The following is a 144,179-nucleotide window of genomic DNA, read 5'->3' as shown; positions in this document are numbered from 1 at the left end:
CGGCAGGCAGAGGGATGTTGTAGTTAAAAGGATTTATCATATAGTGGCAGAAATCGCAATTTCCTCAAAGAAAAAGAAAATTTAAAAAAAACGGGAAACAGAAGCGTATCAAACTCCGCTCCAATATTTTGACGAGTCTATATAAAACATGTTTCTCTTGTTCACAGTCCGCCCCCCATAGCTGAGTGGTCAGTGTGACAGAATGTCAATCCTAAGGGCCCGCTTCGATTCCCGGAGATTTTCTCCAATCAGGGACTGGGTGTTGTGTTGTCTTAATCATCACCGTTTCAGCCCCATCGACGCGCAACTCTCCGACGTGGCGTCAGATCAAGAAACTAGCCGCCGGCGAACGGTTTACCCGACGGGTGGCCCTAGTCGCATGACATTTTTCTTATCCACAAACTTTCTTAGTTATCAATAGTAGCAACAATGTCTTGCATTTGATCATGATGAAGACGTTCTACTGAGTACAAATAACAAAAATAATTACAAAATTTTTTTTGTTTGTGTATGTTTACTGTATTTCAAATGTATTTGCTTTGGTTGCATAAAAGCGTGGGAGTCACGTGGACATCTAATCGCCTTGTAGGTGACAGCGGGCTTACCACTATGTTCCAAAATTCCGCTCATAAAAACGGCATTTTTCGGTGCTATTACCTCGGGTTCTATTGGTGATGAAAAGGTACGCAGTTTTTGATATCCCTTGGGCTAGGAACCATTTGTATACCCGTCAGAAAATCGTCTTAGTGTCACTACTCTGCAGTACAGGGTCGAAGTATGAATACTTCCTCCCGCTTGGGCAAATGAAACGAATCAGTTGGTTCTTTTTGCATCTGATGTTGTCTACAGGGAAATTGATGGATCTTATGGAAGCACCATTAGTTCATGGGCGGTTCCCTGGAATTCCAAAAAATGTTTTTTTAATATATTTTCGCTGCCACCACCGGACGAAAGCCCATCCGAGGATTCCAAGATGGCTATGCACAAAAAATGGCTGTACTTTTTACGGCATATTCCTAAGATTCCAATTTCGAACAACCTCGAAAATTTTCTGAGTATCTTTGTCCCATTCCCAGAAATAGGGGTTCAAATTTACCCTACTCGTACACGCAAAATATGCATGTGGAAATTAAATAAGTTAACTGACGACGTGTGTACCCGTGACAGACACGAGGTTTAATTAAACTCCACCCTTGAATGAATGAATGAATGAATAAGGCATTGGCATATCTGCGAGGAAATTCCAAAAAACTAGTTTTCACCATTTTTCCGCAGTCAGTAGGGGATCAAATCCCAGTCGCAGATTCCAAGACGGCTGTGAATAGCGAATGGCTGAAATTTCTACGATAAGTACCTAAGATCCCGACTCGAACTACCTTGAAAATTTCCTTGATATATTTACCCCTTTCCAAGATACATAGGTTCAAATTTACCCTACTTGTTACATAAACTGATTTATGATGAGTATACTAACAGTAACCCGTGATATAAAGTGCAATATGGCAGAGGAAGGAAAGCAGCTGATTCGACATCCGTCGAAGACGTGATCATAGCATTGCATGTAGGGTGAGCGGTGCTGGGCAAAACATGGAGTGCACGGAGAATTGCGCAATCGTTGGACATGACTCCGAGCACGGTGCATAAAATCTTGTGGAACTTCCGGCAATGCTATCCATACAAAATCACCCATGTGCAGGAGTTGCTTTCTGCTAACCTGCTTGCAAGACACGTTCGCTTTGGAATTTCTGCTCCCGTGGAAGTGGAAAATGAATGCCAATAGAAGATTCTGTGGATAGATGAAGCACTTTCCTATGTCCAAGGACACCTCAATACGCAGAATGTAGGCAACGAAAAGCAGCACGCACATCAACCGGTACCACTTCATTCTGCAAAGGCAACGGTGTGGTGTGGGTTCTACATCTACGTGACTACTCTGCAATTCACATTTAAGTGCTTGGCAGAGGGTTCATCGAACCACAATCATACTATCTCTCTACTATTCCACTCCCGAACAGCGAGCGGGAAAAACGAACACCTAAACCTTTCTGTTCGAGCTCTGATTTCTCTTATTTTATTTTGATGATCATTCCTACCTATGTAGGTTGGGCTCAACAAAATATTTTCGCATTCGGAAGAGAAAGTTGGTGACTGAAATTTCGTAAAAAGGTCTCACCGCGACGAAAAACGTCTATGCTGTAATGACTTCCATCCCAACTCACGTATCATATCTGCCACACTCTCTCCCCTATAACGTGATAATACAAAACGAGCTGCCCTTTTTTGCACCCTCTCGATGTCCTCCGTCAATCCCACCTGGTAAGGATCCCACACCGCGCAGCAATATTCTAACAGAGGACGAACGAGTGTAGTGCAAGCTGTCTCTTTAGTGGACTTGTTGCATCTTCTAAGTGTCCTGCCAATGAAACGCAACCTTTGGCTCGCCTTCCCGACAATATTATCTATGTGGTCCTTCCAACTGAAGTTGTTCGTAATTTTAACACCCAGGTACTTAGTTGAATTGACAGCCTTGAGAATTGTACTATTTATCGAGTAATCGAATTCCAACGGATTTCTTTTGGAACTCATGTGGATCATCTCACACTTTTGGTTATTTAGCGTCAACTGCCACCTGACACACCATACAGCAATCTTTTCTAAATCGCTTTGCAACTGATACTGGTCTTCGGATGACCTTACTAGACGGCAAATTACAGCATCATCTGCGAACAGTCTAAGAAAACTGCTCAGATTGTCACCCAGGTCATTTATATAGATCAGGAACAGTAGAGGTCCCAGGACGCTTCCCTGGGGAACACCTGATATCACTTCAGTTTTACTCGATGATTTGCCGTCTATTACTACGAACTGCGACCTTCCCGATAGGAAATCACGAATCCAGTGGCACAACTGAGACGATACCCCATAGCTCCGCAGCTTGATTAGAAGTCGATTGTGAGGAACGGTGTCAAAAGCTTTCCGGAAATCTAGAAATACGGAATCAACTTGAGATCCCCTGTCGATAGCGGCCATTACTTCGTGCGAATAAAGAGCTAGCTGCGTTGCACAAGAGCGATGTTTTCTGAAGCCATGCTGATTACGTATCAATAGATCGTTCCCTTCGAGGTGATTCATAATGTTTGAATACAGTATATGCTCCAAAACCCTACTGCAAACCGACGTCAATGATATAGGTCTGTAGTTAAATGGATTACTCCTACTACCCTTCTTGAACACTGGTGCGACCTGCGCAATTTTCCAATCTGTAGGCACAGACCTATCGGTGAGCGAGCGGTTGTATATGAGTGCTAAGTAGGGAGCTATAGTATCAGCGCAATCTGAAAGGAACGAATCGGTATACAATCTGCACCTGAAGACTTGCCCATATCAAGCGATTTGAGTTGCTTCGCAACCCCTAAGGTATCTACTTCTAAGAAACTCATGCTAGCAGATGTTCGTGTTTCAAATTCTGGAATATTCCATTCGTCTTCCCTGGTGAAGGAATTTCGGAAAACTGCGTTCAATAACTCCGCTTTAGCGGCACAGTCGTCGATAACAGTACCATCGGTACTGCGCAGCGAAGGTATTGACTTCGTCTTGCCGCTTGTGTACTTTACATACGACCAGAATTTCTTCGGATTTTCTACCAAATTTCGAGACAATGTTTCGTTGTGGAACCTATTAAAGGCATCTCGCATCGAAGTACGTGGCAAATTTCGCGCGTCTGTAAATTTTAGCCCATCTTCAGGATTTCGCGTTCTTCTGAACTTCGCATGCTTTTTCCGTTGCCTCTGCAACAGCGTTCGGACCTTTTTTGTGTACCACGGGGGATCCGTTCCATCTCTTACCAATTTATGAGGTATGAATATCTCAATTGCTGTTGCTACTATATCTTTGAATTTGAGCTACATCTCGTCTACATTCGCATAGTCAGTTCGGAAGGAATGGAAGCTGTCTTTTAGGTAGGCTTCTAGTGGCACTTTATCCGCTTTTTTTGCGTTTGTTTCTGATGGATTTGAAAGAAATGGTATTGAGCCTAGCTACAATGACCTTGTGATCACTAATCCCTGTATCAGTCATGATGCTCTCTATCAGCTCTGGATTGTTTGTGGCTAAGAGGTCAAGTGTGTTTTCGCAACCATTTACAATTCGCGTGGGTTCGTGGACTAACTGCTCGAAATAATTTTCGGAGAAAGCATTTAGGACAATCTCGGAAGACGTTTTCTGCCTACCACCGGTTTTGAACAAGTATTTTTGCCAACATACCGAGGGTAGGTTGAAGTCCCCACAAACTATAACCGTATGAGTGGGGTATTTATTTGTTACGAGACTCAAACTTTCTCTGAACTGTTCCGCAACTGTATCATCGGAGTCTGGGGGTCGGTAGAAGGAGCCAATTATTAACTTAATTCGGCTGTTAAGTATAACCTCCACCCATACCAATTCGCACTGAGTATCTACTTCGACTTCACTACATGATAAACCACTACTGACAGACACAAACACTCCACCACCAATTCTGCCTAATCTATCTTTCCTGAACACCGTCTGAGACTTCGTAAAAATTTCTGCAGAACTTATTTCAGGCTTTAGCCAGCTTTCTGTACCTATAACGATATCAGCTTCTGTGCTTTCTCTTAGCCCTGAAGCTCAGGGACTTTTCCAGCGCAACTACAACAATTTACAACTATATTTCCGACTGTTTCTTGATCCAAGCACGTCCTGTAATTGCCAAGCACCCTTTGACATTGCAGCCCATCCCGCACTTTCCCGAGGCATTCTAACCTAAAAAACCGCCCAGTCCACGCCACACAGCCCCCGCTACCCGTGTAGTAGCCAGCTGAGTGTAGTGAACTCCTGACCTATTCAGCGGAACCCGAAACCCCACCACCCTATGGCGCAAGTCAAGGAATCTGCAGCCAATACGGTCGCAAAACCGTCTGAGCCTCTGATTCAGACCCTCCACCCGGCTCTGCACCAAAGGTCCGCAGTCGGTTCTGTCAACGATGCTGCAGATGGTGAGCTCTGCCTTCATCTCGTAAGCAAGACCGGCAGCCTTCACCAAATCAGATAGCCGCGGGAATCCAGAGAGATTTCCTCAGATCCAAAGCGACACACGTCATTAGTGCCGACATGTGCCACCACCTGCAGCTGGCTGCACCCTGTGCTCTTCATGGCATTCGGAAGGACCCTTTCCACATCAGGAATGACTCCTCCCGGAATGCACACGGAGTGCACACTGGATATCTTCCCCTCCTTAGCCGCCGTATACCTAAGCGCCTAACATTGGAGCTCCCAACTACCAGTAAGCCCACCCTCTGCGATTGCCCGGACCTTGAAGGCTGAGAATGATCCTCTGAAACAGGGCAGGCAGCTGTATCTGGCTCAGCCAGAGACAGTGCCTGAAACTGGTTTGTCAGACGCACCGGAGAGGCTTTCTGATCAGCCTCCGGGGACGCCTTTCGCTGCCTGCCACGCCTTGGAACGACCTCCCAATCAACCACAGGCGAGGGCTCAGCCCCACTGCGGGCAGCAACCGGGGCAACCACAGCGGCAGACCGATCTGGGGACAGACGGGACGATGTTGACAACCCCGTGATACCCAAGTCCGGCTCCCCACAGTGGTGCCCATTGGCAACAGCCTCAAGCTGCGCGACCGAAGTCAGCGCCGATTGCAGCTGTGAGTGAAGGGATGCCAAGTCAGCCCTCATCCGAACACAGCAATCGCAGTCCCTGTCCATTCTGATCGATGTTGAACAACAGTTACCGAAACACGAGTCCGTGCCTAGATAACGCAAGCGAAACACGCAAAGAATGTATCAACTAACCTGTACAAATGCCTAACGACTGCGCTACAATCTGCTGAATTTACGATTACAGTAACTAAAACTCAAAATTGCACCTCCTATACGAAACTCACACGCAATTTAAATAAGAATCTACGAAGTAAACACCAAAGCGCGATGCTACAACTGTCAAATTCACGGCATTGTTTATCGTAGGACGATATTTTTTCGAGGAGGTGAAATGCTATGACAGCCTTTCGAACACTACTGCCATTCCAACCATTGAACAGCGTGAATTTGTGGGTAGGATCATTTTTATACAAGGTGTCCGTCCTCGGGACATTGCGCAGCCAGTGGAGCGGCTGCCGCAGAGGCATTTCGCAAATGCTAGAATTATCAGCCGTTATTTTCCTACAAACTGGCGGTCCAGATCACCTGATCTTAATCCATGAGGCTTCTGGCTGTGGGGTCATCTGAAGGTGTTGTGATCAGTATTCGAATAACGAACGTCGCTGAATTGAAGGCACACATTGCGCAACCCATTTGGAACGTGGCCCTCGAGACAATCCGACCTGTTGTGGAACATGCTGTATCTAGGTTTCAGCTTGTGGCAGAAACCGGTGGACAGTATACTGAACATGTATTGCGCCAGTCTCACCAAAATTACAAACCGATCATATTTTGCTTTATATGCTATTTATGGCCCAAGGACAATGAAAAATCGATTTTTTCCCCATAGGACGTGGTACGACCTTGCCTGGTGGACGGGCATACCTAACAGCAGCAGAACTGTTCACTGCAGAACTTGTGCAGTCATGCGTATTGAACAGTATGGATGCAGTTCAAACCATTGCCGTCTAATTACGTTTCGTCTGTGATTTGTAGCCGAACCGCTTGCCTTAAGTTTCTTACAACGCCATCTTTTGCTAAACTTTTCGTTACTTTTTTTGTTGCCTAACATTGCACCTAGAGTCAATAATATCGTGTCCAAATCTGACTTAATTCTGAGTGGTTGTCTTTCTACAGAGTTTTGAAACTGAAACTTTACTTATGGGTTCCCCGCACATATTCTTTCGTATATTGGCGTACGTTCAAACAAATCCTAGTTTATCAAGAATTGTGCTCATGTATGTAAATCATTGTATACAATACTTTTATTTTTGTTTGATGGTTCCAACTTTAGGGCCTCCTACTGTCCTGTTATCCACTTTTCGAAGTAGTGAGGTAATTTTTTTCTTAAGTTTGTCACAACGTTCTCTCTAAGTGATTTAATCCTACGGATTTTTTTTTAAATATACACTCCTGGAAATTGAAATAAGAACACCGTGAATTCATTGTCCCAGGAAGGGAAACTTTATTGACACATTCCTGGGGTCAGATACATCACATGATCACACTGACAGAACCACAGGCACATAGACACAGGCAACAGAGCATGCACAATGTCGGCACTAGTACAGTGTATATCCACCTTTCGCAGCAATGCAGGCTGCTATTCTCCCATGGAGACAATCGTAGAGATGCTGGATGTAGTCCTGTGGAACGGCTTGCCATGCCATTTCCACCTGGCGCTTCAGTTGGACCAGCGTTCGTGCTGGACGTGCAGACCGCGTGAGACGACGCTCCATCCAGTCCCAAACATGCTCAATGGGGGACAGACCCGGAGATCTTGCTGGCCAGGGTAGTTGACTTACACCTTCTAGAGCACGTTGGGTGGCACGGGATACATGCGGACGTGCATTGTCCTGTTGGAACAGCAAGTTCCCTTGCCGGTCTAGGAATGGTAGAACGATGGGTTCGATGACGGTTTGGATGTACCGTGCACTATTCAGTGTCCCCTCGACGATCACCAGAGGTGTACGGCCAGTGTAGGAGATCGCTCCCCACACCATGATGCCGGGTGTTGGCCCTGTGTGCCTCGGTCGTATGCAGTCCTGATTGTGGCGCTCACCTGCACGGCGCCAAACACGCATACGACCATCATTGGCACCAAGGAAGAAGCGACTCTCATCGTTGAAGACGACACGTCTCCATTCGTCCCTCCATTCACGCCTGTCGCGACACCACTGGAGGCGGGCTGCACGATGTTGGGACGTGAGCGGAAGACGGCCTAACGGTGTGCGGGACCGTAGCCCAGCTTCATGGAGACGGTTGCGAATGGTCGTCGCCGATACCCCAGGAGCAACAGTGTCCCTAATTTGCTGGGAAGTGGCGGTGCGGTCCCCTACGGCACTGCGTAGGATCCTACGGTCTTGGCGTGCATCCGTGCGTCGCTGCGGTCCGGTCCCAGGTCGACGGGCACGTGCACCTTCCGCCGACAACATCGATGTACTGTGGAGACCTCACGCCCCACGTGTTGAGCAATTCGGCGGTACGTCCACCCGGCCTCCCGCATGCCCACTATACGCCCTCGCTCGAAGTCCGTCAACTGCACATACGGTTCACGTCCACGCTGTCGCGGCATGCTACCATTGTTAAAGACTGCGATGGAGCTGCGTATGCCACGGCAAACTGGCTGACACTGACGGCGGCGGTGCACAAATGCTGCGCAGCTAGCGCCATTCGACGGCCAACACCGCGGTTCCTGGTGTGTCCGCTGTGCCGTGCGTGTAATCATTGCTTGTACAGCCATCTCGCAGTGTCCGGAGCAAGTATGGTGGGTCTGACACACCGGTGTCAATGTGTTCTTTTTTCCATTTCCAAGAGTGTACATATGCAGCCCACCACCTTACATGATAAGTAGGTCTCAAAATTACAATATCATTATTGTTAGCAGCTAATTACAGTAATTACAAGTGAGCTGCAGTAGTCTTACAATTTGAAATTTCTATTCTATTAGTACTCTACTTGGTTCTAATGGCTACTTATGACTGAACCTCTACTGCCTGCAGCGTCACAGGTGAGTCAGTGATAGTATAAACCTACTGCACGGACTTGACCACCGAGCTAACCCCCATGAGCGGACCCTGACACAAGGCGGGCCAAGTATGACTTGAATCCCTATTTCTAAGTCCTACGAACTAAGATCCTATCCTACGTCACATCCGGTGCATGTTTCTATTCGGTTTGTTGTACCCTGTCCCGCTAGTCCTGCTCGTGGCGGATTCCTACTGTATTGTGAGTTGACTATCCACACACAGGCGGTACTGGATCAGGGTACTGGGACACATTTAGTTATTCGCTGCTATTCGCAATTTTCCCTCAGATACTCTGTTAATACTTTCCTTGATACCTCGTTGGCTAGGTTGTTCAGGGTTCGAAATGTCTCCTCACGTCTCAGTAGGAAGCATGTGTCATGTTGAGCAGCTGAAGTCGTAACACGGCAGTTACATCATTGAAAAGGGAGCACTCGTAAACGGCATGGTCGGGAGTACCCTCTGGTGCGGCACTGTCACATGCAGGCGTAGCCCTCCTCCCAAGCCGACATAGATATGTCGGATAGGGCCCATGACCAGTGAGAAAGTGTAACAGTCGCCGAATTGGCTCAAAGTACTTCATTCCTAACCTTTATTTCACGCCTGGCAGAAGCTGAAATGTTCTACGGCCAGTATCATCAGTCCTGCCACAGTTCCTCACCTCTTCTCCTAGTCGCACCCTTGTCCCCAAAGTCCTCTGTTTTCTCAATATTTCCTTTCTTGGCCCAGAACCATGCTGCCTGCTCTCTAATCTTGATGTCCAGAGGGCAGAGCCCCGTTATCACTAACGGGGCCCCACCTGGAGATGTCCTGTAGGCCCACACTGACCTTAATATCATATTCCTATGCACTCTTCTCACTGACATGGCGGACACTACTCTCGTGAGCTTGTGCGCCCAGACTACTGACGTTAATATTTTGTTGTGATATAGTTTTATCAAATGAGGGGGAAGATGAAATCTTTTCTGACCAATGGAGATGAGGTTATTAAGTACTTGTAGGGCTCTCTGGGCTACAGTTTCGATGTGCTTTCCAAAGTTCCACCTTTCATCAATGAAGCAAGTAGCATGCCTCGCATCGCCGAAGAACTGACGAGCACTCAATTCTCACTGTGGGGTTCCTTGTGAGTTGATCTTATAACAGAAAATATGTGGACATATTCGATGAAAGCCATTTTTGTATTCTTGCACCAAAGTTGTAGTTTCATTGCCCGTTCTGTTTTTGGTTCTGTAGCTTCGCAGCAGCTACGGCCGCCAACCAACAGGGGGAGCTCATCTGCGTAGGCTATTACCTCCGGCTCCTCTTCGCTCTGCTTACGATAGGATGAAGTCTGGCGTGAGGTCGAATGAGTTGAGTGCGGGTGCAAACTCGCAGTTGCTCGGTCGCTTGACGGTGACCTTGGTGCGGGCCACGCCGTCGCCAGCGCGCCGTTAGGCAGGGACTCTCGCACCACGGCGTATCGCTTCTGATCGGGCGAGCCCGCGACAGGCCTCACACGGGGAAGTGATGCGTCATCCACAGTCTGTCCTTCCCGAGTAGCTCCTTCCGCCTTCCCGTGGTGCCAGACGTCAACCTCGCCATTTGCTCACTCTGTGTGCGACCCCTCTGCGCTGGACAGCTGCTGCTGCTCTCCCTCTCTGCGAAGAGCACAGAAGACCAGGTGCTCTGCACGCCGGCGACCTCGTTTGTCGCAGTGGGATCTCGGTGCGAGTCGGCAAGGACGTTTCGTTGCGCCCGTGGGTAGCCGGGGCTTATTCTGTCAAGCCCAGGACATCGCCTGAGCCACGTTAACTGGGTCCAGACCATTGAACGACTGGGTGACCGGTCCACCACCTGAGTAGGAGTGGGTCCTTGGCCGCAAGGTGGAAACTCGGGCTAGTAGGCGGCGAAGGGCGAGAAGTGCATCCGTTTCTCCGGAATGTAGGATACACTTGCCGAGGAACACTGGATGAAATCATCGGCTACGGAGCCGCCGAGGGGGACCAGTGGGTTGGCGACGGCGTGCTCAACGTGGAAGCTCGGGAGTGCCCTTGGCCTAGGGGTGAGGCCGGTGAGCATGCTGCGTCTGCCCCCCCCCCCCCCCCCGCCCCGCATCTCCCCTCTCCCATGCCAGAGGAGCCAGTCTAGGGTAAGAGATAGGCTCCCACCTTTTATCACTCGTTAATTAATCTACATCTACATCCATACTCCGCAAGCCACCTGACGCTGTGTGGCGGAGGGTACCCTGAGTACCTCTATCGGTTCTCCCTTCTATTCCAGTCTCATATTGTACGTGGAAAGAAGGGTTGTCGGTATGCTTCTGTGTGGGCTCTAATCTCTCTGATTTTATCCTCATGGTCTCTTCGCGAGATACACGTAGGAGGGAGCAATATACTGCTTGACTCTTCGGTGAAGGTATGTTCTCGAAACTTTAACAAAAGCCCGTACCGAGCTACTGAGCGTCTCTCCTGCAGAGTCTTCCACTGGAGTTCATCTATCATCTCCGTAACGCTTTCGCGATTACTAAATGATCCTGTAACGAAGCGCGCTGCTCTCCCTTGGATCTTCTCTATCTCTTCTATCATCCCTATCTGGTGCGGATCCCACACTGCTGAGCAGTATTCAAGCAGTGGGCTAACAAGCGTACTGTAACCTACTTCCTTTGTTGTCGGATTGCATCATGATTGAAATAGAAACGAGTGATGCGAGTGCGACTTCACGGGCATCTATGATGTCTGGTCCCTCTCCACAGGACGAGTTGGGACAGGCGACAGATGAAAATATTACGCAGAGGCATGCTAGCTAGGATTACACTGCTCTTGGAGAAGAATATCAGAAATGGGAAAATCAGTCAGGCGGCATTGTTAACTATTAAAAGCGAGTTGGCTGCATGGGCAATTGCCAATGCCAAACTCGAAGGTTCCGTTGCACAGGTAGACAAAGAAAACGAGAGACTGAGAAAACAACCGACAAAGACCTGGGCGTGACTGGTCGCGCAAGCCCCATCCAAGCCGCAGACCACTAAAGATACAATAGCAAAAGTAACCAATCGGCCAGGCATGGCGGTCTTTCTTAGGCCCCTGTCTGGTCAAGACATCAAAAAAGTCTAAGAACTTTTTACAACTATTGTCAACCCTGTTAAAGATAAAATAAAGATTAATAAAGTGAAACCTGGCAAACATGTTGTAACTGTTAGACGTAGCCAGTGAGGAAGACAAACAAAAACTTATAAATAATCAAAAGCTAAGCAAGGCAGTCAGATGTGAGCCACTTAAGGAAAGAAATCCCTTAGTTATACTGCACGATGTACCTACTGTAATGAAAGATGAAGAACTGTACGAGACAATAAAAAGACACATTTTGAAGAGATGGAAGATGGCCTAGGGAGCGTGATGTCTTCCATCACGTTGCTGAGGTCACCGGAGCAATGTGGAAGAATGTCATGACAATGGGCAAAATTTTAATAGGATTCCATCCAGTCAATATTAGGGATTATCTCGTAGTACCTCGTTGCCACATCTGTGGTGACCTTGACCACATTCTCAAGCACTGCACCAGGGGGTTGGCGTGTTCCACATGCTGTGAGGAAGGTCATACCCGTAAGGATTGTAAGGCAGCAGGGGTACTTATCACATGTAGGAAATGATCATGCGAAGCCACTGGTCGGAATTGACCTGTTACAGGATACTTGAGCAAAAGTTTATTTCGAGAATAGATTATGGTTGAAAACGGTAATAGGAACAAGATGCCAAAGCGAAACTCTCTAAGCAAAAGGAGTAGAGACGCTATCTACATCTACATTTATACTCTGCAAGCCACCCAACGGTGTGTGGCGGAGGGCACTTTACGTGCCACTGTCATTAACTCCCTTTCCTGTTCCAGTCGCGTATGGTTCGACGTCTGCCGGAAAGCATCCGTGGGCCCTCGAATCTCTCTAAAATATATTCGTGATCTCCTCTGGAGGTATAAGTAGAGGGAAGCAATGTATTCGATACCTCATCCAGAAACGTATCCTCTCGAAATCTGGACAGCAAGCTACACCGCGATGCAGAGCGCCTCTCTTGCAGAGTCTGCCACTTGAGTTTGATAAACGTCTCCGTAACGCTATCACGCTTACCAGATAACCCTGTGACGAAACGCGCCGCTCTTCTTTGGATCTTGTCTATCTCCTCTGTCAACCCGACCTGGTAAGGATCCCACACTGATGAGCAATACTCAAGTATAGGTCGAACGAGTGTTTTGTAAGCCACCTCCTTTGTTGATGGACTACATTTTCTAAGGACTCTTCCAATGAATCTCAACCTGGCACCCGCCTTACCAACAATTAATTTTATATGATCATTCAACTTCAAATCGTTCCGTACGCATACTCCCAGATATTTTACTGAAGTAGCTGCTACCAGTGTTTTTCCCGCTAGCATATAATCATACAATAAAGGATCCTTCTTTTTATGTATTCGCAATACATTACATTTGTCTGTGTTAAGGGTCAGTTGCCACTCCCTGCACCAAGTGCCTATCAGCTGCAGATCTTCCTGCATTTCGCTGCAATTTTCTAATGCTGCAACTTCCCTGTATACTACAGCATCACCCGCGAAAGGCCGCATAAAACTTCCGACACTATCTACAAGGTCATTTGTATATATTGTGAAAAGCAATGGTCCCATAACACTTCCCTGTGACAAGCCAGAGGTTACGTTTACGTCTGTAGACGTCTCTCCATTGAGAACAACATATTGTGTTCTGTTTGCTAATAACTCTCCAATCCAACCACACAACTGGTCTGATATTCCGTAGGCTCTTACTTTGTTTATCAGGCGCAGTGCGGAACTGTATCGAACGCTTTCCGAAAGTCAAGGAAAATGGCATCTACCTGAGAGCCTGTATTTAATATTTTCTGGCTCTCTTGAACAAAAAGAGCGAGTTGGGTCTCACACGATGGCTGTTTCCGGACTCCGTGTTGATTCCTACAGAGTAGATTCTGGGTTTCCAGAAATGACATGATACGCGAGCAAACAACATTTTCTAAAATTCTATAACAGATCGACATCAGAGATATAGGTCTATAGTTTTGCGCATCTGCTCGACGACCCTTTTTGAAGACTGCGACTACCTTTGCTCTTTTCCAATCATTTGGAACCTTCCGTTCTCTCTTGCGGCACACGGCTGTTAGAAGAGGGGCAAGTTCTTTCACGTACTCTGTGTAGAATAGAATTGGTATCCCATCAGGTCTAGTGGACTTTCCTCTGTTGAGTGATTTCAGTTGCTTTTCTACTGATGGGACACTTATTTCGATGTCAGCCTTTTTTTTCATTCGTGCGAGGATTTAGAGAAGAAACTGCAGTGCGGTCTTCCTCTGTGAAACAGCTTTGGAAAAAGGTGTTTAGTATTTCAGCTTTACGCGTGTCATCCTCTGTTTCAATGCCATCATCATCCCAGAGTGTCTGGATATGCTGTTTCGAGCCACTTACTGATTTAACGTAAGACCAGAACTTCCTAGGATTTTCTGTCAAGTCGGTACATAGAATTTTACTTTCGAATTCACTGAACGCTTCACGCATAGCCCCCCTTACGCTAACTTTGACATCGTTTAGCTTCTGTTTGTCTGAGAGGTTTTGGCTGCGTTTAAACTTGGAGTGAAGCTCTCTTTGCTTTCGCAATAGTTTCCTAACTTTGTTGTTGAACCACGGTGGGTTTTTTTCCCGTCCCTCGCAGCTTTGCTCGGCACGTACCTGTCTAAAACGCATGTTACGATTTCCCTGAACTTTTTCCATAAACACTCAACATTGTCAGTGTCAGAACAGAAATTTTCGTTTTGATCTGTTAGTTAGTCTGAAATCTGCCTTCTATTAGTCTTGCTAAAAAGATAAACCTTCCTCCCTTTTCTTAATATTCCTATTTACTTCCATATTCAAGAATGCTGCAACGGCCCTATGATCACTGATTCCCTGTTCTGCGCTTACAGAGTCGAAAATTTCGGGTCTGTTTGTTATCAGTAGGTGCAAGATGTTATCTCCACGAGTCGGTTCTCTGTTTAACTGCTCGAGGTAATTTTCGGATAGTGCACTCAGTATAATGTCACTCGATGCTCTGTCGCTACCACCCGTCCTAAATATCTGAGTGTCCCAGTCTATATCTGGTAAATTGAAATCTCCACCTAAAACTATAACATGCTGAGAAAATTTATGTGCAATGTATTCCAGATTTTCTCTCAGTTGTTCTGCCACTAATGCAGCTGAGTCGGGAGGTCGGTAAAAGGAGCTTCTTATTAACCTAGCTCGGTTGTTGAGTGTAACCCCACCCATAATAATTCACAGGAACCATCCACTTCTACTTCACTACAGGATAAACTACTACTAACAGCGACAAACTCGCCACCACCGGTTGCATGCAATCTATCTTTTCTAAACACCGTCTGTGCCTTTGTAAAAATTTCGGCAGAATTTACCTCTGGCTTCAGCCAGCTTTCTGTACCTATAACGATTTCAGATTCGGTGCTTTCTATCAGCGCTTGAAGTTCCGGTACTTTACCAACGCAGCTTCGACAGTTTACAATTACAATACTGATTGCTGCTTGGTCCCCGCATGTCCTGACTTTGCTCCGCACCGTTTGAGGCAGTTGCCCTTTCTGCACTTGCCCGAGGCCATCTAACCTAAAAAACCGCCCAGTCCACGCCACACAACCTCTGCTACCCGTGTAGCCGCCTTGTTTGTATAGTGGACTCCTGACCTATGGCAAGTAAATTTAGAGAATTTTTGAGATCGCTCTCGAGCACCCATGAAATCGAAATGATTGACATCAGGATACAAACTGAGCTTCCTCCAATGATTACAGCTCCTTCCTCCCAAAGTCGGGGAATTAGACCGACAAAAGAGGAGTGGCAAGGGCATCTTGTGGTAGGGGCCCCACCAGTGGCAGAGCGCAGAGCTGCAGAACATCCAGTCCAAGAAAATACAGTAACAAGCATAAGTGTGCCTCCATCTACACAGGACACCACCCTGTTGAGAATGCTGCCTGCTGACCCTGTTAGGGTGTATCCAAATATAGAACACGCTATGCAATTGGCAAGGTTGGAGCAGCCGGCTACCCTCACCACTACTTTGTGACATGTCGTCCGGCTGGGGTATAAATATGGTAAAAAGGGCACCTTCTCAGTGATGGAGGCTGTATACAGGATACAGCTAAAGACGATGAATCTCCCCACCGACTTCGGAGCCATGCGGGATCTCCTTAAGAAAGGTTTTGAAAGACGAGGCGACAAATTCCATCTCGATGACATTTATACACCATCAGTCATGGCAAATGGTCACGTCACCTTCGACTGGAGAAAGAACGGCCAGATGATTGAACACACACATATTTCCCATAATACCTAAAATTGCCATTGGCCAACTAAACACTCACAACAGCAGACTGATGAAGCAGGAGCTACCTAAAGTGGTTCAAATGGTTCAAGTGGCTCTGAGCACTATGGGACTTAACTTCTGAGGTAATCAGTCCCCTAGAACTTGTAACTACTGAAACCTAACTAACCTAAGGACGTCACACACATCCATCCCCGAGGCCGGATTCGAACCTGCGAACGGAGCGCTCGCGCGTTTCCAGACTGTAGCGCCTAGAACCGCCCGGCCACTCTGGCCACCCCTAAAGTGGTGGAGGAGAAGAGATTAGATGTGCTCTGCCTGCATGAGCTGCCTGCAAGCTGGGAGAATAGCCTTCACAGTCGCAATATGGCAAATTGTCAGCAGAGGGGATGTCCCGAAAGCGACAATAATTATCACGAACAAATCATTGTGGGTAACGACTCTCTCGCAGTACACTAACAGTCACTGAAATGTCGTAGAATTGCAAATTCCAGCAGGAGTAATAACTCTCGTAGACACATACTTTCAGTATGAAGACAATATCGAGCTACACTTAGACCATCTCAAAAGAGCAATCACGGCATTGTGGGGAAGAAGAGCAATTGTAACTGCAGCTATAAATACGAAGTCCCCCCATGGTACAGTGGCGCAAGAGACACAAACGGAGGAAAAGCAGAAGAATCGATCATGGCCTTGCAACTGGGGGCCAACAAGCCTGGTAACCCTCCCACCTACATAGCGGGAGGGAGACAAGGCACAAATATCGACGTAACGTTAACTTCACAAAATGTCGTCAACATCATAAAAAATTGAAAGGTCGAAGATAGCATCATCACAAGTGATCATAGTCTCATCACCTTCACTTTAGGCGACAGAGAGTGCCACTGGACCATGGAGTGGGAGGTTCAGTTTAACTACAACAAAGCAGATTGGGAGCGCTTAGCGAGAGAATGCGACATTCCTCCATTACCAGAAGTTGACCTACACCATGACATAATCCTATGGTTTGTCTGCAGGGTGGCTTACCAGTATTTACGTGGATATTCCATTTGCTTTACAATTTTTTATTGTGTGTGTAGCTTGTTTCACGTTGCGGAGATCATTGTATGTTGGATACTAGGCTGCGGTTAGTCGCTAGTTTCCTAGATCATTGGTTTCTCCTTTCTATTTTATATTTAAGAAATTTTAATTTTTATGAATATGGTATTGATGTTTATTGTTTACTTCTTTTTTTATATTAATTTATTTTATTTTAGGGTTCACCAAGCAAATGTATCATTTCACGTTGATATTTGACAGTTATTTGACTCCATATATTTTCTTCGAAAATTAATATTTCAGTTTGCTTTACAGGTACGCCTACAGATCTACCAATTACTTGTGACATCTTGAGTATTCCTGCTAATGTATATCGTACTCACCTTCATAGTAGAAGTATTTCTGAATTGTTATTACTCTAAGTCTTTTATTTACTCCTGTGGTGATTTTCCTAAAAATATTTCTACTTATTGTACTGCTTCTCTATCCTAAGAGTCGTCAGGCGAATTTTCTCTGCTGTTTTTGCAGATATTTTGAATTTCTTTTTTGTAATGTGTAGCTCGAGTCGGCTCAAACAAGTACACTCATAAAGTCTTTCATGCAACGCCCAATGTCCAAGGCAGACGCCCGTTTGTTTCCTATTCCATAAAACAAATGATTTATAGTCATAATATTGCTCACCAAATCGATAGATCGTTTCCAAGTTAGTCTAGTTCCGTGTTATTTTTATGTGTATGCATTAATAGGGAGAGTAAAACACAAATATCAGGCAGTACTCCAGCAGGGAGCGAGCAGCACTTTTGTATGGCAGTAGGAGTTGGCTCGGACAAGGGCGATGCTGTTGTTGCTGGAGTACTAGGTACTCTTCGTATTATAATGTCCCTCTCAATGCATGTCGATAAAAGAAAAGGAATTACTTTATTTTTGCTGATAAGTACTAGTTTTGAATGCACAGTTAATTTTTTTTTTTAGAAGCAATTGAAATTACGACTTATTTGGCACACTTAAAATTTCTATTATTAATTATTCAATCTGGTACTGTTTAAAACGTTTATTCCTCGATTCATTTATGAAATAATAATCGAAACTAATAGAAATTCATTTGTCAATAAAAATTGTAAACCTTATGGAATATTGTTATTTCCGCTGACTGAGACGGTAGTAAGCACGCCTCTGACGTGATCGGGCGTATTTTTGTATTTTGTGCGAAAAATGTAATTTCGGCTCTGTTAAAATGAAAAATCAGAAGACTGTATGATATACTAAAATGTGACAAAATATATTAACGTAACAAAAAAAATTCTGCAACAACAATCTTCGAATTTATTTAGATCAATTCAACCACGAGAACCTAAAATGCGAGAATTTCAACTTCGAGAATCAGACTCCTAGACCAGAAGAACTGCAGCCAACTCTTCGTGGAAAAATAAGTTTATTGTAATCTTCGCTTCTCTCAAATCTTCATAAACGACTGATGTGGACGGTAGCTGCAACTTGGAAGGATGGGGTAGATTACAAGGTCATCCCACAAATGGAAATGAAGAACAGTGCCATCGGTACGTTCGAAGAGCTGGAGCAGCGAATTTTTTATTCTTGTCAAGCTTTACGAGATTTACCAGGGAAATTTGAAAGAATTCGTAACTCAGTGCAGGAATTAATACAGTGGGTATCCCAGCCAGTCACATTGATTGACTTCTCCGTAGATTCTTGATAGAATACATTGACAGAAAAAAATCGCAACCCCAAATAAACTAATTAAAGTAGACTAATGAAATGTCGAGAATACATTTGTCTAGGTAACATATTTAAGCAGTTAACATTGCAAGACCTAAGGTCAACAATGTAATCTCGAGATAAGCCGTTGAAAATGTGAAATGCTGGTGCATTAACAACCCGTGTAGCGCCACAGCGATGAATGCAAGATGCAAAAGTTCATTCGTTGTGTTTTACAGTTATCGGATATCAGTTTGTGGGGTGAAGTTGCATGATGGGTTAGTTGATTTGTGGGAGAGGACCAAACAGCGAGGTCATAGGTCCCATCGGATTAGGAAAGGATGGGGAAGGAAGTCAGCCGTGCCCTTTTAAAAGAACCATCCCGACATTTGCGTCAAGGGATTTATGGAAATCCCAGAAAAACTAAATCAGGATGGCCAGACGCAGGATTGAACCGTCATCCTCCCGAATACGAGTACAGTGTGCTAACCACTGCGCAACCTAGAGCGGTGTCGTTGCATCCCTGTTGCTCTTGGTCAGTCACCTACAGGGACGGGTAATGCTGTGGATGACTGTTGTTGTCATCCGATGATGTCCCGTAGGTTCTAAACATTCATGGTGGTGTCTGTTTGTTCTATATCGTGTCTCCCTACCACTTTCGCGCAACTACGCTCTGAGCGTGTTTTTTAGGGAATTAACTAGTTTGAACCTGGGACCTGTTGCTGGTAAGGAGACGCCAGACCACACATGACATGTACAGTTCAGAAGAGTTCAGTGACACTAGCGATGATATAACCAAATACTAAATGATCTCAGCGTCAGCTCCACTGCACTCCCTGTAAAAGAATCTTAATACTAACTAAATTTAGAGGAAAGGGTTCAAGGCTTTCCTATTTTTAGTTAGCTGGTAAAATAACGTCGAAAAAGCAGTTAAGTTTACCACTGGAAATTTTATTCTACTCACAAAACATCGTTTATAAATTTCACTATTGATAAAAGGAAATGTTTTAATACAGGATGGTAAAAACCAACTGCGTTCAACAAAAATGTGAACGAATATTCCCTGAGTGGTTTCCAAGTTCTACAATGGATCGAAGGATTACCTATGCCATATCACATCTATAATCTAGGTTTAATTTAAGTTTCACAAAAGAGAAAACTATCAAAATGGTCTACAGTGACCCTCAATTATCTTTAATTACTTATTTATCTTGTCGTAAATTACAGTGGCTGATGTGGCTTCTCAATAACTATATAAAATAGAAAAATTATCGCGTTTCAGATTTTCACTTCAAGTGGCAAATGTGAACACCATGAGTTTTAATTAACTATCGACACTAGTATTACGCAAAAAAGGGGGTGTAACAGATGAGACTTCTGCAGTTCTGAGTGAAGCCTTATGAGCTCAAAAATGCGGCATCGCGTGCGCTCATTACCTTGTCGGTGTTTAAGCAGCGTCAGGACGGCAGCGGCCGGCGCAGCAGCCATCCAGCTCGCCGTCTCGGAACCAACTCTTCCTAACTTCTCCTTACTACAATTTACCGAAGTTAGTTTTAAAAAAACTATCTTGCTGTGTTTTCATCTGACCAATCAGGCTCTCAATGTTAACCTTAAGCTCCGCCTACAAAAATTCTGTCTATCCAGTGAGAAACGTTATACTTTTCGTGGTGGGGCAATGTTTTTAAAGTTTGCAACGTAACAGAGACGCTAAAAAGTCTCACGCTAAAACCTGCAGCTAGTGTGGTCCTTTTAGCGTTATACTGCTCTTCTGGAGGGCTCTATCTTTTAACATGGGCTGGGGAGTGATCCTAATGTAACAGACCCGCTAAAACTTGCGGGTGGTAGTGGCCTTTTTTGTGTTATCGTAAGATCTATACTGTTTTTCTGGAGGGCTCTAGCTTTTAACATGGGCTCGGGGTTGTCCTTGACGTACCTGAGACGCGAAACAGTCTCACGCTAAAACGTGCGGGTTGTGTAGTCGTACAGGTAGGCTCGCGGCGTGGGTGCCCAGCCCCTCCCTTATCGTAGGGCCTTCTAGCTTAACACGGTTCTGCTCTCGGCTTCTGTCCTCGTTTCTCCCCTCGGAACTGCGTCTGCCTCACGGTGGGAAGGTACGACATGCATTTAGGCATTCTTGTGTTAGTCTGTGGCATTCCATTTGCTCACTCGTTACTTGTATTACTTTGGTTAATTTAATGTCACGATTTATTCGGAGCTATGTGACATACTAGTAGATTTGCTTATTATGTCAGGGTTTTCATGTAAGGTGTTGGATTTGCCTGACACCTTACAAGGTGCTGGACTGGAGATAGACCTGGTGATCCGAGCAGGCCAAGGCAACATGTCAACAGTGTGTAGATCATGTTGGGTTACAACATCGGCGTGTGGACCAGCGTTGTCCTGATGGAATGCGGTTCATGAATGGCAGCACGACAGGTTGAATCATCAGGCTGACATACAAACGTGCAGTCAGGGTGTGTCATACCGAATTGCAGCCCAGATCGCAACTCCAGGTATAGGTCTATTTTGTCTAGAATGCAAACAGGTAGGTCGCAGGCCCTCAATCGGCCTCCTTCTAACCAACACACGGCCATCGTTGGCACCGAGGCAGAACCAGCTTTGATAGGAAAACACAACAGTCCTCCGCCCTGCCCTCCAATGAGCTCTCGCTTGACACCAATGAAGTCGCAAATGGTGGTGGAGTCAGTGGAACGCACGTTACAAGGCGTCTGGCTCGGAGCTGTCCTTGAAGTAAGCTATTTGTAACAGATCGATGTGTCACTATGGTGCCAGCTGCTGCCCAAATTGTTCCTGCACATGCACTACAATGCACCAGACCCATACGCCAAAGACGATGGTATGACCTCTCGGCAAGCTCCACGTGGCCGTCCGGAGCCCTATCTTCTTGTGACCGTACATTCTAGTGACCAGCGGTGTCAGCACTCAACTATTGTGACTACATTCCTGCCAGGTCATACTACAATATCGCTGAAGGAAGTTCCTGCTTCTCGGAGCCCTCTTACACGACCTGGCTTCTTTGTCACTTTAAAGGTATTCTTGAATAATACCAGTTCACCACGTCCAGTCTCAAAGCTAACTAAAGCTCATGACCGTTACAGCGTGTATTTAAAACAAATCTGATTTGCATCCTAATAGTAGGGTTACTAGCGCCATTCTTGTGCGACTGAAGGAAATTTGAATAGACGTTATCTTCCTTATGTAGAAACACGCCTAACAATTTTAGTTTATGCGACACGACTCCTTCTTGGTGTTGCGAACATTTTTTTCTGTCAGGGCATTTTATACATTATGAATGAAAAGAAACACGACACTGTTGTAAAAACAGCAGTTCATATTTGGAAAAGAGTAAAATACACAAAATCACTTATATTCTATATAGTTCAGTCAGGTATGGCAATATGCAACCGCTTGAAGAAACACCTTACAAGTGAGAAGCTAAGAAAAGGAGACTGCTTTTGCAGACCATCTACTTAGAGAAAGCCATAGTTACAAAGTGCTGTACGAAGTGTAACATAACATCCATAAAGTAACGGAAACGTACTGTATTGAAATAATGGAAAATAATAAACATATGTCCATCTCCCCAAACTTAGTACTGAATGACCATGCATATTTCCGTTGCTCGCCACTCACATGCGCCATGTTTTCATTTATTTCGGTTACTACAATTTTTCATGTCCTGTTAAGGAAAAATTACTTTCTATGATCACAACTGCTTCACTTACCTGCTTAATCTCACTAGTATATCTTACCTGTTTATAATTTAGGACCTGTTAAAGACAAGGTTTTTTTTCAACCACTCTCTTTGAACATGTCACTTACGTCTATTGTTCAAATAGTTTTCTTCTGAGAACAATTGGTGCAGTCGTGTTTGAAAGGGCTTTAGTTCGAATTTTGACATCATTAGTTGAGAACGGTACCAGATTCTGTATATTCATGCAAATCATTATGCATGAAAAGGCCTTTATCCCACGCAATATAAATATGTTTTTGCGACTTCATTACAGAGGCGTCACTTTTGAAGGGCTTTGCTCCCTTTCAAGGGTGATTATCTCTCCATCCCAACTACTGAATAACTTTAGTGGTTCAACTGTTGTATTTTCTGAACAGTGCTGTGAGACGTAAAATAGCCTAATTTGGAACGTAGTGAAAGTTTCAAGTTCCTTTCATTTCCAGAAGCGTCTGTTGTTTTTAATTTTGAAAATGCATACACTGAACCAGCGGCTATTGATGAGAACAAAATGCAGGACATACAACGTTTACTTGATTATATTCTGCACGAACATAGGCATTTCTATGATCATGCCTAATAAGTAACAGTGCTGCTGCTGATAATGATCAGTGAAACCATTTTGTATGTACTTCGATCAGAGTTACAATATTGTGGAAATGTATGACTAAAACAGGAAACAACCTAAAAACTACTAAAAACGTAACCTGACAATGCGAATTAATTACTTCCTTAAGAAAAGGATCTGATTCCAAGATTTTAGACTTATTTTTCTTTTCAAAGAGACTGCAAAACATAGCAAACTGCGGAACTGCAAGATATCAACTTCATCATGTTCCTTAAACGTTGGAAAGCCCAACCACTTACGTTCCATATACTCTCCCACAGAATTTTTCCTTAGTTACTGAAAACCTAAGATTTTGGAGTACGGTCCTTTCATAAATCACTGTATCAATTGTTGTAATTTATTGTTCAGTTCACTGGTAAATGTGTTACATATTTCCTCTCAGTTAAATAATCTTACAACGCATTTTCACGGGAACAGTTCCTCTCGTTTTATTCCTAAATCTGACATTAACGATTTCTACACTACTGGCCATTAAAATTGCTACACCACGAAGATGATGTGCTACAGACTCGAAAATTAACCGACAGGAAGAAGATTCTGTGATATGCAAATGATTAGCTTTTCAGAGCATTCACACAAGGTTCGCGCCGGTGGCGACACCTACAACGTGCTCACGTGAGGAAAGTTTCCAACCGATTTCTCATACACAAATAGCAGTTGACTGGCGTTGCCTGGTGAAACGTTGTTGTGATGCCTCGTGTAAGGAGAAGAAATGCATACCATCACGTTTCCGACTTTGATAAAGGTCGGATTATAGCCTGTCGCGATTGCGGTTTATCGTATCGCGACATCGCTGCTCGCGTTGGTCGAGATTCAATGACTGTTAGCAGAATATGAAATCGGTGGGTTTAGAGGGGTAATACGGAACGCCGTTTAGATCCAACGGCCTCGTATCACTAGCAGTCGAGATGACAGGCATCTTATCCGCATGGCTGTAACGGATCGTGCAGCCACGTCTCGATCCCTGAGTCAACAGATGGGGACGTTTGAAAGACAACAACCATCTGCACGAACAGTTCGACGACGTTTGCAGCAGCACGGACTATCAGCTCAGAGACCATGGCTGCGGTTACCCTTGACGCTGCATCACAGACAGGAGCGCCTGCGGTGGTGTACTCAACGACGAACCTTGGTGCAAGAATGGCTAAACGTCATTTCTTCGGATGAATCCAGGTTGTGCTTGCAGCATCATGATGGTCGCATCCGTGTTTGACGACTTGCGGTGAACGCACATTGGAAACGTGTATTCGTCACCACCATACTGGCGTATCACCCGGCGTGATCGTATGGGGTGCCTTGGTTACACGTGTCGGTCACCTCTTGTTCGCATTGACGGCACTTTGAACAGTGGACGTTACATTTCAGATGTGTAACGACACATGGCTCTACCCTTCACTCGATCCCTGCGGAACCCTACATTTCAGCAGGATAATGCCGACCGCATATTGCAGGTCCCGTACGGGCCTTTCTGGATACAGATAATGCCCTGGCGAGCACATTCTCCAGATCTCTCACGTCTGATAATGGTGGCCGAGCAACTGGTTCGTCACAATACGCCTGTCACTACTCTTGGTGAACTGTGGTATCGTGCTGAAGCTGCATGGACAGCTGCACCTGTACACGCCATCCAAGCTGTGTTTGACTGAATGCCCGGCGCATCAACGCCATTATTACGGCCAGAGGTTGCTTTTCTGGGTACTGATTTCTCTGGATATATGCACCCAAACTGTGTGAAAATGTTATCACATGTCAGTTCTAGTATAATACACTCCTGGAAATTGAAATAAGAACACCGTGAATTCATTGTCCCAGGAAGGGGAAACTTTATTGACACATTCCTGGGGTCAGATACATCACATGATAACACTGACAGAACCACAGGCACACAGACACAGGCAACAAAGCATACACAATGTCGGCACTAGTACAGTGTATATCCACCTTTCGCAGCAATGCAGGCTGCTATTCTCCAATGGAGACAATCGTAGAGATGCTCGATGTAGTCCTGTGGAACGGCTTGCCATGCCATTTCCACCTGGCGCCTCAGTTGGACCAGCGTTCGTGCTGGATGCGCAGACCGCGTGAGACGACGCTTCATCCAGTCCCAAACATGCTCAATGGGGGACAGATCCGGAGATCTTGCTGGCCAGGGTAGTTGACTTAACCTTCTAGAGCACGCTGGGTGGCACGGGATACATGCGGACGTGCATTGTCCTGTTGGAACAGCAAGTTCCTTTGCCGGTCTAGGAATGGTAGAACGATGGGTTCGATGACGGTTTGGATGTACCGTGCACTATTCAGTGTCCCCTCGACGATCACCAGAGGTGTACGGCCAGTGTAGGAGATCGCTCCCCACACCATGATGCCGGGTGTTGGCCCTGTGTGCCTCGGTCGTATGCAGTCCTGATTGTGGCGCTCCCCTGCACGGCGCCAAACACGCATACGACCATCATTGGCACCAAGGCAGAAGCGACTCTCATCGCTGAAGACGACACATCTCCATTCGTCCCTCCATTCATGCCTGTCGCGACACCATTGGAGGCGGGCTGCACGATGTTGGGGCGCGAGCGGAAGACTGCCTAACGGTGTGCGGGACCGTAGCCCAGCTTCATGGAGACGGTTGCGAATGGTCCTCGCCGATACCCCAGGAGCAACAGTGTCCCTAATTTGCTGGGAAGTGGCGGTGCAGTCCCCTACGGCACTGCGTAGGATCCTACGGTCTTGGCGTGCATCCGTGCGTCGCTGCGGTCCGGTCCCAGGTCGACGGGCACGTGCACCTTCCGCCGACCACTGGCGACAACATCGATGTACAGTGGAGACCTCACGCCCCACGTGTTGAGCAATTCGGCGGTACGTCCACCTGGCCTCCCGCATACCCACAATACGCCCTTGCTCAAAGTCCGTCAACTGCACATACGGTTCACGTCCAAGCTGTCGCGGCATGCTACCAGTGTTAAAGACTGCCATGGAGCTCCGTATGCCACGGCAAACTGGTTGACACTGACGGCGGCGGTGCACAAATGCTGCGCAGTTAGCGCCATTCGACAGCCATCACCGCGGTTCCTGGTGTGTCCGCTGTGCCGTATGTGTGATCATTGCTTGTACAGCCCTCTCGCAGTGTCCGGAGCAAGTATGGTGGGTCTGACACACCGGTGTCAATGTGTTCTTTTTTCCATTTCCAGGAGTGTATATTTGTGCAATGAATACCCGTTTAACATCTGCATTTCTTCTTGGTGTAGCAAATTAAATGGCCAGTACTGTATATTTGGAAACGGAAATATTCTGTAGAAGCATTCGTTTAAAATCTTTGAGCGTGCAAAAATTTCACTGAAGCCTATATTTATCTTTATACTTGGCGCTGGCTAGCAGCCGAAAACCGTTTTGTAGAATAAAATTATTCCAGTGTCGTTTGTGTTTTCATTCATAATATATTCCATCCAAGTGTACAGTGAATTGTAACATTTCAGAGGGCTGGAGCGTATTGAACCTTGTGGTCAGGTAGGCCATTGATGAAGCTTGAACCCGGTTACATAATGATTTCGTAGAAAAGTTCACATTTTAAATACATTTGTACTAATTATGGCATACTGAAGTCTGAACCACATATTTCTAACTATCTCGCAAACAGCTCGTTTGTGAGCCTACGTCTCCTGAGACATTTTCGTTCTATTAGCTAATAATATCACCCATGTCAGTCTTCGCTATTAATCATAATACACGATGCATATGTACTGTTCTACGATTCAAAAGGTTATAAAACGTGCGGTACTTCGTGCATTCGCCTAATTATCAGGGGTCACCAAAAGTTTCCGTTCGGAGATCCAGCAGACCAGAATCGGAATGTCAGTTAGGCTAAATCGCGGTGAGCATTAAGGCAAACAGCCTACCGACACGCCTGCTTGAAGATAGCCGTTTGGTAAAACACAGTGTCCTGCTGCGCGAAGAAGTCCGTAGCTCATCTTCATCTGGCAGGAGTGGTCGACCTGTCAAGGTCTTATTTAAGGGACCTAATGCTTGATAATTGCGTGGGGAGAGATCTTGAGTTGGTGTAACTTCTGCGTTACGACATTCGCTGCACAGAGATGTGCAGCATCTCTTGCCATAGTCCTTCACAACGGAGGCTTTCAACATATATGCTGCCCCATACACATTCTTCATTATCCGATGGACATCTACCGGCGATTTTCCTTCGGCAGCCAAGAAGAGAATAACAGCACATTGGTTCTGTTTGAACGCATTTGTTAATAACGTTGACATAGTTCACGCTTCCACATTTATCTCATGCAGGATGGAAAGACACGAAAACCACACTAATCCTTTGCCTAAATGTCGGTGTTTATATACCCCAATCTGAGTCGTGATACGATGCATGTACACTGCAGCAACACCATCAAACGGAAGGTTTTTGATCGCCCCTTGTACAATGGCCAAAAAAACTAAGTTTTTTAATGTTAAAAGAAGTGAGCCGTGTTGCGGCTCGAGTTGGTACCGTTGGTAAGTTGGCATCGTGTAATAGGGATAGTGGCGTCTCGTTTTCTTCTCGTGTTTACTGGCGCCACCACATTTGCTAGCATTGTCTATCTGCGAGTGGCAGCAGCAGCGGTTATCGATATCTAGTACTCTAGTACTATCTTTGGAAGGGCGTCAAGTGTTTGGTTGCGACGGATCAGCACTGTGGTCTGGCAGCGTGGGAACACGCCGGGACCGCTGGTGGCACGCAGGCAGTGCCTGATCGAGGGGCTGTAGTTGCGGGGGCCACAACCTCGTTGTCCACCGGACCCAGGACGTTGAGTTGAGTGAACATTAACACAGTAGTGAAACATCCACTATTTTGAGATCACGCCGTTCGTTCGCTCGTTGCTGCTCGCAGGGCTGCTGAGATGAAGAGCAACAAGTGGAGTGCTTGGAGTAGGCGAAATTAATTAGCTGTCCCCCACTTCTTATTATTAATCACTGAATTCCGTGTGTTTATTGATGAAGTTCAACTAGCGGTATTTTTCTGCCTAGTGGCCGCTAACGCCCCAGTTACTTGCCCTGGAGGTTAGCGTATTTTCACGGCAGTGTACCTTTCCTCGCCTTGCCACTGCTGTCCAGTAAGGCCTGTAATTCGACAGCCTCCCTGATTGTGGTTCGGAAATTTTGTTCTTTTGGACTACTTTGGTCGTAGTGGTTCCTTCTGCTTCTGGATGTTCTAAACACCGGATTCTGAAGACGCAGTGCTGTCCGTCACTTCCGCCTTGCCTGGGCTTTTCCGTCGTTGTGTTGGTTACCAAACGTTAGGTAGATTTTGCAAGAGTGTTGGTCTGCGTTTAAAATGTCACTAAAACTCTTGGCTGCCTGTCTCGTCTGTTGCGAAGTTGACCGACTTTCACAGGCCGATCCTTGGAGCACTGTCTGAGACAGTCTTTTCTCTTGGCTTTATCAGATTGTGAGATTGTTTAAAAAATATATATTTTAATTTTGAGTTATTTTTATTGGGGCCTTCAGCCGACAAATAATTTGAATTTATTGTCAATAAGGCCTTCAGCAGCGAGTGCAACGTGCTCCAGATTTTTTTTTATTTAGACATTGTGTCTTAACAGTCAAATCTGATAATTGTTCGTTATTGTCAACCTTATTTGCAGTTGGTTCCAAATAAAGTGTACGTGATTTTTAAAAAAAAGAACTCAGCAATCAACGGTAACTGAGTAAGGCCCTGTCCACACCGAATCCTGCCTTTCCTTAAGTCCCATGTTTCAAGAAGTATAACAGATCACTCTTACATAGATAATATTGTGGGTAGAGCAAACCAAAGGCTGCGATTCACTGGCAGAACACTTAGAAGGTACAACAGATAGACTAAAGAGACTGCTTACACCACGCTTGTCCGCCCTATTCTGGAGTAGGCCTATTGCTGTGCCGTGTGGCATCCGCATCAGGTGTGACTCGAGGATCACATCGAAAAAGTACAAAGAAGGGCAGCTCGTTTCGTATTATCACGAAATAGGGGAGATAGTGTCACAGACATGATACGTGAATTGGACTGGCAATCATTAAAACAAAGGCGTTTTTCGTTGCGGCGGGATCTTCTCATGAAATTTCAATTACCAATTTGCTCCTCCGATTGCGAAAACATTCTGTTGGCAACCACCAACATAGGGAGAAATGATCTTCACGATAAAATAAGAGAAATCAGGGCTCGCACAGAAAAATTTAAGTGCTCGTTTTTCCCGCTTGCCGTTCGAGAGTGGAACGGTAGAGAGACAGCTTGAAGGTGGTTCATTGAACCCTCTGCCAGGCACTTTATTGTGAATAGCAGAGTAATCACGTAGACGTAGATGTAACGAATTTTTTGTTCTGGTTGCAAATCTTTTTACATAATTTTTCCATCAGCTACAGTTAGTGAGTAATCACACTAATAACATTTCTGGTAATTACACATTTGAATAGCTGCAAACCTTTAGCTAGAATACATTGTATCTACTTAAAATGTATGTTAAGTAGATTAGCGACTACGCTTGAAGATCATATCTCTTGAGCGTCATGGAGTAGACCGCCAACACATATGGAATCTATATTCGTGGTAGCTTTTATTCCATTTCCGCGACGTCCTGATCGGAACGCTTGCCAAGTTCGTCTCTGACAGCGCAGAAGTTCTCAGTGAAGAAATCAAAATTAGGGTCTGACACGTGTATTTTGAACGACATATTACATCTCGTTAATTTGTAGTCCTCAATCAACTCACTGCCAAGTTCTCTGTAATGCTCAGACCTCTAGTTTCGTAGAAAGTTTATGACAACGTTTTTAAAAGAAAACGCGCAGCCGATCCTTGCATATTAAACAGGCTTTCAAACTGCGAATATTTCATAACTTTTCTAATTTCAGCGCCAACGAATATTCTTTCTTTCAGTTTCACTTCACTGCCCTTCGGGAACTTGGTTTTTAAGAGAGCAAATGTACTCTTGCTACAGCCCATTAATTTCATAAAACTTTTAATCGAACCTAGTTTGATATGTAATAAAGGCAGTAAGATTTTGTCAGCACTTATAAGTGGCTGATGAACAACATTTTACTTTCCTGGGTTGAATGACCTCTCTCTCCTAGTTTTTCTTAATATAGTGATTGCTTCTATCTCTGCTAACCCAAACATAAGAAGGCAACATTTTCCATAGTCAAGTTGTAATCCAAGTAGAGTAGCTATCACTTTAACATCTGCAGTATCTGCCTAGAGTAGTCATCATATCCGATACTGGATAACAAAAGATTGATTTTTTTGCCAAATGTGAGTTAATTAATGAAAGGAAACTTTATTTCCATTATGAAGTAAGGTTCCACGATAAAGATTGTTTCCGTGAAGTCAATGAACAAACGGCAATCTTCAGGTTTATGTTCAACATCCACTGACTCAGACAAAGAATTAACATCACTCCAGAGGACCATGTCCTCCTTTTCGAAAATAAATGCTCAAATTCCTTTTGAGATGACAGACACAACTTACTTCAGTGCCATGCTGCAAGAGGTGCCAGCCTTTCAGCCTTGTTGCAAGTAATTCTACTTTAAGTTATGGTAATCAGAGATCACTAAGCAAGTCATTTAGCTCCTGTCTTACATAGTGAGGTTCATTTGCAATTTATTAACATCACCAAGACCTTCAAAATCTACCGTCTCATGTTTGTCGTCTGGTGGTGTTGCTTTGGGAAGACCTGTTCCATGAGCCATTGCTCGAATTGCTGATTCTAAAGATATTTAACAGTATATTTGGACTTCGAAATAATTTCAGTTATTTTTCTCAAGCAGAAGTAACAGTCCAATACATCATCCTTAGCATCCAGTCATACCACAGGAATTTCAGTAGGTTACGATCGTGGTATCATGTGACATCCGAGGAGCCGCCAGCACCAACCATAGTGGGCCAAAAAAATTCTGAAGATGGTTTGTATATAAGCCAAAACCAGTTAATTAAGAAATATTATTGCGATCTCGGCTGTTCATTTTAACTTAAATTGCAGAAGGCACATGACAGGACCATTTTAACCAGACAATTAATGATGTTACACATTTGGTACAACAGAGTTCTGGAGTCCTTAGCTTGTGTTGTTATATTTTACTGTAAGAAAATTCATAAACTACACTCCTGGAAATGGAAAAAAGAACACATTGACACCGGTGTGTCAGACCCACCATACTTGCTCCGGACACTGCGAGAGGGCTGTACAAGCAATGATCACACGCACGGCACAGCGGACACACCAGGAACCGCGGTGTTGGCCGTCGAATGGCGCTAGCTGCACAGCATTTGTGCACCGCCGCCGTCAGTGTCAGCCAGTTTGCCGTGGCATACGAAGCGCCATCGCAGTCTTTAACACTGGTAGCATGCCGCGACAGCGTGGACGTGAACCGTATGTGCAGTTGACGGACTTTGAGCGAGGGCGTATAGTGGGCATGCGGGAGGCCGGGTGGACGTACCGCCGAATTGCTCAACACGTGGGGCGTGAGGTCTCCACAGTACATCGATGTTATCGCCAGTGGTGGGCGGAAGGTGCACGTGCCCGTCGACCTGGGACCGGACCGCAGCGACGCACGGATGCACGCCAAGACCGTAGGATCCTACGCAGTGCCGTAGGGGACCGCACCGCCACTTCACAGCAAATTAGGGACACTGTTGCTCCTGGGGTATCGGCGAGGACCATTCGCAACCGTCTCCATGAAGCTGGGCTACGGTCCCGCACACCGTTAGGCCGTCTTCCGCTCACGCCCCAACATCGTGCAGCCCGCCTCCAATGGTGTCGCGACAGGCGTAAATGGAGGGACGAATGGAGACGTGTCGTCTTCAGCGATGAGAGTCGCTTCTGCCTTGGTGCCAATGATGGTCGTATGCGTGTTTGGCGCCGTGCAGGTGAGCGCCACCATCAGGACTGCATACGACCGAGGCACACAGGGCCAACACCCGGTAACATGGTGTGGGGAGCGATCTCCTACACTGGCCGTACACCTCTGGTGATCGTCGAGGGGACACTGAATAGTGCACGGTACATCCAAACCGTCATCGAACCCATCGTTCTACCATTCCTAGACCGGCAAGGGAACTTGCTGTTCCAACAGGACAATGCACGTCCGCATGTATCCCGTGCCACCCAACGTGCTCTAGAAGGTGTAAGTCAACTACCCTGGCCAGCAAGATCTCCGGATCTGTCCCCCATTGAGCATGTTTGGGACTGGATGAAGCGTCGTCTCACGCGGTCTGCACGTCCAGCACGAACGCTGGTCCAACTGAGGCGCCAGGTGGAAATGGCATGGCAAGCCGTTCCACAGGACTACATCCAGCATCTCTACGATCGTCTCCATGGGAGAATAGCAGCCTGCATTGCTGCGAAAGGTGGATATACTCTGTACTAGTGCCGACATTGTGCATGCTCTGTTGCCTGTGTCTATGTGCCTGTGGTTCTGTCAGTGTGATCATGTGATGTATCTGACCCCAGGAATGTGTCAATAAAGTTTCCCCTTCCTGGGACAATGAATTCACGGTGTTCTTATTTCAATTTCCAGGAGTGTATTAATGGAGTTTACTATAGTAATTGAATTCACAGTACCTCCCTTTGATGTACAATGTCGTGTCACAAGCAATTGGCACCATGCAAATAATCAATGGCATTCGCTGTATACCAATTCAATGCAAGTAATGGATATGGATCACAAGTCACGGCTCTTCTAGTGCTTTCTTCTAGTCTGCGTGTCTTCTGCGGTCCGGCCAAGGCTGGCAGGAGCGGCGGTTGTATCCTCTTAGGATTGGGGCCGATCCTGTTGCAGTGCGGTCCTAGTCAGCGCACTGTTGACTGACGTCATCTCACAGCCTTCTCTGCTGTTGCGTACGTCATATTCGCACCGGCGCTTGTCGTTACGCCGCAACACTGATTATTCCATCTTCATAAAGTTCGTAGTCTCCTTTTTCCTGATCGATTTGTCTCTTATTCATTTCGTAAAATACCTCAGTATTATCTGGGGTGTCTTTCTTCCCTCATATTCACATATTATTCCTACCTACATGTGTATTCAACAGTTTCGTTGTTATTAGCGTATACATTCAACATATCTTGAACGTTATTTCAAATCAGATCTCTTCCTGGACAGCTCTTCGCTCTCCTTAAGAGTCCTGTACCTTTTGCTTGTATTTTTCAGTCCTCTCCCTATTTATTTAACCAAATCTTGCTTCGATACAACAGTAATGTCATCGGAACAGTTCAATACAATTCTTTTTTCCTCTCTTGATTTTGCATCTAAATATTCTGTTTCTGTAGGTCAAACTGCTATAATTTGTGCATAATTTACTTGTATCATTATTGTACATCTACATCTACATGACTACTCTGCAATTCACATTTAAGTGCTTGGCAGAGGGTTCATCGAACCACAATCATACTATCTCTCTACTATTCCACTCCCGAACAGCGAGCGGGAAAAACGAACACCTAAACCTTTCTGTTCGAGCTCTGATTTCTCTTATTTTATTTTGTAACTCGTATCTCCACCCAGATAGTTAAAATGTGACTAGCCTTCAATTTCTTTTTTTTTTTTTTTTTTTTTTGTAATTGCTAACTCTTTCCTTACTTTGTGATTACGTTGAAAGGCCACAACTTACGTTTAACGTAAAGAGATTCCAAGATTGTATTCTGTATTTTTTTGGTTATTCCAGCCTTCTAGTAACTGGAACCTGATTTCACTTTCTTGAATTATTACTTTATCATCAAAAAGCAGTGCACTTAGACTGGTGTACTTACCGATTTAAACCCTCGATAATTTTATGACATCTATTGTTTAAAGACACCGTTAGTACAAATTCCAAAAACAGTGAGTCGCAGATAATACCCTTTTCTCACTCAGTCATTTATTTTTATCTTATCCGCTCTTTCCTGCTATTCTTTTGTCACTATCTTTGTTTCACGGTATAAATTGTTGATTCCCATCATGAGGTGTGGTCAGTAACAACTTTTTTTTACTGTTGCCCTACACTTTGATTTAAAACTGTAAAAACTGGTGTAAAATGGTTCAAGGTAAAATAATTCAGAGCAAAGCAAAGCTCGTTGAACGTCACAGTTATTTTATTCGAAAAATAAAGTGGACACTAAACTTCTGGTTTAGTTCAATAATTTAATTAAAGAACTAAAATTTACATTTATTGAGCTTTTAGTTGACATATCTGCTCTATATTTAAAACACAAGTACTCTCAACATTGTCAATATGTTACTCCATATCAGAACTGGTCTCGAATATTGTCCAGTTAACTTCTTACAACAAAAGTTAAAGAAGATACAGAAAACATAATAGTCATATGATATGTTGAATGTGATGTTTACACGCGTCTAATTTTATGCAGGCTTCATCGTAGAAAATCGTGATATGTGATGAAAAGTGTGAAACATCATTCGGCGCACTTAGTTTTGAGAATGCGCCTCCCGTAAGAGCCCCATGGACGTCAGAATGAGTGGACGATTGCCTGTAAGTTTCTTTTCCCGTATCAATCGATTTTAAAGCAAGCCGAAGTGGAGAAAGACAGAGAGAGAACGATAGAAAGAGACAGTACCTGCTGAGCGATTTTACAGCTAAATTAGAGAACGAACGTAGGAGAAAGAGAGAAGCGAGAAGAAAGGAAGAGAGAAAACACATGAAAAGCATTGTTGTGAGTGGCAGTGCCATTTGCCAGTTGGTCGTTGTTGCAGGACTCTTGCTGCCTTTGGTGGATGTCGGAGGAGATGCGGCAGCCTGCGAGATGATGGCGCTGGTGTCGGTGGCAGCAGTGACGTCAGAAGCGGGTGGCAGTCCTCTAGTAGCCGGCCAGCTCGGCGAAAGTGGAGTCCATCTCGTCGGCCAGCGACTTGTATCTGTCCTTGTTGATGCCCAGCTCGTCTGCGAAACAAAAGGCACGTCGCACCAGTTAGCGAGGACACACTGGCAAAGCCTGCTTGCAAACTGTCGTTCGTCATTTCCCGTTATATTGCGTTGAACACTGAAAGTATATAGTTTCTTCAAATCCAACATCTAAACACTGTATGCGAATGGATGTTTCCTCGGTAAATTACACTGATAAAATATTGTCGGGGAATCAGCCGAGTGGCAGCGTCTTTTTTTAGTAACGTTAAAACGAGTTTCCCCCTCGTCATAATCGCCTTGTAGCAACATTGCAACGAATTTCCTACTATGCATCGTTGCCCGAAGATGACGAGTAGAAAACTCGTTGAAACAATTTGCCTACTGACAGAAGTAGAGCTGTGAGGACGGGCCGTGAGTCGTGCTTGGGTAGCTAACTTGGTAGAGCACTTGCTTGCGAAAGGCAAAGGTCTCGAGTTTGAGTCTCGGTCCGGCACACAGTTTTAATCTGCCAGGAAGTTTCATAACAGCGAACACTCCACTGCAGAGTGAAACTCTCATTCTGGAACTTGCCTGCTATCCGTAGAAGGCTTCAGAAGTCAAATACTGCATTGGCTACTTAAATCTCAGCTAGAATTCCAGCTAACAAATACATGCTGTGCTGGTTCAAGAACGATTTTCCATACAAGACTCATATCATTATATGGTGCTCCCCCCCCTCCCAACTCCCCCCCCTCCCAACTCCCCCCCCCCCCCTTCCCGCCTCCCACACACCTTCCTCAGACGTTAGTTTCCTTCCCCTTATTAAATATAGTGATTCTGGAAATGGGTTTGCTTATTTTCTTTTAAACTAAGAACTATAGAGGCAATCACCTGTAGCAGAAACTAGTTTCTTAATCTTATTCCAGTGCTAAATATAAAAAGAGGAAAAAATTCCAGCATAATGATGTTTCTGACGCCTTTAAGTGAAAAGAGAAAGAGCTAGAACTACCGTATTGTTCTAACGTCAGTAAAAATGTGCTACCTCTTAAATTGAGTAGAATGAATGGTAATACTTAATTTGTGTTACATTTTAGTTTAGTAATGCAACTGTTTAATATCATTTTCAAATTATTTCAATTTACATCAGAAAAAGTGGTACAAAATGCAAATATATATATATATATATATATATATATATATATATATATATATATATATATATGACCAAGTCTTATATTTACCTCTGTAGCCAAGCGTCGCTGTATTTGGTGCGGAAAGATCTGGGTTCGATTCCTGGTACCTACTGAGTTTTTTCAGAGTAAAGGAAGACTCGTAAGGAGTCCACACAGCCCTTGTGAAACAAAATGAGGAGTAGCTTGAATAAAGAAACAGCGGAATCGTCAGGATTCGTCTACCGGTAATAACGACTGAAGGGATTAGCGGCATGTTGATGACATGTGTCACGATCATAGATTGCTCCTCGTACTGCCTTGTAGGCAGCAATCGGAACCGGCCTAAGGCCTATCGCGTGAGTGGTGTTTATTTACTTTACTTGCGTTAAACATAAGATACTATTTAGCTGTGTAAACTGTATGTTACACGTGAAGAAACTCAGTAGCAAGTAGTTACATTTTAGAAAAAGTGTAATGAAAGTAGTTAGAAATTGAGAAACATGGTCATCCGGCCGCTTGGGCCCTAAACCGGTCCCGAATACAGGAAGACGACACGTCGATATCAACTTTATGGTTTAAAAACATAAAAGCAATCGTAAATATTTCCTTATATTCATTATAAAGGAAATAGTAGAGACATTCAAATACTTAAGAGAATGGATCTTACTCATAGAAAAAGATGCTGTGAGAGCACTCATAAACAAGCTGAATTTAGCATACTAACTCACTACGAACACCTACAGTAAAAAGAAACATTCGATCAACGTCAGATTAAGACGGTACTAGACGTGTTAGATCCTAAGGCTTCATTATTTATAAAGTCAGAACCACGTAGGAACAGGATTATGTAGGACCCAGAAATTGCGGAGAGAGGGGCATCAGCGCATTAAATATTGAACTTTCTTGTGAACACGAGAATTGAAGTACGCTGGATATAAGAGGTGCGCAGGGATATGACAGAAATCGGAAAACAGGAAACAGATATTAGCTACAGGATAAATTTTACATCAAAAATTGATGGTGCCATAAGTTTCTATAATTGGACTAGACCCAGTAAAAAGAAGTAATGGACAGAAGGGCAAAGAAGGTTGAAAGTATGAGAATGAAATAGTATTCTACAAGTATAAAGACTAGAAGAAAGGAAGTTCATCCAAATTAACGAGTTCTTAAGATGGGCGGAACGAATATAAGAAACAAAATGCTGTTGCATCTTAGTGACGAATTCTACCGCTAAGAAGACATTACCTTAAATCAGCTTGCCAATTGTGAAGCGTGAGGAAACGTCAGTTAGGTTGGTACACTTCGTTTTCAGAAACGCTATATCACGCATTAGGTTATTTGCAGTTGCAGACAACAGACAACAACACACTAATATAAGTTTTTTTGTCAAATATTATTAGGGGTGACAATACGTGGTATCATAAGTACGATCCAAACACCAAGCAACAGCAGAGAGAATGAAAAACTGCTTAATCACCACGATTATGTCCACTTTCCATGCACAAAACATGGCTTCAGTTCCTGGCACTTCCAGGGATATTTTTCTCTTGAGGCCAACTAACGAGCTACTTGTTTGCGTAGTAGCGGCTTCCAGGTTCTAAAAGCTGTCGACAACATCTAGGAAACCAGAATGCTGACCACAGACGCCTCCATATCACATCCAAATGACTCTATTAGCAGAGGATGACACAGAAGCCGGTCAGACTTGAGTAGTATTCAGGACCCGACCGGCACGTTCATTTTTGTCTGACACGACTGCAGACAGGAGCTGATATTAACGGAGAAAACGATGCTGGTTTGTCTTTTCGACGTGGAGAGGGCAATTCACCATGAATTTGTCCTGTAATGTGTCGTAGTTAACCAGCCAGTGATGTGTGACACATAAAAGTGCTACTAAAATGTTTGCGTGCGGCATTGTCTCCTCGAACACAGCAATGTCGCCGGCCACAAAGTGTCTGAGAAACGCATGTGACGATAACATACTTGGGCGGAATATTTTAATAAATGGCTTTGGAATTGGCTGCCGGTGACTTATATTGTTCCCTAGAGTGAAAACGATCATAGAAGTAAATCTTTCTCAGTAAAGAAAACTCGACAAAAATCATTTAAGGAACTTTCTGAAATAATTTTGTGTGGATCTAAAAACAGTTTGCGTCAATGGATGAAATGTTGAGAGAAGTGCATTAGGTAATAGTTTGACACTGTTTTCATGGTGATCCCAATTTCAGGCATTTCTTTGAAGTTGAAAGTACTTAACTGTAGATTCTATCGAGTCCCCTCTCATGTTTATAATTTTCTCATCCCCAAATCTGTTACTCGATTGTCCTATCAGCTACTAAATAAATTATCGTTAAGAATGATAAACTCATACTAGTAGGTAAATATTAGCTGTTCCCAAAAGAAGCAGCAGTTGCAATTTTAGTTATCACGTAGATTGAAAGACACATGTTGTATTACGCATATTTTCATAATGTCAAACAGTGTACACATTACTTATTCTAAGAACATTTATCTTAACCGATGGGTCTTTCATATATTTAAAATAACTTAACATTAATTTGTTTCTTAAAACTAATACTATTGAGGACAGCCGCAACACATCGAAGGAAAGATGTATGCTGTAATAATTAATCGACAAAGCAATGCAAATAGTAATCTGCGTTGTTGCGATCGAAGAGGTGTTATTTAGTTCTAACTCGACTCCTTTTGCATAGTAATTTTTTATTCAATAACGTTTGACAAACATCTAATATCTCAGGATTTGATCAAAAAGTGCTCTTCTTGTTTTGCGTATTTCCTGCATGATATGACTTTGCCTATTCATCTTTTTAAATTATTAAAAATGTTGCTCCTTATAAAATATTTTTTATCAGTGTTAAATGAAGTTTTCATGTCGCTACGTTGAAGAAATAGTTGTCTAATACGTTACTTCATGAAACAAAGTGAGAACACCTTCATATATACTTCATTTAGAGCTCGGTTAACTAGAACTTACTAAGTCACACTTTGAAGCCTGCATACCAAGGTTTCATTTTAAATTAGCTAGGAGTACATAAACTGAATAATTTTCTTTTTAACAAGTCTAAATATCCCACTTTTATAATAACTGGATGTATAACTTGATTGCTGCTCTTCTGATTTATAAACGTGTTTTCTTTTCCCTGCAAGTCAGTTCTCCTCTTTCTGGGAAGTTAATATTAAACTCGCATAGAAAAAGCTACCTTTCTGTCTGATACTGAAAATCTTTTTTCTTGTTTGGTGTCCATGATAAGTATTTGATATTACGTAGACTATTTTGAGGAAATGTTGATGGACTAATGGCCGCCAGAATTCATCAATGCTGTCCGCGTTTAGTGTTATTACGATGCCTTGAAAGGTATAGAAGGGACGTTAAGGGCGTCCGATGTTGAGTACTCACTGTAACGGATACGGTGATACGGGCTACTCATATGAGGCAGCATAATCAGTTGGCGGTGACGTGAGGACAGGTGCAATTTTTACGATGTTTTGGAGATGCACAGTGGTGTTACTTCTTACATCATGGTGTGAAGAGCCATCCGGTAAGATTTCAGGTCATGCATGGTAGTGATTGAAGGAACTCTGACTGCACAGCGGTACGTCGTGGACATCTTGCATCATTATGTGCTACCTCTCACATGACTGTATGGTGGTACCCCTTTTCAAGAGGACAATGCTTCTGTGCAAATGACAAATTCCTCTATGAACTGTGTGCGTGATGGTGAGGAACGCCTGTAGTCTGAAATATCTGGATCTCTGTCTGGAATAGAACATTCGTGAGACCAGCTCAGCTGTCAATTCCGCCTCATTGTTAGTTTCCAGCATATGAAGAACCAGTTATAAGAGCTGTTGGCCGGCCTGATTCAGGAGAGTTAAGGTGACTGCCAGTGCTGCTTTAAGGGCGCTTCACGGCGGGTAACCTTACGGACACGCCGACGCCTCTCTACAGATTACCAACAATGCGGACGCCGTATCGAACGGAGCTGTTGGCGTGACTCACTGTGCGTGTGGTGTGGCAGCGAGGAGAAAAAACGGCGAGCCTGAGGTGAGGCGAGGTGAGGGTAGGCGGCTAGGCGCCTGTGTAGCTCAGCCCAGCCCAGCGAGGCGAGAGAACTTGACGCGCTACGCCCCTCCCACTTTGCGTCTCTTCTCACATAAACGGCGCCACAGCACGCCTCGTTCTCATTACAGGAGTCACATCGACAACATGGCCGCAAGAGGCAGGTTCATCTCTCTGAGCGACACTAGCGTTATTGCATCAACAGCCAGTTTCTGTAGAGATACCTCGCCGATGGACATCCCACAGTAAAAGCTTCGTTTAATGGGGAAAGAAATGGTGGTGTATGTGCATTTTCAGTATAAAAAAGGAACGTCCTTAACCCTCGAAATACCAAGGCGCCAATTGGGGTTGGGGATGGGGGTGGGAGCCTGTACTTTGTGCCCACCTTTCAAAAATATTGTAATTTAGTCAGTCAATGTATATTTTAAATTTCTGAAAAAATATTTATTGTTTTTAACGAATTATACTGTCGTGTTCCATAAATCTCTTACATGTCTCAATTAAACATAAACCAAAAATTTAGTTCTTAGAAGTGATCTCACTTTCTGTAGTCAATGTCATATTCAATATTTTCAAGTTCAGGTCAACCACAATAAACAAAATTTTCATTTTTAAATTTTTTTGTCGGTGGTCATAAATTACCCCCAGCGTAGTAGTTCACATTTTTGAAAATGTGTAGATATTGCTAAGAATGAACTTAAGGGACATTTTCGGGTTCTGGACCCTACTTAGACTTATGAACCTCTTTAAAAATCATACTGTTAATAGAAATCAAGAACAGTTAAAGATCTTTTTATTTGTTAGGGTTGTAGCCTATTCTCGATGTTATTTAATCTCTACACTGAACAAACAGTAAAGGAGATCAAAGAAAAATTTGGATTAGTAATTAAAATCCAGGGAAAAGAAATAAAAACTTTGAGGACTGCCGATGGCGCTATAATTCCTTCTAAGACACCAAAGAACTTGGAAGAGCAGTTAAACGGAATGGACAGTGTTTTGAAAAGAGAATATAAGATGAACATCAACAAAAGCAATACAAGTATAATGGAATGTAGTCGAATTAAATCACGTGATGCTAAGAGGATCAGATTAGAAAACGAGACACTTAAAGTTGTGGATGAGTTTTGTTACTTGGGTAGCAAATTAACTGATGATGGTCGACGTAGAGAGGGTACAAAATGTAGACTGGCAATGGCAAGAAAAGCATTTCTAAAGAATAGAAACATGTTAACTCGGATGTAGATTTAAGTGTCAGGAAGTCTTTTCTGAAGGCATTTGCCTGGAGTGTAGCCATGTATGGAAGTGAAACATGGATGATAAACAGTTTAGATAAAAAGAGAATAGAAGCTTTCGAAATATGGTGCTACAGAAGAATGCTGATGATTATATGGGATAGTGACGTAACCAAGGAGGAAATACTAAATAGAATTGTGGAGACCAGAGATATGTGACACAACTTGGTCAAAAGAAAGGATCGGTTGATACTACACATTCTGAGACATCAGGGGACTGCCAATTTAGTATTTGGAGGAAGTGTGTGTCAGGAAGCGGAGAAATCGTAAACGGAGGCCAAGAGACGAATGCAGTAAGCAGATTCAGAAAGATTTAGGTTTCAGTAGTTATTCGGAGTGGAAACGCCCACACGGATAGAGTAGCATGGAGAGCTGCATCAAAGCAGTCTTTGGACTTAAGACCACAACAACAACAACAACAACACGGGTACAAATTCGCCCCCCCCCCCCTCCTGTAGGTAATGCGTGTAATGGAAAGTATATTGATACTGGTAGGGTAAAAAGAGAAAATGGGCTACCACTGTTCATGTCGCTCTTCTCGTTAAGCCCGGACGTCACAAATTTGATGGCGGTTTAAAAATATTTAATATAATTACCATTGGTTAAGCACTTTTTAATGAAAAAAAGCGCTTTCATTGACAAATCATTCAGCCAATAAAAAAGCCAATTTAATAACGAATGACATACTGTCAATAGAGATGTCACAGATGAATAAATGTTTTTCAAGTACTTATTGTAACAGCCTTACGTTAAATTAGTCACATTTCATAACTTGATTCGATGACTTTCAGTGATCATGTTCAGATCTAAAACTAAAATAAAATAAACCATTCATAAATAACTATTTAAGAAGATAACATAGACTGAAAATATTTAAAATTTAAAATTCTTAAAATTTTATCTGAATAAGTAAATAACATAGATTGACACTATTTAAAACTTAAAATTCTTAAAGCTTTAACTGATTAATGACGAGTTGTGTAAAATCAAACACCTTTTAAAAAAGATATAAGCTTTAAAATAAAAAGAAGAGGACTACAGTAAACGTGTGGCGATTTTCAGTGGAACCCAGTGCTATACTAACCCACTTCACATCATAAGCCCCATATGTAATGGATAGTGTGTATGGGGAGGAAGACGGCTTGGAAGAGTGGCCGCATGTACATTGAGCCCACTGTACACAAACAGAAAAAACACACTTCAAACGCCCTCTGGTGAATGCTTCGTGCAATCAGCATTTTAGACCAAAGTTGTAATTCAATTATAAATATTAAAAAGATGTTTGATGTTTCAAGGTTTGTTTTAAATTAATTCCAGTACTCTCTTCAGGCAACATATTTGTTACATTTTAATAAACTATAAGTGCCTCTTCTCTCCTCCTTCCATCTTTCTCTCTCCTCTACCCATCATCTATGACACGTGGTTCTGTATGATGCACGGTCGGTTTAGTAAAATGCTGCATACGACTGAATATTGTGTCAAGTGTACTATACTGCTGCTCCTTTTATTTTGCAAATTATGATTATGTTCTTTTTAGAGAACACCTTTAAAAAAATTTGATTTTTCACAACACATGATTAATTTTAAATGTTTTGGGTCTGTGTTATGGACTTATTCAGACACAATTTTAAAAATTTTAATTTTAAATATTTTCATTCTACGTTACGTACATAAATAGTTTCTGTTTTTATTTCATTTCATTTCCAGATGATCATTAAATCTTATCGAAACTTGTTATCAAATGTAACTGCAACTGAGACAGTTACAGTACATATTTTAAAAAGCTAGTTCCCTTCATAATTACCTGGTGTGAAGGTCCCGGCCAAATAAAGATTTTTAATAAATCTTCAACATGTGATTGCTTTTAGTTTGACATTGTGGTGAAATATCTATGAAAAGGTAATATCACCACAGTTCAAACAATGCGAGGAGGAGTTAACTGAAAACCTAAAAAAGAAACTTAATAAACACACGTAAAAGTAACTTCGGGTGTGCCAGGGAGGTTTTATAGGTCCATTACGTTTCACAGTATGTATAAATGATCCAGTAGACAACGTCGGAAGTCCATGATACAGTTCGTGGATGATGTACAGAAAAGTCGCGGCGCTAGAAAATTGTAGCGAAATGCATGAAGAAATGAAGAGGATCGACACTTGCTGCAGGAAGTAGCAAGTGACTGTCAACATAACAAAACGTGAGAGATTACGTATGTATAGACAGAAAGAGCCTTTACTGTATAATTAGAAAATTGCAGAACGATCATAAAATTTCTAGGAGTTTCCGTATGGAGAGATTTGAAATGAAATGACCACATAATGTTAATTGCGAGTAAGGCGGATGCCAGACCGAGAGTCATTGCAAGACCTCTCAGGAAATGTACTCCATCAACAAAGGAAGTAGCCTACAAAACGCTAGTTCGACTAATAGTTGAACATTGCTCGTAAGTATGTGATCCATACCGGAGGAGACTGACAGAGGAAATAGGGAAGATACAAAGAAAAGTGGCGCGTTTTATTAGAGATTCGTTTATTAAGCACGAAAGCGTCACAGAGATGATCAACCAACTCCTGTGGCAGACGTTTCAAGAGAGGTTTTCTGCCTCACAGCGTGGTTTATTCTTAAGTTTCCGATTTCGCCCCTTCCTAGAAGAGTCAACAAATATATTGCTTCCCAGCGTGAAATACCTTCCTCGCAGTGGACGTTCGCCTGTGTCCCCTTGTTGACAGACGCAAAGTACATTTCAACGCACCCCATATTGAAGTTTGAATTTGCAATATGCACTGAATAACACAATTCCTGTGAGGTAGAAGGATCTTGATGCTCCCCTTCGCATGACACCTGCGCCCAACAGACAGACTATTTTTTGCAAGGTTACGTCAAGGATTCCATGTATACAACAGTCAATGACAGTGTCCCTCCCTGTGGGCGAATCAACAAAAGAGAAGTGATGACTCTGCGATGCTGGCCTGTACATAGCCGGAACTCTAATATCATCTTGATGTTCTACGACCGACAAGTGGATATACATAGAAATTCTGGAACAACAGAAAGAAACTTGGAGAGCTGCTAAACGTTTTGAAATCTACAACGATGCTATAATAAACTAATAGTTTCTAAGTTATGATTTTTCTGAAATGATAGCAGGACTTTGTGGACACACTATACGTTCTGCGTACTGTCCATAAGGGACCGATAGCACCGATCGACCGCTGCGTAATCCTGTGCCAATGGCGTCGTTAAGGTGTGGTATGGATAGGCGCCGGTTCAGCGCACCACTCACTCGGGAGTTATTAATTACCCTAGCTACTTTTCAGTCAAGTATTTGCTCAGTTTGCATCACGAGGCTTAGTGCATCCTGTCTAAGCCCTGCCTCTAAGAAAAAATGCCTGGAGGTACCGGTAACTTATCCGGTTCCTCTACACAGCATTCAGCTGTGCAGGCAGACATCCTTACGTATGTTGCAACAAAACCTAACCATTGTATTGTATTGTATGTTAACCCAGAACCCGGGGCCTAGAAACGACGGAGAGGCTCCGTCCCCGCCGCAGCCGCCGTGGTCCACAACCCCACGACGACTATAGTCTGTATGTAAACTCAAGAGCGAGCAACGCTTTTGGTGGGGGAAGTGGCCTTTCCCGGAAGAACGCTGCAACCAGGCTACAGGGGCACCCAAAATCTGTTGCCCGTTACCAGTCTAGCAGTGCAGATAGGCGTGCAGTGATATACGTCGTTTCTGTTCGTGGGATCTTAGTTGCCAGTCTCAGTTAACTTTGCATACTTACTGATATACTTCGATATCCGGAAGTGATGGAAAATCGTCTAGCATTGCAAGAAAATTTGCAGATTACGAAGAAGAGGAGGTATTTGGTGAGTAACGAGCGTTCTTGCGTCTCTAATGCTAGTACAGCGTATGTTAAAGAGGCGACACAAAAAGAACTGTTGGCTAATATTACCACTCCCAACCAAGCGGCTGCAATTTATGCAAACGTCAGCAACGTCCAACAGCACGCATAAAGAAGGAACGCGGAAATAAGCCGCATGGTTTACTGGAATCGCAACAAATGAAAACTAATAATTTTGCTTTTGTGAGGAAACCAAACGTTATAGACAGTTTCAAAATCACGTAAAACCTTTGATGCTTATGGAACACTAAATCTCTATCTCGGTCACTATTCACCTGAGTCTGAGACATATTGCTTGAAATTTGTGCGCAATAGCTATTCTAAACATTGCTGAAATTTTCAACGAAACATGTACATCGATTCTGGACTTTTAAGCAAAACGCTTTACATTCTAGGCGCGTTCACGTATTAATTTTTATTTTTTGGTAAGAACTTTATTTGTTAATTTATAGCAATGTTATCCTCTTCAAAACATTCCCCATTACATACTATATACTTGTGCCAGTGCTTTTTCCAATTCTCGAAGCTCTTTAACAACTATTTCTTCGGGGTACTTTATAGGTCTCTTAACTGTGCTTTTTTAATCTCATCCATGCTTGTAAAACCGGTGTCCTTTAAGGCCTGCTTTGAAATGTTTATACCACTTGTATGCCCTTGGTTCACTCATAACAGGCTCACCAAAAGTAATATTTAACATTTCTAAAAATTTTCTACGCTTCATTCCATTCCGATAACAAAATTTAATACAGATTCTCTAATCTATTTTTATACAAAAAAAATAATCGTTGATGCTACCAAAACAAATGTAACCTTTTTGACAGCTGACAACAGTAAATACCCAATATGCATAACATTGTACACATACTTTTGAGACATGTTTACGAAGACAGTGACAAAAAAAGTAGTGCAAATCGGACTAACACAAAAAATTATAAATTTCTGCTTACTTTTTAAACACTCTTCATGTTGCAAGAATTGTTAAGTTTCAATACAGTTATTCAAAGAAAACTTCTACCTTCCAGTAGAAGCACAAAGTGAGATCAAGCCTTAAATTCAACAGATTGATTGCATTATGTGCAGTCCGTTTTACGAATAGCAATAGAAGACCATATATTCACACGAACAGGCATTCGGTTCTATGTTTGTAGTAGAATCCTGACTTCCATTCTTATGTTAATATTATTTACTCTATTGTTGTGCTTCGAAAGAAGCTATCGTTTTCTGTTCCTTATTGTTTTAATGCATTTGTCTAAAAACAAACGCAGGCGAGACGTATCTGTACACGGCGTCGCCACAGATTTAAATCGCGCGCCGCGGCAGTGCCGGTACTACGTTATGAAACGGCCTGTAGAAGCGCCTTGTGACGTAGCTGCGTTGGCAGAGTGGGGACTCGCTCGCTCGCTCTTCAGTTTACCGACAGACTATACCACAGTCCACTTCACCCCTCCGCCGCCCACACCGAACCACTCTTTCTGGGTTATTGCGCGGTTCGGTCCCCGGCCCGGTGGACCCCCCCCCCCCCCCTCCACCCAGGGAACGTCTCGCACCAGACGAGTGTAACCCCTATGTTTGCGTGGTAGAGTAATGTTGGTGTACGTGTACGTGGAGAACTTGTTTGCGCAACAATCGCCGACACAGCGTAGCTGAGGCGGAATAAGAGGAACCAGCCCGCATTCGCTGAGGCAGATGGAAAACCGCCTAAAAACCATCCACAGACTGGCCGGCTCACCGGATCTCGACACAAGTCCGCCGGGCGGATTCGTGCCAGGGACCAGGCGCTCCTTCGCAATCCGAAAAGCAGTGTGGTAGACCGCACGGCTAACCGGGCGGGGAAACCTAACCACGCATCCGTGAATGAGTCGGAAATTAATCTTATACAACGAAAAGAAAGAAAATTGAAAATATCAGGCAGGATACAGACAGGGCCGTTCTTGTCCAGAGCAGACGTCAGAGGATTTGTAACAAAAACTGAGTCTGCAGATTTGTTAATTTCAAAAAAGCCTATGACGCTCTTGACTGCGCATCACTCTTTTCGATATTAAAAGAATAAAGTCTACATCTGAAACCACCTGCAGCCATAAAATAGTCACTGACAGGCTCAAAATGCAAGGCTAAATTTATGGGAGTAATCTCACATCCTTTCGAAATCAAAATGGGAGTAAGACAAGGAGATGGGCTGTCTCCATTACTTTTCAACTGCGCCTTCCAGAAAAAAGTTACAATAATGATGCAAACAGGTATCAATCTTCAAAGTTGAGCAACCACTTACTTTAGGCAGAAGCAAAATGTCCATAGATTGTCTACCTTAGAGACGATTAAGCAATCTTAATTTGTAATATTCCATCAGCCCAAAATCAGAATGAATTCTTAAAAAAAAATGCTGCAGAAAACTCGGTCACCATATATCTTTTGAAAAGACACTAAAAGTGACAGGCAACAACCGAGCACCAAAATTTGTGGAGACGTAATATGGCACAATTAAAGAAGATACACAGTTCAATTATCTCGGTGAAACAATTCAGGAAAATGGAATCGAAACGAAAGTAAACGATATTAAATACCAATGGTGGAAACAACATATCGACTTACCCAAGATATTCTACAAAAAGAAATGTATCTGCAGGTACAAAAAAATTAAGATATTACAGTACAGAAATTAAACTAGAATGCCGCTATGGAATAAAAACATTAATTTTAAACAGGAAAATAGACACTGAAAACGTTGAGAAAAAGGAACGCAAAATCATAAGAAAATTTGTAGACCAAAGCTTGTAAGCATGTAAATGAATAACATCCACTTAGACACAAACAGGAAATCAAACAATGGACAAATACCCGTAATGATATTAGCGAACGCTGGTTAGGATTCCATGGACACATTAAAAGAAGGAACACAGGAACGCTTACAAAACAAAAGGTTGAGTTCTTTCACAACAGCAGTAAAGCGAAAACGGATAAGATCAAATAGACTGGCATAGATCAAAAATGATCCGTAATTTACTAATTTCCAGGATTCTGGAAGGCCTGACGTCAGCAACTCTATAGTTTACGAAATTATGGAATAAATTGCAGAGAAATGTCGAAGTTGCTAAGTATTAATCCTCTGTATTACTTAATGGCTAGTTTCGAGCCTAACCTCGTTATCAAATCATCATTAAAAAGAGAAACCAGATAGCAAGTACTTTCCACATTACAAAACAGTGCCACACTACAAAGATCACTTATGATAACTGGTACGTACCACAAACCTATGCAATAACATCATTACAGCAACCACATAACTATTCATTCCAGTTAAACACATCTTGTAAAGTAATGCGGGGCTGAACTTCATTCACATAACTGAGGCGCCGCATTGTGGAAGGTATTAGGAAGACTACAATGGGAGCGCTTACCGGTACTGCACCGTCGAGCAGCAATTTTATTTTACATATTTTCTTCATTTCCTCTTTTTTTACTTTTTTTTACTTTTTTCATAAAGTGATTATTGCACATTCGGTAACAAGTTTTGCAAACTACGTATTTCAAATACAACAAAAGACTTTGCATGAAGATATTTAAGCTACAGTTTGTAACGAAAGCAAAAAGGCGTCTGGACGTCGATGAATCCAATTTTGAACGCCTCCATCACGCTAGTAATAGGAAAACAAGTCTTCAAAACACGAACAAATAGATCCATAGACAAATTTTTAACCCACAACTTAGTGCGATATGGCAGGGTAAAAAATTCCTACAGTATTGAAACCATACATTCAGGTAGAAAACAATTACATAAAGTCAGACACAAAACAGTGGTAAGACCACATCGCCAAGTATAAAGTATTACATACAGCCAGAAATAATTGGCAGAAGCTACACCAGATGACGTCCAAAACGGCGAAATCTTCGGGTCCAAAATTAACAAATGACAAGTTGACGAAGAGAAAAAAAGTATAGCAGAAGACTGGAAAAACGTATCCTGAGGAGAGGAAAGAAGTACACAGGAAGAGAACGAAAGTAATGTAAGCAAGAATGAAGGCAAATACCCACATCTAAATGCATTGTTTATTCTCGTGTGACAAAATACCAATAAAAAGTAATTACCTTCTTATATTTTTGGGGCTACAGTCGTGTATTAAAGTTGAAATGATAGTTCCGCCATTTTAGTGCACAAACGTTTTTTATTTTATTTTATGGTACTCTCATGATCTCGGCCTTAAGTCACTATGAAATACGACAATGGTGGGTATAATTTGAGTTAACCGAGTCTAATAATATCCAACAGTGTTGTATCTGACAATGGCTTATGGCCGAAATCTGATAGTCGTCTGTTTATAAAAAGCAGTGTCCAGACAGGCTAACCCACTCACCCATACACTCATCATCACCCAGCCCAAACCGCAAAGTAAAGAAACATGAAATTCGGAAAAGGTGTTGATCTTATGCTACAGACGCCGTTTAAGGAGGGGTTTTTGCGAAGATCCAGCCGTAAGGGGGACGAAATAGGGGGTGACAGGTTTTTGAAAACATGTCGCCATTAAGGCAGTTTTCGTAGTCAGACCTACGAAATTCGCTATTTAGTTTCTCGGTCAGAAACAAAGAAATACAAGTTTCAACATTATTTTACATTTGACCCCTATGTGGATGAAATAGCGGGTAAAAGATTTTTTTGAAAATAAAAGATTATCGAAGTACTACTATAGTATTTTTAAAGTAACATGTACGAAAATTGGTATTTGACTTTTCGGTTGCAAATAAAAAAGAATACATATTGCAGCATTTTTGGAAATTCGACTCCTAAATGGCTGAAATAAGAGATGAAATGTTTTATAAAATGTTTCATTATGAACGCATTTTCAGAGCTAAATCTACAAAAATTTGCATTTGGCTTCTCGGTTAGAAAATTGAACACCTAAGGGGGTGAAATATGGCCAGACTGGCTCAGTGACTCATCATCAACCAGCCTAAATCGCCAAGCACAGGAAATTGAACTTAAGAGAGAGTGTGGCTCTTAGACTGTAGGTATCGTTTAAGAAGGGATTATTCTAAGTTCCACCCCTAACGCGGATGAAATAGGGGATGGAAGGCTTTTTGAAAATATGTCGCTATTTCGAAGACAGAACTATGAAAATTAGTATTTGGTTTCTCAGTCAGGCATAAAAAAATGTGTGTCTCAGCAATTTTGGAAATTTAGCCATTAAGGGGGTAAAATAGCGGGAGGAAGTTTTTTGTAAATAATTCGTTATTAAGGAGTAAAGCATTTTTAAAGCTACGTCTACGAAAATTGGTAACTGACTTCTCAGTTACAAATAAAAAAAAGGCGTGTTTCGGTGTTTTTGGATGTTCAACCTCGTAGGGGGTAAACATTATGAAGAAAGTGTTTTGTTGAAACAAAAAGTATTAAAAGTTAAATCCACGAAAACTGGTGTAAAGCCAGCCGGAGTGACCGAGCGGTTCTAGGCGCTATATTCTGGAACTGCGCGACCACTACGGTCGCAGGTTGGAATCCTGCCTCGGGCATGGATATATGTGATGTCCTTAGGTTAGTTCGGCTTAAGTTGTTCTAAGGTTCTCGGGGACTGATGACCACAGATGTCAAGTCCCATAGTGCTCAGAGCCATTTGAACAATTTAAACTGGTGTAAAGAAATATGTGTTAGGGGATGAAAGTTCCTGTGGAAGTATGGCTACAAGGACGCAAAAGGCACGGTTAAACAGAATAGCTGTTTGGTCAGAAGTACATTCGGAAAAGCAGTAATACTGTGGCCTTAATTAGCATGAAAAGCTTAGATGATGTTCCATTTTGTAAACAACATAAAAATTTGATTACAGAGGAACAAAAAAAATCTGTGCAGACCATACTGACTAAGCGAGCGAAGCAGCGGGCGCTACGATTGAGTAAAATAAGGAAGTTTGTACAATCAAATGGCGGAAAGAGCGTATCATTAAAACAGTTAACAGTAACCCCTGCCATGTACTTGACGGTGATTCGGAGAGTATGAATGCAGATTTAATGCGTAGTGCGAGGTTTATGTGGCAGAACCGGAGAATGAGGTGAAGTGGGTGGAGCGCAGGTGAAGAGCAGGCGCGGCCAGGGTCAAGGCGCGCCGCGGACAATGGCCCTGGTGGTAGGTAGGCCACTGCGGAGAGCCGCGCGCGCCCAAATCAATAAGGAGCCCCGAACAGCCACCGCAGGCCGGAAGCGCGGCACCCAGCCGGCCGGGACTCCACGCTCAGGTGGGAGTCAACTGGGGATGGGCTAACAGCGAACTTCTATTAAGTTATTTTTCTGTAACTGGTATTTTAGTTCTAATTTGTTAGAGTTTGAAATAACGGTTTGCGAATTCACCATCTGTATCCCTCCACCATCGTTAAACGTTCTTTCTCTTATCTATCATTGTAGCTGTCACATTGCCATTTCACGTATCCGTAACTGGCATAGTCAACGGCCTTGGCCGGCCGGTGTGGCCGAGCGGTTCTAGGCGCTTCAGTCTGAAGCCGCGCGACCGCTAAGGTCGCAGGTTGCAATCCTGCTTCGGGCATGGATGTGTGTGATGTCTTTAGGTTAGTTAGGTTTAAGAAGTTCTAAGTTCTAGGGGACTGGTGACCTCAGATGTTAAGTCCCATAGTGCTCAGAGCCATTTGAACCATTTGAACCAACGTCCTTACTGCAGGGGTAACGTGAAAACATCATCCGCTAAGCCACAACGCGGACGAAAATGAGTGTTCAGTGACCGTGACAGACGGTCATTGAAGAGACTGTGACGAGAAAGACGAGGACGCTTCGTTACAGGATCATTTAGTAATTGCGAAAGCGTTACGGAGATGATAGATAAACTCCAGTGGAAGACTCTGCAGGAGAGACGCTCAGTAGCTCGGTACGGGCTTTTGTTAAAGTTTTGAGAACATACCTTCACCGAAGAGTCAAGCAGTATATTGCTCCCTCCTACGTATGTCTCGCGAAGAGACCATGAGGATAAAATCAGAGAGATTAGACCCCACACAGAAGCATACCGACAATCCTTCTTTCCACGTACAATACGAGACTGGATTAGAAGGGAGAACCGATAGAGGTACTCAGGGTACCCTCCGCCACACACCGTCAGGTGGCTTGCGGAGTATGGATGTAGATGTAGACGACATCTGCAAAACTATCACAGTCGCGAATTCTGTCAGCACTAAAACAACACGAAGGCAGCTCCATAAGCTTGGAACTCCGGGACCAGCACGAATTCCAAAACCACTCATCAGAAAGATGCAAGTACTCGTAACAGGAACATGTGGCGCCGAAGCCACATAACCTGGACCATGGAGCAATCAAAAATGTCATTTGGTCGGATGAGTCTTGCTTCACATTGTTTCCAACTTCTGTCCGAGATTAAATCCCGAGAACGAATCGTCGTGAGGTATCTCTGATGATTTGAGCAGCTATAGTTTAGTGTTCCGTGGAGCTGATGGCCACTCTGTAAGGCCGTAGTATTGCCTAGCATTATGTAACGATTGTCGCTGGCCGAGATTAAATCCCGGGAGCGAATCGTCGTGAGGTATCTCTGATGATCTGAGCAGCTATAGTGTAGTGTTCCGTGGAGCTGATGGCCACTCTGTAAGGCCGTAGTATTGCCTAGCATTATGTAACGATTGTCGCTGGCCGAGATTAAATCCCGAGAGCGAATCGTCGTGAGGTATCTCTGATGATTTGAGCAGCTATAGTTTAGTGTTCCGTGGAGCTGATGGCCACTCTGTAAGGCCGTAGTATTGCCTAGCATTATGTAACGATTGTCGCTGGCCGAGATTAAATCCCGAGAGCGAATCGTCGTGAGGTATCTCTGATGATTTGAGCAGCTATAGTTTAGTGTTCCGTGGAGCTGATGGCCACTCTGTAAGGCCGTAGTATTGCCTAGCATTATGTAACGATTGTCGCTGGCCGAGATTAAATCCCGAGAGCGAATCGTTGTGAGGTATCTCTGATGATCTGAGCAGCTATAGTGTAGTGTTCCGTGGAGCTGATGGCCACTCTGTAAGGCCGTAGTATTGCCTAGCATTGTGTAACGATTGTCGCAGGTCAGGTCCATCCCACGGTACGATATCTGTTTCCCAGTCGTGATGCTGCGTTCCAAGACGGAAGGGTCACTCTTCACATGCCTCGTATCGTCCAACACTGGTTTTGAGAGAAGAAGGCTGAGTTTTCGCATCTCCTCTGACCATCTCGGTCACCAGATCTCAATATTATTGAACCTTTGTGGTCTACTTTGGAGAGTGATCGCGATCTACCAACGTCATCATTAGCTGATCGTGCAGTTATTTTGCACGAAGAATTGTATAAGATTCCCTTGCGAATTATACTGGACTGTATTTATCCATTTAGAAACGACTGAAAGTGCTTTAAATGGCAACCGGTTTCCTACACCGTATCAGGCATGGTAACGTATTGCATTTATGGTGATTCCCTGCTCCCACTGTAAATCTGCTAACTGGTACATCAGGGCAAATGAACTATGTCTAATCAACTGAAGTGATTGTTCTCCCCTGTGAAAGTCATCACTTGTCAGAATCTAAGGGTAGCGCTTTTACTAACGCAAATGACTAAAATGTACATGAGGTGATATTGTTATTATCTCCAAACTAATCTTCATCGGCTGTGACGTGATAGGCTAGAGTGAAATATTGTAACCCTCAACGAAATCTTGGTTGTGGCGACAGACTGATCTGTAGCATGACTCGAGGTTTAGGTTAGGCTGAAAGGAGATAATTTGGTTGTGAGTTGGTGGAGCCAACGAATGTCAATGCCAAATAAAGGTTATGTAAACAGATTATCCTGCAACGTAGCGTAATGTTTACGTTCACGCCATATTTAAACACAATTTGCTACATTTAATGTCCTTTTCATCATGAAAACTAAAACTACAGTGTAAATGCAGATTACGTATCTTATATAGTGGACAGGACTCTACAAGTATTTTGACTCATATTATGTACCGTACATAAAATTCGAATAATGTAGCGGGTGAGAGTGAAGAGGGATGTGCATTACGTAACTTTCACCACGTGATAAACTAAAGTTATATAAAACGTAGACACGGTTGTTCACAGAGAAAATGTTATCCCAACAGAACAGTCTGTAGCCAATACGGTTTACATTTCTTCTTCCTCTGGCTTCAGATTTTGCAGTAAAGAAACAAGTGTGAAAATATTAATGGTGACATGTTGAGGATCGTAAAATATAATTCCACGCAGGGCAGTAAGAGTTAGAATTCAAAATACGTGGTTAACTTTTTCAACCATTGATAGGCTATACATCGATAGCGTGAGACACAAAATTCTTAGAACGAAGTATAAACGTCGATCAACCAATGGCATATGGCGTCGAATGTTATAATGCTACTTTTAGTCGCTACCTGTGATTTATACTGCTCTTGATAACAGTCAAAATAACATTATAACAGTCAACACTTCATAGCGTGACACAAGGCTTTTAGAATGACGTACGAACTGAGATGGCACAGGGCGTTGAATGTTACAGTGCTATTGTTAGTCGTTGTTTGTGGACAGCAGAAATAAAAATTTTAACAGCCGAAATTACTTTATAACAACCGAAGTAACATGTAATGTCCGCGGTAGTACTAATGCAGTGAAAGTACTTATAGATGGCACGTTGTCTAGTTGTGAGTGAAACGACAGCCGGGTATTGACCATTTGTTACTGTGAAATATGTGTTTTCTAAACCAGTTGTGATCTGTTATCAATTAAGTTCTTTCTTCCTCCCCCCCCCTCCCCCCCACCTCCACATCCCGCTTCCCCACCTCAGTGTGGACACTGCGAGCGCCTACAGGAGCGTCCTTCACACATTCGGAAACACTTCACGAATCTTGCAGTCTTGAAGCACATTGCGTGTAAGATTTCTTTATAGATCTGGAACCACTGACAGAGATAGCGCAGTACCAGTTGTTCACTCTAAGAAGAATAATGGCCCAGTGGCTCATGGGAATAGAACTCGATTGGCTGCGGCCGGTAGCGGCAGCTTTCACGACGCAGCCAACCTCATCATTCTCAGAGAACAGACGACGCGTCGCTTAATTGCTTCAGCGAAATCGTAAACGAGGCCAGACATAACACGCAGAGTTAAATATTACAGAACTGCTGCATGGAACTGAGTTTTCTGTTGGTTAAATTTACTGATATAACGAGGTACACACTCTTTGCACACAGTATTCAAAGCTAAGGGTACTAGCCACCGGAAAGAAATGAATACTTTCCGAAGTCATACACCGCTACTTTCATCTGTCACCCCACCTAGACTGTTCTTAGAGCGAATGAGTAACACATGTAAAATCATACAGCTTCTCACGTGTTTGGTCACGGCACAAAGCTTTATATCAGTGACACGAAGCAGAAAAGTTGGGGAATTTAACTCTTCTCGAAGATTACTTATTTTTCCTTTTTTATCATTATTAACCAGGATTAAGCGTAGATTTTCATTGTCATGGAATCTCCACTTCTAAATGTAAATAATTCAAGGAGAACTTCGGGGAAGTTGGCAGGAATAAGGCTGTGAGGGTAGGTTACAGTCGCGTCCGGGTATCTCAAAAAATAGTTCAAATGGCTCTGAGCACTATGGGACTTAACTTCTGAGGTCATCAGTCCCTTAGAACTTAGAACTACTTAAACCTAACTAACCGAAGGATATCACACACACACCCATACACGACGCAGGATTCGAACCAGCGGCCGTAGCGGTCACGCGGTTCCAGTCTGTAGCTCCTAGAGCCGCTCGGCCACCCCGGCCCGCTGGATATCTCAGTCTGTAGAATATTTGCCCGCGAAAGGCAAAAGCTCCGGGTTCGAACCCCGGTCCATCACCCTGTTCTAATCTGTCAGGAATTTTCAGATAGCAGATTTAATAGCTACTAACCACTTCAAAACGTGGCAATGTCGACAACAATGTAAACCGAGCCCCGTGAGGGCAAATGAGAAGACGCTTGATAAAACAGGTAGTGAAACTGAAGTGCAAGCCGCCGAAAAGGCATCAAATAGAAAGACTTGCTCCGTGCTACTACATGTCACACGTGATTTATTTATTTACTATAACTCACATCGCACCCGTAACGACGCAACGTACTATGATCGAGCTAGGGAATAGGAAGCTTTCAGTACTATAAAACAAGAAGTGATCTGAGATGCAAGGAAGTCCAGAATTGTCAGAACAGCAAAATATGTCACTTTGAATAGCTCAGCTGTTGTCGACCTATAGCTAATATTTTAAATATTTATGAGTTACAGACCAAAATGTTTGAAAATAGAAACAAGTCATCGTTTTTCAGTTAAAGCGTTATCCACAAACAGCCGAAGAAAGAATGAGCATGTCAAAATGAGTTTTGTTGTTTTGGCAGTAAAGTAACCGGAAATGGCAGAAGTGAAGAGAACGTAAAATGCTGACTGGCAATAACAATAAATTAAAATGTAACTATTAGGAATTCTTTTCTGCAGGTATTTCTCTTGAAAGTAGCTTTGTACGTAAGTGAAACGTAGACGATAAACAATTCAGATGAGACGAGGAAAGAAGATTTTGAAATGTGTTGCTGCAGAAGAATGTTGTAGGTCAGACAGGCAGATCAAATATATGCTGACGAGGTGCTGAATATAACTGGAGACAAAAAACAATTTACGGCACAATTTCACTGAAAGTTGGGATCGTTCGATAGGACACATTCTTAGGGATCACAGAATCGTCGAATTGATAATGGAGGGAATTACGGTGACTAAAAATTGGGAAGGAAGACCTAGGTTTTACTGCACTTATCACGTTCACATATATGTACAATAGTTATGCAGAGATGAAAATTCTTCCATGGGATCAGTAGAGAAATTTAGGAATCTGAGAGATACGTTTAGCTAACATTACAGGGAGTCTTAAAAAGAAACGAACACGTGAAACCAATGGCAACAAAACGAACGGAGGACTCAGATTTGTTCAAAGGATTCTGCAACAGTGGAATGCATCTTTTACAGTAACTGCAAGCAAGTTGTTATACACAAATTCTAAACTTCAGCTAAAGTGCGGGGGGTTCTGCCACTGAAGGAAACAAAAATTGAAAAAGGTGACATGAAAGAGTGTCACACATGATCAGGGCAGCATAAAGCAGTTCGAAGATGTCATGACCCAGAGTCGCAACCCTGTTATGTTCACTTCGATAGCTCAGCTGTCAGTGCGATGGATTTCTAACCGAAGTGGCCCGGGTTCGATTCCCAGCCAGGTCGGAGGTTTCTTTACTCTGATACTGGAAGTTGTGTTGTACTTACGTTCGTATCGTTAAAAAATCCTGCAAGATAGGCATCCCTCCAGCACAGGAGGATGAACGGGAAAGCCTATGCAGCCAGGCGAAACAAGTTGGAGTGCGAATTCTAACAGTCAACTTCTGAGATCGTTAGCAGCGTGGAGCTGTTTCACGTCACTCATATGTGACACAAATTATGTAGAGCTTTAGTGTCAACGGGCATAAGTATATATCTGGCGCTTTGCAGCTTTCAGATACTTAAACTGCAGAAACAAAGAAAAGGTACGTATTAACGTGTGATGTGAAACCACCTTTGTTTTGTGGAGGCCATTGTCCTGTTTCTCTCTACGATAGGTAAACGTCTACAATGAATGGAGGAATTAAACAAATAAAGAATGCAGGTCAGAAAATCAGTTATTCGACAATCGACCAGAAAATAATGCCGCACATTTTCTTTCTCAGCCGACTGCAAAATGGCGAATTTGAAACGTCAGGCATGAATTCTTTGATGTTTCTTTATTGCGCACGCAAATTTCCTTTCCCGTTGAAAGATAGGATTGCTGCAGTAATGTTTCGAAATATCGTCAGTGAGTCATGCACTTAAGTAGCAGCGTGTCATCATTGCATTTGTCATTGTGGAAAAAAAGCTGTGGGGAAGGCCCACAAACGTTTGTGTAAAATCTGTGGAGCATCTCCGGTCGACAGGAGTACAACTGGTCACTGGACTTAGATGATGAAGCAATCAGAAGGAGATCGGTGGAGGTCTGTGATTTGCAGCGAGCGGAGCGGTCATACACACCTGTAATGTTGCAGCGGGCCCATGTTCTCATTTGTGAGGATCGAAGCACTGCGATTCGGCAGTTGGCGTTGCTGCAGACAATCATCAAAGCAAGTGTTGGGGCAGTTATCCACGCTGTTTAGTACTTAAAAGTAAAAGCGTGTGCAAGATATGTCTCAGCCCTTCTGATCACATTACGAAACAGAGTTCGACAGTGTCACCCCATCCACGCTATAACCCTGATCTAGGTCAAGTTCCACTTGTTTGGGCAATCAAATGATAGCATTTGTCGAAGACATTTTGAGGACGACAACGAGGTGTCTCTCGCCGTGAAACAATGGCATCATGACCAGAACAAGGACAGATACCTTCAGGGCGTACACACCAATGTGTCTCGCTGGAGGAAATCCATAGAACATGAAGGGGATAACGTGAAAAAATAGGATGTGTAGATAAAACATCATTCTTACTAGTGTATAATTATGGTTCATGGAATAAATAACTGTTGAAGGGAAAAATGTGCGATATTACTTTCTTGGCAACCCTCGTAGTGACACTAAATTGTCGCGTAACCAACATACTACACTCATGTTCAGAAAAAACAGAACACCTTGAACGACTCGAGCTAGGTCGTTCATATTCGCAGGACATGTACATTAGTATGTTCTGCAGAAATGATGAGCATTTTAACCACGTAGGCCCGCCACTTCAAGGGCAACATCGATATCGCGGAGCAACACCACCCGCCGGCAAAATGTGCCTGCGGCTCTCGTTCTACATCTATATCTATATCCACATAGACACTCTGCAAATCACATTTAAGTGCCTGGCAGAGGGTTCATGGAAGCACCTTCACTGTTCTCTATTATTCCAATCTCGTATAGCGAGCGGAAAGAATGAACACCTATATCTTTCCGTACGAGCTCTGATTTCCCTTATTTTATCGTGGTGACCGTTCCTCCCTATGTAGGTCGGTGTCAACAAAATATTTTCGCATTCGGAGGAGAAAGTTGGTGGCCGGAATTTCGCGAGAAGATTCCGTTGCAACGAAAAACGCCTCTCTTTTAATGACTTCCAGCCCAAATCCAGTATGATTTCTGTGACTCTCTCTCCCATATTTCGCGATAATACAAAACGTGCTGCCTTTCTTTGAACTTTTTAGATGTACTTCGTCAGTCCTTCCTGGTAGGGATCCCACACCGCGCAGCAGTATTCTAAAAGAGAACAGACAAGCATAGTGTAGGCAGTCTCCTTAGTAGGTCTATCGCATTTTCTATATCTCGCCATAAACCGAAGGTAATGATTCAGTATGACTTTAACACACTTTCACAATGTCTCGCAGACATATGTGCGAACCGTACCGTCAGATAAGCCACTTTGAAAGAGGACGCATTATTGGCTTGAGAGAATGTGGTGCATCCATCCGAGAAATTGCTGCTCGTGTTGGACAAAGTGTTTCGGCAGTCCAAGGTTCTGTGCAGAATGGTTCACAGAAAGCCTACAACGCGGCGAGCTGGGTCATGTCGCACTACTCAGCAGTGAAGCAGAGTAACACATCGTACACCTACTTTTGACGAATGAGCACAAACATGCTAGATGCAGTGGTGAATGAAACAATGTCACTGGGGACAGGAATGGCATCAGGGAGTGTTTTCGGACAAATCCAGTTTCTGTTTGTTTGAAAATGATGACCGCATTGGGGTTCGCCGCAGACAAGGGGAGCGCCATCTCACTGACTGCATTCGTACAGGGTACACACCGCCAACTCAAGGCCTTATGGAATTGGGTGCTATTGGCTACGACCACAAAGCGCAGTTGGCGAATGTCCAGAGCACTGTGACCAGTGTGACCCACGTGAATGACAACCTGCTTCCCGAAGCCACATCCCTTCAGCACAACATCCCCAGACGCCATTTTTCAGCAACCAATACACGACATCATCTTGCTGCACGAACACTTGACGTCTTGGTGTCACAGAATGTCAGCCTTTTGCCCTGACCTGCCAGATCACCAGACTTATCCCTAATCAAGAATACACTACTGGCCATTAAAATTGCTACACCAAGAAAAAATGTAGATGATAAACGGGTATTCATTGGACAAATATACTATACTAGAACTGACATGTAATTACATTTTCACGGAATTAGGGAGCATAGATCCTCAGAAATCAGTACCCAGAACTACCACCTCTGGCTGTAATAACAGCCTTGATACGCCTGGGCATTACGTCAAACAGAGCTTGGATGGCGTGTACAGATACAGCTGCCCAAGCAGCTTCAACACTATACCACAGTTCATCAGGAGTTGTGACTGGCGTATTGTGACGAGCCAGTTGCTCGGCCACCATTGACCAGACTTTTCAATTGGTGAGAGATCTGGAGAATGTGCTGGCCAGGGCAGCAGTCGAACATTTTCTGTGTCCAGAAAGGCCCGTACAGGAGTTGCAACATGCGGTCGTGCATTACCCTGCTGAAATGTAGGGTTTCGCAGGGATCGAATGAAGGATAAGGCCACGGGTCGTAACACATCTGGAATGTAACGTCCACTCTTCAAAGTGCCGTCAATGCGAACAAGAGGTGACCGACACGTGTAACCAATGGTACCCCAAGCCATCACGCCAGGTGATACGCCAGTATGGCGATGACGAATACACGCTTCCAATGTGCCTTGACCGCAATGTCGCCACACACGGATGCGAACATCATGATGCTGTAAACAGAACCTGGATTCATCCGAAAAAATGACGTTTTGCCATTCGTGAACTCAGGTTCGTCGTTGAGTACACCATCGCAGGCGCTCCTGTCTAAGATGCAGCGTCAAGGGTGACCTTAGCCATGGTTTCCGAGCTGATAGTCCATGCTGCTGCAAACATTGTCGTACTGTTCATGCAGATAGTTGTTGTGCAAACGTACCCATCTGTTGAGACGTGGCTGCACGATCCGTTACAGCCATGCGGCTAAGATGCCTGTCATCTCGACTTCCATATTCTGCTAACAGTCATTGGATCTCGACCAACGCGAGCAGCAATGTCGCGTTACGATAAACTGCAATCGCGATAAGCTAAAATCCGACCTTTATCAAAGTCGGAAACGTGACGGTACGCATTTCTCCTTACACGAGGCATCACAACAACGTTTCACCAGGCAACGCCGGTCAACTGCTGTTTGTGTATAAGAAATCGGTTGGAAACTTTCCTCATGTCAGCACGTTGTAGGTGTCGCCACGGACGCCAACCTCGTGTGAATGCTCTGAAAAGCTAATCATTTGCATATCACAGCATCTTCTTCCTGTCGGTTAAATTTCGTGTCTGCAGCACGTCATCTTTGTGGTGTAGCAATTTTAATGGCCAGTAGTGTACTTGGAGTGAGGACGGACTGGAGTGGATTATGACTGTTATGAAAATGAAGTGAAGCTGACTGGGAGTTGGGATGACCAAGGATATTATTTTTGCAATTCCACGAGAAAGTAAAGCTCACGTGGAATCAGGAAAGAAATGATGAAGATCATGATAATGATGATAATGGTAATGATAATCATGATAATTATGACAGTGGAGACGGGACCTTATGGAGACATGACCTCATGGACGATTCTTACTCAATGATTCGTGAACGATGTGTGGCCATAATTGTACTCTTACAAGTCGGTAAATGGCAAAAGGAAGTCAAAGTCGCATTCCAACAAAGCACACATGTGCGCAATATTCTGATACGAAAGCCACGTCGGAGACCCTCTGCCAGCCTTCCTGCGTCATTTAGCTAGAGATGAGACGGAAGCCAATCTCGGCAGACAAACATTAGCTGTGGGGCACGGAGCATGCATGCAGCGTGTTTGTTCGTAGCGGATCGAAGCCACTCACTCGTCTGCTTCCCTGCTCTCCACCTGTCTCACCGTAGTACGTCTACCTGGCGAACATCCCCCCAGAGACTTCCAGAAATATTTACATTGTTTCTCGTAGCATTCTCTGCACACTTTTAGCTTACGGTCAGCAACAGAATAAAGATTTGTATAATACCGCTAACCAGGTATCCCCCTGTTCAAGTAAATGGCGTAGAGAAGAAAACAATCGGTAATTAGCAACAAGTTGTAGTAAACCTTTCATTTAACGCATCTTAGATCATAAGGCCTCATGAACAAGTACTCCATATTACTCAAATGCTTGACGCGAAAATATTGCAATAACAGAGTTCAGGCAATTGTTACGGCAAAACAAATGTCTACATCATAGTGAGGTCTGAAGTCGTGAAAAGTGTAGCATAAAACTACAAACTTTGTGTGGCCACATAAAATGTACCATAAACCAAGAATTATTTACTACAGCCTATTGGCAATAAAGTGTCTTGTCCGTCAAGTAATTACAATAAAAAAATAACGTACTTTGTAACTCATCCTCATAAAAACTCGTGGTACACATTTACTTGAAAACTATGAAACTATGAAAGTTTCTGCAATGTGTTACTGGCAGTGTTACACGAATTCATACTTCGTTAATGTTCGTAATAGCCTAACTCGTGATTTATTTCCACTAAATAATAACTGCCAGTCCAATGGAATACACAAGTACTGAATTCTGAGTGTGCCTCTCTTGGAAAACAACATACAGACGAATGACAAACATTCACATGTTATTGCAAAGTTCTGGTAGTACCAAAAAAGCCTTATAAACAGTCGTCGTTAACAAAAAGATGGAAAGCAAATAACAATCGAAAACCTGATTAAAAACAGTACTGCAGAAATAGGTTTATTGCGTAATTAACACCTTCCAGTGTGTTGAGCTGATTAAAATTCTCGTGGTAAGTTGTAATTTATAAGACTATTCTTCCTGAAAAAATTCTTTTGTCCACTAAAGTATTTAAATAGCATCATATCTTACAGTACTATAACTGTATTATGTTAAGAGCAACAATTATCTCTCAAAAAATTTCACTTCATAACTTTTAAGAATCCGTTTCCCAAATATGGGCAATAATTTGTTGAAACTCTTATTCTGAGTACTATTCTAAAAGTTTCATTAAGTTCAATTATGTGTGATGTGTAAGTAGTGAAACGGGTTGAAATAGGAGTCCTTCTATACAGATTTAAGTTTACTGTAGTGCCAGTTCTGTCAGTAACAGAAATGCTCCTTCAACACGAGTGCATCCTGTTTATTTAAGGTCGTGCTTACATTGAATGGTGATGTTTCCAATATGCTACTTGCAATCAATTTTAATAACTTAAGGATAGCTTCACAATCACAGTATTTCCACATTTCAGCATTTATACTTCACAGTCATGATCTTAAAGACCATTGGACTATTAAAATTTTCAAGCTCAATGATAAAATCCGCTACAGTTGTAAAAATTGTTTATTTCTAAAAAGGAAAGCACAGCCCGTTTTCAGGACCGGGTTGAGCTTTTCTTTTTATAAATAAAGAATATTCCAGTTTTGTCAAATATTATGTTACCTGTTGGTCAAAAACTATTAACATGTGTAATCTATAGGATCAGACATTAAAACTGAATGTAAGTGGCAGTGCAATGTTTAGTTCGTCAAATTGGGCACATTCATGTTTATTGACCAACTAGGCATATTGTATTTGGCGAAACATGAAACTGAACGCTTGTAGAGACTTGAATGTCACGTTTGTAAAGCACAAATGCTAGAACGTTGTTATTTACTGAGTCTGACAATTATTCTATCTCTGATACCAGATACATTGCAGCTTAGGTGTCAATATCCCATAAACGCTGAGGCGCACCATGAACGACAATATCTATTACATATTTTTTATAATTTTACGAATGTCGAAAGTCAAATTTTATTGCACATATAGAAATCGAGGAAACTGTCTAATCCAGTTGCAATTAATTGCTTCAATGGCTACAATCGGTTGAAACATTTAGGTAATTATCAAGTGTGAACAACAAGTCCATCCTTCTTCGCGACAATTCTCGGCCGCACTCTTCAGGGGCAATGACGACGGCCCTGAAGCATTTTCTACGGAAAGTGTTTGACCACCCGCCATAGAGCCCGAACTTGGCTCCCTCCAATGTCCATCTCTGTGTACATGAGCCACTGGCTATGACGACAACATTTGGGCACAGGAAACGAACTGCAGATCAACGCACAGAAGTGACGGAAAGCACACGTGGCTGCCTTCTATGACGAGGGATTGGGAATTTGATACAACGCTAAGACCAATGTCTACGTCAGAGCGGCGATTATGTAGAATGTAGCTGGAGGATGTAGCTAACTGTTGCAGAAAAAGAAAATTTTTTTAATTATTTTCACTGTGGTTTCAATTTTTAAACCGATCGGGCCTTGCTTTCAGAATAGCCTTCGTATTGCCCGTAGGCCTTCCATCCTCTGCAGATCTTATCAGTTCCTTGGTTTTACTGACAGCGACGTGTTGAACCACCTGCAAACGTCACGGCGTCGGTACTCCGTACAAATATTATTGGTTTGCCGTCCTGCTCCGTTTTTATATCGAGCCAGCGGAAAGATGACTGTTTATGTACCTATTTAGGCATCTGGATCTCTTATTCTCATGGTCCCTATGTGAGACATACGGTAGCGACAGATAAGTCTCACCAGCTATTGCTCAGTCGTGCCAGCTATTGCGACCGATTAAGCCTTTAGCAACGCGATTTGATAGGGACTGCAAAACCCGAACCAATAATCTGGAGTTGATCACACTGGCGCCTCGTATGTATATTTCGTTTACAGATGCATTGCACTTTTCCAGATCCTTTACAACAAATCCGTCTTCCACTGATCTTCCCTAATGGTGATTATAAGCGATCGTCCCGTTTTATATTGCTTCTTAGCATTACCCCTGACTCCTATACAAAGTAATATATTCAAGGTGTTCACAACTAATCTTGTATTTGGATTATTACGTGTACAGGCAGTGGACAAAGTTGTTTTATTAGGATTCCGTATCTCAGTCAGTAAAAACGGAACCCCAGTAGGAATACTTTGTTGTCCGTTTGGCTGTCTGTCTGTTAAGACGCTTTTTTTCAGTAGGGCATCAAGTTGAAATTTATGTCAAATACTAGGGTCTACGATCCCTTGGCATTCTGTGTTAGAAATGTGAGATCAAAGTATAGGCTACTACCATTTTTGTCACACATTTTGACTCTCGCAAACTTACTCATCGAAACCTATAAATGAACTGTCTATATGAGCAATTAAATTTGTACGGAACGCTCAGAGCGCAAGTCCTATTCGCACGTGTCCGGTTTTTATTTTTAGTCCACCTGTTGTTGTCTTGACTTCCAATTAGCGTGGCTGTCTGCAGGCTGCAAGAAAGATGAATTTTGGGGACGCCAGTCTTCTCATAGGTGACACAAACAGATGAATGTCGTCCGCATACAGCATCCCGTGACGAAAGTCAGCCTGGGAGGAGTTACTGCTATATAAGCGTGGCCTAGACGTCGGTGGCGTTCTTCTGTGTAGCTACATCTGCACGGAGAGAAACTTTTGTGTAACGAATATGTGAGACATAATGAGTCCGCAAACCACACGACTGTCGGTGGAATAGAGGCTAAATCCATAGGTAAACATAGCTAACAGGTTAGGAAAAGGCCCGATGAAACCTACAAAAACGCAATGACTTCATACCGCAGAAAGTTTGTTGACCTGCCTGGTGAAAGTTTTGTGTCTCGAACGTTGACAGTACGAAAGCGGGGTACCATTGCAAGCTGTGAAAGTCCATGTGAACTGAAGCAGACAAACACTTTGCAAGCTCAAGCAGAACCATATTCGTGAAGCCACGGCGGAAGCACCTGACATGTGAGCACCTGAAATAAGCTTGCTGCAGAGGCCACTATGGCTGTCATCTTTTTTCTTCACTGTGGTTTATAGGAAAGTATTATTCTTTTAACTTAGCTTGTTGCAGAGTCAACTGTAATACAAAAGCCTACAGTAAGTAATCAATCTAAGATCTAAGCATAAGAGAAGGAAGAGTCTAGTTATCTACTGAAGCACTCTAAGTTATATTAACTACAGTTCAATATTATTAATAAATGAAAACTACAGTTACCATTATATGAAAGCAGCAATTTTAGTATTACTTACTAGCAAAAGATAGTTATGTATAGGCTTAGAGATGTCAAAGAAAAGAGTAATAGAGTATCACTAAAATTTTAAAAGATTTGTCTAAGAAGATGAACAAAAAAAGAGAGTTGCAAACATTTTAATCATTATGTATGTGATATGGCATAAAGAAAGCTTACTACCTTCTTGCAGCAGTCCTCACGAGGCAGCGGCAGTTAATAGTCTGTCTTTTTTTGTTTGCATCACCCGGAAAAGTCTTTTTTTTGGCAACAGCACAAAACACACACAATGCGTTGTTAAGTCGGACAGAACAGTAACACATTTTTGTTGTTGTTGTGAGAGAAGAACGGAGACGTGTAGACAAGTAACAGACATTTGCATGTGCAACTTTTTTTGTTTGTTTTGGAGGCGGTATTTTTTTGTTTAATATCCTGTAAGCTCGGCAAACGTGGAGTCCAAGTCGTCGGTAATCGACTTGTATTTCTCCTTCTCGTGGAATAGGGCGTCTGGAACACGAAGCAAGCAATGCCGACAGTTAGTGAAGCCAGGGGCGTTACATCTGGCGCAACTGCACACAATACACAGGCTATGGCAAATAGCAAAGCGTTTATGACGACACAAGTAAATTTGACACCTCCAACAATGCAATAACATATTCGAAGCTCCACGTACAAGCACACGTTGACAAAACTACAAGTATTAGACAAAGTATAAACAGAAAAGCTAATTTGTTAGGTACAACAATTTCTACAAGGTGAAATAATATTGATTATAATATTGATTACAAGTACTACAAGAGGCACAAGGTAAAAGCTAACTCCACCGACGAACTTAGGAAGATCGTTCAGTAGTGTAAAATTGGTGGTTTGATACTGGGAGTCTATGGACTCCGATTCATTACTAATGTAATATTTCGTTGACTTATGGCAAAATGTGTTACGACGATTGGTCCATGACAGTTAGACTACAGCACATTGAGTTTCAAATACATCTATATTCTGCATAAAGGAGCATTACACATGATAAAACATGGATAGACTTACACAGGGTCTAATGCTTTGTATGTATGGCAGATTTATGTGTTCTGTGTGAGCGTCGTATGTAGACAGATCGATCCTCCATTTTATATCATATCCGCATTGATTGGTAACTGGTCCTGAGTTATTGAGTTCACAGTTATATCTCAGTTATTGAGCAGTTAAAGAAACTGTGGAGAAACCTGACATTCAACGTGACAGAGCAGATTAAGTGGCAGAGTTTCGGAGTCACAGATAACACAAGATCTTGATCCCCGTAGTGTCCGACTTCAGAATAAAATTTCAGCATGGTACAGCCGCTAATAGAAATAAAGTTATGTGAATACTGGATAAAAATTCTCAAATTGCCACCTAAAAATCTGATAAAATCGTAAGATTTTGATGATTTTACTGACCTCTTCCGGGGCTGATGACGATAATGGAGGCAGTCATCGAAATCTGGGCTTTTATCCGAACTTGACGCGGCAAGTTAACTGGGAATCTCGCAGTGAAAGACTTCGTAGCCATCCATGAATATTGTTTCTTTTTAGGAAATAAACATTTCTCCAGCATTTGAAAGTAATTCGAGCTACTCGCAGTTTTCTCGGGAAAGAAGGGAAAACGCATGTAAATATTGATAGCTCTGTGTTGGGAAGTCTCTTAAGTAGCACAGTTAAAGCTCGCTGTCTACATCGTTGTTGTTTGTTTTGCATGATAGACGAAAAAGTCGTTTTGTCTGAAAAATCTAAGCAAGGGTTTACAACTTTATGATATACAGGACATCAAATCCCGTCTGAGGCCTGCGATCATTTTTATGTTAATACTTGGCAACCAATGCCGTACAACCCAATGAAGTCATGAGATGTTCAATTGCTGCTCTGCTTCAAGACTGTTTTCGTCGCATTTATAGTTACATGTTATTGGACACTTTCTTTGAGTTGTCATGGCTGTACGCCTGGTTCGATACGAAGGAGTTGAAGTTTGTGATGTCTGAAGATGGGTGTAATCCCGAAACACGTAACATGTTCCAATAAAAGAGTCAATTGATCATCTCATTACTTTATTGCGATTGTACAGCATTGTTTGCCAACTTTTTACGACTTTAATCGTTCTTATCCTACTGAACTGCAGTCCAGATAAAACATCTTTGAGCTTCGATATCTGTCGGAATCCCAGCATAAAGGTCATATCGTTTGTTATTTCCTGTCTGAAACAATGCTTACAGCAAGTGGAATTCGTAAGATTTCATACGCAGCACTTCACACAGGACACGCAACAGTGCAGTATTTCGTAATTTCAATATGTGTACATACCCTAACAGTGTATATATGAGTGTTTACGCAACCATGTGTCATATAATTTTCGTAATCCTAATCTGAAATCCATTGATGTCCTGTACTCGAATACTTGCAAAGTCAATCCTCTCCTAAAGCAATTTCAACAAACTGTAGCTTTCCTTGTGGCAGATTCCAGGATCATTATGATAGATTTATGAATATGTAAAGTGGCATTTCTGGGAGGTGTTATAGCCTAACTGTCGTGGCCCAACAAACAGAAATTAACGAATGAAACTGTTAACTAATAATAACAATAAATGTTAGTGGAGTCCATACATTATTTGAGTCACAGTACATCAGACTCCTGATCAATCACTCCAGGTTCATCGGTACAATAACTGTTCATACTTGGTACTTCACAGCTAACTACGGACAAATTGCACTAAGAAACTACAGCAAATAGGCATCACATAGGCTACAACTACACATGCATTGTGGACAAAGGCATACGCTCGCAGATAGCGATCAGCATTCTACCTCGCAGTTTGGTTAACAACTACTTGAGATGGGTGCGACTACTTGCTCGCTACTCTACACGTGTTAGCTCTCTTCTACAGCCACACACTACCACTACGTACTACTTTTCCGATGTCGGAATGCATCCTCGTGGCTAGGAACGCCCCGAAACGGTCCTCTTCAGGACTACGCATCTCGTCTGTGTGATGCGGGATGCTGAGCACCTCCGTTTGGTCTCCGGCGGGAGCAGAAACCTCAGTTTGTTTCCGTACAGGTATTACGACGTTTCATGGTTGATATTACTATCCTTTCGTCACACTGTTTGAGCACTATGGTCATCAGAGCATACCAAAAGATAGTCATCCCCCAAGAATCATCACGCTGATGCCTTTAAACACTATCTTTGCTCTTGATAACGGCATCCGTTCGACTTTGATGACAGTCTACAAGCAACCATAAACAAAATAGCCTCTGGCTGCAAGGATGGTTTCATAACTTTTTTGTCACACGATCGATATCGGGACTATCAGTCCTAATTTCAAATGAGCCTTAAATATACGTCTCACTGATGTTATCTGTTGCTTTTCTGGATCACTGCCGGCTGTCAACCGAATCGTAAGATTACAGACCCCAAGCTACAATACCACACAAAATAACACCTCGCTCGTCAGCAACAGACTGTAGTTTGTTGACTGCACTCTGGTGCCTCTAGTGAGCTGTCATTTCTTGTGGTATTGTACACGTGGGGCATGCACACTTACCATTCACTTGACAGCCAAATGTGATGCAGAAAAATAATACATAACATCTGTTAGATGTTTACTTTAGGTGCATCTGAACTTAGGACTGGCAGTCCCGATATCGAACGCTTGGTAAAAGAAAGTTATAGAACCATCCCTGCAGCCAAAGATTATTTTACTTATAACTGATAATCACCTTTTGTGCGTTCCGACCGTCCACTACTATACATAGTCGAGAGTCTGCAAGTTTTTCTGGTTTTCCATCTTCAGCAGAAGCCACTCATTCGTAATTAGACGTCGTAGAGCTACCAAATTGCGAGAATATTCTTTCCTAGCTTTCTCTTGCTGTTGCAAATAACACCATACATAATCTGTGGCATTAAAACTGGTTGATTTAGTGGGCTGGTCGAATTGTTCCTCGAACCGGGAATGCACGTGTGCAGCTCTATGAACACGGCTGTTGTTGTCTTGGAAGACAAGTGTCCACAGCATACTCGCCATAAAGATGTGGGAGCAAAGACAAACTCACTGAGGATGTTAAACGTCCTGCTTCACTGTGTCAGTAATCTGAATGAATAGCCCCAAGCTACGGTACAGAAAACGCCCCTGAAACATCACAGAACGATCTTTGCCTAAAGTACACGTTCCACATATGATGGCCTAAATGCCTTGAGTGGCTGTAGTGTCCTACTCATACTTTGAGCAACATTACTAAGTCTTTGGTAAAAATAATAATAAGTGGTAAGGAAGCTGCGCGAAGTATTGCTGGTGGGCACTGAGATAGCGACATGTGTGTCACAATAAGAGACATTCAAGGTGGTGGTGGTGGTTAGTGTTTAACGTCCCGTGGACAGCGAGGTTATTAGAGACGGAGCGCAAGCTCGGGTTAGGGAAGGATTGGGAAGGAAATCGTCCGTGCCCTTTCAAAGGAACCATCCCGGCATTTGCCTGAAACGATTTAGGGAAATCACGGAAAACATAAATCAGGATGGCTCGAGACGGGATTGAACCGTGGTCCTCCCGATTGCGAGTCCAGTGTGCGACATTCAAGGGGATTGTGAGAAGAATATAGATGAGTGCAGCAGTAAACTGCACCAGACGGCAGTAATCATACAGCAAGTGGGTCGACGTCACCACGCCAGACCAAGTCTCCAGTTATGGGCGATGTGGCTAGGTAGCAGGTGTTTGCGAAACAAATGAGTAGCAGAGGCATATAAATATGAATAATATTGAGGTAAGGGGACTTTTCGTCGCCGGGAACCAGCAGCTCCACTATAACGCCTAAGCCGGACAGCGAGTGGAGAGGGGGAATAGCAGCAGCCACGAGCTCTACACCTGACTATGTATTCCGCCAGCACGAAGTCCTTCACTGGACTCGGTGCCATAGCCCCACAACTTGTCCACGCCTGCTGCCGCCGACGCTGTGTCCCTTATGGGATTTGGCGCCTCAGCGGCAGCTGCCACCCGTTTGCTGCCAGAGGGGAGCGAGTCACCCTCCTCCACATGCCGCCGTAGTGACGTGCGCAGAGCGAGGGCCACCAGGTCTCCACGCCGCCGAGGGAAGTGGCTCGCCACTGAACGTCAATGGCCGTGTCCTCGAAAGGCTGTCGGCGTACTACAGGCCTGTCATCACGGCACCTTCTCAGCATTCAGGGCAGAACCCGCTGCCCATACTTCAGCGCAGGCCATAGACAGCAAAGAGACTTTTCTGGCTCGCTCAGTTGTGATACGTCTTGAGGAGTCTTTCTTTACTGTCAACTGTGTTTCCACGAGGCCCTCCAGCCCACCAATCACCATTCTGACACTTTACGGCCGTCGATGCACTCAACGCCATGTATCACTTTAAAAGAGGCAATATTCAGACCTATCATGGCGTACCACACGCCTCCAATCAAATACGAGTACTGTCCAGTTTTTCTGATCCATTGAAGATGTGCAGCAACATGTACGACTGCAGTCAGTGGCCCTTATACCCGGCTCCAAATGTTCGCAGCAAGTAGTACCGTCTAGAATTCCGCTTGTCAAATGATTGGCCTCGATGTCCATTCATTAAATACAGCAATGTCAGTGGCAAAGTGTGACTTGTGTCTCCGGTCACTGTCACTCTCTCTGACGGTGTCTTATTACAGCCATCGTCCTGATACTGTGTTACTTGATAAACCATTCCTTGTGGAGAAATTGGACAATCGGTGTCCATACACCTACAATTTTTGAAACTTAATTCACTTTCTGGTCATGGGAACGTCCAAACGCGATGGATCCTTTTCGCCCTTCTGTCATATATCCACGTCAACCCTTCTTCCTGCCCTGATTCCGTACAGTCGACTGCCACGTACACACCACTTCACCGCCGCCATTTATGTTAGCAATAGAAGGTGACATGACCGTCTGCCGTGAGATCTTCACAATCTACAGCGCCCCAAGAAGACTACTGTGCTAATTAAAGGGAGCGACTAATATTGTATCCGATCAGCTTTTTTATCTCGATCACGTCGATGTTTTTAGGTGAGACAGCTTTCAAAATGTAGCGCCAGATGTAATTACGCAATATTCAACTTATGTTACAAGGGAAAACAGATGTAGTTACCGTTAAAAATCATCAGAATTCAAGAATTACAGTTCTCTGGTACTCTAAGGAATTAGTTTAGAAAAAGGGCTGAAATCTGTTTGTTGCTGAACAGCTACGATCGTAATACCTGTAGACAAGTTTCCTGCATTCTGGTTTTAAAGTCACTAACTCTTAAGTGAAATCATTTTTAAATACAGCGAAACTTCTTCATTACGGGAACAAACTCGTATATCTCCCTACGGTGACCAAACGGAGGGCTCTGTTTTTATGACACAGGGGTGGGTATCTTGCAGAATCCACTTGCAAGTTCACTGGAGAAAATAAGAAATTCTAAATACATATTAGCCAGCCGCAGTGATGAGAATTGTTTATGTACAATGGATATCACATATTTTACACAGTTCCCAGTGGTAGTGACTCGTTTCAGGATTCGACTTTAGCTTCTCTAGTCCTTTATAACAAATGTATAAGGAGTACGATTTCATGGAATACGATTTGTTACAACTCTGGCTTTCCATTATATCCGTACATATGAAATTACCAACCGTTATTAGAAACAGAACGTGTTGGCAGCTGATATTCGCTAACTTTACAGTAAAAAGCAACTCATGATTCACAACTCGAATATGCACAAAAAAAGGAAGGATCTGTTCAGGGTAGTCATGTCACCCAGTCCTAAAAATGCCATATTTCGGCTTGTGCGATCCGGAGCTGTCGCTACCACTGGGGGCGTAGCGGCAGAGGGCGCTAGGGAGCAGAGTGTGGAATGAGCAGCTGCGCTGTGTGTACCTTCCAGCCTGTCCACTTCCTTCTGCAGCTTCTTCACCGTCTTCTCGGCGAACTCGGCTCTGGCCTCCGCCTGGAACATAGGCACACCAGCACCACTTTATACCACTGACTACAGACACCCACTTTGCTCGCAGCGCACCGCGAATGAAGCTAGAAACAATGCGCGCGTGCACACACACACACACACACACACACAGTATTTTAGCGACAGCAGCCTTTCCATTTTAATAAACAGATGATACACGTAACTAATATCATATTTTTCTTCTGTGATCATTACTTACAAGTGGACGGCGAGTACTCGTCGTCACCGATTTCGTCCATATCGATGGTGGGCGTTGGCCAGAAATGAAATTGACAGAAGCGAGAGCTACAGATTGGGAAGCATAAAAAAGAATAGCAATTTTGGCATGGACCTGATAGGAATGTGTTTATGTTAGAGTTGTTTTCCACCAGCTGTTGGCGCAGCAGAAAGAGTGCGGAACGATAATCCGAGGGTAGTGGGTCGAGTCTCTATCCGAAAACTTTTGTTTCCTTTTTCTCTTATAATTTTTTACAGTTCTTTGCAAATAAACCAAAATAATGCTTGATATATTTTTTCAATTAATATCTACATCTACGTCTACAGGGACACTCTGCAAATCACGTTTGAACGCCAGGTAGAGAGTTCATCGAACCACCTTCACAATAATTCTCTATTATTCCAATTTCGTACAGCGCGTGGAAAAAATGAATATCTTTCGGTGCGAGCTCCGATTTCCCTTACTTTATTAAGGTGATCGTTTCTCCCTGTGTAACTCGGCACCAATAAATATATTTTACGCATTTGGTGATTGAAAGTTCACGAGAAGATTCCGCTGCAAGAAAAAACGCCTTTGTTTTAATGATGGCCATCACAAATCCTGTATCATTTCAGTGACACTCTCTCCCGTATTTCGCCACAATACAAAATGTGCTGCCCTTCTTTGAACTTTCTCGGTGTACTTCGTTAATCCTCTCTGGTAAAGGACCCCATCCCGCGCAGCAGTACTCTAAAGAGGACGGACAATGGTAGTGTAGGCAGTCTCTTTAGTAGAATTACATTTTCTAAGGGTCCTGCCAATAAAACGCAGTCTTTGGTTAGCCTTCCCGACAACATTTTCTATGTGTTCCTTCCAATTTAAGTTGTTCGTAATTGTAATTCCTAGGTATTTAGTTGAATTTACGGCCTTTATATTTGACTGATTTATAGTGTAACCGAAGGTTAACGGATATCTTTTAGCATTCATGTGGATGACCTCACAGTTTTCGTTATTTAGGGTCAACTGCCAATTTTCTCACCATACAGATATCTTTTCTAACTCGTTTTGCAATTTGTTTTCATTTTCTGATGATTTTATTAGTCGATAAACGACAGCGTCATCTTCAAACAACCTAAGACGGCTGCTCAGATTGTCTCCCACATAATTTACATAGATAAGGAACAGCAAAGTGCCTATTACACTACCTTGGGGAACGCCAGAAAACAGTTGTGTTTTACTCCATGACTTTCCGTCAATTACTTAGAACTGTGACTTCTCCGACAGGAAATCGCAAATCCAGTCACATAACTGAGACAATACTCCATAAGTACGCAATTTCACTACAAACTCCTTGTGTGGTACAGTTTTAATAGACTTTTGGAAATCTAGAAATACGGTACCATTTTGAAATCCCTTGTCAATAGCAGTCAACACTTCGTATGAGTAAAGGGCAAGTTGTGTTTCTCAAGAACGATGTTTTTCTAAATCCGTGTTGTCTGTGTGTCAATTTCATGAAAGGCATGAAAAGCAAAGGCGAAGCAAATTTTGAATTTAAAATAAATTTCCTAGAAATCCCGAGAAGACTGCATCAAAACACATTCCACCGCACATCGCCAGTTATCCTCGTAAACATTTGTCGAAGTGATGCATTAAGCGTAGTTTGCTGTGTGTTGAGAGAGAACCTTTTACGAATGTAAACAAAGTTCTTTTTTCTATAGAAATTTTAAAACAACCATGTTATTGTAAAAATGCGGCTTTTATATCGTGTGCAAAATGCAGAGAAAATTACTGCTTCCGCTGCTTTTAGGATGAATATTATCCCAGCACGTGTAAAAGATCAACTGCAAAATAATAAAGGTATATAAACTTATATGCAAAGCTCCTGAAAATTTATTTGGAATCCAAAATCTTCCTTTGCCTTTCCTTTTCATGCCTTTTATGAAACTTTTAATAAATATAATATAATGAGCATCATTTCCGTTTATTTTCATTGTAAGTGACCTAAAAACAGAGAATGAAAACAAATTTTACAAAGTTTGCGGACAGGGATTCCTCTCCAACAATCTCGGATTATTATTCTGTACATTTGCCACTGCACCAACCACCACCTGAAAACTTATCTAACATAAATGGCTCATGCCTCGTCCTACCAGCACCAAAAATGCTATTTTTTCTCGGCCACCTAGACCTCCCACTTCTGCTATTTTCGTTTGTGACCAAGGCATTCACACAGCATAAGTTTGATTGAAATCATAGATGTTAGCTATATGAACTGACGAAGACAGAGGAGAGAAGGAAATGGTAAAATATAGCACAAGATGAAAGGAGAAAAATGTATAGAAGACTAAATGATGACCTAGGAAGAGAGACAGGGGAAGTAGAAGAGAAATGGATGAGAGGAAAATGTGAGTAAATAGAGTAGCTGAAGGATCAAGGTAAGTACAAATTGAGGTATAGGCAAGTTAAAAAGATAGCGTTTGGAGGAAACAAGACAAATAAAAGTGGAATGATAATTGGTATAGGAACAGGATTCTAGTTCGTAATCAAAAAGACTTGTTGAACGGATGTTAAGAGTTCATAGAAGAACTATATGAGGCAAAACATAGATAATGTTGAATATTTATTTAAGATGAACAACCAATTCATGAAGATAAAAAAGGGTATCATTTAATGGAAGATGAAGCGAGAAGGGCTTCTAATGAAATGAGCTGACGAACTCCCAACATAAGTATTTAAGAGAACTGCCAGCATAGTTATTTAAGAGTCTAGGAAGTAACGGAATAAAAGAGGTTACATTGTTCTGTAATGAATCGTATGAACATGGGGAGTGGGCAAAAGACCTGTTACGATGATAACGGTACCCATAAAGAAAAATAAAAACAAAATAAATGTGAAAAATTCAGGACCATCAGCATAATACTACATGCAGTGTGTTTCTGAGCGTACTGAAAAGGAGATTGTACGCAAAAATAGACAGCAAAGTAGATAACAACAACATCGTTTCAGAAGAGAATTGAGAGACGAAACACCATTATTAACATCAACAGGAGAGAGAGAAAAAACACAGACGATTCGTTTACCTGTCTATACCCACTAGGAAAAAGCGTTTAATAGAATACACTGGGACAATAGCCTAAAAATTTTAAGAGAAAAAAAAATAAGTTGGAGAGAGAGCAGCCTAATCATGAACCTACACATCGAGCAGAAAGTCAAGGCATAAATTGTAGAAGAGATAACAAATGAAAGTCTAGTAGGCAGAGGGATAAGACTAGGATTCCGTATTTCTCCCACCAAGTTCACTAAATATTTGGAGGAATTTTAAGGCAATCTTTCTAAAAGAATAAGGGTATACTTTCGGTGAGAAAATGACAGAATGTATAAAATTCACTGAAATTCTCTGAAGATGAAATCACAATAAATAAAATGTAGCAGACCTGAGTGCAACATGCTACGTATATGGGACAGCAAAACAAACACCAAGAATAAGAGCGTGAAAAAAGAAGAAAATATGACGACCTTAACATCAGAACAGAACCCAAATGAACAAGTAAAAATTTCAAATACTTATACACCTTAACAGAGGAGGATATGACATACATCCGAGAATTTAAAAGCAGAATTACAATGGCTTCAACAGCAGGAAGCCACTATGAGGAAAACTAAGCAGACAACAGAGGAAAAGCATAAAAGTTTTTGCGCGGGAGTGTAGTTTTAACGGCACATATACTTGGACATTGAGGAAGGAAGATGAGAGATTCGAGGCCTTCAAAATATGGGTATTGACGAGAATAAATAGGACAGAAAGATATAAGATTGTGGAAATTTTAAGATGTGTTGCTGAAAACAGACAAATATTACATTTGTTTTAAAGAGATAAAGGAAGTGACAGCTTTAAAGAGGATAATGAAAGGGACAAAAATAAGGAAGAAAATATACTAGTTGGTAGGTAAGGCGAAAGTGCAAAACAGTTATGTAGTGACAAAATGAATACCAGAAGACCGAAAAAGGTGGAGAGCCAATATATGTAAAGAATTACTTAACAAGCGTAGCGGTAAAATACGTATGTATGCAGACTGTGGGCAACAAATGATGATGAAACATCTGTGTGGTTACTAACATCTCTAGTGTGTGGGGGGGGGGGGAGGGGGGGGGGGGCATTCGAGGAACTGGAAAATTCCATAAAACAGGGGGTTAACCAACAGATTCACATAATAGCATCATCACCAGAACCTCAAGAAAATTCGTTAAAGATAATGCGTTAATAAGAGTACTAACAGTTTTACGTCTCTCGTCCATATGTTTCGGATTGGATTACTACGTAGAGAGAAATGGAAGAGGTAGGATGTATCACATGTTCCCGTAAATCACTATTGTTATTCCATGTGTGTGTCACAGAAGCGCGAGAGGAGAAAAAATTCGCACACACGGCAAACACTTTCTTGGTAAATTAAAAATAAAAATAGGCTTAAACTGAACAACATACACACAAGTGTGAGGTGCAGAAACTACGCTAAAAGTAACTAGTAAACACGAAACTAGGGAAGCATCACCAAGCAAAATGACAGGACTCTTTAGTTCTTCTCCAAAAGAAATCTGCTTGTGTCAACGGTAGCAGAAAACTCAGAAAACGGTTTGAAACTGTATATTTGGGCCACAACACTATCTGGATGTGAAGCATGGCAAAGATTTGAAAAGGAATCAGGAGGAATTAGAAAACGTTGTGCAGTAGGAAGACGTTAGAAACTAATGGTTGCTGAATGACTAAATGACCAGATGTTAAAGAACAGGCCAAAAATGAAGTCATGGAATCAATTATAAACATCGTACTAGGAGAGCGAATAGTCATTAGGACATGTTAACCATATCAATAAGTAAATTATACTGACAAGAGAAACAGTAATGTAAGCAAAAAATTACAAGAACAGGAAAAATCGAAAACTATATCATTGTTTTCCAAAAGAATTTGGATGTGTCATATATAGGAGCTAGATCCCTGCAATTTCTTTCCTTCCTGACTTAACAGATAGTCATAGGCGATGTATATAATTAAATATCATAAATATCGGTGCACGATCTCAGAGCATGAGATTAAAAAATTTATGTGCTGAGAGTTCGCTCGTTCATGAGCGAGACCAATTCATAACTCTAAAGATCAGTGGCCGTGAGTCTTTTGACGTACCTCTTTTAGCTTGACAGTCAGGGTCTTGATCTGCTTCTTGTACTCCTCTACTCGCTGGTTGGCCTGAAAGGGAAACAGGAACTGTGAGCTCTCTTTTTTTTCCAAAGCATTCTGCAGAACAAATGTCTGGCTGTCGCGTAACATCGATAAGAACATTGCTACATTGTTGGACACCTACCTTCTCCTCTGATACTTCCAGAGATTTCAAGCTGTTACCGACGACCTTCAACTCTTCCTCAAGCTCCATGATCTTGCTGAAAAGGAGTAAATGTCCAAATTAAAAGTATTCTCGAAAATAGTTAAAGTGCCACATTGATTTATTAATTTAAACAGATGTTTACAGCTACTGATTCGTACTGTGCTTAAGGACGTATAAAAACTGGCATTGTAGCTTGTTCCTAACACCGCAAGTGCTCTAAATAATCACATGAGATACAGTTTTGTTGTCAATTAGTATTGCTCCTCCGTAGACAATGTATTATTTTTCTTTAGGTGATAACTTGAGGAGAATCACCTTCTAACCACAGATGTGAAACAGGTAGTATGCAGAGACAGATTTAGTTGGGTTATTTTGTTGGTTCACATTCCTGGCCCCATTATTCTTTATGACATTTCAGTTAACCAATGTTGAACTAACAAAGCACTTATTAATGCAAAAGATGAATCGACTACCTAGCTGAAGGAAACAGTAATTACCGAACCTATTATAACCTCGTAACCTCTTTTTTTTAACTGGAGGAGAATTTGAAACTGATCCTCTCATTAATTCTAAATAGAGAAAGAAGTAACAGTCACCGTCGACCTATTGGGACAGTGCAAAAATCAGTGTACACGTCAAAAAAGAAGGACGTAGGTGTAACTGTTTCTACAGTCATTGCAGGCGACATTAGAAAGAAGTTACTGTTCCGTAAAAGGACCAAGAACTCTCAGTATGGAATAACTTAATTACAAGCCTTATAAAGTACTAAATGAAACGAATTTCTTTGTGTCAAAAGTAAAGTTACACTGCTATAGATATCAAAATGTGTATTACAAAATTATAGGCAAGCACGTAAACTTATTGTGCTGATATATACGTTGAATCGTTTCCCAGATACAAGGAGTGATTCGCTGATCTTTGAATTAGCATGTTCATGAAATGTCGTGGGAGACTAAAACATTTAACTAACATTTGAAAACATCCCACAGCAGAGCGAAAAGAGTGAAGATGTAGAAAATTAAGAGTGATAAACGTGAATAACACGCGTCGTGAAAGCAAATTCCAGATACCATTGCACTAGAACTATCACTCGAGATAAAATATTTTACATAAACGCCAATGTCGACGCTGGCAGAAAATTACGGCTGAGATTGTCAGCTCTATAAAACAGTAGCAAAAAGTAACTACCTACAGAGGGGTTAAGTGTCAACATTGGTAGGGACTGTAGCAGATGATAATTCAAATATATTAATTTAATATCATTAAATTCGTGCTAGTTCAGAGTAATGAGTGAAATATTGTAAAAGTTAACTGGCTTATGCCGAACGTCACACAAAAACTTATGAGCTACAATGGCAATTGCTGAACCTTATCTGATAAGACTCCGCTAATGGAATATTCTCAAAAGATGAACTACATGAAATAGGACAGTTCAAGTAAAAGAAATAAAGCATGACATCATGGCTTTCTTGGTATCTTAAAAATGTGAATGTGTTCTAATATCTATTTCATAATCATTTCAATAAGCCTGTGACATATAAGATTCACAATAATATTGATTTCATTTGTATTATTCGTTTTCATTTATTGTTGAGTTTATATTATTTGTTCCTGATGTGTGTTGTTTCCTGGAGCGGACTAATGACAATGAAAATCAAAGTATTAGCCAGTACTTGAGCGTTAAGTCTCAACGTGTCAGGTTCAGAACTTACGCATCTCCGGACTTGACTCGGTCCTCAGCCACTTCCAGCTCGTCTTCAACGAAGGCCAGCTTGCGTGACACCTGAGAACACCAGTTACACTAATGACGCTCTATACCGAGGCAAGAAATATTAACAAAACTCAGGAAAAATATAAACACCTTGACACATAAAAATCAAACTGAAAGAACAAAGAGGTAAATGATTGAAACTTCCTGGCAGCTTAAAACTGTGTAGCAGACCGAGACTCGAACTAGGCACTTTCGAGGGTAAGTGCTCCATTCTTTCAAGAGTGCTAGTTCTGCAGGGTTTGCAGGAGAGCTTCTGTAAAGTTTGGAAGGTAGGAGACGAGGTACTGGCAGAAGTAAAGTTGTGGGGACGGTGCGTGAGTCGTGCTCGCGAAAGGCAAAGCTCCCGAGTTCGAGTCTCAGTCCAGCACACAGTTTTAAACTGCCAGGAAGTTTCATATCAGCGCACAATCTACTGCACAGTGAAAATCTCATTCAGGTAAAGGGTTGTAGGATGCAAAAAAACAGTAGAAAACAGGGTGTATACGATGATACGATGTGCCAAACCAGTTTTAGGAATCTTTTAGTTTGATATTAGCGTCAGTTACGATGTTTAGCAGTCATGGGAAGGTTTACGTTTGCATTCACCTCTTTGACGTCATTGCTAATAAGGAACAGCTATTTTTACCTACCTAATGGTATTCATAACCTATTTACCCGCATTTTGGCACCCCTACAGCACCTGTCACTCGAATATATCTTAATAGCACTATGTTCATTATTTAGACTCTCGGGAGTCATCTTTTTACTTCTAATTATGCTATCGCAATTCGTATGAATCAAACATGACCTTCATTTTTCTTTTTTCTGAGAAATAGACTGAAGTTTTGGACTTCTTTAATTGCACGAATTAGAGTTGTAGATAATATAGTGTCAAGTAAGAACGTAAAACGAAAATATGGGGTCAAGTTATTTTCGTGATTGATTTTAAAAATATCAGTTCAAGAAAAAAAATGGGAAAGAAGAATTAACCGAACTGAGCGTACCACCTCGCCGGCAGAAAATATGTCAAAACCAAGTTACAGTGGCTAATAATCAACGTTTCTCGTGAAATGAAACTACAGTACTCATGTCCAGGATGAGTAACAAATACATCGAAAAAATCTCGGAGACTATTCAGGGGAACCTTGATCTCTGGTAGATCATTGCTTAGCAATTACATTTCGTTTCATTTTTGCCCAGCATTTAATTTCACATATGTTCTTCACTAAAAATATGCGCAACAGTGCAGCGTCGACGTACGTGCTGTGTATCTTGTTCGAAAATTGTCTCATCCCGTTCACTCACAGTACTTACTGCTGACAACATTAATGCCTGCATTTATTCTTCGCTCTCACGTTTGCATTTAGCACTATTCGGTCCTGTCTCGGGTTTGTCTGTTTTTCGGCAGTGTTAGTTGTACGTCAACAGTGATACCCACCGATATAGGTAGGTCTGCTGATCTGCATCTTGTGTTTGGGTCCAATGAATGCAATACGACAGCGGCGCAACGATGCTATGCTGAACTGCCCTTGCAACGGCTACAACCTCATCAGAGTGCTTTTGCATCTGTACCTGGGCGCCTCCGAGAACCCGGATCCTTCTGGATCAGAGTGAAAGCATATTACAGGTTTTTTCTCTGATTGGAAGGTGTTTTCTCAGAAATAAACGTAATTGAAATAAAAAAACCGTATAGTTCATAACTCCGTTATTACTCTGTAGCAAACAACAGGCGATCACTCCTCCTTTATGACAAAATATCTGTGACTGACCTCCGAAATCTTAACGGTGAGGTTCGGATTCCATTAAGTATAGGAATCAGTTAGTTTTTCACTGTCTTGTGCTTCCGGGAAAGTTTCAGTGGCGTTATAGTGTTCTACTCAGAACGCGAAACATTGCACTTAGCATGTAGGGAGAAAACAGTGGAAAGCTTCTCAATACTGACCAGTCATTCAGCTAATGATGACAAGCTCTGTAGGCAGATCATATAAATGTCTACAACAAAGTAAACACCTCGCTTTTCCGCAGCACGTTAATGAAATTTAAAATCTAAAGGTTGGTATTGGCAGTCATCGGCCTGACTGAGATATATTTGCACATAAGAAAACTGGACAACACATTCCAATTTGGGCCATAAAATGTTCATTTTTTCCAAGAGAATATAGGAATTCAACTTTTTCGAATAGAGTTGTAATATTCTACCAGGTTATTTTCATCAGAACAACAATGGTATCATTAACACAGTTAGTGTTGAAAAGTTTTGAAGAGCCTTGGGGTAATTTTTTGCGAGTAAGAAAACATTTGAAATTAGTTGCGAATGCCACATAAAGCACTAAAAATAAAATTTACATTAGCTATCTCAGAGTTATTGAACGAAGTATAGCTGAAAGTGCTGCGGAAGGAAGTGCTAACCCACACGAGCGTCACTTTGGGCTATTGCTTGTGATGTGTTGGTTAAACTCTAAGACAAGAACATAAAACAGTATGACAAACTGTTTATCCAGGCAGCTCATTTATCTTCATCACCGCAATTAACTTTTTGTTCGGAACAGACTAAAAGATGTATCAATCAAATGTTTAACTATCAGTGGGCAGTAACCAGCATCATTACCTTTCTTGCAACTTTGTTCGCCACAACGATATGAACAGCAGTACGTATTTTTTTTATAAAGAACTTTTTTTTCAGTTATCCATTCCGTTTCGTCAAGACTTGTTCTGACGCGTGTGACACTTTACCATTTCAGTACACATTAAGTTGTTAAAAATGTAACAAGCACGCCTTCCTGGTAGCCGGGCTAATGCAAGTCGCTCTCTTGCTGGGGAAGACAGTTTGAAGGATTGTGTCAGGCCAATGTACACCAACAGAGTGAAGGTGGAAATGATGGTGATGGTTTGCGGGTGAGGGCGCTAAACGGTAAGGTTATCAGTGCCCTCAAGATGGAAATGCTGCTACTTTAAGGAGAACATAAGTTAGCAGAACAGTAACTGCAATAATGTTCTCATTTACAAGATGGGGACAAGGTCCCCACTCAACATCCACACCAACGGTAGATCGCTGTACACATTCATACACTGACATCCAAAACATTTTGACCTCTGCCCACCGCGAAGTTGGATGCCGCCAGGTGGTGTTGCGGGCTTCTTACGCAGTAATAAAAGCATGTAAGCGGAGCAGACACGGAGGTGGGGATCACCCTAGCGAAGATGTGGGATGCAAATGGGGAAACCCGTTGAGATAAGCGACTTTGACAAAGATCAGGTTATTATCACGCTGAGTCTGTGAACGCGCATCTCGAAAGCGGTGAAGCTGCTCGAATGTTCAGTGTTACTGTCGTGAGCATTTACAGAGGGAGGTAGAAGGACAATAAAACTACCAATAGGCGCTAAATGGTTGGACGTTCACTACGCTTCACAGAACGTAGGGTTCGGAGCCTTGTCTGCAAAGTAGGACAGTTGGTGACTTGTGGCATCTCTGCTGCAGGAGCACAATGCTGGCGCATACGCAAATGTTTCGGAGAATATCCTTTAGGGTACGTTGTTGAACATGGATCTCCGTAGCAGACCGCCCTTGCGTGTTCACATTTTGACCCAACAGCATTATCGATTACGAATGTAGTCGGCGCTGGACCATAGGAGTTCGACCGTCGATCAATGGAAACATGTCGGCTCTTCGAGTGAATCACATTTTTGCTCCACTAGGTCGATGGTCGTCTCCGCAGACGTCGTCATCGAGGTTAACGACGGCTCGAAACGTGCAGCACGCCACGGGAACAGACTGGTGGGAGCAATATTATGCTAAGGGAGACAGTCTCCTGCGCTTGCATGAGACACGTCGACAGCTGCGAATCACCTGCACCCCCTCACGCTTGACGTTTTCTCCTATGGAGATATCATCTTTCAGAAGTATACTTGTTAGTGTCTCGGGGCCATAACCGTGCTACAGTGGTTTCAGTAACATTATAATGAACTCATGTTGATGTTTCGGCCACCAAATGCGCCTGATGTAAATCCCATGGAACCCATCTGGATGACTATATCGAGTACCCACACTGTGATTACAAATCAGCTGCTCACTATTTACGAGAATTATATGACCTGTCGTTGACATTTAATGTCACATACCTCTACAAATCTATCAACAAATTGTAACTCTTATACGGAGATCAGTGATGTATTTAGTTCCAAACCCGGACAAACAAGCTGTTAAGCACGTGGTGATAACGTTTCAGCTCACCACTGTCCATTCATCTGAAGACGGTTGGCGGTGGAATTACCTGCGTGCGTTTTCCTTATGTTTCCGTTTAGTTACTGTAACTCTAGCAAGTGCACGAATTAAGCTACCACAAGTAATTGCACTTAGCGCTAGTACGGGAGGGTCGAAGAGTCAATTTTGTGTTAAATTATTAATAGAGTCATGTTTACGTGAATAGTGACACGTTTCAGAACGTACCTTAAGGAGAGGTAATGGACTATCAAACAAAAGGTATAGGATACTATATAAGAAAATTTCCTGCTGATCGTATCTTCGTAATGAGCAAATACACTACTGGCCATTAAAATTCCTACACCACGAAGATGACGTGCTACTGACGCGAAATTTAACCGACAGGAAGAAGATGCTGTGATATTCAAATGATTAGCTTTTCAGAGCATTCACACAAGGTTGGCACCGGTGGCGACACCTACAACGTGCTAACATGAGGAAAGTTTCCAACCGATTTCTCTTTCACAAACAGCGGTTGACCGCCGTTGCAAGGTGAACCGTTGTTGTGATGCCTCGTATAAGGAGGAAAAATGCGTACCATCACGTTTCCGACTTTGATAAAGATCGGATTGTAACCTATCGTATCGTGACATTGCTGCTCGCGTTGATCGAGATCCAATTACTGTTAGCAGAATACGGAATCGGTGGGTTCAGGACGGTAATACGGAACGCCGTGCTGGATCCCAACGGCCTCGTATCACTAGCAGTCGAGATGACAGGCATCTTATCCGCACGGCTGTAACAGGTCGTGCAGCCACGTCTCGATCCCTGAGTCAACAGATGGGGACGTTTGCAAGACAACAACCATCTGCACGAACAGTTCGACGACGTTTGCAGCAGCATGGACTATCAGCTCGGAGACCATGGCTACATCACTGACAGGAACGCCTGCGATGGTGTACTCAACGACGAACCTGGGTTAATGAATGGCAAAACTTCATTTTCCGGATGAATCCAGGTTCTGTTTACTGCATCATGATGGTCGCATCCGTGTTTGGCGACATCGCGGTGAACACACATTGGAAGCGTGTATTCGACATCGCCATATTGGCTATCACCCGGCGTGATGGTATGGGGTGCCATTGATTACACGTCTCGGTCACCTCTTGTTCGCATTGACGGCACTTTGAACGGTGGACGTTATATTTCAAATGTGTTACGACCCGTGGCTCTACCCTTCATTCGATCCCTGCGAAACCCTACATTTCAGCAGGATAATGCACGACCCCATTTGCAGGTCCTGTACGGGCCTTTCTGGATACAGAAAATCTTCGACTGCTGCCCTGGCCAGCAGATTCTCCAGAACACTCACCAATTGAAAACGTCAGGTCAATGGTGGCCGAGCAACTGGCTCGTCACAATACGCAAGTCAGTACTCTTGATGAACTGTGGTATCGTGTTAAAGCTGCATGGGCAGCTCTACCTGACATGCCATCCAAGCTCTGTTTGACTCTGTGCCCAGGCGTATCAAGGCCGTTATTACGACCAGAGGTGGTTGTTCTGGGTACTTATTTCTCAGGATCTATGCACCCAAATTGCGTGGAAATGTAATCACATGTCAGTTCTAGTATAATATATTTTTCCAATGAATACCCGTTTATCATGTGTATTTCTTCCTGGTGTATCAATTTTAATGGCCAGTAGTGTATGTAAGAAAAGTAATCATGCTGGTTTATGTCCTCTGGTAGCTGAATAACATTTGCTTGTTATGCTTCTTATTTTGGTTCCGGGCAAGAAGTAATTTGGGTGTTGAAGGTAAATGGCGCACCCTGTGGAGTACAAATAGAACTACTTGCTACCAGCACTTGGGCACTTGAAAACACCGCAGGTAATGTGATCAGACCAGTCATTGCGAAATCAAGAACTGGCACTTCCTTGCGCCAACCCCTCCATTGGTACGCTGTTGGGTGCGCAACGTGAGAGGGGCCTCGGTGTGGCACTCGTCTGACGCACCTCGTCGGACTTTCCGTCGGCGTCCTCAGCGAGCAGTCGGGCCTCCTTCAGCTGGTTGGTCAGCTGGTCCATGCGCTCCTCGTCCTGCAAGCTGCGGTTCTCCAGCACTTTGCACATTCTGTGGACACAGTGCACCGCACACTTAGCACATATCATCACACTTTTCTCTACGTTGTTAATTGAAGAGCTCAATGTAAAACGTTCTAAGAGCCATTTTTTCACAAAACAAGTTTGCAGTGCTATTGTGTTCTCAGCATCTTTTTACATGTCCCTAGACTTCAACCTGGCGCCACACCAGGAAGAAAGTCTCTCACATATACGTTAGTAGATGGCGCATGGTGTTTGTGCCATGCTGTACTTCCCTCTGAAGTTCCAATATAAGCTGGAGTTTGTTAATAATAGTTCTACCAGTTGAAAACTTAATGCTGTGTTTCTGTACTTGTGTTAACTTAGATAAAACGTAATATGTCACTATTTATGGCGTTTGGAAGAACACTTCCTTCCGTTTTGTCGAAAACTGACAGTTTTGAGACCGTCGTTATATAAGGAATACGATTGCTCCAAAGAAGGAAACAGCAAACACCCACTGACAATGATGCTAGTTATTTACACAAATAACCCCGTTAACAGTTTCGAATCGAGAGATTCAGCTTAAGATGGCTGCTCACGTTTATATTAATTTGTTGTTGTTTACATTAGTGGTCAGGAAAAAACAGCCAGCAATTTATGTAAACAGCAACAAACGTAATATAAACCGGAATAGCAGTCTGAAGAAAGTCAGGTCGGAACCAGTAACAAAGCTATTTATGTAAATAAATACCTGTATTAACAATAGATGAATGCTGTTCCCTTTTCTTTTTGCAAGAATAAATTTGTAAAAAATTTCTTTCTGGCAGTTAGAACCAGATACTTTCGTGGTATGGCACTTAGAACGTTCTTAATAAAGTATTTATTTTCTAATTTGTCTCATTATCTTTTGCAGTGATGCAGTGAGCAGCATAATAATGTGGTTTCATAATACCTTCTCAGTTTGTTTTGGTGCAAATCAGTTATGTACATACAGATATAGATTTTTTTTCATTCACCTGACAAATACCAAATTTGGCACTTAGAACGTTCTCCATTTCCACTCTTCAATTAGTGTCGTTATGAGGTAAGGTAGGAACTTACTAAACACAGCTACTTGGGTAGGGAACAAGTTACTCAATGCTGTTTAGAAAAATTATAAACAGAAGAAACTAAAGAATTAATAAAGGACGATAAACATATTTTGTGACAGTATACGAATAAATAACACATTACAAAGCAAATAAGGGAAAGAAGGAGTGTACAAGTAGGAAATCTTTCAACCTCTTGTTATATTTGAAGAGTCTCTTTTTCAGTTCTGCTGGAAGCCTATTAAAAGTGAAACCTGCTGAACAAATGCACACCTCCTTGTACAATCCATGATACTGTGTTATAGGGAAAATCGGTTTTCCGTCAAGTGTTCACCGAATGAATGTTGCTGTTTCTTCTAAAGAAGTTAGTATTATCAAAAATAGATCCTATGATGGACTGCCAGAGTTACAATTCCAAGACTATTTGCCTACACGAATTTCACGAAACGACACCGCAGATTTGCTTGATCGCTCTTTTCTAGGTTACGAGTATTCTTGGTGATTCCACGGACTTGCCTCAAATATGATAGCACATGAGGCAGTATAAACAGGTAAATTAAACAAAACTTCATATTTCAGTGTCAGAGATAGTGAAGATTATTATTATAGCTAACGAATAACAATAGCGCTGTCACCATGGACTTCCTCCGCATACAGCATCAGCCGACAAAGAGGCGAAACTTAGCACCTCTAAAAACATTCCGACCTCAGTTAATCGGTTGATTGTTAAATGTACCAGCTACTTAAAATGTAACTCGCTTCAGACTCCTACATTTTGAAAAGCAATTTCTAATCCGTATTGTCAGCGCAGAATTCCCAAATATTGGAGTCTGAAGGCAGTTACAATTCACGGAGCTAGTGCTCTCATCAACGATAGATAATTGGAAGTCTAAATGTGTATAGAGCTTTTTGTTGACGCTCTATGTGCAGGAACTGCACAGATGATACAGGTTATTGTAGCCGATTCTGCCGCGCGGAGTGGCTGCGCTGTTTGAGGCGCCATGTCATGGACTGCGCGGCCCCTCCCGAGTCCTCCCTCTCGAGTCCTCCCTCGGGCAAGGGTGTGTGTGTTGTTCTTACCATAAGTTAGTTTAAGTAGTGTATAAGTCTAGGGACCGATGACCTGAGCAATTTGGTCCCTTAGAAACACACACATATTTGAACATTTTTGAGCCGATTCAGCCGGAGGTCATGCAGAATTTGAAGCTTTTTTTTGTCACCGGGCCATTCTAGCTTAGAGAACATGCAGTATCGAGCAATATCTGCAGACAAACCACTGACAGACAGAACAAGAAAAAGAGGAAAATTTATGGAAAGAAAAATGTGTTTGTTTGGTGTAAAGTTGGAAACGACAGCTGTAAAGTAACATCGTCAGAAGATGTAATACTTTGTTATCGGCTCTGATCATGGTTACGCAGGAACGCTTAGCTACTAAATTTTATAAAATAGGCTCATCCTCAGGTCGATTTCTTTTGGTTTTCTAGTTATCTGAATGACATGAAACACTTCATTGCTGGTCTGATAATAGATGCCAACTGTACAAAGTCGTCCACAGTTTGTGCAACACCCATCTGAAATTGTTGCCAGGAGGAGTGAAGTGTTTCATGTCACGTAGCTAACGAGAAAGGAAGGCTGAAACTAGAAAACCAAAAGAATCTCGACATGAATATGTGCGGATTTTTCTAGAGTTAAGTAGATGTGCGTCCAGCAGTCTATGTCCAGATGAGAGCAAATTTGAGTTAAGGGACCGCTGTCCGAAACGAACAAGTCGAAAGATATAAGCGAAAATCGTTCTGATACCTCTGCTAGTGCGATATGTGTTGTTTTTGCTAAGACTGCTGCGTAGGCATTCCGGAGGTGATAGCGTGGACCAAAACAAGAAAAAAAAGTTCAGGAAACACTGGCTGGACAATGCATACCTGAGGAACTAAGAGTACTTGTTCGTCTTTGCTACTGTGAAACACATCTCCTCTACTGAACAAGTGCTCATAGCTTTTAACGTATGCCTTTTAGAGTCCATGTTTACTGGACTTTTTTTCTTGTTTTGGTCCATACTGCCACTTCTGAGAGTTGCTTATCCCAGAACCTTAGGAGCAGCAGTACCCGTACACGTATTACAGAACAATTTTCGCTTATAGCTTTCGACTCATTCGTTTCCGGACGAGGGTCCATAACTCCAATTGGTGCATTTATCGTTCTCCATCATCCCTGAAAGTTTGTCAGATCATCACGGAATAACGCTGTATATACACACGCTATGTGATCAAAAATATCCGGATATCACCAAGAACATACGTTTTTCATATTAGGTGCAATGTGCTGCCACCTACAGCCAGGTACTCCACACCAACGATCTCAGTAGTCATTAGACATCGTGAGAGAGCAGAATGGGGTGCTCCGCGGAACTCACGAACTTCGAACGCGGTCAGGTGACTGGGTGTCACTGGTGTCATACATCTGTACGCCAGATTTCCACATTCCTAAGCTAAACGTGAAGGGATACGAACAGCACAAAAGGGTAGAGGCCGACCTCGTCTGATGACTGACAGTTGAAGAGGGTTGTAATGTGTAATAGGCAAACATCTATCCAGACCATTATACAGGAATTCCAAACTCCATCAGCGTCCACTGCAAGTACTATGACAGTTAGGCGGGAGGTGAGAAAACTTGGATTTCATGGTCGAGCGGCTGCTCGTAAGCCACACATCACGCCAGTAAATGCGAAATGGTGTAAAGAACGTAAACATCGGATTGTTGAACAGTGGAAAAACGTTGTGTGGACTGACTAATCACGGTACACAATGTTGCAATACGATGGCAGGGTGTCGGTATGACGAATGCCTGGTGAACGTCATCTGCCAGCGGGTGTAGTGCCAACAGTAAAATTCGGAGGGTGGTGTTATGGTGTGGTCGTGTTTTTGATGGAGGCGACTTGCACCCCTTGTTGCATTACCACAGCACAGGCCTACATTGATGTTTTAAGCACCTTCTTGCTTCCCACTGTTGAAGAGCGATTCGGGGAAGGCGATTTCATCTATCAATACGATCGAGCACCTGTTCGTAATGCATGGCCTGTGGCAGAGTGGTTACAAGACAATGACATCCTTCACAGAGTCCTGACATGAATCCTATAGAACACCTTTCGGATGTTTTGGAATTCCAACTTCGTGCCAGGCCTCACCGACCGACATCTATACCTCTCCTCAGTACAGCACTCCGTGAAGAATGGGTTGCCATTTCCCAAAAAACCTTCCAGCAGCTGATTGAACGTACGCCTGCGAGAATCGAAGCTGTCATCAAGGGTGGGCCAACATCGTATTGAATTCCAGCATTACCCATGGAGGGCGTCACGGACTTGTAAGTCTTTTTCAGCCAGGTGTCCTGATACTTTCGATCACACAGTGTACATATACAGGCGCCGGAGCCTATAATTTCAGTCTGCAGAGTCGTTGGATGACGTTACCAGATACGGGTTGCTCAAGACACCTTCTACAACGAGCCAAAGTTTATGGCAGTAGTTTTGAAACACACTGTATGTAAAGTTTGTTGTTAAGTCGCTAATGCTCTCATTCTCAAATGTTGGATAAATACACTCAGCGTGATTTCCGCTGCTTCAAAACATTTACACAGTTCCAACTTAATTATTTGTCTAAATGTGTTAAACCTTTAAAATAAGATTAAGTTTCTTAATGAGAGGATGAAGACTAGTTTTAAATTCCGCCAGTAATCTTATGAATTACTGAAAACTATATTTTTGTTGCCCTTGGTATTCGTTAGATAGGCAATCTGCTGCTGAGATCATGAACGATCAACCGTGAACAGGCTTAGTCGTTTAGTGATACAGATTCGACGCTTTTATAAATCTTTCGTCGTCTCGGAGTTCAGTTCAGTTCTGTTCGGGTCGTACGTTGGTGTTCCCCGCAAATCTTCTTTGGGTGCTAAGTTTTGTACTTCATTAATGACCCTGATTTGCAATTCTGCCTTGATTGTGTTTACGACGTGACAATATAAATAACAACGTAACTGCAAATAAACTTTAAATTGCGACAAAAACTGAGTTTGAAATTCTAAAACAAACGTATTATTATTGGGCATAATTTTTATGCCCTCCGAGATAACACCATATAGTATTCACCGATATTTGACGCAGAATTTCGCGCTCGTTGCGTTTTACGACGTACTGCTCTGGACAGCCGTGCACTTCTCTATCAGCTGTGGGCAGCGCTTTAATAGAACACCATGGCACTGTGAGTGGCTCTTTCAATCCGTTCTCTCTCGTCGCAGATAATTTCGTCGCGTGAACCGATTTCCCCGGCGCTCTTCTATTTTGCACTCCGGATATAGCGTCACTTTCGCAGCCCGGAGGGACTAGATAACCAGTGAAATGCATGGAGCCAAAAATACCGCCTCTCTCAGCCAGGAATTGTCAATTTTGCCTTGCCAACAGTGTTCCAACGACCGAGCAGCTTCCGCGTTTCATGAACTTTCCCCGTTTCATTACTTTTTTCGTGCTGTTAACGAAGTGAACTGAGCGTGTAACTTTATCAAAGTGTTGGGTAACATATTCTAGAAATAAACTACCCCTACATGAGGTATAGGTGTAGTCATAAAGTTGTAATTATCCCCTCGAAAAATGAATTTGCAACTACGAAATTTGGTGATGTCAGTCCTGTACACATCCGCCATTCAAAGTGACATATTTTAGCCAAGGTTGGATAAGGTGTGAAGCATCCCCAACTCTCTTGTGGTTCCCTTTTTAGGTACTCCACTTCGACGTCTGCTCGTAGATACGTATCCTCGGTAGGTTTTCCGGCTTTACTTCCCGACGTGACAGCGACGACTCTCCGATGAGGTGCGGGCCTTTGTTTTGCTATTACTGCGAGTCTTATAAATATCGTTTTTATTTAGTAATTTGCCCTGCTAAAACTCTCCCCTTTTATGATTAAGACAGCCTGTGCCACCTTTCGGAGGAAGTGGGGACGTCAAAGAGTCTCAAAAGTTCATATTAAGCAGTCCTTAAAACACATAAACGTTCACTTCAGTTAGCGTGTGAGTTAATGCCTACGCTTTCCGTTAGATGGTGCTGAGTTACTGCTGAATCGCTTTGGTTCCGTAAAACCTTCACTGATTAGTACTAGGTAACACAACACTCTCGTATTTCACTTTCACTCTATATTCAAGGATTAAGATGGTGATGGATGATGGTCTGTTTAAAAGGTTCCTAAGCTGGAGGAATGTAAATAGTCCGCAAATGCCGATATGCACACGCTCTACGTCCAGACTCGCAACTAACGGCACACGACACTTCAAAAAGTCCACACGTTAATATCTGAATACCGGTACCTCTGAATTCACTCGTATCAGCAGATAATTTGAGTTTCTGTCGTCTATATGTCCGTAAAGTTCCAGTTTAGCACTAAAGTCCTAAGATCCCCTTAATACTCCGTTGCTACCAACAGTCAGAGATCTTACATTACATCACTTTTAATCTCCGTAATATTCTAACAGTTTATCGTGAATCTTAACACGATAAAGTCCAATCTAATTATTGTCTCGCTGCCTGACATGGGTTCCCCGCCCTTTAATGAAACAATCAAGGAAAAAAGGCGGGAATAATGACGATCAGCCCTTTTTATAGGTTTTTCATCACAAGAGTTTAACGTCACTGCCTTCTCCATGACGGAGCTTTCGTGGCTTTGCTGTACTTAGACGTTAAACTACTTGCTGATATACTATAATTTTGATCTGCAGTTACCGAAATCTGATTCTACACTATTTTCTCCTCTACAAATTCTATTCTTCATATTAAATTATTCTTTCTATAGCTTTTATCACTGTAAACTGAACCGAGGTGTTACAGGTGGCGGACACTTTGATTGTAGAAGTTCTCACGTTGGTCACTGAGCTCTCTGTAAATGAAATTACACAGTAAATCTACAACACGATAGCCCACAGACAAGTGGAATACGTTTTTCATCCAAGCACTTATGAAGTTTTCGCAAAATAGATGCGGTGTCATAATGGTAAATTGGACAGGTGTTACAAGAATTTTAAGGTGGCAACACTGATGCAGCGATATTGTTCAGAGCATCTCACATTTTCATGCATGAAACGTGGAGGAGAAAAATCTGCAAATATTTTATTTGTTACATCCACCCTCAACCACTACTTCAAACACACAGAGACCTGTAGACCAGCAAGCCTGAACAACCGCAAAATTATCCACAGAATCGGCGGATGCGTGATTCTATATTAGTGGCAGAGGCTTCGTATTAACGCCATTTACAATAAACGTAGCCATATGTGAGGACGTTAGTGACTCGTGTAACGCAGTCCGCCGACAGTCTCCAGAGTGTTGGCCACTCACCGCTTGGACTCCTCAGCGGCCTCTGATGCCTCGGCCAGCTTGGTGGAGGCGGTGGCGAGTCGCTCCTCAGACCTCTCGAGGTCCTCCTCAATAAGCTGCAGCTTCCTGTTCAGAGCAGCCATCTCGCTCTCCGCCTGTCAAACACACGCACACCCAGCACCTCAAGTTAGACTTACAGCCACTTTGTGTATCGTTTCACATTTAATTTCAGAGACATTTCGTAAATATTTTACGGCGGGATATTGCTGAGAACGCAACGAATATATGTCTTCTGGCTACTGCGATTGTCGAGATTCTGTCCTCGTTTTACAGTACATTTTCAAACATCGAGTGAAACAAAACAAAGACAGATACTCAGCTATCACAGCAACGCATATGTACATATACAGGGTGTCCCAGAAACTTTACAACGAACTTCGAGCGGTTGTAGAGGGTGTCTTGAGGAACAAATCGAGGATAGGAACCCGTGGCTGGAAACGCCGTCCTGTGACGCCATAGGCGCCGGTAACTGTCATTAGGCCGCCCTTTTTGCAGCAAATGTGCCTTTGACGGAGCGTAGGCGGAAGCCTGGGAATGCTGTTTGTTATTCAGTGATCGCGACTAATTGTTACCTTCGCCAGTGGAGAAGATGGAGCTAGCTGCTGCGTAAAAAGACCTTATCTCCAATGAATGAGGTGCTCTGTTGCCTCTGTGGATGATGGTATCGAACACAGGTTTCGATCCCCAGACCTTTTTTTTTCCTGGAACTCTGTAAAGTCTCCAGTATCTTTCTGTACAGACTGCAGATGAAAATGTTTGTCTGAAATCGTCATCCACCAACGCAATAGAGCATCGCATTTGTAAGATGCAGCAGATAGCTCAGTCTTCTCCGCTGGCGCTCGTGGCAATCAAGCGTGATCATTGAATAATAAACAACATTACAAGGCGTTGTGCCTAAGGTCCGTCAGCGTACAAAACCACGTTTACTGCCGAAAGGGTGGCCTAATGGCAGGCGCCGGTGCCTATAACTTCGACGTTCTGTAGCGTCATTGGACGACATTTGCGGAAGAGGTTCCTGTGCTCTGTTTGTTCCTCAAGACATCCTCTACAACACCCACTGTTTGTCGAAACATTTCCGGTACACCCTGTATATATATTCCAATTATATCTAAGAGTAGCATACAGTCTGAAAATAATGGGCACTATCATAATTTGATGGCAAATTACTGTTAACTTACTTGCAATAACAATGTTCTCTCAGTTCTCGTTAGAATATTTTAGTAGTTACGAATTAAAAAGCTACATGAGACTTATCTAATACTGTGCACTGTTTCTTACTTTGCCATCAACCTGTTTGAGGGTTACCAATGACGCCAGCGAGTACTCACGTTCTGCAGTGTCTTCTCCTTCTCCTCGAGGTCCTTGTTGGCCTGCTCCAGCTTGTTCTTGGTGTTCACCAGGTCCTCCTCAACCTGGGTCAGCTTCTTCTTCAGCTCCTGCACCTCCTCATTCACCTAGGACACAACACACCGTCTTTTAGTGGCAGAACTAGCAATCTGCAAGAAATATTATACCGCAACTTACACGTCGGAGAAATGCTTTTACACATTTAGAGTAGGTTTTTACAATGTTTACTGAAAAACGTACTTTGGGGTTCGGAAGTAGCTATTGTTGCTTTAATCTCCAGTCCGAAAATTGGTTCAAAAAAGACTCTGAGCACTATGGGACTTAACATCTGTGGTCATTAGTCCCCTAGAACTTAGAACTAACTAACCTAAGGACATCACACACATCCATGCCCGAGGCATGATTCGAACCTGCGACCGTAGCAGTCGCGCGGTTCCGGACGGAGCGCCTAGAACCGCTAGACCACCGCGGCCGGCCCGAAAATTGGTTCATGCATCTCTACGAGCTATTATGTCCTGTGCAACTTATCACCCCTGCATAGGTATTACAACATACATCCACTTGAAAGTGCTTAGTGTTCCCCAAGCTTTGGTCTCATTCTATAATTTATTCTTTATCCCTCCTCCCCTCCCCACAACACTATTCTCGGTCACCAAGCTGACGGTTCTTTGATGCCTGAGGATGTGTCCTATTCACTTCTTTAGCTCAGGTTTTGGCCCAGCTCAGTTATGTTCAAACTCATACTTACACGATCTACATATCTAATCCTCAACATTCTTCTGTAAAACTACGTTTAATAAACTTCTGTTCTCTTCTTGTATAACCTACTTGTCACCCACTGTCACTTCCTTACCAGGCCATACTCCATACAAATACCTTCAAAAAGGGCTTCCAGACATTAAAATTTTTTTGTTCTCTTCATTTTATCTGTTTTTTGTTCAATTGAGCCCGCAGCATAGTATACGCCAGATAACGAGATCATTATAAAGAAGGACCAGAAGAGTTGGAGTGTATTTATAGACCTTTATTTCTGTATCGGCTTTCATTGAGATTTTCAAGTAACTTGCGAATGTAATGTTGGGGATTGAGGAGACCATTCATGTACATTCGAGACCCAATGCACATTTGATGGATTACATATTGGTAGTTATGTCTTGGTGAACGTAACGTCCATATTATATCGATAGTTAACTGTCACGTAACTGTCATTGCTCTGCCACCCCGGCCGGCTGAGTGTGTGTGTGTGTGGGGGGGGGGGGGTGAAGTTGGGTGTGGGGGGGGGGGGGGGCGTGTTTGGGACGGAGGGAGGGGTGGTCAGCAATAATAAGTTTCGTAAAGGTCTGAAATTGTGTAAATTTTGAAGTCTCTCAGCGCTCCATTCTCAAATACTAGATGAATTTCGTGTGGATAATTTGGCTGCCGTGAGTTACGCTGCCTGAAGGCTTACGTACAAATTCTAATTGTAATACTTGTCTTGCTGTGTCAGACGGTAAACTACTCTCAATAAGTACACTATGAAAGCATTTTGAATTTATAAATTCGGTCAATAGTTACATGAAGTAATCAAAATCAATTTTTGGTGCCCCTGGAAGCCGATAGATAGACACCTTGAATTCATACCGTGCATCATTAGCCGATTAGTAGTACAAGAGATCATATAAACGGTGTTAGATATAAACTTGATGGCCATTGTTTAAAAAAATGACTGTTTTGTGATTCCTGAAGACGTCTCGCTTTAGACAGGAGTTGACTGCTGTTCCGTTAGCAGCTTTTTCTTTCTGCAACTATTGTTGCGCGTGTGGGGTCGGAGCCGCAGTCACATTGGGGTAGGCACCTTGTCTGCGCGAGCGTTGGCGTCCTTAGCCTGCTGCTCGCAGGTGTCTGCCTTGTCCATGGCATTGTCCTTCTCCAGCTTCATCGCCTGCATCTTCTTCTTGATCGCGTCCATGGTGGCGGCTGTTCTTTTCTTCTCTGCTCACGGGAAAAATTAGTCCACACTGCAACAAACCAAACAAACAACTGTCAGTCAGGCAAATGTAAACATGCTTCATTTCGTATTTATAACTACGATGTGTGACATTCATTCGACAACATGTGAATATATTTCATTTTCAGCACTTAATTTAAGTATTTTCAAAGCAAATTCTCTTACACCAGAAAGATCTGTCTCGTGCGTTTATAGCGTGAAAGGAACACTTTAACTGATGCACAGTCGTTAAACCTCTTTATAAGAAAACCACAACGAAAGACTCAATTAATAATCTCCTAGTTTCCTTACTGCAGCTTTTTTCAAAAATATTAGAATAAATAACATACTCAAGAGTAGTCTCACATTTTAAACAGAAACAATTACTTAGGATATGGCCGGCCGGAGTGGTCGAGCGGCTCTAGGCGCTACAGTCTGGAACCGCGTGACCACTACGGTCGCAAGTTCGAATCCTGCCTGGGGCATGAATGTGTGTGCAGTCCTTAGGTTAGTTAGGGGACTGGTGACTTCAGCAGTTAAGTCCCATAGTGCTAAGAGCCATTTGAACTTAACAAATGACAGTTTGGATTCCAGAAGGTTTCAAGAATGTGAATGCTATTTATACATTCACTCATCAAATTTATAGGCCTTAAGTAAGAAAATGTGGCTAGTTGGTGTCTATTGTGATCTTTCCAGGACTTTTGATTCCATGGATTGTGTTACTCTCTCAAAATACTTTTTGAGGAATTGATGGCTTCATACAGAAGTGGTTTGAATCATAACAAATAGAATGAAAAATGTTGTGATAAATAATTCAAACAATGCTAGAAGCAGAGGAAATTTGTTGAATGGAGACAAATAACGCAGGGACTACCACAAGGTTCAATTATGGGCCCACTCCTATTCCTTTTATACACTCCTGGAAATGGAAAAAAGAACACATTGACACCGGTGTGTCAGACCCACCATACTTGCTCCGGACACTGCGAGAGGGCTGTACAAGCAATGATCACACGCACGGCACAGCGGACACACCAGGAACCGCGGTGTTGGCCGTCGAATGGCGCTAGCTGCGCAGCATTTGTGCACCACCGCCGTCAGTGTCAGCCAGTTTGCCGTGGCATACGGAGCTCCATCGCAATCTTTAACACTGGTAGCATGCCGCGACAGCGTGGACGTGAACCGTATATGCAGTTGACGGACTTTGAGCGAGGGCGTATAGTGGGCATGCGGGAGGCCAGGTGGACGTACCGCCGAATTGCTCAACACGTGGGGCGTGAGGTCTCCACAGAACATCGATGTTGTCGCCAGTGGTCGGCGGAAGGTGCACGTGCCCGTCGACCTGGGACCGGACCGCAGCGACGCACGGATGCACGCCAAGACCGTAGGATCCTACGCAGTGCCGTAGGGGACCGCACCGCCACTTCCCAGCAAATTAGGGACACTGTTGCTCCTGGGGTATCGGCGAGGACCATTCGCAACCGTCTCCATGAAGCTGGGCTACGGTCCCGCACACCGTTAGGCCGTCTTCCGCTCACGCCCCAACATCGTGCAGCCCGCCTCCAGTGGTGTCGCGACAGGCGTGAATGGAGGGACGAACGGAGACGTGTCGTCTTCAGCGATGAGAGTCGCTTCTGCCTTGGTGCCAATGATGGTCGTATGCGTGTTTGGCGCCGTGCAGGTGAGCGCCACAATCAGGACTGCATACGACCGAGGCACACAGGGCCAACACCCGGCATCATGGTGTGGGGAGCGATCTCCTACACTGGCCGTACACCTCTGGTGATCGTCGAGGGGACACTGAATAGTGCACGGTACATCCAAACCGTCATCGAACCCATCGTTCTACCATTCCTAGACCGGCAAGGGAACTTGCTGTTCCAACAGGACAATGCACGTCCGCATGTATCCCGTGCCACCCAACGTGCTCTAGAAGGTCTAAGTCAACTACCCTGGCCAGCAAGATCTCCGGATCCGTCCCCCATTGAGCATGTTTGGGACTGGATTAAGCGTCGTCTCACGCGGTCTGCACGTCCAGCGCGAACGCTGGTCCAACTGAGGCGCCAGGTGGAAATGGCATGGCAAGCCGTTCCACAGGACTACATGCAGCATCTCTACGTTCGTCTCCATGGGAGAATAGCAGCCTGCATTGCTGCGAAAGGTGGATATACACTGTACTAGTGCCGACATTGTGCATGCTCTGTTGCCTCTGTCTATGTGCCTGTGGTTCTGTCAGTGTGATCATGTGATGTATCTGACCCCAGGAATGTGTCAATAAAGTTTCCCCTTCCTGGGACGATGAATTCACGGTGTTCTTATTTCAATTTCCAGGAATTTGTAGGAATCAGCATGGGTTTCGAAAAAGACGGTCGTGTGAAACCCAGCTCGCGCTATTCGTCCACGAGACTCAGAGGGCCTTAGACACGGGTTCACAGGTAGATGCCGTGTTTCTTGACTTCCGCAAGGCGTTTGACACAGTTCCCCACAGTCGTTTAATGAACAAAGTAAGAGCATACGGACTATCAGATCAATTGTGTGATTGGATTGAGGAGTTCCTAGATAACAGAACGCAGCATGTCATTCTCAATGGAGAAGTAAGAGTGATTTCAGGTGTGCCGCAGGGGAGTGTCACAGGACCGTTGCTATTCACAATATACATAAATGACCTGGTGGATGACATCGGAAGTTCACTGAGGCATTTTGCAGATGATGCTGTGGTGTATCGAGAGGTAGCAACAATGGAAAATTGTACTGAAATGCAGGAGGATCTGCAGCGAATTGACGCATGGTGCACGGAATGGCAATTGAATCTCAATGTAGACGAGTGTAATGTGATGCGAATACATAGAAAGATAGGTCCCTTATCATTTAGCTACAAAATAGCAGGTCAGCAACTGGAAGCAGTTAATTCCATAAATTATCTGGGAGTACTCATTAGGAGTGATTTAAAATGGAATGATCATATAAAGTTGATCGTCGGTAAAGCAGATGCCAGACTGAGATTCATTGGAAAATCCTAAGGAAATGCAATCCGACAACAAAGGAAGTAGGTTACAGTACGCTTGTTCGCCCACTGCTTGAATACTGCTCAGCAGTGTGGGATCCGTACCAGATAGGGTTGATAGAAGAGATAGAGAAGATCCAACGGAGAGCAGCGCGCTTCGTTACAGGATCATTTAGTAATTGCGAAAGCGTTACGGAGATGGTAGATGAACTCCAATGGAAGACTCTGCAGGAGAGACGCTCAGTAGCTCGTACGGGCTTTTGTTAAAGTTTCGAGAACATACCTTCACCGAAGAGTCAAGCAGTATATTGCTCCCTGCTACGTATATCTCGCGAAGAGACCATGAGGATAAAATCAGAGAGATTAGAGCCCACACAGAAGCATACCGACAATCCTTCTTTCCACGTACAATACGAGACTGGAATAGAAGGGAGAACCGATAGAGGTACTCAGGGTACCCTCCGCCACACACCGTCAGGTGGCTTGCGGAGTATGGATGTAGATGTAGATGTAGAGTGTATATGATTGAGCTGCCACTTAACATTCGTCAAGCAGAAATGATACTTCTTGCAGACGATACTATTATAAATCCCGTAAGGGAGAAAGCAACATAAGAAATTGTTAATGAAGTTTTTCAACGAATCCTTAAGTGGTTCTCTTAAAATTTGACTCTTCTTAAATTTTGAAGAACCACACTATACGTAGATCTCTACAACAAATACAGTAACACCAAAAACTAGCTCAGCACATCATAATTCAGTAAACAGGGTAGAATGTTCCAAATCTTTGGGTATGTATTGACAAAATGTTGAAGCCCAAGAAGCATACTATCGAATTGTTCAAACAATTAATTCCAGCAACGTTTTTACTTCGAGTAATTCCTACTCTCGGACACAAAGGTAATAACGTCCTGACATATTCTGTAACTCATTAACGTCTTACGGAATAGTTCATAAGTTAGAAAGTACGACGGCATGAAAGCGAGCAGTATAAATATCATGCACTTTTCACTTGAGGTTACCTTGTAGGCATCTCTTCAAGGAGTTAGGCATTTAAAGTGTTCGGTCACAATACAAACATCCGTTAATGAAATTCGTCATAAAAATCAAAATCCATCATAATTTGAGAAGAATAGTAATGCTCATACCTACACCATAAGAGGAAAACGTAATCTTTATTGCCCATTATTAAAGCTGTCAGTGGCACAGAAAGAAGTTTAATATGCAGCAACAAAAATTATTGGTCATTTGTCCAACAACACAGAATGTCTGACAGGTAGCAAAGCAATTTTTCAAATCTAACCTAAAATCATTAAATTATTTGTTCTGGATAGCCCATTCTATTGCAAGGGCACCTTTTTTTATTGTAAGTTGTAGGTCATTCGTAACAGCAAAGAAATTGCATTAGGAGAGATATGTTTCGCAGTAGTTCTTGAGGCACGCATATTAAAGTCCATGTTTTTCGGACATTTATTTCTTGTTTTTGCTCTTATTGCCACCATCTTAAATTACAGAAAACATTTTTAACACTCTGTACATAAATTTTGTTATTCTAATTGGTCATAAATTGTAACACTGTGATACGTCCAATATCACGGATGGATAGAACTTCTAGTACTAGTACGTCACTGGACTCGCATTCGGGAGGACGACGGTTCAATCCCGCGTCCGGCCATCCTGATTTACGTTTTCCGTGATTTCCCTAAATCGCCCCAGGCAAATGCCGGGATCGTTCCTTTCAAAGGGCACGGCCGTCTTCCTTCCCCGTCCTTCCCTAATCCGATGAGACCGATGACCTCGCTGTCTGGTCTCCTTCCCCAAACCAACCAACCAACCAACTAGTACGTCAACAAGTTATTTCCCTATATGGAATGGACTACACTTCAACCCCTGGAGTAATAAGTTATAGCAGTCGCTGGATGTGCACTGTGGTCGATGTCCAATCGCTCAGCGTGCCTTCGTCTACACAAGAGTTTAACAGTATGGTGAACAAAGAACAGTCTATTGGACGCAGCGGCGGCGAATACTCTCAGTCTGCCCTATCCGCCTCCCCAAACTCTATCAGCCCACGAACATCCTCCACGACCCGTTTTACACTTATTAGCCGAGCTAAGCAACTGGTGTGGGCCAGCCGGAAATTGTGCCGCGGTTACATGACGTCAGCATCTGTAGGGTACCACCCTCCCCGTGCTGTTGGGCGCCGAAGCATGCAGGCGTTCGCGAGATGTTCGAGGGGGAGGTGTTAATTAACACCGCCCTTCCATCTCGGCGCCGCGAGGTGGGAACACTGTTTCGCCAGCAGCAGTAATTACTAAGTTTTGGCGGCAACGGTATCAGTGAAATACAAGGGTGAGGCTCTGGCACTTATTAGAGCGTGCAGCTAGCGGATCTGTGAAAATACACTACTGGCCGTTAAAACTGCTACAACACGCAGATGACGTGCTACAGACGCAAAATTTTAACCAACAGGAAGCAGATGCCGTGATATGCAAATGATTAGCTTTTCAGAGCATTCACACATGGTTGACGCCGGTGGCGACACTTACAGCGTACTGACATGAGGAAACTTTCCAACCGATTTCTCATACACAAACAGCAGTTGACCGGCGCTGCCTGGTGAAACGTTGTTGTGATACCTCATGTAAGGAGGAGAAATGCATACCATCACTTTTACGACTTTGATAAAGGTCGGATTGCACCCTATCGCTATTGCGGTTTATCGTATCGCAACATTGCTGCTAGCGTTGGTCGAGATCCAATGACTGTTAGCAGAATATGGAATCGGTGGGATCTGGAGGGTAATACGGAACGCCATGCTGGATCCCAACGGCCTCGTATCACTAGCAGTCGAGATGACAGGAATCTTATCCGCATAGCTCTAATGGATCGTGCAGCCACGTCTCGATCCCTGAGTCAACAGATGGGGACGTTTGCAAGACAACAACCATCTGCACGACGATTACAGCAGCATGGACTATCAGTTCGGAGACCATGGCTGCGGTTACCCTTGACGCTGTATCACAGACAGGAGCGCCTGCGTTGGTATTCTCAACGACGAAACTGGGTGCACGAATGCAAAACGTCATTTTTTCGGATGAATCCAGGTTCTGTTTACAGCATCATGATGGTCGCATCCGTGTTTGGCGACAACGCGGCGAACGCACATTTGAAGCGTGTATTCGTCATCGCCATACTGCCGTATCACCTGGCGAGATGGTACGGGGTGCCATTGATTACACGTCTCGGTCACCTCTTGTTCGCATTGACGGCACTTTGAACAGTGGACGCTACGTTTCAGATATGTTACGATCTGTGGCTCTACCCTTAATTCGATCCCTGTGAAACCTAACATTTCAGCAGGACAATGCACGACAGCATGTTGCAGGTCCTGTATGCGCCTTTCTGGATGCAGAAAATGTTCGACTGCTGCCCTGGCAAGCACATTCTTTATATCTCTCACCAATTGAAACCGTCTGGTCAATGGTGGACGAGTAACTGGCTCGTCACAATACTCCAATCACTACTCTTGATGAACTGTGGTATCGTGTTGAAGCTGCATGGGCAGCTGTACCTGTACGCTCCATCCAAGCTCTCTTTGAGTCAATGTCCAGGCGTATCAAGGCCGTTATTACGGCCAGCGGTGGTTGTTCTGGGTACTAATTTCTCTGGATCTATGCACCCAAATGGCGTGAAAATGTAATCACATGTCAGTTCTAGTATAATATATTTGTCCAATTAATACCCGTTTATCATTTGCATTTCTTCTTTGTGTAGCAATTTTAATGGCCAGTAGTGTACCACAAGCTTAAACTACCGAGCGCGTAGCATACAAAGATCTCGTTCGGCCAACACTTGAATATTGCTCGTTATTATGGGTTCCTTAGCAGACAGAACTGATAGAGGAAATAGAGAAGATCCAAAGAAGGGTAGCGGATTTCGCTATAGGTTCATTTAGTAAGCGCGAAAACGTCGCGGAAATGCTCAGCCAACTTCAGTGGCAGACGCTGCAAAAGAGGCGTTCTTCATCACGGTGTGGTTTATCGTTAAAATTCCGAGAGTGTTGTTCTCTAAGAGAGGTAACCAATATGCTCAGTTCTCCTACGTATATCTCATGGAATGACGATGACGCTCAAATTAGAGAGATTGGAGCTGACGCGTCGGCTTATCAGCTATCGTTGCTTCCACGAACCGTTCGCCACTGGAACAAGAAAAGGGTACGGTTGCGCGGGTACCCAAAGTATCCTCAGCATGGCTGTGAGGTGGCGTACCAAGTACAAATACTGACGTATTGGGGTTAGACAGAAATACGGAAAAACTGCAAGAAGTGCATGACTGAAATAAACGCAGATACCAGCCAGGCCTGCAGGTTCCGCTTTGTATTTGTCGTGAACCCTGTTAGCATCAAAACAAAACGAAGGGAGCTCCGTACTGTTTCCGACTTCTGGTCGAGCTTACGTCCCAAGACTAAACATGGCGAGAATTTGGTGATAACTGAGCAATCACATTGTGGTACTGTATGAACCCCATGTTCTCCTGTAGGGACGTGTTTCTGCCACGGAGTCGGCAGCTCGTGGTCTTGCGGTAGCGTTCTCGCTTCCCACGCCTGGGTTCCCGGGTTCGATTCCCGGCGGGGTCAGGGAGTTTCTCTGCCTCGAGATGACTGTGCGTCTTTCGTCATCATTTCATCATGACTGACTCGCAAGTCGCCGAAATGGCGCCAGCGAAAAAGGACTTGCAATTTCGGCGGCCGAACACCCCGATGGGGTCTCCCGCCTAACAATGCCGCACGATCATTTCATTTCTGCCACGGATTACGTGACTAGTCTGCCTTATCAGTTCCACCCCACGTACAGTGTTATGCTATGATGCTATGTTCCAATACGACAGGGCCCCTGTTCACACAGCTCGTCCAAGAGCGGTTTCCTGAGCACGAGCATGAGTTGTCGCCTTTGTCCTGGTCACCACAGTCTCCAGATCTGGATATTATTGAGCCTTTGTAATCTACTTTGGAGACAACGGCGCGTGCTGACAATCCACCACCATCGCCATTACCTGAAGTTCGCACTATTTTGAAGTAAGAGTGGTATAAGGTTCCCTTGAAAGCCGTGCAAGACTTGTATTTATCCATTCCGAGACGACTGGAAGCTGTTTTGAATGCCAAAGGGTTTCCAACGTCGTATTCGTCATGGTAAGGTGTTGTCTTTTTGGTGAGTCTATCTTCGTATATGTAGTCACAAAGAGCCGCCTAGAGATCGGCGGAACAAACCGTAGAATGAGAAATATACGTAGGATGGAGAAGGACAAACTGATGATGTCAGAGTAGGATGTAGGACGATGAATCGATGAAAATTTCCAAAGCATCTATCGGTCGGAAATGCTCCAGTATGAAACTACGACCACAAGACGACAGCCAATCAGCGATGGGCTCGAGAATGTGTACACATTTAAACTAACTTGCCCAAATTAATAATTATTACCCTGAAAGTTGGAGTTACTAATTAAACTAGGTGAAGTTCACAGTCAAATCCAGGTAAGCTTTAATTCTCATGCATGCCTGGATACGTTAGGTGCGACTTTTCTGTGATGTTTACTGGATACAGTTCGCCAACAAGTCAACTACGCTAAAATTACCGCAGTGTAGTTATCAAGACAGTTAGCTGTGTTGCACGAACAGCACAGTGGTAATACAGACTCTACGTGATGTTTTATGATGCATTTTTATTAATAATGACGTCTATAGCTGCAATTTTTGCTAATATAGAGAGAGCAAAGATGAACTTCATTCTCACACACCCAGTATATCAGTTAGTGTGAATTATGACAATGGTGAATACGAAAACCGAAATTCAATTTTGAACACTTTTTTCTCAGATCACATTAATTATAGCAAATGCTCGAAATTTTTTTCTCCAAAATTCACAACGACTATAGCATAATACATCAGCAGCTTAGCCGAACAAATCATGTTGGCACCCTGCGAGATGGCGCAGTGGTTAGCACACTGCACTCGCATTCTGGAGGACAACGGCTCAAACTCGCGTCCCGCCATGTGTTTTATATTTTCCGTGATTTCCCTAAATCGGCTCAGGCAAATGACGGATGGTTCCTCTGAAAGGGCACGGCCGACTTCTTTCCCATCCTTCCGTAGTCCGATGGGATCGATGACCTTGCTGTTTGGTGCCCCCCAAATCAACCAACCAATCTTCTGCATTGGTAGACACACCGAGGCACTTCCGCATACTGCACAAACTAGAGGGTTCTCGTCGGTGGTTCTTCTTCTTCTTTTTCTGTTTTCCCAGTTTCACTATTATTTCGAGATGTTAGGCTACCGTAGGCTAACCGTAGACTATCGTAAGTAAGTTCAGACTGCAGATTTATCATACATCGCTAGAAAAGGCAATTTCCTCAAGAAATTGTAAAATTTGAAGAAAAACCGCAAAACAGAAACGTGTCAAACACCTTTTCAATACTTCATCAAGTTTGTATAAAACATGTTTCTGTTATTCTTAAACAACTTTCTTACCTATCAATAATAACAGGAAATTTTCGCCTTTGATCATAGTGAAGTGCAAAATAACATCAATAATTGTATAGATTTTTTATGTTTGTGCGTGTAAATTGTATTGGCATCAAAAGTATTGTTTTGACCACCTGAAAGCTCAATAAATTTACCTTATTCATAAAATGTGATTTATATTTTATAAGGATATAAACTACACAATAGACTAACGGTGAACGATGTATGTTTCTATGTGCAAAAGAAAAAAAAGAAGAAACAATAAACAAAGATAAGTTGTCGGCTCCTATTTTCCCTCTCACACATTTATTTGTTTATTTCCTTACCAGTGCTACCAATACCATTTAATACATCATTTATATACTGTGCCATAGCTAACGAACCAGAATTTTAGAAAAACGCAGCTTTACTACTACTGTATGTAGAGTTGAATGTCTACAAATGCTATGAAAGACAGTTATCACTCGAAATTCCTACATTCGTTGCGTTGCCACGTAGCAACTTTCGATATAGTTCTCTTAGTCAGCGGCAGTTCTCGTTGAGGTTTGCTCGAGGCCGCAACGCCTGCCGGAGGGCGGTAATAAGCGAGGCTGCGGTTCTGCGTCGCCCTCCGTGTGGTTTCGCTTCCACGGCTGACGAGGAAATCCCGTGCGGCAGGCAATGGCAGCCCGAGGAGAAAACGCGATTGTCTCGCGCCATTTCGTGCACGAGAATAGCGTTTCCGCCATCCGTGCCACGTGTGCATTTAAAGAGGACAAAGCTGAAAGGATCTTCCAACGTCGCATCAGAACACGACGACAAACTCAGTTGCCTGTAACGAGCTGTCATTAGCTCCGAGCGTTATTATCATTAGTGGGACAAGGCAACAGTATATCAGAATACAGCTGTCAAAGGCATCCTAGTGATACGAGGAGTTTTATTCGCCCGCATTGACAAAGAGTAGACGAGACTATCATACAACAACGGCTATCACAGAACACAGATGGGCAAATTAACGTCTCAGTCTACACGAACGATTCCAATACACGAGAAATAACGAGACAGCCTTTCCACTGCCCTTTAACAAGTACAGGGTGTTTCAAAAAGGACTTTACAACTTTGAAAATTCATATAAATTAATTCAGGGTACCTATAGAGATGATTGTAGCGTTAATTTGTAGGGAAATACAAGTTTTGTCTCGCGTAGTTCGTTAGTGCCGAATCGCACCGTAAGGAGCGCTAGCGGTAATTGCGTTAAAGAAGGCTGCCTGCACTGGACACGAGCGCGCCAGCTGTGTGTTTTGTTTTGAAGAATCGAACGACAGTGTGACAAGGATTACTCACCACGGGTCGTAACACATCTGAAATGTAACGTCCACAGTTCAAAGTGCCGTCAATGCGAACAAGAGGTGAGCGAGACGTGTAACCAATGGCACCCTATACCATCACGCCGGGTGATACGCCTGTATGGCGATGACGAATACACGCTTCCAATGTGCGTTCACCGCGATGTCGCCAAACACGGATGCGACCGTCGTGATGCTGTAAACAGAACCTGGATTCATCCGAAAAAATGACGTTTTGCCATTCGTGCATCCAGGTTCGCGTTCGAGTACACCATCGCAGGCGCTCCTGTCTGTGCTGCAGCGTCAAGGGTAACCGCAGCCACGGCCTCTAAGCTGATAGTCCATGCTGCTGCAAACGTCGTCGAACTGTTCGTGCAGATGGTTGTTGTCTTGCAAACGTCTCCATCTGCTGACTCATGGATCGAGACGTGGCTGCACGATCCGTTACAGCCATGCGGATAAGATGCCTGTCATCTCGACGGTTAGTGATACGAGGCCGTTGGGATCCAGCAGTGCGTTCCGTATTACCGTCCTGACCCACCGATTCCATGTTCTGCTAACAGTAATTGGATCTCGACCAACGCGAGCAGCAATGTCGCGATACGATAAACCTCAATCGCCATAGGCTACAATCCTACCTTTATCAAAGTCGGAAACGTGATGGTACGCATTTCTCCTCCTTACACGAGGCATCACAACAACGTTTCACCAGGCAACGCAGGTCAACTGCTGTTTGTGTATGAGAAATCGGTTGGAAATTTTCCACACGTCAGCACGTTGTAGATGTCGCCACCGGCGCCATCCTTGTATGAATGCTCTGAAAAGCTAATCATTTGCGTATTACAGCATCTTCTTCCTGTCGGTTACATTTCGCGTCTGTAGCACATCATCTTCGTGGTGTAGCAGTTTTAATGGCCAGTAGTGTATTACCTCGCAACCATTTAAAAGCAAGCATGTACCATGTAAGTGGCACAGCTTTCTGCATTTAAACAATTAACGTAGCACTTTGGAACTTGCCTTTCCTAATATTTTATGGAGCCGTATTCCTTTTAGACTATGGACACCAAACTCAATAGCCGCCAGGCACGTCTGCTTCGCGGTACAGACCTTTCTGCTGTCTATTTCGTCTATTTGAGAGTGACGTGAGTTGTGATTATTTCTGGTAAAATAGTGCAGTACGTCGGTTTCGCGTGTCACTGGAAGTGCTCTTCAAGTTGAGTTCTTGCAAGTGCCCCGCTGGACAAGAGGCAGCGCTGCCCCTCCTCCCCTCTGCTTGAACCTCCCTCCCCCTCCCTCTGCCCACTCGAACCACCCTACCCTCCCCTCTGCTTCTCGGAATGGACCTGCGGTCTATTCCTGGCCTTCTCCTTTTGCTCCCGGCGCTGGCCGGCTGCTCGAAAACGATCGAGTTGCTCGTCCGACGGTGCTCCTTGAAGCGGAACCTGTAATTCGCTCTAGCGGCAAGCACCTCACCCCTCTCTCTCCCTGCCCTGTATTTCCGTTTCTGTCTCTCTTGTATGTGTTCACGTGTATGTGAAACTAAGGTGTTTTGTGTGTGTGTGTGTGTGTTTGAGCGTCAGCAATAGTGAGCAGTTCCTGGAAATAGGTGGAGTTCTACAAGCGGTGAGGCACTACACGGAACGATCACCAGCGTCGACAGCGCTGCGCGAGGCGAAATAAACTAACATTCTGCGAATTGTTCAGCATAGTGACTACCTGGCACAACGAAATTCCTCGAGTGCATTTTGATCCTCCTGGTTTCGTCCCCTATCTGTAGCTCACATACATAATATACAAGGTGATTCAGTACCCCCTGCTGCTGTCGTTTTACTCAGCCCGAAGTGTTAAAGTTGGATTTCATAAACCACTCGCGAGATTTTCATATTCTCTTGCTAGCTACGCGCCAACTATTACTCCTACAGAAAAATCTGCATGACACTTTTGTCGGAACTTTAATGTAGCTAAATTTTGTTCGGGGATGCGTTTTCGCTGCAGATCACGATTTTCATATATTCAAGAAAAACGGTGCAAAAGAGACCTTCAAACGCACTTACACCCTACACTCATCTCTCACCAGTCAGAGTTATGTTGTTCGAGATACCCCCTCCAACCATTGTACAAAAATTTCCGACTACACGAACTATTTTCTATATTAGACCACTTTTCGTCTCTATTGGTTGAGGTATTACGCCACCAGCATAGTCGGCTACTTCGTTAACATTATTAATTTAAATGTTCCCGTGAGGGTAATGAACGAAGCACGACGTTTGTAAACGTTGCGCTAAAACTAATTACGTTGACAATTCGATCCAAACGTAACCCTTTATAAGCACACTAGTTCCGTAGTCAGAAGACCTGACAAATTCAACGATGCAATTATTTAATTTATGCTGTTAAAATTCACAAAATTCACAAAGTTTTACAATTTGTCAGTGCTCGACTAAGCCAGTGGCATAATAAGGCCAGTCAATGAAGGCCAAAAAGGTCATATGTGGCAAATAACTCGTGAAGTCCCAATTATTTGTGCTGTGGTAGAAGAGAGAGCTATGAACAATATACTGAAAATCCTGACCAGTGGGATTTCAGTGTACGACTGAGTGCACTTTAAGGTCGCTTTCGGACGTTTTCCTTGAATAATTCAAAAACTGCAGCCTCTAACGAAAACGTATATTAGAACAAAATTTATCTACATTAAATTTCCTACAAGAAAAATCTTGTTCATTTTTTCTCTATGACTAATAGATTGTTGTAGCGAGTGAAATAATATGTAAATCCCGCATAGTTTATGAAAGCCAGCGATAACATTGCGGGTTGCTTAAAAAAAAGCGACACGGACAGCTGTATTAACCTGTATGTACACAATGCTTCAAAGTCTTTGCGACAAACTTCTAAAACACTGGACTCGCATTCGGGAGGACGACGGTTCAATCCCGCGTCCGGCAATCCTGATTTAGGTTTTCCGTGATTTCCCTAAATCGCTCGAGGCAAATGGTGGGATGGTTCCTTTCGGGAGCGAATCAGGAACTTCTGTTTTGTGTTGCCTATAGCTTTTCATAGGAAGTTGATGACTTTGGAACAACCTGTATACACAGGGGGTCACAAACAACCTGAAAAGCTCGTAAAGGTGTTGCAGAATACATTGTGCTGAGAAATAATTGTTCAGAAAAAAATACTATATGTTCCGAGCTATTAAGCATTGATGACAGCCAACGAACAGTTGCGCGCACAAATGTAAACGTTCCTGCAAAGGCGGTGTTGCCAAACGTATTCTTCGTTTGAGTTCAAATAAATTGTTCAAATGGCTCTGAGCACTATGGGACTTGAAATCTGAGGTCATGAGTCCCCTGGAACTTAGAACTACCTAAACCTAACTAACCTAAGGACACCACACAACACCCAGCCATCACGAGGCAGAGAAAATCCCTGACCCCGCCAAGAATCGAACCCGGGAACCCGGCCGTGGGAAGCGAGAACGCTACCGCACGACCACGAGCTGCGGCCTCTTCATGATATTCGATGGCTCTTCGAAAGAGAACTTCAATCACTTTTTTTTACGTTTTGCAGTGCAACTTGCGCAAAAACAGGTAATTAATTTCTAAATACAAATGCCGACGCAGAACAAGACGCTGAAGCCGTAGATATCACAGAACAGGGTTCGGTCCTTTGTCGAAAACGCTGCATTAAGACAGCACCTCACCACCTCTCTCGGTCCTTATATTTAGAAATACATACAGGGTGTACCACCTCTTCCCAAAATATGGAAAACAAAGAACTTGCAGTAATAGAGATTTGTTTCACAATATCTAAGTTGTGGAAGTGCTCATAAGTCTTAAGGTCCTCATTATAGAGCCCATATTGACTGGACATTTTTTCTTCCTGTTATACGAAAAATTCATTACCGAAGTATTGCCATAGATTTTGATACACCCTGTACAACGACAGACGTATAGTGTGTGGAAAGATGCAGCAATTGTTACAAAGCTGCGGTCGGTTATTGATTTTACTCACATCTCCTATTTAATATTGGTGACTACCGGTTTTGGCCTTTATTGGCCACCTGCATGTCTACAAAAAAAGGACCGAAAACGACAAATATCTAGAAGGACCCAAGATATCCTGGAGAATATAGAAAGAGTCAGTCTATCTTACAAGAGATCTTTTTTTTCCTGTATTTTTGTCATTTACGTTCCATTTCTTCTAGACCTGAAGGTGGCTCATAGAAGCCTAAGTTGAATAGCAGAAATGAATGTGACCGACATAAGTAATTATCGGTAATTTTTTTAGAAAATTATCTACCTATTTTTGCGAAAGTTACACTGCAAATCTCATCAAATCTTATGCCATTGTACCTGTCGTTCCAAGAGGTCTCAAATGTTTTTAAAAAGGTATAGAATTCCATTTACAGGTGCGATACTTCTTCAGTATCTCGACAGACACAAGTACTATCTATACAGCATATTGCTTAGCCCATTAGTGACTATTATCGATATGAAATTTCGTTTCGACGCCTAAGGTTATCTACGAAACATTTTCGATGTTCAATCACCGTTCACCCTGTAGATACACCTAGCATTAGGCTTCGCTGTATTGGATACATCTCATAATCAGGATTTCATTGCTTAAACACCTTTACTTCGCTTGTTACCTAGTCCTGGGCAAACATAACTGAACTTAAATGCAACTTAAGACTCTTCACAGACGTGCTGCCGCAGAATACATCATATATCGCGGAAAAACGTGAAGGTAAAGTTAGAGACTTTCGGATTCATAGGGGGACAACGTGAACTTGTCTTCACCGAGTTGATTCACATTTACAGGACGCGACTAGAACTTCGAGATATGTAAAGAGGAAGACATAATCTCAACCGTTATCGAGAAAACTGAGTTCAAAAATTTTAGATTACTTATGTACTTTGTATTTATCGCAACAACTCCGCAGCCAAGCAAAAAAGAGCTTAGTCCCATAAGCGTGATATCTCTGGATCTAATCTCACTGGTGATATTACTATTGTTTCTCAGCTGTCTGCACCAATATCCGGTGATATAATTCGAGATGAGTTGTACACCGCGAAACTTCGTGACGACAGAGAAACGTTAAAGAATTCATATCAAGTTTGTAACAAAAACACTGAAAAAACCATGCACGTGAGAAAATTTGGCGTTCGTTACATGTGCTGTATGTCGCAATAATTATCGTTTTCCATGTTTGTACGACTATTATCATCCAGCATTTCGCAGTGCTCCATGGATCACACCATTACATTTGGCACAAATGTAGATAGAATAAAATAAATAAAATGATTATCGTCATTTGGTTGAAAGTTATCGAGAATCCTTTTCTTACTCCTTTAAAAAAACTTTTTATCTCTTTCAGGATAAAGTCTAGGAAAATAGTAACGAATCACTGAATATGATAACTTGCACGGTTGCTGGAATTACTCGAGAATTTAAAAAAATAAAGAACTACCAACAGTGAAATTCCATCCAGTGACGTCGTGCTTATGAAAGTAAGTGCTTAATCGTTCGACAGCCGGTTCCTTGAATACGAGCTGTCCCACAAAGTATATAAGCACGGCTACGATTTTCAAACATTTCTCGTAAACGGTTAATAGTTGTGTCTTCCTGTCTGCATATGTTGAAGTCTTGTCAATATGAATCAAATCGGTGATGGGAAGTTTTTACAGTCCCCTTGTAAGATGGCTGCTTACCAACAATCGTTCTTACCACGTGCCGTTCGCAATTCGAGCAGGAAAGAGTAAAAGTGACAGCGATACAGGAAGTACCCTCCGCCACACGCCATAAGGTGGCTCGTGGAAAACAGATGTAGATGTAGACTGATGCGCCAAAGGAATTGGTGTAGGCATGAGCATTCAGATACAGAGGTATCCAAACAGGCATAATACGGCGCTGCGGTCGGCAGTGCCTGTATAAGACTACAAGTGTCTGGCGCATTCTTATATCGGTTACTGTGCTAAAATGGCAAGTTATCAAGATTTAAATGAGTTTGAACGTGGTGTTATAGTTGGCGCACGAGCGATGAGACGCAGCACTTCCGAGGTTGCGCTGAAGTGGGGATTCTCCGGTACGACTATTTCACGAGTGTACCGTGAATATAAGGAATCCGGTAAAACATCAAATCTAAGACATCGATGCGGCTGGAAAAAGATCCAGCAAGAAAGGGTCCAACGACGACATGGGAATCGATGAACGTGACGGAAGTGCAATCCCTCCACAAATTGGTGCAAATTTCAAAGCTGGCCCATCAGCAAGTGTCAGTGTGAGAACCATTCAACGATATGGGCTTTCGGAGCTGAAGGCCCACTTGTGTACCATTAATGACTGCACCATACAAAGCTTTACACCTTTCCTAGTCCTGTCAACACTGACCTTGGGCTGTTGATGACGGGAAACATGTTGCCTGGTCGGACGAGTCTGTTTCAAATTGTATCGAGCGGATGGACGTGTACGGGTATGGAGACAACCTCATGAATCTATGGACTCTTCGAGCTTGTGAAGGCTATGTAATTGTGTGGGGCGTGTGCAGTTGGAGTGATATGGGACCCCTGACACGTCTAGATACGACCCTGACATGTGACACGAAGGTAAGCGTCCTGTCTGATCACCTGCATTCATTGCTGTTCATTGTGCATTCCGAAGGACTTGTGCAATTCCAGCAGGACAATGCGACACCCCACAGGTCCAGAATTGCTACAGAGTGGCTGCAGGAACATTCTTATGAATTTTAACACTTCCGCTGGCCACCAAACTCCCAAGACTTGAACACTGTTGAGTATATATGGGATGCCTTGCAACGCGCTTTTCAGAAGATATCAGTTTTTTCGGCTCTTCAGTGTAGAGCTCAATAATAGATCGAGAACACACAATGAAGCAGCGAGTGTGTTGGAGAGCATCTGAGTCGTTTAAAACAGTAGTACCTCAAGCTCTAAACTGCGACAGAATCTGTTTCTGGACTTGACACGTCACCACTTCAAAGTCACATGTCTTACACGCGGTAACATTAGCTGTTGCTGGCGTCGTTGTATTCTTCAGAATGCAGACTCGTTTGATGCAGTAGATGACAACAAGGTACGGCTGGGGAAACATCTCACCGCTTATGGAATATCTTTGGCTGTTTAAATTCGCAGCGGATACCGCCACACGAGGAAATGCGCTGCACTAACCGATATACGGCGGCCTGTAAAGGCACGAGGCGCTCTCTGGTGTGCACGGAGAAGGAATACGGGAACGGTGGTAGCCCCGAGGAGCCGGGACCGCTGACACAGCACTTAAGGACGGCGCCCCGCCGGCGGTGCCCTATAAATAAACATGGCGCCTTCCGTGAGGTCGCAAAGAGAAGGGACGCAAATTCCCAAAGGATGGAGGCACTTCCACAGCATTCTGCAATACACCTTTTCGACTTAAACTCTCGCATCTAAACCTCTCTCATATGCGATTATATGTACTTTGTACAATTGTGCGCTACCAAAACTATGTACAGTTCGCTAAGCTTGGTAGACTACATAAATAACACAGCACCGGTAGTACTGGAAGGTAAAGAAAAATAAATGAATGTGTGAGAGAGAAAACAGGAGCTGACGACTGCTCTCTGTTTTTTGTTTATTCGTTTCTTTTGCACATAATTAGAAATGCGCATCCTTCAGTGTAAAACAGTTGTAGTCTATATACTTACTGAATATAAAATACACTTAGTAAGTAATAAAATTAGTTGATTGAGTAAGATGTCCGCTCTTATGTAACTAAAGCAATTACTTCCCATGCAAGTACAGTTAAAATGCACAAACATAAAAAACTATACAAGTATTGTTATTTTGTGCTCCATAGAACGCTCTTCATCCTGAACAAAGGTGAGTTCTCTGTTATTACTGATAAGTGCTAAAGTTGTTTATGAATAACAGAAACATGTTTTATATAAGCACGCCGAAATATTGAAGTGGTGGTTGGTATGTATTTGTTTTGAGTCTTTTAACTTTTTTGAGGAACCTGCGTTTTCAGAGCTATATAATAAATCTTTTTTTATTTATATTTTTATTGCAACACCCCTCTGTTTCGGATAAAATAAGAATTAAACATTAATTGTTTTTAATTTTGCTATAAATACTGTATCTGGAAGTAATAGACAGAAGGATAACTATGTGAAATAGAACTTATGGCCGTTCGGGATAGCCGTGCGGTCTTAGGCCCCTTGCCATGGTTCGCGCGGCTCCCCCTCCCCGCCCCCCTTCCCGTCGGAGGCTCGAGTCCTCCCCCGGGCATGGGTTTTGTGTTGTACTTAGCGTAAGTTAGTTTAAGTTAGATTAAGTAGTGTGTAAGCCTAGGGACCGATGACCTCAGCAGTTTGGTCCCATAGAATCTTACCACCACCAACAACAGCTCTTTTCCGTAGGTTGCACGGCCCTTTATATATCCTCATACAGTTTCTAGATGGTTCAGTGCTTCCGGTTTATAGACTAGATAAACTACCGTAAAGAGTTACCGTAGTCTGAACTCATATGTGATAGTCTATGATAGCTTGCGGTAGTTTATTACACACATAACGAAAACGTAGTAAGTGATATTTAACTACTTTGTGAGGGTTTCAGAGAGAAGAAGTTTCTAGAAGGCTTGTAACTATGTGTAAAGTCTGTTGAAAGTCGATAGGTGCTCTGAAATACTGAAAATGAGTATAGTCTGGGTAATTTGCGTGCACCGATTTACCCTGCCTCAAGACATATGCACAGTTCCTAACTTCGATATTTAACATAACATTATACCTCTTTATGAGTAGATTATGAGAACATTTTAAATTCTAGAATTCGATCAATAGACATATGAAATACTGAAAAACAAATTTTTGTAGCCACTGGAAGCCATTAGATAGGCAAACTGCAACTTGTCTTTGGTGTTAGCCGTTTGCAATACAGATTTTTCTCCACTCATCTTTCTTTATCGTTTTCTTCTTTTCTTCGATTTCGAAGCAACTGGACCTTCATCTTCTGGCACTAATAGCACTTCAATCGATGTTATGTGCCACTTCCAGTTTGTCACATCGACAACAATGCAAAACAGCCACAATATGAAGAAGCAGTTGCTTCGAAATCAGTAGTAAATATATACAAAATATACGCAGCTGACCGGAGAAAAATTATAAGAGAATAGCGTTTATTAACAAAATAAACTATTAGGTCTACAACTTTGCTCCCACCCATTTTTCTCCACGTTCGAGGCTTTATTCTGAAAAACTTACAAAGTATTTACTTTCCCACATCTATAGGCAGCTTACGAATCTCACGGCGAAGAACTGGGCGTATTTTGAGATCCATGAACTGATCCAATTTTGCACTTATTCATATGACTGTAAGTGCTGGTCAGCCAGGCCGTGTGTCATTGATCGAAAAAGGTGTTAATCAGAGGGAGCAATGTCTGGAGAATACGGCGGGTGGGTAGAACCTTCCATTTCAACGTTCCCAAATATATTTTGACAGGTTTTGCGACTTAGTGTTCAGCACTGCCGCGCTGCAAAATCACTTTCCATGTCGATCTCTGATCTTTGGTCGTTGGTATTTCAGTGCTCGGCTCAAACGCATCAACTGGTTTCGGTAACGATCTCCTAGAATTGTTTCCGTCGCTTTCAGTAGCTTCGAAAACCTTCTCTCTTCCACCGCCTTCTCGGTCTTAGACATCAAAATCACCGTTTTGGAGCGTTGAAACCATTCTCTACAAATTCCTTCAGTGATAGGAGTATCACGATAGGTCACATCCACAACTTTATGATCTTCAGGCACAGTTTTCATCATATTAAAAAAATAAAATGGTTCAAACGGCTCTGAGCACTATGGGACTTAACTTCTGAGGTCATCAGTCCCCTAGAACTTAGAACTACTTAAACCTAACTAACCTAAGGACATCACACACATTCATGCCCGATGCAGGATTCGAACCTGCGACCGTAGCGGTCGCGCGGATCCAGACTGAAACGCCTAGAACCTCTCGGCCACTCTGGCCCGCTCATATTAAAACAGAACATTAAAACCTCCAGCAAATGACGAGAATTTGGCTCGTAAATTGACACATTCTATCTAAAATAACTTTATGATACAATACGAAATCGACTAACATTTTGATGGCGTTATATTTACAAATGCCTAAGTTATTCTATGACACTTATGACCTACCACCTGCTTCACCAACTGAAGCTACTGCCATCTATTGTAAAACTAACTTTTTTTCCTACGTCTCCACGAATCAACAAGAGAAAAGTGGAATGACTTAACATCTATAATCGGCTGAACTGAACATGTCATTTGTACTTAGGTGATTCATGTAAAAAGGTTTCCGACGCGATTGTGGCCGCACGACGGGAATTAACAGACTTTGAATTCGGAATGGTAGTTGGAGCTAGGCATGGGACATTCCAGTTAGGAAATCGTTAAGAAATTCAATATTTCGAGATCCACAGGGTCAAGAGTGTGCCGAGAATACCACATTTTGGACATGACCTTTCACCATGGGCAACGTAGTGGCCGACGGCTTTCACTTAAAGACGAAGATCAGCTGCGTATGCCTAGAACTTTCTATGCTAATAGACAAGCAGTACTGCGTGAAATAATCGACGAACATATCCGTTAGGATAGTGAGGCGAAATTTGTCGTTAATGGGATTTGGCAGCAGATGGCCGGCGCAAATGCCTTTGCTAACGGCACATCTCCTGCAGCGCCTCTCCTGGGCTCGTGACCATATAGGTTGCACCCTAGACGGCTGGAAAACCGTGAGCTGGTCGGATGAGTCCCGATTTCTGTTGATTAGAGCTCGTGGTAGGGTTGGAATGTGGCGCAGACTCCACGAAGCCATCGACCCAAGTTGTCAACAAAGCACTGTGCAAGCTAGTGGGCCGGCCGCGGTGGTCTCACGGTTCTAGGCGCGCAGTCCGGAACCGTGCGACTGCTACGGTCGCAGGTTCGAATCCTGCCTCGGGCATGGATGTGTGTGATGTCCTTAGGTTAGTTAGGTTTAAGTATTTCTAAGTTCTAGGGGACTGATGACCACACCAGTTGAGTCCCATAGTGCTCAGAGCCATTTTAACCATTTGAACTAGTGGTGGTTCCATAATGGTGTGTGCAGTGTTTACATGGAATGGACTGGGTTCTCTGTTCCAATTGAACCGACCATTGTCTGGAAATTCTTATGTTCGACTACTTGCAGACCATTTGCAGCCACTTCTTGTTCCCAAACAACAATGGAAATTTGTTGGACGATAATGCGCCATGTCGACGGGCCACAATTTTTCGTGAGTGGTTTTAAGCACATTCTGCACAGTTCGAGCGCATGGTTTGGCCACACAGATCAGCCGGCATGAATCCCATCGAACATTTGTGGGACACAATCGAGAACTCAATTTGTGCAACAAATCCTGCACCGTCAACACTTTTGCAGTTATGGACGGCTATAGAGGCAGCATATTTCAGTATTTCTGCAGGGGATTTCCAAGTATTTGTTGAGTCTGTGCCAGTTGGAGTTGCTGCACTACGCTGGGCAAAAGGACGTGTTAGGAGGAATCCCAAGAGTTTTGTCACCTCTGTGTGAAGTATACCCGTTATGATAAGCACCCAAGCATCACGATTATTTACTGAATGTTGGACTAGAGATCTTTTTTATGTTTTGTATTTACTGATATCATAGTATTCAATACAGCCATCAGGCCCTGCATTCAGACGATGGTACTTATAATTATGTAGCTAGCGCGGCTGAGGAGCATAAACCATCCATTTTCGTTTGCCTGAGAAGCCGTCTCCGGCGCTCTTTGCTTAAACTCAGTCCGTCTCTTTGCGCACTCGAAAGTCGGGCGGTCTTACGATGAAAGGCGATGAAAGACGCCGACGCGAGGCGCAGAGAAAGCAGCTTGCCTTAATCATCGCCGCCTCTGCCCGGATGAGGACTCGGTGTTAAATACTCGCAACGACTCAAGGCGGCAAAGGCTAAACTGTTCATTCGCATTCCTACAGGGGTTCGCGGCTTGAGATAACATTATTAAGGAAGTTTACAACCGCAAAACTGCTTATACTGTTAGCTAATTTTTCTTCTTCAGCTACGGCCTTAAAACTCCTTTTTATTATTTTTTCTGAGTGGTAGAACAGCTTTCCATCTGTCACTGTAGCATCGGCAGAACAAATGTCAGTTTTTAATCGTGAGAGTAAACAGCCAATAGAATTCGTGTGGATAGTAATATGATCTTTTTGTAGAATATGCTATTCCTGTCATCGGTGTAAGAGGTTGGTAACAATTGACAGGGTTTAACGCATTGAAAACATGCCGTACTCCATTGTATACGATTACTAAACGATTTCGTCACGTCTAAAGTTTCCTTCCCTGAGTGTCGCATAACTTACGGCACAATTAACGCACTGAAAGAGAAACTCTCTCTCCGTCCGAACAGGCCGGAAGGCCCACCGGTACCAACCGACCGCCTTGTCATCCTCAACCGATAGACGTCACTGGATGCGGACCGGAGGGGCACGTGGTGAGCACACAGCTGTCGACCGTTGTCAGTTTTTGTGATGGAAACCACTACTTCTCAGTCAAGTAGCTGAGTGCACCCAGCTTGCCAACAGCGCTCAGCAGACCCGGACAGTCACCCACCCAAGTGCTAGCCAAGCCCCACAACGCTTTACTTCAGTGACCTGAGGATTACCGCTGTTACCACTGGTGCAAGGCCGTTGGTACTGAAAGAGAAACGATTCCTTGATATTTATGTATGTCAGCGACAAAATGAAGCGAATAATCCAGCACTAATCAGTACCTCCAAGTGAAAATCCATCGACATTATTTTTCCAAACGCACACGATTATACTTCTTACACTCCCCGCTCCTGGGCAGTTTTTGCCTCTAGTACTTTCTGTTCATAACGTAAATGGACGACTGCATTTTTCTTAGCGGTTAGAACTTGCGTTTTGGAAATGTAACTGCATTTTCTAGGCTTTGTCTTCCTCTAAAGATTTTTATCCATTACACTTGCTACCATTTGCAAATTATTCCTTGATGGAGCTTCCTGGTTCCTGGCCGATTAGAACTATTTGCCGGATCGGGTCTTGAGCCTGGAACATTTGCCTTTCGCTGACAAATGCTCTACTAACTGAATTACTCAAGCACGACTAACAACCCTTTCTTACAGCTTTAGGAGAAGGGGTTCTGGCGGAAGTATATCTGATCGAAGGGGTTGTTAGTAGCTCTTGGATAGCTCAGTGGGTAGAGCACTAGCCCGCGAATGGTTAGGTACCGGATTCGAATCCCAGCCCGGCACACAGTTTTTGTCTGCTAGAAAGGTCCGTATCAGGGCACACTCTGCTGCTGAGTGAAAATTTTCATTCGTATTCCTTGATGGCACAGAATGTGTCCTATCAACCTGTTATCTGAGTCAAATTGTGATAAAAAGCTTTTTCCTCCCAAATTCGTTTCCTCACCTCTTCATTACTTATTCTACCAGCACATCTAACGTTCAATATTTTTGTGACACTACATTTTAAAAGCTTCTTTTATTTTCCTATCCATATTGTTTATCGTCCACTTTTCAATTGAAATTTTATCGTTGCATTATTCCGTGACTGCTGTCATTCTAAAATTAAAATATTTTTCATAATGGTGCCTTAAATTTGCTATGTTCGTAAATTGTTTATGTTGGCTTGTTCATAGACACCATATAAATTTCATTAACTCCTCATCGCTTATCGTACTATACTGTGAGATTACAAGAAAGTTTTCATTTGCTTATTTCTCGATACCTCAGTTTCCACGGAACTTGTTGCTACATAAGGCACGAAATATTCGACATAAGTCTATATTTCCAAGTCACTGAGGTTGTTGATATAGAATATACGTTATGGCGTATTTTATATTGCTTAGCAGAAAGTAAATGGAAACCAATGACAAGTAAGGCAAAACCGTTTATAGAGATAAAATTATGCCGTTGCAATAGCTTGTACCGTCACTTACTAGTACTTATCTACTATTACTGCAAGCAGTAAGTTTTCCGATTTTAATTCCCACGCTTGCGAGTTACGTGCTCTCTTTCTGATCTACTGTATCCGCCGTTTAATAACAGCTAATTGCACTGCACGTTGAAACCTATATGTATGTTTTTAGGCTGTCCCTTAGAAAATACAAAATTTTTGTATGTCAGTAAGCTAAAATTGTACTTGTTGTATCTTGGATCTGTTTCTTTCTAGACTACGCTTGCAAATGGCCTGTAAGGCCGAAATTAGCCAATCGTGCAAGATATAACAAAGTGAATACTGTTGTTAAGGCAATGCCACCTTTGGTGGCTGGTTTTCTCTATGTGTGTTGAGTCATTTACATACTTTAACAGCCGAATGGGCTAGGCCCATTTCGCCTACTATGGTAATTTCTAGTCTGTCTTTTATTGAATCGTCATCTCTTATAATGGATCTAGGGACACTTATCCGACGCCATTTTTCTGGTCCTAAGGACCCTGCGTATTCCAGATGCCTTGACGTTGGTTGTAAACGATCGATCTTCTCTAGCAGCTTCCTGCTTCTCTTTCTTATTTGTTCACGAACTGTTGTCATATAAAGTTCATTGAGCACGTCTACTGTGCGTTCCCAGCATGGTACCTTCAGAATAATCCGGAAGGAACAGTTTTCAATAGTTTGTGGCATTTTTATATTAGTATAGCTGGTCGATCCTCATGTGGTACATTCTTACGACATTGTTTGTAGTATTGTCGTTTTGTGCAGTACGAAATTTGTGTGTACTCATTTCTGAACTTGCAAGAAACGGGTAAAGTTTATGAATTAGCCTTATTACATCTACATCTACATCACTACTCTGCAATTCACATGTAAGTGCTTGGCAGAGGGTTCATCGAACCACAATCATACTATCTCTCTACTATTCCACTCCCGAACAGCGAGCGGGAAAAACGAACACCTAAACCTTTCTGTTCGAGCTCTGATTTCTCTTATTTTATTTTGATGATCATTCCTACCTATGTAGGTTGGGCTCAACAAAATATTTTCGCATTCGGAAGAGAAAGTTGGTGACTGAAATTTCGTAAAAAGGTCTCGCCGCGACGAAAAACGTCTATGCTGTAATGACTTCCATCCCAACTCGTGTATCATATCTGCCACACTCTCTCCCCTATAACGTGATAACACAAAACGAGCTGCCCTTTTTTGCACCCTTTCGATGTCCTTCGTCAATCCCACCTGGTAAGGATCCCACACCGCGCAGCAATATTCTAACAGAGGACGAACGAGTGTACTGTAAGCTGTCTCTTTAGTGGACTTGTTGCATCTTCTAAGTGTCCTGCCAATGAAACGCAACCTTTGGCTCGCCTTCCCGACAATATTATCTATGTGGTCCTTCCAACTGAAGTTGTTCGTAATTTTAACACCCAGGTACTTAGTTGAATTGACAGCCTTGAGAATTGTACTATTTATCGAGTAATCGAATTCCAACGGATTTCTTTTGGAACTCATGTGGATCATCTCACACTTTTCGTTATTTAGCGTCAACTGCCACCTGACACACCATACAGCAATCTTTTCTAAATCGCTTGGCAACTGATACTGGTCTTCGGATGACCTTACTAGACGGTAAATTACAGCATCATCTGCGAACAGTCTAAGAGAACTGCTCAGATTGTCACCCAGGTCATTTATATAGATCAGGAACAGTAGAGGTCCCAGGACGCTTCCCTGGGGAACACCTGATATCACTTCAGTTTTACTCGATGATTTGCCGTCTATTACTACGAACTGCGACCTTCCTGACAGGAAATCACGAATCCAGTCGCACAACTGAGACGATACCCCATAGCTCCGCAGCTTGATTAGAAGTCGCTTGTGAGAAACGGTGTCCAAAGCTTTCCGGAAATCTAGAAATACCGTGCCTTTGTTATTAATATGATCTTTGTACATTTACTATCGAGTGTTATTCCGAGATATTGCACATAGTGTGCCCAATTAATGTTTATGTTATTACTTTGTAATGTCTCTCTTACACTCGGTCTTTTTCTTGTAAATAGGATGGCTTGAGTTCCTTCACGTTTAATCTTAGTCAGTGTAAATCAGTGGTGTGATATTTACTTGGAAATTGATGTGAGTGTACGAAGAAAAATTCTGCGTCGGAGAATGCAACCGAGTTGCGCTATAAGCGGTAAGGGCACCGCAGCACGACACGGGGTACTGGTGCGCAGGGAGTGTTGACCGGGTTGCCCGCACGCAGGCGCAGCGCGGCGCGCGAGGCCATACGGCGCTGCCTCCCCTGCGGCAAGCTCTGCAATCCAGGCCGCCGAAGAGGTCAGCCGTCCCCAGGGTCCCCAACAGAATCTGGGTCACCGGGGCCTCGTCTGCACGGACTGCTGGCCGGGGAAGTGGGAGGACCGTGACGCACCTCTAGCAGATCTGCTTCGTCTACTCCTTCCCGAGGGTATTCTTGATCAAATGTTTGAATCGAAGCGAAACGAAACTACCTAGAAATTCCAGCTTGGAGCTTTTTACGAATTTTCGTAGCCGAATTAAGAGTGGGGAATGGACAAATGGGGTAGGGAAGTCACTACCGTGAGGGCTAGTTAAAAAAAAGGTTTAATTGCTTGACAGTAATTAGGATCATTAACGAAAACTCAATTACGAAATGGATTCGCAAATTATGAATACGTATTGACGTCAGCTGTACATTTTATTGATGACACGTAAAAATTATTGCCGGATTGTGACTCGAAAATGGATTCTCTGCTTATCGTAAGCGGTCGCCTTAACCATTTTGAATATCCATGCACGCCCGCTGGACCGACCCAAATTTCGGTATGTCATATTTTCCCGAACCTCTATGGACACATTTTGGGATCCCACAGGAGGTGCTAATTTTTTTTTAAATACCGCCATTCTAGCATGTCGATATGTTTTTCTAATATTTAAAACAGCTGTGAATGGCCAACACTGTCTGTTCTTTCAGACAGGCGTGCTGTTATATATAAACACTGTATAAACACAGACATTGTGAAAACCACCGGAAAACGTGACAGGGATATGAGGGAAAATTCTTGTCCGAATTTTCATACCCAAACGAATGGTTGGATATGGACAAATGGGGTACTAAACCGACCAGCATGAGGTCTAGTTTTTTTTAAAAAAAGGAATAAAGAGTTTAATTGCTTGAAATTAGTCACGGGCTCGCATCTCGTGGTCGTGCGGTAGCGTTCTCGCTTCCCACGCCCGGGCTCACGGGTTCGATTCCCGGCGGGGTCAGGGATTTTCTCTGCCTCGTGATGGCTGGGTGTTGTGTGATGTCCTTAGGTTAGTTAGATTTAAGTAGTTCTAAATTCTAGGGGACTGATGACCATAGATGTTAAGTCCCATAGTGCTCAGAGCCATTTGAAGCATTAGTCACGGTAATTAAGAAGAACCTTATAAGTTGTTTGAGAGGAAACTGAAATATTTCACGGCTTACAATGTAAATGAAGTGTCAAACAGTTCATCTCTCCAAGGCCTAGGGTTTCACGCATAAAAAATTACATCTGTTTGATACTATACTGTCGAAAGCGCTTCCTTCGGATAAAACAATATATTAAGGTCATTTTGAGGACAGAAGACGCTTTGAGGCAAATGAAGTGTCAAAAGGTTTACTTCTTCGAAAAGAAACTGCTTTAAGCATAAAAAGTTGGTGTAGTATTTAACTTTCAAAAAGGCTTCCTTCGAAAGAAGTACTAAATACAGGTCACTTCGACAAGTTGCTAGGAGAATTTTTGAAAAAGGAACGGTCAAACGTTGTGTGAAATGATTTGTCTAAAAGTGAGAAATAAAACAGATAATAGGAAAAATTGACAGTCTATTTTATGGTGCTTGAAGGCATGTACAGAAAATGAGGTGCCGACTGAGATTTTAAGTTCAGTGTTTAACATCTGCTCTACATGATTCCAAGCATCATTGAAATGCACGTGAAATGTTTCTGTAGTTATGTTATTTCTTTCTTACCTATACCCTGTCGCATGAGTAAGTTCCTACAGCGTGAAATCGATCCGGGATCGAGTCCCAGTTTTAAGCTGATGGCAAGTTTCAAATGGGCGCACATTCCCCTACAGAATAAAAATTCATTGTGATCTTTTATTTCAGTGAATTTATTTAAACCGACGCTGCTTATTTTTTGTGTGGGAAGAGGTTAAAGTAGGAAAATAAATTTCTAGAGAGGCCTTCAGAATAACTAATGGACTCCATCAAGCCTCCAACACCCTTTAAGATCTATGAGGAGAAAACTCAGAGAAGACGGAACTAATCTGGGCGTTGACGAACATCTTATTTAAATTTATGAAGAGTTTAAGCACCTGTCACGTGCCGGGCGGTGTGACCGAGCGGTTCTAGGCGCTTCAGTCTGGAACCGCGCGACCGCAACGGTTGCAGGTTCGAATCCTGTCTCGGGCATGGATATGTGTGATGTCCTTAGTTAGTTTTAAGTAGTTCTAAGTTCTAGGGGACTGATGACCTCAGACGTTACGTTCCATAGTGCTCAGAGCCATTTGAACCTGTCATGTGTTGATAGTTATGACAGAAACATCCAACAACGGATCAGGCAGGGAAGGGCTGCTATCCAGAAATTAAACCCTGCACTTTGGTCTTGAGTTTAAAGGTTGGAATTCATTAATATAAATCCATCGTGGAACCAGTGACAAATTGGATCAGCTTTAAACACGTATGAAATGAGGAAACAAGGGAAAGGGCACGGACGCACTGTATAGTATTACGAATAAAATAGAAGAAAGATAGCTAGGATGTTTTGGGCAAGTCAAAAGAATGGATGAAGATGAATGGAGAGATCGAGGCATTTGGCGACAGAGATGCGAGATGCAACGACAGCTGTAGGACCCCTGCAACGTGGAAGGAAGGGAGGGCAGCGGTTTCAATCTGATACACCGATGACCTTCAGATCCAGCGCTGCAAGAATCAACTACAAAAGAAAGTTGTACATGAATATGGAGACTCGAACTCGGGACCTTTGCCTTTCGCGGGCAAGTGCTCTACCGTCATGGTAGAGCACTTGCCCGCGAATGGCAAAGGTCCCGAGTTCGAGTCTCGGTCCGGGACACAGTTTTAATCTGCCAGGAAGTTTCATATCAGTGGACACACCGCTGCAGAGTGAGAATCTCATTCTGGAAACATCTCTATAATGATTTTTTTACGTGTAACCAACACTGTCTGAGATGTTCTATTCGAAAGTAAAAGCAATAAGTCTGCATCTTAGTCTCCGTCTAACTACACCCCCTTACCCCTCCTCCTCTTCCTCCCCCATCCTCTCTCCTCCCTGCAGCCACCCTCCCCACACTGTTTAGTCCAAAGTGCCGTTAGTGATCACCTACGGTTAGCTACACTGCGTACACGTATTAGAGTCTAAACAAGAAGGAATAAAAACTTGAGCGTTTCGCTTCGCCGCAATGTGTTTGACGGTTTCTACCCGCCAGAAGCCATACGCGGACCTGCAGCCACGCCCGGTATGAAGCGCGGCTATTATGAAGGCGGACGCGGGAGAGCGGCTATCTTTAGCGCCTCTGCGAGCCCGGCCGTCCCAGACACCCGATAGCGCGGCTCTGACCACGACCACGTCCTCCATGCCGACACCGTGGTGGCCAAAGTGCGAACAGCTGACCAAAGAGGCTCTCTCATTAGACTGCATCCATTCGTCAACTTGCATGATGAGCATACGGAAAATACTAGGAAAGACTAGAATGCATCAAATTTCCCTTACTCCTTTCGCGAACAGACAAAACGGACGTATAGTGTGACGATTAATCTTGCACTTCCTCTATACAGTAGCTTTTGGTGTAGATAGTATGATAATTTATTGGCTTTCGGGGCGTGTCCATACAGCCATCTCATTAGTGGAATGTCAGTTACGACAGTGTGAATGTCAGGACAACAGGACAGTCGCCCCAGAGCGCAGAAAATCTCCGACCAGACCGGGAAACAAACATGGGCCCTTTCGGTTAGCAATCTGCCGGGATAATCGCACAGCTACAGAGATAGACTGGATAGTATGTTTCGGTAGATAAACATAGGCTTATTTGAATAATGTCCCATGTCCTGGTGAAGTGCGACCGTCGTGCTACAGAAGCAAACATGTAAACACCGAGCGTGAATACTTCAAGTTCGGTGTTTACTTTAACACTTAGCGCTATTATCTCATCAGTCTGTTACAAACGTTATATTTGCTAGTGTTACAGATAACTGTTATCGCCGCTTAGAGCAGCTGACACAGCGCACTAGAAGATAACTTTAACTTGCTTCTTCCCGTAGCACAGAAACTGTACGTATCTGAACACTGTTTTCCTTGTACCGGAAGTGCTTAACCGGCAAGATATGCAAGAGTGCTATTTCTGCATGGCATGCAGGAGAACTACTCCAGTAAGATATGCAATAGGGCTCGTCTAGCAAGGTATGCATGAGGCTATTCTAACAATGTATGCGAGAATGGTAGGAAGGACTAGTCCAGCAAGGTGTGCTAGAGTGCTAGTCTAGGTAGGAGACGAGGTACTGGCAGAATTGAAGCTGTGAGGACGGGTCGTGAGTCGTGCTTGGGTAGCTCATTCGGTAGACCACTTGCCCACGAAAGTCAAAGGTCCCGAGTTCGAGTCTCGGTCCGACGCACAGTTTTAGTGTGCCAGGAAGTTTCACATCAGCGCACACTCCGCTGCAGAGTGAAAATCTCATTCATTCTAGTCTAGCAAAGTATGCAGGAGGGACAATCTAGCAAGATATACAAGAGTGATAGTCTCGCAACGTACGCAGGAGAATCATTCTAGCAAGGTATGCAAGAGTTGTAGTCTAGTAAAATATGCAGGAGAACTGTTCTATCAACGTATGCAAGAGTGATAATCAATAAGGTATGTGGATGTGTGAGTACTGTTTCACGTAGGGAGCCAGGAATGATAGTCCAGGTGTACTAATCCGGCAACGTGGGCTGAGCTGCAAGTCAGTAATGCTAACTCCAGCAAGGTGTACAGAAGACCAGTGAAGTGAAGGAGAGGCACTGGTAAACTGAAACAGAGGAGGTCGCATGTGAGCTGTATAGGCTAGCTTAGGGGGTAAGAGCATGGCAACGCTACAGGTTCGAACATCCGTCCAGTTGTCAGCTTTACTCTTTCGGGAAGTTGCAAAACAGCGCACACTCCGCTGCATAGAAAATGTTTATTGTGATTTTATCCACAAAGGGTGCGCTATACGCTGTAGGAATATTCAAGGCAGAATTTCAAATACTGTGAATACGTAGATACAGTTATCACTGAGATATCAGGTAACATTCTCGTCGTTTCTATGAATTCAATCTCTGTCAGAGCTTACAACGTATGAACACGGGAGAAACATCTCCAGATTTGCGTTAGCTTTACTCCTCAAATTCGCCGATGAGACTGAACGTCTTGACAGATCTACAAGTCACAAATTTTCAACGTACGTTTCATCATTTCTGTTACCTTTGTTAATATCGGTATGATAATCAAATTGTATGAGATAGTGTTTGTAGACCAACTGTACTTTTATGATTTCTTTGATCTTATTTTTTATTATTTACTGCTGTAGAATTCTGACATTTATGCCCTTTATCTCTCCTGTTTCTACAAGCAGCGAAGACATGTCAAACGTGATCCACAATATCATCACAGTGTGTGTTTCATACAGTCAAATTTAACTTGTTGCTAATCATCAGCTTCATGTGCACCGTTTCATTGTGACACTATCGCATCCTAATTTTCAGATATTGGGTGTAATGCTTTTTAACGATTGGATAAATGCCGCGTTTGCCACATCTTTGCCTCCTTGAGCTTGTGTTTAGTCTTTTAGAAACTGTACTTTTCTTCCTGTGTTCTTCGTTATTAGGCAATGTACGTCACTGCTCCACATTACTTATCTTGCAGACTGGTAGCGGTGTGGATATGAAGCAGCGAACTAAATATACTTTTTCATTCGTACATGAGAGGCTGCAGACTACTAAATACTTTTATGATCAAATTATTATCAGTTATACCCTTTAGGGCATTTATATTAAATGATTATAATGTTAGTGGTTCAACGGAAACTATATTGATATTATCGTAGACATCATAAAACCCTCACTGCTTAACAATAGTACTATGCACATGAAGGATGACAGGTTATGATCTTCCCGTGGCTCTTCTTTCTTTATCACTTGTCATGGACATAACATAATGTAATTTTTGTTTGTAAAACAACTTAGCTGATCGATAACATATTTAAGATGCCCTTTCTTGCGTCAAAATTCGTCGCAGGGAATACAAAGTTGTAGCACTAGAGTGGTAGATTATATTGCTTCTAACAGCATAGTGTGCTATGGCTATTTTACAGCATGACACTGGTGTTACTGGCACAAGTGATGCTCTTCAGGTACTGTGCAGCGGTGGTAACACGGTTCCCGTCAGATCCCAAATCCAGCGCTATCGGGCTGGGCTCGTACTCGGATCGGCTACCGTCGACATCTGTTTGGAAGCCATCGTGAGGCCAATCAAGGAGCTACTTGATTGAGAAGTAGCAGATCCGGTCACGAAAGCTGATAACGGCCGGGAGAGCTGACCCGCTGCCACTCCGTATCCACATCCAGTGACGCTTACCGGGTGAGGATGACACGGTACCGTAGCGACTTGTGAGGCCTATTCGGACCGAGAGTGTTCTTGAGGTACATCTAATCGTCCGCTATCCTCGTTGCAGGCACTTCCGACGGTGTTTGTATTCGACCTTAATGCTAGAGCCTAGCTACCACTCTTAAGTTGCACACCACACTGATTCTCGCCTTCGTCTTCCGAATTCCACTCGCACTAAGAGACATCACTGTACTCCATTATATTATAATCTTCGGCTGCACTTTGTCAATAAAATTTAGGTTGTATCAGCCTGATTTGGTGGTTAAGTGGCTTCGTCCCTATCTAGTTCAGGCACAACTGGGCATTAACACATATCTTGTTTTCACATTAAGTCACTCTGCAGGTGATAAACCATCAAACTTCCGCTTGGTGGTACTGACTTCAAATTGGGGAAGCAGATGACTAGTAACTAAACGGCGAACCAAAACAACTGTTCAGTGGACTTTCCATCGGTCAGCCTCGCAAGAATTATGACCAGTCGTCTATGTTATTGTCTCGAGTTAGTTTGCTCTTCCGTCAGGCACGTTGTCACAAGGAGATAGGGGTTGTGTATGTTAGTCTGGCGCTCGGCCGCACAGTTGCGTGGCTTGCTGTTACTCCTCGGCGGCGTAACACGTTATCCTCAACGTGCAGAGCGAGGCTGGACATTTTGCGCAGAACTCGCCGCCGCGGGGAGGAAGTCGGTTAGCGGTGGCTGTTAGGAGCGAGGTCCTCTGGTTAGGCGGCGGCGCGAAGACACCTGTTACTCACCAGAGCAGCGGCGGTGCCGGGGCGGACGAACAAGCGAGTGGCGGCCGACGCAGCGTCTTGGGGCGCACTGCTCAACACCGGAGAAGGCCCGGGCGGGCCCGGCAGGCCGCTCCAAAAATGGGCGCGCCGCCCTCAAAAGAGGGGCGGGGAGGGGGAGGGGCGCTCGGCCGGCGCCGACGCCACTCCGACGTCGACGGCCGACGCCGATTTGGAAGACGCTTTAATTTCGCGGCGCCTCCCCCTCTCCGGCGCCGTGGCTGCCCCGCTTCTCTCCTCCACGAAACCGAAAAGTCTCTCTGCTCTCCACCCCCTCTCCCTCGATCTCCTCCCATCATCCCCACCTTAGCCTCAGACGCCCACACACCTGACATTCCCACACGTTGGTCGCCTGCGTAAGGTGTAACTTATAAACACACTCCTACGCGCCACTGACTTCACTTTCCAACCCTACCGGAGAGGACAGTACCAGCCAAAACAGTCCCTCACCAGCAATTTTGTAAGGGCTCGGAGTGCTTCACTTCAGGGACCATATGGCTTCTGGTATCTAAGTCTCCCGTAATTTGATAATGTTGAGTTCGTTTCTCCCTGTCTCTTGGTCTTGACAAATAGATTACATTTTTCTGCGAGCCTCAGTCTTCTGACCTTCGATGTGGCCAGGGATGATTTCCAGTTCCGAGCCAATTTCTTCACCTCACAGTACCACTTACACCCCATGCATTCAATTATTTGCTGTGTACGTTGCAGTCTCTGTCTTCCCCGTCCGCCCCGATGGCTTAGTGGTCAGCGTGACGGATTGCCGTCCTACGGGCCTGGGTTCGATTCCCGGCTGGGTCGCGGATTCGCGCAGTTCGCCCAATTTGGCGTCGAATGTAATAAGACCTCCACCAAGGCTGCCGGACCTGGCCCACAAGGGGCCTCCCGGCCAATGACGCCATACGCTCATTTCCATTTTTTCTGTCTTTCTCAACAATTTTGCATTACAAAAGAAGTTTTTCCTCGATGTCTTAACACATCCAATACCGTGTCCCTTCTTCTAGTTCCCCACAAATTTTCTTCTTCGCCGATTCTGCAAAGAAACTCCTGACCTCTTACGAATTATTTTAACTTTCACTACGCTCCTATAAAAACCACATATCTCTTCATCGTCAATTCTCTTTGTTTCTGGTTTTCCCACAGTCCATCGTTCACATTCTTACAATTCTATATTACAGACATAAAAGCTCAAATACTTATTTCTCAAACTGACACCTGAGTTCGATACTAGTAATTAGCAGACTTCCTTCGCTGGGTACTTTTTCCTTTTCCTGTGCTAGTGTACTTCCTATATCCCATTACTTCGTCAATCATGCGTTATTTTGCTTGCAATTCAGCAGAATTCCATCAGCTCGTCTTCTACATTGTCCTCAATTATGATGTCAGTTTTGTTGCTAAACTCATTTGAGTTACTACTCAATATTTTCCACTGTCCACTGTTTATTCAATTCAACAGATGCTGTACACTCCGATAGCTGAGTGGTCAGCGTGACAGATTGCCGTGCTACGGACCCGGTTGGGTAGGGTATATTCTCCGCCCAGGGATTGGGTGTTGTGCTGTGTTCATCATTTCATCCCCACCCGGCGCGCCGGTCGTCCAATGTGGCGTCGAATGTAATAAGCCCTGCACCAATCCGGTCGGACGTACCCGCAAGGAGCCTCCCGGCCAATGACGCCAAACGCTCATTTCTATTTCAACAGATGCTGCAATTCTTACTCACTTCACAGAGGATAACGACGTTATTTATTTTATCATTGATGTACTCTCACCTTTAATTTTAATCTCACTTTCCACGCCTTCAATTAATTGCTTCATTCTGACTTCGAAATAATCGAAAACTTTTCCGATCGCCATACTTTGATAGGTTTGATGTGGTTCATCATGTAATACTCTCCTGTGCTAACCCCTTCACCTTAGCGTAGCATTTGCACACTAGTCTTCAATTATTTGATGCCTGTATTCCAACATCTGTCTTCCCACACAGCTTTTACCCTCTACAGTTCCGCTATCGGGTGGAGAAATGTAGGGTCCCCTTGAATAGGTCAGGCGTGCACTACCCGATGGAAGCGGCTCCAAGGGTAGCGGAGTACGTGTGGAGTGCACATGGGGGTTTTTTAGGTTAGAGAATTCCCTCCCTAGGCCCGACAAGACGCCTCCTGCGACGCGGCAAGGTAGGAGTAGGCAAAATACAACAGGGAATAACAGTATTGATGTGCTAATAGTAAACTGCAGGAGCGTCTATAGAAAGGTCCCAGAACTGTTCTCATTAATAAACGGTCACAACGCCCATATAGTACCAGAGAGAGAAAGTTGGTTGAAACCAGACGTAAACAGTAATGGAATCCTAAACTCACATTGGAATGCATACCGCAGAGACAGGCTGGACAGTGAAGGGGGAGGCGTGTTTATAGCGATAAGAAGTGCAATAGTATCGAAGGAAATTGACGGAGATCCGAAATATAAAATGATTTGGGTGAAGGTCACGGTTAAAGCAGGCTCAGACATGGTAATTGGATGTCTCTATAGGCCCCCTGGCTCAGCAGCTGTTGTGGCTGAGCACCTGAAGGATAATTTAGAAAATATTTCGAGTAGATTACCCCACCATGTTATAGTTCTGGGTGGAGATTTTAATTTGCCGGATATAGACTGGGAGACTCAAACGTTCATAACGGGTGGCAGGGACAAAGAATCCAGTGAAATTTTTTAAAGTGCTTTATCTGAAAACTACCTTGAGCAGTTAAACAGAGAACCGACTCGTGGCGATAACATATTAGACCTTCTGGTGACAAACAAACCCGAACTATTTGAAACAGTTAACGCAGAACAGGGAATCAGCGATCATAAAGCGGTTACGGCATCGATGATTTCATCCGTAAATAGAAATATTAAAAAAGGTAGGAAGATATGTCTGTTTAGCAAAAGGGACAAAAAGCAGATTACAGAGTACCTGACGGTTCAACACAAAAGATTTGTCTCAAGTACAGATAGTGTTGAGGATCAGTGGACAAAGTTCAAAACCATCGTACAATATGCGTTAGATGAGTATGTGCCAAGCAAGATCGTAAGAGATGGAAAAGAGCCATCGTGGTACAACAACCGAGTTAGAAAACTGCTGCGGAAGCAAAGGGAGCTTCACAGCAAACATAAACATAGCCAAAGCCTTGCAGACAAACAAAGAAGATCCAACGGAGAGCGGCGCGCTTCGTTACAGGATCATTTAGTAATCGCGAAACTCCAGTGGAAGACTCTGCAGGAGAGACGCTCAGTAGCTCGGTACGGGCTTTTTTTAAGTTTCGAGAACATTCCTTCACCGAAGATTCAAACAGTATATTGCTCCCTCCTACGTATATCTCGCGAAGAGACCATGAGGATAAAATCAGAGAGATTAGAGCCCACACAGAAGCATACCGACAATCCTTCTTTCCACGAACAATACGAGACTGGAATATAAGGGAGAACCGATAGAGGTACCCTCCGCCATACACTGTCAGGTGGCTTGTGGAGTATGGATGTAGATGTAGATGTAGATGAACCGCCTAGAACCGCTCGGCCACCCCGGCCGGCACTTAATGTTATCACCCTTGCTTTTAATGTCACTGGAGGCTGTTTTGTCTCTCCTGCATGCTGAGTCTGTCCTTCCGACAATCCTTTCTTTTTCGATGTCTTCACATTTTTCCTGCAGCCATTTTATCTTAGCTTCCTATTTGTTTCGTTCCTCAGTGACTTGTACTTCTCTGTTCCTGAGTTTCCAGGGACGTTTTTGTACTTCCTCCTTTCATCGATCAGTAGAAGTATTTCTTCTGTTACCAACGGTTTCTTCGCAGTTACCTTCTTTGTATTTATGTTTTCCTTCCCAACTACTGCAATTTCTGTGATAGCCCTTTTTAGAAATGTCCATTCGTCTACAACTATACTGCCTACTGAGCTGTTCCTTATTGCTGTATCTATAGCCTTAGAGATTTTCAAGAAGTTCCGTATCCCACTTCTTTGCGTATTGATTCTTCCTGACTAATGTATTGATTCTTCCTGGCTAACGTCTTCAACTTCAGCCTACTCTTCACCACTACAATATTATCTGAGTATATGTCTGCTCCTGGGTACGCCTTACAGTCCAGTATCTGATTTCGGAATCTCTGTCTGATCATGATGTAATCTAACTGAAGTCTCCTCGTATCAGCCAGCCTTTTCCAAGTATACCAGCTCTTCTTGTGATTCTTGAACAGAATATTCACTATTACTAGCTGGACCTTGTTACAGAACTCAATTAGTCTTTCTCCTCTCTGATCCCTTGCCCCAAGCCCAAATTCTCCTGTAACATTTTCTTTTACTCCTATCCCTACAGTTGCATTCCAGTCTCCCATGATTATTATATTTTCATGTCCCTTGCCATACTGTATTATCCTTTCAATATCCTCATATACTTTCTCTATCTCTTCGTCTTCAGCTTGTGACGTTGGACTGTATACCTGAACTATCTTTGTCAGTGTTGGTTTGCTGTCGATTCTGATAAGAACAACCCTGTCACTAAACTATTCACAGTAACACACTCTGCGCCCTACCTTCCTAATCATAACGAATCCTATTCCCGTTATACCATTTTCTGGGTTGGGGTTGTTTTCGGGGAAGAGACCAAACAGAGAGGTCATCGGTCTCATCGTATAACGGAAGGACAGGGAAGGAAGTCGGCCGTACCCAGGAACCATCCCGGCTTTTGCTTGGAACCATTTTCTGTTGGATAACATTTTTCTATTACAGTCCACATGTCCTGTGGATACACGTTGCGTGTCTGCAATGCAGTGGTTTCCATTGCCTTCTGCATCCTCATGCCTTCGTTCATTACTGATTCTTCCATCTTTAGCGGCAGTTTCCCACCTCTAGGACAAGAGAGTGCCCTTAACCTCTGTCCGCTCCTCCGCACTCTTTGACAAGGAAATTGGCAGAATGAGAGTTGACTTCTTATGCCGGAAGTCTTCGGCTGCCAATTCTGATTATTAATCAAAATTTAAGCAGCGGTGGGATTTGAACCCGGGACCAAAAACATTCTTTTTTTTATGTTGTGTTTGGTCGTTGCGGACGTTACATGACATCCGTGAAAGTTCGGTTGTTGATCATTCCCCTCAGTTTTTTTATTACAGAGGACCCCCAGATCTAGGGTGCAACGAGTTATTTAAGGAAAACGTTCAAAATGGTCAGGATTTCTAGTATGTTGTTCATGGCTCTCCCTGCGACTGCACGAATTATTTCCCATATTCAATCTGGTTTTCATTGACTGGCCTTATTATGCCATAGGCTTAGTCGAGCACATATGAAGAGTAAAACTGACTTTAGTGTAAATTTTACATAACAATTTTGTGAATTTTAACAGCATAGAATAAACAATTAAGTCATTGTATCCGTCAGATCTTCTCATTCAGACGCTACTGTGGTAGCAAGGGTTGAGTTTGGATCGAATTCTCAACATAATTAATTTTAGCGTCACGTTTACAATACTCATTTATCGTTCAATATCATTGTGGGAACGTTTAAATTAATAATGTTAACAAAGTAGCTGACTATACCATTGGTGTAGTAGCCCATAACTAGAGACCAAATAAGGTCGATAATCGGGAAGAGGTTGTGTAGCCAGAAACTTTTGTGCAGTGATTGGAGGGAGTTCTACAACAACATACTAGAAATGCAGGGAGAGTGTTGGGATGCGTTTGAATGTCTCTTCTGGTTGTTTTCTAGAAAAACACTAAAACTATTGTTTCCAGCAAAAACGAATCCAGTACAAAATTTTACACTAAAATTCCTCGAAAAAGGTCCCATTCATTTTTTCTGTAGGGCTGATAGTTTTAACATAGGGACCGAGAGAATATGAACATCTCATGCATGGTTTTTAAGGGCCAGATATGACATTGTGCGTTGCATAAAACGACGTCAATAGGTGCGGCTGGATCACCTGTATCACTGCCATAGGATACCGTAGACCATCATAAGTAAGTGTAGGCTATGGTAATTTTCCTTGCAGTCTTGGTCAGCTAAGATCGTAACTGCATTGCCTGTACGTTAGGAGTGTTGCATACCAATCAGGCGTGTCTCATTTCGCTCACTTTGTTTACATATGCGATCAGAAACAGCAAAATTAAAATTGTGAATGTTTAATTCATGTTTTACTCAAAAATCGATAATTTGTAACGTGAAACACAGGAATGTTGTAGCAAAAATAAAAAAAAAAACATATTTATCCTGTAGCACTAGAAAACACAGATTCCTCAAAAACAAGGTAAAATTTTAAAAAAGGAAAACTCAAAATACAAACATATAAAACACCACTTCAATATTTCATCGACCCTTTACAGAACATATTTCTATTATTCATAAATAACTTTCGCACTTATCAATAATAAATGAAACCTTTGCCTTTGATCTTTTCTTTGAAAAACGTTCTATTTAGTACAAAATGACAACAACATCTGTACGGATTTTTTACATTCGTGTATGTAAACTGTCCTTGCATCAAAATCAATTGCTCTGGTAAAATAAGAGTGCAGAATTTACGTGATCAATACATTTTTAATACTTAAAAAACGTAATTTATATCCTTCAAAGATAAAAAATAAACAGTAGACTAACTTTGGACGGTGTGCGGTTCTAATTTTGTAGAAAAAAATAAGAAAAAAAAAAACAAGGAAATGTCATTGAGTCCCATTTTTTCTCTGACACATTCGTTTATGTTTCTCCCCCTATGAATTCCACCAGTACTACCGGTAATCCTACCAGATACTTCGTCACTTATGTACTGTACCAGAACTAACAAACCGGAGTTTTGGTAGGGCGCAACTCTAACCCTGTATACATACAACGAGCTCGTCCATGCCACGAAGGCCAAAACGATATCTACCGGCCGCTATATTATCCTCTGCCTTGTAGCGTCATGCTTACGCGGCATGGGAAGGGATGTGGTCAGCGTACCGCTCTCCTGGCCGTTTTGCAGATTTTCCAGACCGTGGAGCCGCTACTGTTCGATCGAGTAGCTCTTCAGTTAACATCACGAGAAGTAGTGACTTATTGTGTTCAGTGATGAATCAAATTCCTACCCCGGATGATGACTGCGGTCGAGTGAGGCAGCGACCTGTGAATAGCTACTACTCTTCCAACGTTTTGGATAGGCACAGAGGTGTTACGTCCAGCACCATCGGATATGACTTAAGGTCACAGCTGATAGTGATTTTGGGAACTGTATAAGCACAAAGTACGTCACGGACCTCCTGAGTCCTCATATTGTTGTCTCTCACGCGACAGTTTCGTGGTACCATTTTTCAACAGGGCAACGCCCGTTCATACACTGTCTCCGTGATGTTGGTGCAATCCCGTGACCAGTAAGATCACCAGATATGTCTCCAATATAACATGTGTGGGACCAACTCAGACGTCAACTCTGTCCCAAGGCCAGTATCCAGAATGTCAAACACCAGTTACAACAGTAGTTGGCCACCTTCCCTCCTTAAAGGATATAAGATTATGACAACCTTCCCAACAGACTCAAAGCGTGCGTCTCAGATAGAGAGGGTACGGCCTTTTTAGATAAGTGGCCTCATATTGCCGAGATCTTGTAAATATCACTCGATTTAACAATCACCGAAATAAAATCACATGCCTTCACAACGTGCGAAGTTTCACTTTTTTGTGAGGCAGTGTTTCTTTGGTGATTTGCATTGAACTGCTTAAAAGATAAAATGTTCGCCTTCAATGTTAGAATTACTTCTTTTTTAACTTCATAAGTATAATTTCGGCCTTTGACCCTTTTCGAGTGGAACAATGAAAAAATTTGCTTATTTTAGGACATGTCAGAATTTAAGAAGTGTCTGACATTATACGAGGGCGAGTCAAATGGAAACCTTAAATATTTTTAAATATTATTTATTGTGTAGAAGTGGTACAAAGCTGTATCACTTTTCAACATAATCTCCCGTATGCTCAATGCAAGTCCTCCAGCGCTTACAAAGTGCATGAATTCCTTTAGAAAAAATTCTTTTAGTAGTCCCCGCAACCAGTCATGCACCGCGTGGCGTACCTCTTCATCTGAACGGAACTTCTTTCCTCCCAGTGCGTTTTTGAGTGGTCGAAACATATGGAAATCACTTGCGACAAGTTCTGGTGAATATGGCGGATACGTACGACACTCAAAATGCAGGTCTGTGATTGTTGCAACAGTTGTACGGGCAGTGCAGATCTTTGCATTGTCATGTTGCAAACGGACACCTGCTGACAGCAATCCACGTCTCTTTGATTTGATAGCAGGCCGCTGATGATTTTTTAGGAGATCTGTGTATGATGCACTGGGGACAGTGGTCCGCCTGCTCCAAAATTACGCGTTTTTCGTCCAAAAACAGAGTCAGCATAACCTTCCCTGCTGATGGTTCTGTTCGAAACTTCTTTGGTTTTGGTGATGAGGAATGGCGCCATTCCTTGCTTGCTCTCTTCGTTTCCGGTTGATGGAAGTGAATCCAGGCTTCGTCCCCAGTAACGATTCTTGCAAGGAAGCCATCACCGTCTTCAAAGCGCCGAAGAAGTTCTTCACAAGCATCAACATGTCGTTCTCTCATTTCAGGAGTTAGCTGCCGTGGCACGCATCGTGCAGACACTTTGTGAAACTGGAGGACATCATGCACAATGTGGTGTGCTGACCCATGAATAATCTGTAAACATGCTGCAATGTCATTCAGTGTCACTCGGCGGTTTTCCTTCACTATGGCTTCAACTGCTGCAATGTTCTGTGGAGTCACAACTCATTGTGCCTGACCTGGACGAGGAGCATCTTCCACTAAAGTCACACCATTTGCGAACTTCCTACTCCATTCGTAGACTTGATGCTGTGGCAAACATACATCACCGTACTGAACCTTCATTCGTCGATTAATTTCAATATGTTTCACACCTTCACTACGCAAAAACCGAATAACAGAACGCTGTTCTTCCCTGGTCCAAGTCGCAAGTGGGACGGCCATCGTTATACTGATACTGCGACGGTATGGGTGCATCTGCACTATGCTGCCACCTACAGGCCATTCTGCACGCTGTTTGTAGCACACTTACCAACTTACAGGATAATGGCGCGAAATTTCGATTTGTTATTACAAATTTATGGTTTTCATTTGACTCTTATATCTGGCATCATCACATGTACAACCTTCAATGATGGTTTACATAATGTTGTCGTTTCCGGCATCGTTTGCCGAAGAAAACAGCAAACTACAGAACTTGCCCACTGTTTGACACCAAGTGGTAATCAGTGGTTGTGTATATAACGTAACCATGGTTGGCATCCTTTGCATTAGTAACATCAAATTACTGAACGTATTGATTGTCTGGTAGTATCATAGCATTAACAAGGCGATAACTAAGTCTAGAATGTTCAGTACTCATTGTAAGAGCGATCCAGTGATCCATGGCACTGTACTTTAAGATGAACAGATTTCATTTGTGAATACTGCGCAGAGAACTACACTGAGGTAAAAAAAGTTACGGCACAGGCGATATGTTAGGATAAAATGAATGGATAAAAAACGCTGAAGTCAAGATTGCAAAAATTCCTCTATTGATAACTAGTTTCAGCTCATTGTCGATCCACCTTCAGATCACTAAAAATTATTACTTCATTCATTGTGTATCAGTCACTTGACATTACACATCGTCGTAGCCTGTTGAGCTGACGATGTGAAATGCAAGGTGGCTGATACAGAATGAATGAAGTAACTTTTATTGGTCTAAAAATTATTCGTCAATGAGCTGAAACAAGTTATCAATGAAGGAATTTCTGTGCTTTTGACTTAAGTCTCATGCCCACACACTTTATTACATCCACTGAAGATGGATCATGTGACTATGAAACGTCAAAAATTTTGCAGTTTTCCACTTTATGGCCAATGGCTGCAGACGTAGACTTCAGAAACAAACAATTTTAACAGTTGAAGTCGACAACAATGTCTTTAAAAATGATATGACAATGCACCCATTCAAGAAAAGATAATCAAAATCATCTCCTTACAAGGATGAGGTGTTGTAATCACGTGTTCTGGTCTCTATGATCCATCCATCCATCTATCTCTTACGAGGACTACCTAGTTCTCTCTTTCCACTCGTCCGATAATTCATTATCTTTTTTGGCTGTCTGTTCCCTGGGGTTCTACCAACATGATCCTTCAGTTTCATTCTAATATTATCTGTCTTGTCATTAACTAAAAATATTGATTCCTTATTTTATCAATTTTATTACAAGGTTTTTCATATCTCATGAAGTTCTTCTCTGTTGCCTGTATACGTAATTTTTCTTTTTTCTCTTAGTGTCCATGATTCGGAATCATATACAAGAGTAGGTACTGCCATAATTTTATAGGATTTCATTTGTGATTCTTTTCTTGTTTTTCTTCCCAAAGTTCTTCCAACTGTTCCGTAGATAGCTTGAAATCACTCTTCTGAGTGTAGTTGTCGTAAACTAATATCTCGTCCTAGATAACTGAAGTGGGATACAAGTTATAAAATTTTCACAATTATTATTTTTGGTCTGACTGGATTCTTTCCTTTGAAAGCCATTATCTTTGTCTTATTTGCAGATACGTTTAAGTTGTAATATATTTTTCTTCTTGGCTCAATCTATATACTTCTCTTTGCAAACTGTCTACTGCTTCCTATATAATTATCTAGTCGTCAGCATACAACACAACAATTAATAGAACGCTAGTTACTTTTTTAATTCCTAAGTGTATGCTATCTTTCGACTTCATAACTACGTCGTCAGTACATAAATTAAATTAAGTGGGTAATAGACTGCACCCTTGTCGAGCACCTTGATTTATTAAAATATCATCTGACTTTTTCGATCCTGAACTTGTAACTATTTTTGTATTTACATATAGTCTCTTTATTAATAAGATGTTTAGAAAAACCTTCTACTTCCAAATTTTTCATAAAAGACGTCTTTTTTATCTTATCAACTGCTTTCTCAAAATCAATAAGCGCTGACTGGGTTTCTAAGCCAAATTCCCGACGTCTTTCAATGATTTGTCTTGTTATAAATATATTGTTATTTCTGGTGCGTGATTGTTATTCTGTGATTATTGCATCTGCGACAGTTTTCAGCCTTTGATTAACAATTTTGTCGTAAATTTTATGCATTTAGTAAACTTATTTCTCTATAATATCCTGTGTCTTTCCTATTGCCTTTTTTAAAATATAGATATTACTTTATCTGTGTTCTGTTCCTCAGGTACAGGGTAGTTCTTACAACAAATATTTAAAAAATGGAGGGAGCCAAATTTTAAAATGGTTCATCCCTATTTGATTAAGTCAGCATTAATACTATCTAGGCCAGTAGCTTTTCTGCTTTTTGTTACGTTTAAATCTGCTTTTAATTCTTTTACGTCTATTTGATTTACAGTGTTATTATTTATTTTTATAGGATAACTTTCTTCAATGTCCTCATCATACCATGAATTCCTGTAATGGTGTATCCATTGATTTTCTATTATTATGTTAAAATGTGCAATATCTTTCTCCGTTTTATTCGTATACTACATAAGTTTAAATGCTATATTCTGTTTTCCATGAATGTCATGTTGAACATTAGCAATTAATCTTTTCCAGGTTTCTCTGTGGTACATTTTTAATAAATACTTTGTTTTATTTATTTTCTGTTTATATAATTCCCAAGCTTGATCTGTTCGCGTTTGTAGACAGGCCTTATAAGCATTTCGTTTTTCTTTAATACTGTTAACTTTTTCTGTGGTCTATATTTTCAGACCTCTTTTCCGGTTCGATATTTTACCTTTCCCTAGAACCTCATTAGCTATTTTCAACATTGCTGTTTATAATATTTCCCATTCTTCTTGAGTATTGACTTTAGTTGCTACCATTTACAATTCCTGTATGGGTGTTTGTTTACAGAACTTCCTTACACTGTCTTTCCTGTATAAATTGAGTTTTGTATTTTAAGTTTTGTCTTT

At 43.0% G+C, this 144,179-nt stretch overlaps 1 protein-coding gene and 1 long non-coding RNA gene across 3 annotated transcripts; one reads left to right on the top strand and one right to left on the bottom strand.

The window, feature by feature from the left end:
• Positions 1 to 34,225: 34,225 nt before the first annotated feature.
• On the bottom strand, positions 34,226 to 132,427 carry LOC126281202 (tropomyosin-1). Of its 2 annotated transcripts, none has more exons than XM_049979937.1 (10): positions 132,162 to 132,427; positions 97,784 to 97,946; positions 95,931 to 96,056; positions 94,564 to 94,697; positions 87,040 to 87,157; positions 80,788 to 80,858; positions 79,055 to 79,130; positions 78,877 to 78,939; positions 73,417 to 73,486; positions 34,226 to 35,053 (listed from the first exon to the last, which is right to left on the bottom strand). In XM_049979937.1, the coding sequence occupies exons 2-10, from the start codon at positions 97,895 to 97,897 to the stop codon at positions 34,971 to 34,973; spliced, it is 855 nt and encodes a 284-aa protein (XP_049835894.1). In that variant the 5' UTR covers positions 97,898 to 97,946; positions 132,162 to 132,427; the 3' UTR covers positions 34,226 to 34,970. The 2 variants fall into 2 exon arrangements, with proteins under 2 accessions (XP_049835894.1, XP_049835895.1); XM_049979938.1 differs by lacking the exon at positions 34,226 to 35,053 and adding an exon at positions 66,730 to 67,015 and having other exon boundaries at positions 132,162 to 132,270.
• LOC126281203 (uncharacterized) lies at positions 37,529 to 66,795 on the top strand. The gene is made up of 2 exons (XR_007551231.1): positions 37,529 to 53,238; positions 53,377 to 66,795. It is a non-coding gene; the product is annotated as an uncharacterized LOC126281203 (long non-coding RNA).
• Positions 132,428 to 144,179: the final 11,752 nt, after the last annotated feature.

This window comes from Schistocerca gregaria, chromosome 7 (genome assembly GCF_023897955.1).
Source record: "Schistocerca gregaria isolate iqSchGreg1 chromosome 7, iqSchGreg1.2, whole genome shotgun sequence".
Taxonomy (NCBI): Eukaryota; Metazoa; Arthropoda; class Insecta; order Orthoptera; family Acrididae; genus Schistocerca; species Schistocerca gregaria.
This window is presented reverse-complemented; position numbering and strand designations above follow the sequence as displayed.

Excerpts from the sequence above, each read along its gene's own strand:
- LOC126281202 (XM_049979937.1), bottom strand. The coding sequence starts at position 97,897 with ATGGACGCGATCAAGAAGAAGATGCAGGCGATGAAGCTGGAGAAGGAC. Across the intron at positions 87,158-94,563 it reads GCCGCTGAGGAGTCCAAGCG|AATGTGCAAAGTGCTGGAGA; the intron begins GTGAGTGGCCAA and ends CTGTGTCCACAG. Across the intron at positions 78,940-79,054 it reads TGGAAGTATCAGAGGAGAAG|GCCAACCAGCGAGTAGAGGA; the intron begins GTAGGTGTCCAA and ends TTTCCCTTTCAG.